This window comes from Muntiacus reevesi, chromosome 3 (assembly GCF_963930625.1).
Source record: "Muntiacus reevesi chromosome 3, mMunRee1.1, whole genome shotgun sequence".
Lineage (NCBI taxonomy): Eukaryota > Metazoa > Chordata > Mammalia > Artiodactyla > Cervidae > Muntiacus > Muntiacus reevesi.
In genome coordinates, this window is record NC_089251.1 from 140,535,175 (window position 1) to 140,679,353 (window position 144,179).

Sequence of the window (144,179 nt, forward strand, 5' to 3'; positions counted from 1 at the left end):
GTGGGCCTTAGGAAGCATTACTATGAACAAAACTAGTGGAGATGATGCAATTTCAGCTGAGCTATTTCAAATCCTAAAAGATGATGCTGGTAAAGTGCTGCACTTATATGCCAGTAAATTTGGAGAACTCAGCAGTGGTCACAGGACTGGAAAAGGTCAGTTTTCATTTCAATCCCAAAGAAAGGCAATGCCAAAGAATATTCAAATTACCATACAATTGCACTCATTTCACATGCTAGCAAGATTACACTCAAAATCCTTCAAGCTAAGTTTCAGCAGTCTGTGAACTGAGAACTTCCAGATGTTCAAGCTGGATTGAGAAAAGGCAGAGGAACCAGAGATCGACTTGCCAACATGCACTGGATCATAGCAAAAGCAAGGAAATTCCAGAAAAGCATCTACTTCTGCTTCATTGACTATGCTAAAGCCTTTGACTGTGTGGATCACAACAAACTGTGGAAAATTCTTAAAGAGATGGGAATACCAGACCACCTTACCTACCTTCTGAGAAACCTGTATGCAGGGCAAGATGCAACAGTTAGAAGCAGACATGGAACAATGAACTGGTTCCAAATTGGGAAAGGAGTATGTCAAGGCTACATATTGTCGCCCTGCTTGTTTAACTTATATGCAGAGTACATCATGTGAAATGCCAGGATGGATGAATCACAAGCTGGAATCAAGATTTCTGGGAGAAATATTAACAACCTCAGATATGCAGATGATATCACTTTAATGGCAGAAAGTGAAGAGGAACTAAAGAGCCTCTTGATGAAGGTGAAAGAGGAGAGTGAAAAAGCTGACTTAAAAGTCAACATTCAAAAAACAAAGATCAAGGCATCTGGTCCCATTACTTCTTGGCAAATAGATGGGGTGAAAGTGGAAACAGTGACAGATTTTATTTTCTTGGGCTCCAAAATCACTGTGGACAGTGACTGCAGCCATGAAATTAAAAAACACTTGCTCCTTGGAAGAAAAGCGATGACAAACCTAGACAGCATATTCAAAAGCAGAGACATCACTTTGATGACAAAGGTCCATATAGTCAAAGCTACAGTTTTTCCAACAGTCATGTATGGATGTGAGAGTTGGACCATAAAGAAGGCTGAGGGTCGAAGAACTGATGCGTTCAACTTGTGGTGTTGGTGAAGACTCTTGAGAGTCCCTTGGACAGCAAGGATATAAAACCAGTCAATCCTAAAGGATTGACTAATATTTGTTGGAAAGACTGATAATGAAGATAAAGTGCCAATATTTTGGCCACCAGATGTGAAGAGCTGACTTACTGGAAAAGACCCTGAGGCTGGGAAAGATCAAAGGCCAGAGGAGAAGGGCACGACAGAGGATGAGATGGATGGATGGATGGCATTGCTGGTCATGAGTTTGAGAAAGCTCCGTGAGATGGTTAAGAACAGGAAAGCCTGGCGTGCTGCAGTTTATTGCAAACAGTCAGACACAACTGAGCAACAGAACAACAACAACAACAATATACGTGTGTGTATATCTTGTCATTTAATTTCTTGATTATATTAATGATAGTTATTTTAAAGTGTCAAGGGAACTATGAACAAAATGAAAATACAACCCACAGAATGGGAGAAAATATTTGCAACCTAAGTGACCAAAAAGGGATTAATCTCTAAAATCTACAAACAACTCAAGCCGCTCTTTGTCAAAAAAATAAAAATAAAAAATGAACAGATCTAAACAGACATTTTCCCAAAGAAGACAGATAGACGGCTAAGAGGCACGTGAAAAGATCCTCAGTATCACTAATTATCAAAGAAATGCAAACCAAAACTACTGTGAGGCATAACCTCATATCAGTCACAATGCCTATCATCAAAAAGTCTACAAATAATAAAAGGTGGAGAGGGTGTGGAGAAAAGGGAACTCTCCTACACTGTTTGTGAGAATGTAAATTGGTCAACCACTATGGAGAACAGCATAGAGATTCCTTAAAAAACTTCAAATAGAACTATCATATGATCCAGCAACCCCACTCCTGGGCATATATCTGGAGAAAACTATAATTCAAAAAGATATATGCATCCCAATGTTCATTGCAGCACTATTTACAATAGCCAAGACATGGAAGAAACCTAAATGCTCATTGACAGGGGAATAGATAAAGATGATGTGGCACATACATACAATGGAATATTACTCAGCCATAAAAAGAAAGAAATAATGCCATTTGCAGCAATATGGATGGACTTAGGAATTATCATATTAAGTGAAATAAGTCAGAGAAAGACAAATATATGCTATCACTCATATGTGGGATCTAATGTTAAAAATGAGACAAATGAAGTTATTTACAAAATAGAAACAGACTCACAGGTTTTGAAAATAAACCTAAGGGGAAGTATGGGGTGAAAGGGATAAATTAGGAGCTTTGAATTAACATACACATGCTACTATAAATAAAACAGATAATCAACTAGGACCTACTGTATAGCACAGGGAGTGCTACTCAATATTCTGTAATAATCTATATGGGTAAAGAATCTGAAAAAGGATGTATATATGTGTATGTATAGCTGAACCACTTTACTATACACCTAACACAATATTGTAACACAATATTATAACTCAACTATACTCCAATATAATTAAAAAAATAAAGTGTATGTCTGATAATGATGATGTCTGGATCTCTTATGGGTCTATTTCTACTATCCAGTTTGTAAAATCCTGGCTTCAGGGAAATTTTACCTTTTTATATCTTTTTGTTTTTAAATGTGTGCATTCTCAGCGGCTAAGTCATGTCCAACTCTTTTGGGACCCCATGTACTATGGCCCGCCAGGCTCCTCTGTCTGGGATTCTCCAAGCAAGAATACTAGAGTGGGTTTCCATTCCTCCTCTAGGGGATCTTCCCAACCCAGGGATCGAAATTGGATGTCCTGTATCTCCTACATTGGCAGGCGGATTCTTTACCACTGAGCCACCTGGGAAGCTGGTTATGAAATTTTTTTTTTTTAATGTAGATTAGTTCAAGGTTTTGGATTATCTTTTTGGCAGAGAGGATTTTCTCTTTTCTTCTGAAGGCAGCTTGACTAGGGGCAGACTACTTTACTCCAATCAAGTATTGTGATATATCAAAGCCAGACTTCAGTCCTGGTAAAGTATTGTCTTTTTCTGCCCTCTACACCTTCCCTCCCTTAACCTCCTAGTCAACTCTGAACTGTAATATTCATCCTCCCAGCCTTTGGAATTTACTGAATCCTCTGTTCTCCTTCCTTTTCAGTTGTGTTTTCTGCTAGCTTCAGAGTCTCTTAGCTTTCTCTCTGGTAATTACTTCCACTGGGATAAAACCATGCTGATTTTTTGGTCTATTGCTTTTTGTTTCCTTTCTCTCCAGGATCTAGGCGTGGTGAGTTATTGTTGCACTGTTACTTCATCATGTAATTTTTACCTTTTGTCTAGATTTTCTAGTTGTTCTCGGGATACAAAAGGGCTGGTATTTCTCTGATACCAGCTAATTGACCTTTGCTGGAAGCACACATGACAATTTTTAAGCTCTTGCTAATATACAGCCAGTGCTGAGACGATTGAGTTTAGAAGTGCTCACTGCCAGCAGCGATGCTGAATCCCACTTTTGGTTAGATTTTAGCTCAATAATTCCTTATTATTTTGTCAGCTCATCAAGACTTATATCCTAGTATTTTGGTTGTTTTTACGTAAAAGGAGTCTGGTCCAATAATCTAGTCTGCCATATTACTCATGTTACTTTTTATTTAAATCTCTTTTCACTTAACATCCTAGTTCCAGAAGGATAAGAATCATGTTTCACTTAACCTTTTAGTCCCTTTCCCCAGTCAGTGCTTGACAAAATAGGTGCTCAATAATTGTTGAGTAAATGAAATGATAACGCTTTAAATGAGACCCTCTGGGCACATCTTAGTGGGTCTACCAGAAGTGAAACATATGAAGTTCAGTTTTGTCAGCTTAAAAACCAAATGACTATGTTCACAGAGACAAGATTCTGTGCATTAGTTCACACTAGGCAAATTTACAAGGAACTAGTATATAAATAAATCTTGATCACCGCTTAATAGGAGCTACAGCTGGATTGATAATGAAGTGAAGTGAGGTGAAAGTCGCTCAATCGTTTCTGACTCTTTGTGACCCTATGGACTATATAGTCCATGGAATTCTCCAGGCCAGAATACTGGAGTGAGTAGCCTTTCCCTTCTCCAGGGGGTCCTCCCAACCCAGGGATCAAACCTAGGTCTCCCGCATTGCAGGCAGATTCTTTACCAACTGAGCTATCTCTTTCTTTCCTGATACTTTGGTACTTAACTTCTGTCTTTTCTTTAAAGCTAATAGTTTTCTGTATTATGTTTCCTGTGTTTTAATATCTTTATTCATACTTCCCCTCTGGAAGTAGAAGAAATAATAAAAAGTAGGTAAATAAATAACATTGATACCACATGTTTACTAAGGGCAATCTTATATAAGTTAGTCCACTCAGAAGACCAAATTACAGATCACAAGGTTGCCACGATAAAGACAAGTCAGAGAGGGGAAATTCGAGGTTGACAAATCACTTTCAAGCTGCTAAAGTAGATCTCTTTCTATTCTGTGTAAGTGATCTTTAAAGGTCATTTAGCATCAAGGCATCCTCTACCCCAGGTCAGTATACAAGAAACTCAAATTTAACAAATTCCTATTCTCCAGCTTTCTTTCTGCTAACGCTGTTACTAGTTCCCAGAAAAGTCTGTTATTACATCACTTTGTGAAATGTTACAATAGTCAAGATTACAGTCTCTCTTAAAATGTAACAAATGTAACAGTGGCTGTTTCCTGATAGACCAGGTAGCACTTTGTTTTAAAATATACTTTAAAATATATGTTTAAAATATACTATATAGAAAAAAATACTATATTTTTTTTCTCTTTCTGAGTTACTTCACTCTGTATATTAACGTGTATATATGGAATCTAGAAAAATGGTATTGATGAACCTATTTGCAGAGAAAGAATGGAGATGCAAAGGTAGAGAATGGACTTCTGGGCACAGCTGGGGAGGGAGAGAGTGGGGCAAACGGAGAACACAGCATCAACATGTATATACATGATCATGTGCAAAGTGGACAGCTAGTGAGAAGTTACTGTATATCACAGGGAGCTCAGCCTGGTACTCTGTGATGACCAAGAGGGGTGGGGTGGGGAGGAGGGGAGGGAGGCTCGAGGAGAGGATATATGTATAATTACAGCTGATTGGAGTTGTTGTACAGTAGAAACCAACACAAACTGTAAAAATTAAAAAGAAAAAAGTTAAAGGAAACTAGATACCCCTCAAAAAATACATTATCTCTGAATCACCCTGTAAAGTGGGTTCTTTGACAACGTATCTCATACACTTTATGCAGATTTTGGTATTTTAATTAGAGAATTTTGCGAGGAGCCTGAGATCTTCCTTTCTCTTTCAATCACATTTGACATCATTTGAGATAATGCCATTTTCTCCTGCTTAGGCCAACCTAACAGAAGCCAGTGCAAACAATACAATGCCCTAACAATACTGGGGAAAGAGTAATATTGTTTTTAAATTTTACTAAAAGTATTTTGCATGATCTTTTAAAAGTTAGTTTTTGTTTGTTTTTTTTTTAAAGCTTGTGTTTATTGTAACAGATATTTGATTCTCTATAGGGAGATCAGACAAATGTTCCCTAGGAATTTATAATCTCAAAAGGGTAATAATGCCCATGAACACGGGGAAAGGACAATAACCTTTGAGAGGGGTTTAACATGGACCTCCACCAAAGATCAAGAATGGATGCTGCAGAAAAGCAAAGGACACGATAACGCATGGCACAAAGGAACCAGGTTGAATCTCACATTTTAGGCAAATTGGGTGGAGCGAGAGAGTCTCTCTCAATTATACTGAATTTTGGTCTTCATCAAATGGAACTTCCCTAGTTTCCCAGCAAAAAGGAAGAACATGTCATATATGGGACTAGCTTGAGTGAAACCAAAATGTGGTGACCCTGATGACTGCTTAGAAAAATCTTCGAGCGCTGCAAAGCCGTAGGGGGAGATGATGAGAGCTGGGAGACGGTTTGTGAAGTGTCCTGAAATGGACACTGAGGTGTTTCCTACACATACCTCCCCCATTCTGGGCTGCATAAATGGATGGTTAGGGTATCTGCCTTCTTGTTGTTCAGTCAACAACAACAGTTGTTGTTGCTAAGTCGGGTCTGACTCTTTACAAGCCCATGAACTGCAGCATGCCAGGCTTCTCTGTCCATCACTATCTCCTTGAGTTTGCTCAAACTCATGTCCATTGAGTCAGTGGACATGACTTGCTTACTCCTGAGAAAAGCAGTAACCAGTATTAAAAACTGTGACTCAGCTGGTTCTCCTAACCATTCAAATAAGCATCTTTCTGGTAAAGAAAATTCAGTGAAATTCAAATGAGCAACCAGTCAGCAAGAAACTGCTGCTGACATTATTAATCTTCCAAACTACTCAGATCTATCATCCACATAAAAACTCATCATTGGGCACTTGTGGAATAGGTATCCCTCACTTAAAGGAATGGGCATTGTCAGCAAAGTTTGTGGTCCAGACTTTCTATCAAATCAATCTTATTCTCCCATTGATTTCCGTTACTAAATCTGAGATGCATTCTGCTGTTAAATCCCATTAAGTGTATACCAAACCCTTTGGAAATGGCATGTTTAAAAGAAAAATGATAATATCCTGAAAAACACTGACAGTAATATTTATATATTAATAGTAATGCTGGGCTGTATTCACCATGTCACAATAGAAATTGTTCGGATGAAACATGACACAATCCTATAAATTGCCTCACATACTGCAAAGGGCAATAATCCCTAAAACATGAGCAACTTAATTTTTCACTAGCTTCACAACTGCCTTGACATTTCTATCATTAACATAGCCAAAGGAATCCTTCTTTTCATTATTTAAAATCTTTTCTCATTTTCTATTGGCCTCTTTTCCAAAATCATTGTCCAGAAACCCCTGAATAGCTTGTGACTCTATTCTCAGATGGGGAAAATTAGCCAGACTCGATCGTAGTGGTTTGCCTGCTGGGATTTACCCATCACTGGAGCATCTCCTGGAAGGAATGTTGTTGAGAGAAGTGGTAGCTCTGTGAGAGCAGGACTAGAGACTTCAAATGCTTTTTTCTCAGGTCTGAGATACAGTTCAACTATCTGACATTGGTAAAGTACATGTGCTTACCATTCTATTTTCAACCCATGCACTTTGTATAATATATGTTAAATAACCAAATGTTTTACATAAGATATGCTGAACGACTGAATGTTTTGCATAATATATGTTTAACGACTGATTGAATTTAGATGATGATTTTGCTTTTCATTAGAAAATATTGACACTTCTGAGTGCTGGTAGCTCAGGCTGGAAAAGTGGCTGTAGACATTAATCTTCATAGGCATCACGTAGCAAAGGTCATAATGGCATTACATGTCCAACAGTCTAAGGTCTGGACAGGACATTCCTGACAGTGATTTCTTGCTGAATTCTTGAATTCCCTACCTACATCATTATGGTAAGTCAATTTTTATTAAGCAATAAATTGACTACTTGAATCAGAGCAACATGCCCATCACTGGTGATGTACCTCAGGTGTCCCCTTTAATTCCTTTAGTATAATCCACTGCAGTGCAGACTCAACATTCAGGGCCGACTTTAACATTTGATTAAAAAAAAGAAATGCTTTTATTAAACTATGACATACCCACAGAATTCTGAAAAGTCAATGGCAAGAGGCTACATGTTAATTTACCAAGAATTTTTTTTTTTGTTTCTGTTGTTTGTTTTTTTACTCATCATATCCAGAAACCTCAACATGTAAGAGTGTCAAAACTGGACACACCCAGGGAATCAGACCCATACTAACTAAACTCACAAGGAACACATGTACAACTAAAAGGCTGTGTGTGGACAAAAACAACCAGAACTGTCACAGTGACCACCAGACTCCTGTGGTTGTAACCAGCACATTCTTTCCCTGGAGGCAGAACAAGTAGGAAGCCAAATTATGAACTGAGAGTAAGTAAAGAATGAAAACAAGAAGAGATGTGTATTCTCAAGGAATATTCTGTCCAGAACATGAAAGGCCTGATGAAGCTGCCATTTCTTTTTTCAAACATGAAATAACTCTCTGGTTGTATGTATGTATGTCACTGTGTGTATGGCCACATACATTTTCTTTCAGATTCAAACTGCCTCTCACAGAGTCTCTTTGGCACTCTTTGGCATCTCTATTTCCATCTCCTTGGCACTCTTGTTTTCTCTGATACAAGCAAAGCCTGCTTCCTAAGTTCACATTTTCTTCCATTATAGTAAGACTGTAAAGAGAAGCAAAAGTCAATACTATATGAAAGTATTAATGATATGGCCTCTTATACATTACTGACCCCTTCAAACATCTCTTTTAAACACCACACTCCTTGCCCCTCCCCCCATGATGGTAAACATTTATAGTACAATGCAAACACACTCAATTCTATTAGAAAGTGAAGGGGCAAATCTTGCAAAAGGTACAAGATCAATACAAGTGAGATTGGTAAAGCTGGCACATGAGGATTTACAGAGTTAAACAAACAAATGAAGGTAAAATCAACTGGGATGACTACATGGGTGCTTCAGAAGAGAATAGTTTGAATATCAAAGGATTAACTGAGGCCCTTGGGAAAACTGAAGAAGCTCTCACACATTTTTACAAATGTTTTTGATTATTCTATTTTTGATTATTCTCTAAAAGTCAAACATGAAATAAAGCATGTTGTTAGGTGCTTCATATTGTCCAGAAAAAATTAAGCCAACAGTACTCATCTTGATGTACTATTTATTCATTCCACAATTAGCATATAGTTGTACTCATAAATTTTGTCCAATATAGGATAGAATGTGTTTTTAAAATGTTGAGTTTTATTTTCAAAAAAAGTCTTGGCAAACCTATTTTCACTAATTGCTCTGAAATTTGGTCTCTGTTTTAAGTAGACTTACTTCAAGGAAGCTTTCTCAGTGCTAATCACACTAGGATAATAAGCACTTCTTGTACTTATGGCACATAACTTTTCTGGTAGTAACAGTCCAATGTCTTGATTGTTTCTATTTACATATAAAATTTTTACTATTTTGGTCATAAATATCCTCATAATAAAATAAACTTATTATTTACTCTTAAGTGTTTCCTATACGATGATTTTCAAAGGGTGATATTTTTAAAAGTATCATCAGTGTCTTCTAAAGCAACACATGTGGGAGACGTAGATTTTGGAGTGAACTTGGAGTCAGACTTATATTTGAATCAGCTTTTGCCACTGAGACATGTGACAATGGGCAAATTATGTGAACCCTCTGAATACCCTTTGGTATTTTCATGTGTGAAAATGGAGCAATAAGAGCTCCCTCAAAAGACTGTGGTGAAGATTAGACTTTGGACATGTTTAAAATGCTAGGTATAGAGAAAGCATTCAGTATGCGATAGTTAGAGCAGTGCTACTTATTTTTGTTTTGTTTTTTGACTGCCAAAGTTCCCTTGTGATCTTAATTTGTTGATTATTTTGTACCTTCCGATCCTTTGCATGTGCTTTGCAATGTGAACCAAGTGTCTCTAAGCTATTAAAGTTAGCTAAACATGACTAATTTTGAAAACGTGCCTTCAGGAGAGCCTTGTTGGAAAAAATCTCTTAGAATGAATTCTAGAAACTTTGAAAAAAGTCATAATGAGGGTTTTAGGATTTACACTAAAATTTTGGTTGAATTCTTCTATTAGTATGACAATTTACATGAGAAAAACTTCAATGGAAGCCTCCCTTTTCCACACTGAAGAAGTTTTTTATAAACAAATCTTGACTTAAAACCAAGAAACCCAGTCTTTTACCTTGCAGAAAGCCCCATTCAGAACACAATCTTGGAAGTCAAGTGCTCCTAGGTTTGAACCCCTGTTTGGCTGCTTCCTGGTTGTGCAACCTTGAGCAACTTAGTATTTCCAAGCTTGGGTATCTTTATCCATAAAGTTAGGGATAATAAAAACACTTACCTTGGGATTGTCATGAAGATGAAAGGTGAAATTGCATATAAAATGTTTATGTGCCCATACAGCTTGGCACATCATGCTTAATAAATATTATTTGCAAAATCTTTGGACACCTAAATTAACAGGTATGTCATATTTTGTTCAAAATGGTAATAGCATAATACAAAAACAAAAAAAATTTCACTTGAGTTTCCAACATCAAACATTAGGTTCTTTGGTCTTCCCTTGTCTTTTGCCTCCTGAGTTTCCTATATTTGGCTTCCTTTTCTTCCCCTATTACTTTTGAACATATCTTCTGCCCCAGTATTTCTGGGTGGTCTTCTCCCTATCCCCACCCAATCAGAAGAGCAAGTGCGAGTGAGGGGAGACAGTATTCCAAATAGGCAAGAGGTTTCTATCTTCCTCCTTTCCTAAGACTCTGGTATATCCCCCCATGAGCCTGATTAGTTCAGATTTATGTACTCAGCTAAGGCCAGGAGATAATAACAGCTAACATTTAGTATTCACCTAATAGCATCAGATACAGTACGTCAGGTGTGTTACAAACATTATTTTAGGACATCTTAACTGTTTATAAGGATCAGGCAAGTAGATACCACTATTCCTGTTTCTGAGAAAGGTAGCCAGAGGGTCTGAGCCAGCAATTGGCTCAAAGACACACTGCTAGTAAGTGGCACTATCAGTGGTCATAAGGATCCAGTTAATGCATTAATTGGGGTGTGATGGCTCTAAGTGGTTTTCTGCTTACAGGAAAGGCCCACATAGCCTTCGCATACTGGCACTTATATGTGCGCTATCATAATATCACCTTATTCATGTAGGACTTTTAACCTTTTTATACCATTTATCTCCAAGCACCACGAATGTGTATACATAACACTAAATGCACCAAGATCTTTGTGCATTTCTTGTGCATACACTTGCAGTAAGCGCACCAATTTTATACACATACACTGGATGCTATAGATTTGACCAAGAGAATTCAGGACATCAAAAAGTAAATAAACTTTCCTCAACTCAATAATTCCTGCATAATTTCCTCTCGCAAATATTGAATTTCAAATTGTGTTCGTCCTATAAAGTAGAATCTTTCAAATATTGTGATATGGAGTTCCACATTGTCAGAAGGAGACAGTTGAGAAGGGCGATTAAGACGGATGTGTTTCTTCCATTATGAGTTGAATTAAGCTTCTCATTTCTAAGTACCAAATTCTGCAATCGTTCCAAAAGTGGAAGTTCAGCTCACAGTGCATTTTGGGGAAGCTTCAGCCACACTAACCATTTAAGGTCAAATAAACAACTGGTCAACCCTAGCAACTGGCATAGTGTAGGGCTTTCGGCTAAAAGATAATAGAGTCTAGATCTATATATCTCTATATACGCTAGCTGTATCGAAAACACAATCTGGGTTCTCCTCTCCCCACCGCAGCTTGGCTGACTGACACTTTCTCTCCAAGTCACAAGAGGGGGCCTCACGTTTAAGACCCCAAACAAGTTGCCTGCTCCTGCTAACACCTCAGGTCTACCCGGACTTCCTCTCTTGTCTTTAACACACACTTCTTGTACTACGTCCGCTTCCGATCAACTCTTAACTGGGACTCCGACCCTCGCCGGGTCCCCAGCGCGGGGGCTGGGCGGGGGGTGGGGGCGCGGCGGCGCGCTCCGGGGCGCTGGCGGGCTGGGGGCGGGGCCTGGCGCGGGGCGGGCCCCGGGCCGCACTCTGCGCGCTCCCCTTTGTTCTGTTCCATTGTGTGGCACTTCCTCCTCCGGCGCTTCTTCTCTGCACCCTGGTAGCTGGTGGGGAATTCGTGAAGGGGTTTTTGGTGACTTTCCCCCCCGCCCCGCTCCGGTTTATTTTTTAGGAACTGTGGAACTCTTCTGCGCTGCCCCTCCCTCGCGGTTCCCCGCCCCCGGGCCTGGGAGGGAGGCGGAGTGGGAAGTGGCTGGCCCTCTTGCCCACGCCGGCTTCCTCGTCCTCCCTCCCTGCTCTTCCTCCAGGAGGCATCCTAAACCCGCATTCTGGACTTTCACCTCCTGACCGGCCGCGTCCACGCCAGAATGGCGATACGCGACCCTCTCCCTTCTGAGGGGCGCCGGCTCCGGCCGCCCGGGGCTCCATCTGGCACCAAAGCGAAGGTCGAAGGCCGGCGTGCGGCCCGAACCCAGCCGCCTCGGCGTCCCGGGAGCCGGCGCGAGTGTCGCCGCGACCCTCCCCGTCCCTCGCGCTCACGCTACCGGGCCGCTGTGCGGCCGCCTCAACCCCCTTATATAGCCCTCTAAAAATAGCTCGCCTCGCACCGCCTTGTAAGGCAGCGGGGAGATTCGCAGCTCGCCAATCGGCGCCCGCCGCCAGGGCCGAGCCCCGCCCCAGGTCCCGCTTCGCGCTCCCCATTGGTCCTGAGTGACTTCATGAGCCCCCTGTTTACCTTACATGGTCACACGCGGCCTAATGGACGCCCTCCTCCGAGATCCCACGGCTGCGCGGAGAGCGGGGCGGAGGGAGGGAGTTTGGGGAGGGGGGAAGAGCAGGAGGAGGAGAAAAGGAGGAGGAGGGGGAGAGACTACAAACTAGCAAGGATGGGGTGGGGGTGGGGAGGGAAGGAGAGCGGGGGGGAGAGAAGCGATCGCGAGAAAAAAAAAATGCAACCTCCCAAAATAAAGAGCAAAGATTGCATTAGGAGCGAACAGCGCTGCAGAAATAGATGGCAGCTTCGTATCAGTGAGTTTGCATCCCCCTTCCTGATCCACGAGCTGGAGTGATTAGAGCCCTGGAAGGGAATTGTTACTCCCGTGGAGAAGTCCCCTTTTCCTGGCAGCCGTCTGCACTGTACACGCTGGATGCTTCTCTCCATCCACCCCACTCAGTCTCTCCTCTCTCACCTCCTCTCTCCCTCTCTCCTGCATTGATTTTTTTTTTTTTTTTTTTCCTTTTTAGTTGACTGAAACAAAACAAAACAAAAGGGCCACTGGATGTCTGCCTTCTTGGGGGGTGAGCCAGACAGACTGACAAACAAACAGACCCAACTGTGTTCGGGGGAGGGTTTCTCCTCCCGTTTTGCCCGGCAGCAGCAACATGGACGTGTTGGCTAGTTATAGTATATTCCAGGAGCTACAACTTGTCCACGACACCGGCTACTTCTCAGCTTTGCCATCCCTGGAGGAGACCTGGCAGCAGGTGAATGATTTAAATTACTTGTGTAAATCGTGTGGTGGCGGCGGACTCGCAGGGGCTGCGTTGGTGTGGGCTTGGGGTTGAATTTTTTTGTTTGTTTGTTTAATTTTTTACCCCCCTTTTGGCTGTCTGTTGTTGAAAATGTTTTCGGAAACAGTCATATGCTTACCTCTCCACCCACCCCCTAACCCCGTATAGTGTGCCGAGCTGAGCAGCCGGTCCGAGCTGCCTGCGTTTCAGTCACCAACACACATCCTTGTGCACATTTTGTTGGGCTCACTGTCCCCCAACAGAGACCTGCCTAACTTCTGGGGTTCGGAGGAGCCGGGTGGGAAGCTGGTTTGGGGCTTAACGAGCCATCGCAGACAGCTACCGCGTCCCTACATGCTCTAGCTGTACCTACTTGGTACCTTAAATCAGGTTCATCTCTTTCAACTGGTGCTGACGGCCGTCAGATGCGGGGGGGTGGGGGGGCGGTAAGAGCGAAGCGGGGTGTTTTCCTAGTAATTAGCGAGTGTCAATAAAGAATAGGAACTTGATTTTGAGATTAGAAGGTGGGCAGGAGGACGAGGAACCCAGTTATAAAAGGTACTCAAGGATATCTTGGAGGAGGACGGGAAGATATATCTATCTAGTGCTGACCATGCATTGTAGGTTTCCCCAGTGCAAGATCCGCGGAAAGAGATCACTCTCTGCGTGTGTCCTTGCTTCCCTCTCTCGGTTGGTGTCCCTCTCCACTTAGCACAACCTCCGACAAAGGGTGGTGTGTGCTTCCATACCTCTGACTTTGTCTTAGAGGACTAGTTAAGAAACTCTTAAGATGCTGAAGGGCACCAATGCCAAGTTGGCTAGATGTCCCACGGAGGGGGAAGTGGGGTTGGTGACAAGTTCACTGGGCTTTGTGAAGTGGAATAATGAAAGTGCTGGTCAGTGGAAAGTGCTAGATCTGCTGCAGAAACAGTGGTTTTTCTCAGTAAGGATTGGGAGCTGCTGAGGGGACATTCTTCAGGAAAGATGGTGGATGGGGGGAAGGTGGAGGGACACGAGTATGCTTTAGTATTCTTTCAAAATTCTACAATGTGTATCATGGAAAGTCCAAGAAGACAATTAAGATTTGCACGGTGGAAGTGTGAGCGTGCACAGTCCGTCTTGGAGAAACGTGCTTGCCCTTGGGGAGGGCTGCGAGAGGCTTGATGTGTGGCTGCTCATGTAACTTCTCTGCTTCGTGACAGCAGCTTGTTAAGGCTATTGAACGACTGGATTTCCTCTGCCAGGATCCAAAGCGGGATTTGCCGGCTTGAGTCTAAGGATGTAACAGTCGCTGCTTTAGCGAGTGAGGTTTGGTTTTCGGTGTAAGGAGGTGATCCTCTGTACCATTGTTACTAATTGCTGTTACTCCCCTGATTCTTCCAGGCTGGAGTTTCTCCGGATACTGGTCTCTGGTGTCTGTGGGTCCACACATGCATTCCTGCCTGAGGATGCTGGCAGATGTGTTTGACTTTGTCTTTCTCTAAAGGCACACACAGCGTACACTTTTTTTTTTAGCATAAGGCATTTCTCCAGTGCATCCTTTCCTCCATCCTTGATGAGACTGCCTCATGAAGGGTCTCACTGGAGCTTTTTCCTCCTTTTATTTCACATGCTAATTAAACCAAAAGGTTGCCAGAATTTCATTTTCAGAAATAGTCTTCGTTTCACACTGTCAGCCCACTGGTGTTGAATTGGTTGCCTATTAACAACTGTCTAGACTGGTTAGGGAAGAGAATCTGTTGACTTAGGCAGCCCCTGTTTGTGACTAACTGTTAAGTAGGGTTGGAGGAAAGAAAGTTGGCTTTATTTGTTACAACGTTCCCGCCTGATGAATCACCCAACTTTGTTTTCGTTCAAGTTTTCACAGTAGTAAAGCCTGCTTTTTGGGGAAGGCCTCTCCAGAGGAAACCTGCCTTTCTAGATCTGGTTAGACCATCCATGAGAACATCTAGATCTATGAGGAAACATCATTGGTTTGATAATTAGAGGATGTATCAGATCTATTGTTTCCTCAGACGCCTTCTCTGCTTTTCTCTCCACCTCCCAACCCCGCTCCTCCTCACTTCATCTCACCGCCTTCAAGGAACCTCTAGCTTAGTTTCTATCTGTGGGCAAAGGAATTTCAGCCCACTGCACCTCCTTCCCTATTTCTTGCCTTAATCCTGTCCTACTGCCTGTTACCCTCACCTTCAGATCATTTACCATACTCTTTCAGAAGCATGCTCATCGTCCATACTGAAATGTAACTTGTGAGAACACAGTCCTAAGTGAGCTGTCACTCCAAGGAGCTTGCTTCTCTGGACTCCTTAGTCACAAATGCTTTCTGTAAAGGTGACTGGGCCCCCCAAGTTCATACTGGTGACATACCTCCAACATACCTCCAACTATTTCTCTCTCCCTACGCCCTCCCCTGTGCCGCTTCTGAGTATAAAGGAGGGGAAGGTGGTTACATGCAACTGTTGGTTCCAAATCAACCATCAGATGGTGAAATTGTAAGTCTCCTTTGCTCAAATCAGCTCAGGAAGGTTGCTACAAAGAACCCCAGGCCGGAGGAAGTTTCCTGATGCTCTGGGGTAATCAGATTTTAGAGGTCAAATGAGGAGCAATTATTAGATGTACTTCTGAAAGTGAACAGTGTACCTTGAGGAGATGAGCGAAATGCAGAGATTCCAATAATCTGATTTGGTTCGTAAGAAAGACTGGCTTGGATGATAAACCCAAGAACATCTGTGCATTTGAAAATTAAGGATGGAGGTTTTATTTTAAACTCTTGCCTGAGATAATTGTCCTGCTTAACAGTCAGTGAGCTTGTCATGGATCTCCTGTCACAGGGATCATCATTTTGACATTGGGTTTTGGGACAATCATGTCTTAGCCACATCCAGTGCCAACTCTGAAAATCGTTGCCGGTATAATTTTTAAATCCAGATGGACATCCTACATTAACAGCTCTCCATTCCTGGGCTCTGACTGCATACTTAAGCACTTGGCTCAAGTAACATCATCCCTGCTTGTCATATAACTGTAAATTACGCTGTGCTTATGTGGTCTATTATTTTATGGAATTCAGCTGACGCACAACTCCTAAGGCCACCAGCCTTAAGCCCTTCGGAAACTTGCAGGAAATTTTCCAAGAGCTGTCTGAGCAAAAGTAAAAAAAAAAAGTCAAAGGTAGGACAGAAGCTAGCGTAGTGTGTATAGAGTACCACTTGATGATGGATAATGGGGGACCCATTCATGAGCTCTGTCGCCATCAGAAATCATGCTTTTTTTGGATGCGCTGCTGATTTGGAAGATGAAGAAGGATTTAATACAATATTGATGGTTATTTTTCTTTGGGAAGCTACAAACACTTTTAGAATTTGGATATATTCTTCATACCTAGACTGCTATTTCATGAGTGCCGGTCAAGTAATGATGTTCTAAGTCTTATTTACACTTAGCCTTGCTTCATGCCATTGAGGAGCATGGTGTGTTTACTGGAAAACTCTTATGGAATTATGTTTGTTGTTAATGCTGATTCATAATTGGCAGATGGGGTCAGTTGCAGGCCTCCCTTGTGCTCAGAGAAAATTTTCCACTGCTACTGGAAACAAATAAATAAATCATAGAACATTCCTCCCTCCTCCCCCACTCTCCCATTGTTTTAAACTAATGGCATACTTGGCTACTGTAAGAACTGCAGCGTCCCCATAACACTGCAATTTCATCTTGGTGACAGGCACCCTGAACCACTTTTTGCAAGGGCCTTTGGTATGAAGCATCTCTAGGGGACAACCTACAAAAATGGTTGCCTTCCAAGAATAGCCTCATGGTGCAAGGGATAGGATTTGGTCTGTTAGCTACGTTGCTTCTTCTGCACAGGGATCGTGCCTTTGCACTGCCTTCTACAGGCCTGAGCAGCCAGGTGCTGGCTCAGCCAGAAAGACAAAGCAAACTGTAGGGTCCCTGCACCCGCAGGTTTGCCTCTGTCCCCAGTTTGCAGAAAACCTTGTCGTGAATTAGAATTTCTTGGCAACAGCACCACCCAGGGAAATTTGTAGACACAAAGGAGCCTTGCTAACCACACTGAAAGGATAAAATAGCTGGTTTTTTATTTATTTATTTATTGTATGTGATTTGTGCGTTCTTTAGTTACCATAAGCCTATTTTTTAAAAAATTTGAAACAGTGACTTGGCAGATGAAAAAAAAAAATTGGAACTGCCCCTGTTACCCAGATTTCCTTTATAAGGATGCAGTCACTAAATAAATGTAGCTTTACAAATGAAAGCACATGTGAATGCCATCAATCACACACTTAGCCTTTCTTTAACAGATTTATTTCCATGTTCTTCTAAATAGATACATCTCTGTGTAGATTTAGGGTTTCTCAAACATGATCATTGAGTCTACCTATTTCAGTTTGGTATTTTAAAGTGAATGAGTGTTACAATGCAGATTTTTTTTTTTTAACTACATCTGTCTTTAGTTGCGGGAGAGGGGGTAAAGGAAGTGCTGACTTCTTTGTTCTCCATGTAACCCCCACCCCCACTCCCTACCCTGAGGAGAATGCGATGTTGGGGTCCAGTCCATTCAAAGGGCAGAGCAGAAGATGCACTGTGACACCTCACCCTGAAATGATTTATGTATGGATATGTCAGAGACCTTCAGTGTTCAAAATGCGCTCTTCCTCCCTCTCAGCCCATTCTAAATATAAATGCCAGTGGGGGCTATTTGCCTCTCCACTTAAATGGAAATAGTTAGAAAGGGTCCTAATGGAGCTTTTAGTTGCCATTCTCTTATAAATCTTCAGATTCTTCTCCCATCAGAGAATTCCCGCATTTTAACTTTCTGAGTACAAGAAGGCAATGCAGAATTCTTTAATGAGCCTATGCTTATTGGGGAGGGAAGGCAGTTTCCTCCAGCCAGCCCCAAATGACTCATGTTGATAGGGTAACTAGCCACATGGGGTGGCAGACACCCCCTCTCTCTGCAGTTTGACAGTAGCATGCCAGGAGTTTTCAGTCACCTTCACTGGCCTCCATGATTGGCAAATGCAGAGAATGCCTCTGTGATTCCGGTTCACTCAGTCTATCAGTTAGCATGTATGTTGGGACAGAGATTTGCTGAAAGTTTAGGACAGCTCCACAACGTAACCTGAGCAGTGCCAGAGGGTGAGCGGTGGAGATGTATCTCTCTACAAATAAACCCCTGTTTTCCCAGATCAGCTGAGTGCTTCCTTTGCATGAGCAGGTAGAAATATTTTAACCCAGGTCGCCAGATCTTACCAAGAACAGTGATTAGGAAGCTCTACAAGCACTAAAGGTGTTGAAGTCAGTGGAACAAGAAACAGCAGCTAATCATTAATGTTACATGCAACATCTGCAAGTTAAGAAATACTCCTCTGCCCGGATACACTGTGTGCTTATTTTAGAACATCACACACCCACAGGAGAAACTCTCCTCATTCAATTTAAGTGTTCCCCAAATCAAGTCCTGCATTACTAGAACAGGTTTTTACCTGAAATTGGTCATCATCTTGTTCCTCTCCTTTCTTGTTCTTTCACTTTTGTTTTCTGCTGGAAATTTGGAGAATCCTTTCTCCTGCCTTGGTACCTTTTTGTTTTCCTCACTTGGTATTGTGTTGTGACCCTGAGAACTTGGTCCTGCTGAGTGTATTGTGTCTGCTGCACTCTCCATTAGAGCAGCTTCCAGCTGTCCCCATCCACCACGTGCGTGACATATAGAGGGACAGCTGAGGGTCCGCAGCAGCTTCGAGATCCGCCTAGGATCAGCCTGCTTGACATGGGAGTGACTTATGATTTCATAGTGATTCACACTGCTGACTGAGCTGGTCGAGGCGCTCAGTCACACCTCGTGGGCTTTTCTCTATTTATATGAAAATATGGAAAGTATTTCACAGTCAGTACTTCATTCCTTTACTTTGGTTATGTGCAAAATACTGTTTGGGTGATGTGAATTTGAATTGGCTATAGGCTCTGCCCTGTATGAGCTTGACTCCAGTAGGGGAGAGTGAGCGTGTTCAAAATTAAGTAATGAACTATTAGAACACCATTGCCAAAAAAAGAGATTTTAGGTCCGGTATTTGAGTACTGACCCATGCCTCTCTATATAGCCTCACCTTGTTACAATCTTGTTTATAGAACATACTTGAGATTTACTAAGTTCCGTTGTGCTTTTGTTTTTTAGCTAATGGGGTAATGGGGCTGGTGGCCCTTTGAGGGCAGATGAGTAGACAGTGTGAATACACATGTCCGTAATGGCCAGGAAACAGCATCCGTGTCTGTGTCATTCGGAAATGATTATAGGTCATTAAAATAATTAATGTAGAGCCGTATGCAATATCTATTTCTGAATATGGGTTTATTGACATTTCCTAAGGGTCATATTGAAAGTCAGGCCCCGGGTCTGGTATCAAAGCTAGATGCAGATAATCTTAGAATTTCAAATCCTGAAAGAAGGCTCTTGGTTTCTTTAAAACACTAGGCTAGGACCAAGTGATTGTTGAAGCCAAATGAAACACTGAACCTTCCAAGGTCCCCCAGCTGTTGTTAGCATGGATGGCGGTCCTAGGCCCCAGACTCTTTCAGATATCCACATGATCCATTTGTTTGCTTTTCATCATGTTGTTCTGAATATATTTTGAGTTACTTCTCATCTTTCTTCCTCTTTCCTGCCCTGTCTCCCCTTAAAAGGAGTCAAGAAAATCCCGTTTTTACTTTGAACAGTACTTGTAGATGAAATTTGGGGATTGTCTGGGCCCTAAACCAAGCTATCGAATATCTTGGAGACAGCTTATGTGTGTCATTTTATCTCTTTTCCACTTTTAATAATGTGTGGTAACCTGGAAAATGTACACTGTATTAAAAAGACAAAACAAAAGCCCCCAATTACAACTCCAGCCCTATGACAAAAAGTGCTGTCACTTAAATGATAACAAATGGAGTGAGAGTAAGGAGGTGCATTGAGATGGATGTGGTAGGGAGCTGGATGGATGGTGGAACTGGGGTTTTATGTGGAAAGCGTCAAGTGCAAAATGGTGAAATGCTTTGTCTCTGACAACTTGCCAACTAAGAGACTGCGTGAAACTGTAGCAGTTATCATATGCCAATTCAGGAAAAGCTTTTCTGAAGTGTTTTAAGATTTCTTGAGAGGGTTGGATGGGCAGTGAAGTTGTAATGTTTTACAAATTTAAACAAAAAAATATTGCACATTGTGATAAGCAGTTGGGAAGAGAGTCAACTTCTTTGTGTTTTTAAAAAAGTCCTGTGGGGCTGGAAGGATGAAGCTGACCTAATTTTCAGTGACCCTAGTGAGGAAAGGAAACTTCCTCACTAAGTAGCTCTTCACGCTACTTCCCTGCAACTTTTGGCCCTTCTCCACCCAATCTCTGGTAGTGATGATGGTGAAAATTCTCTGTTGGAACTTGTCTCACAGACTGGCTTCACCTCTAAGATCTTAGAAACTGAAGTTTGCTTCCCAAATGGAGACTTCTTTATTTTGTCAAAGCTGTAATCTACATGTCCACCTCCGGTATCTTCCTGAGTTCAGGCTCACAGTTTGGAATTGGAAGCATGGGGCTGACACTAAAAACTTCTGGGATTGTCCCATGATGACCTCAGCTGAATATATTCCCAAAGTGTGAGCTCATCCAGTCTGTCCTCCTTTTCCTGGCTTCCCTGTTTCTTTTACTAATCTCTCTTCTGGGACCCAAGTTTGAAGGTTCTGTCGTCTTTGGCTCCTCTCTTTCCCTTGACTGTAATTGCTTGAAAAATTCCCTTGATTTGATTCTTACAGTACTGCACCCAGTCTGCTTTCTTCTCGCTCTGCTATTGCCCCAGGACAGCCTGGCCACCTCGCCTGGATTGACTTTCTACCTCAATCACCATGTTTGAAATTGTCAGTGTTTCCCTGTTTTGCATATGATGAAGCCAAGCTTCTCAGAGTCACGATAGTCCTAGACTGAGTCTAGGTAGTAGTCACAAGTCTCCCCTCTGTTACCATGTGAGCTGCCATACAAATGGAATGATTGTACTTCTGCTTCTGTCTTCATTTATGTCATCTCCTTCAGCCTTTTCCCTTCTTTTTCCTTTCCCCCCGTGAGTCTCTTTGTCCAAATTCTACCCATCCTTTGACTTTCAGATGGTTGCCACATTGTCCAGGAAACTCCCTCCCTTTCCCTTTGCCAACAGTAGCTGCTACTGTTTCTACACTCTTGTGTAGAACTTTCTACTTCCTCATGATGCTTTTCAGTTTTGTCCTGTAATATGGTTTTTCTTTTTTCCCCATTACCCTGTTTTTCCAGTTAGATTGTATGATTTGGAGCAAACTCCATGCCTTGCTTATAATTCTGAGAATAAACTTTTAATACATAACCCTCCAGGTTCTTAGAAAGCCATGCACATGGTAGATATTCAGTGGATATTTAGGACTTAAGATATGACTGTGACTTAAGATTTGACTATGTGTGCAGTGATGATTCACAACTGTGGTTGTACCCCAGAATACCAATTATATCAGTATTCCTTTGGGTGGAACCCAGGCATGCGTGTTTTTTTGTTTTTTTATAATCTTCTGGGTGATTCCAATATGCAGCCAAGGCTTTGAGCTACTAATCTATGGAAGGTTAATATCAGATATATCAGAGTTGTAGTTGGCTACTCCTTATATGGAAATATTTTTTTCTTGTATAACTTGGAAGCTACATGTAAAAGAGGTTTATAATAAAGCAGGGTAGTGGTGGGTATACTTCATCCAGCTCCTTGGTTAATAGCAACTGTCCAAGTGTTGTTTGATCTTTCTTGTTTTGCTTTCCCTTACCCTAAAGTGTTGAGTACAGTCTCATTTAGCTTACATTTCCTCTGACCCACTAGAGGTTTGCTTAACCTGGTCAAATTCCATTTCTGGTACCTTTGTGGTGGTGGTTACTAAACTCTAGCCGTGCTGTGCTTCAAATAATTCATTCTCGGCAGGCTCTCGACCATCATTTTCCACTTACCTCAGCCCGCTCTGTGGTTTTAAAGGGATGGATGCATGCATGAACATCTGTTGGATGATGCCAGATAGGTATTAGGTAGCAGTTCAACAGATTTCTTCCTGACTTTACTGTTTGCAAGTCGACTCTGTTTATAAAGAATTTCAAAGGACCTATGTTTCTAGTAAGAGGAGCAAAAATAAACTGTAGAAGAATTGCCACTGAGGACTTTCAGGCAAGGAGGCCGCCTCCTCGTCCATAGAAGGCTTTAGCTCTTGTGGTAATGACTGTGGGCATGTGGTGATGTTCACAAAGAAACCTTAGAAAGGCCTCGATTTCAAACTGTGATGTTTGCAAAAATGTATGTACTGTAGCTGCATCCTTTCATCTATAAACTGTCTTTGATGGGGGTATGGTTGGCAAGAGAGAACATCAGGAGAGGAGCGCAGAGCTCAGGGTTGAAGGATATCTTTTGGAAAGCTCAACCCAGCTGTGAAAACGGCAATTAGCCGTGGAGCAATCGCTCGGCAAGGGAGTGCCTGCCTGCTCCTGACCCTGCGTTCATGCTCACCTTCCAGAGCTCAGGTTGCGGGAATTCAATGGACTGGTCAGAGTGCTGACTCTTATTTTTGGAGAGGCGGCAGATTTGCTTGGCATACAAAGGAGTGGAAATAGATGGCCCCATCCCTCCCTTTTGAGCTCTTAGTGTTTGTTCCTAGGGCCGCTGTAGACCCTGTTCAGAGAGCACAGCTCCTGTCTAAGGGGTGAAGGATGTCTTCCGCGAGGAGCCCCCTGTGCAGAGCTGATTCTCCCGTGAGCTCCCTCAGACGCTGCTCGCTCAGTGTCACACTGAGTCTTTGGCTTTGCCTTCTGCTTTCCAAGATGACCCGGCCCTCCCCTGTGCATTTACCTCCCTGCGTTAAATTTCTTTCTTTCTTTAATATGGACCAAGAGATGGTTTCCTCTGTGATAGGGTTGTTCATGTTGGCTTGTAAGAATCTAACAGACATCTGTATTGAGCTTTTGCTCCCAAGGACTCAGGGTGTTTTGATCAGGATCTCTTGTCACTGGCACCTTCTTTCTGTAACTAAGGAACAGGCAGATATTACAGAATTTCCCATTCAGAGGTGAGAAAAATGGGGCAGAGGAAGATGAAGCAAGTTGTCTTCGTGTGGCTGCAAAGCAGATGAGTTGCAAAACCCGTGGTGGAACATTCTTTCCTCTTCCTTCTTTCAACTTGGCCATTCTATCTATCACCATAGCAAGCATCATAATAATACCTGTGCTAAGTTGCTTCACTCGTGTCTGACTCTTGGTGACCCTGTGGACTGTAGCCCACCAGCCTCCTCTGTCCATGGGATTCTCCAGGCAAGAGTACTGGAGAGGGTTGCCATGCCCTCCTCCAGGGATAATATCAAATAGGTATCAGATATTTCTAGAGATGATCTCATCTGAGCACGTTATATACATCATTTCATTTAACCCTCACGTCAAACTGGTGAGATACAGGTTCTGCTTAATCCTCCTTTCACAGATGGATACACTGAGGTGAGAGGTGACTTGCCAAAAGTCACACAACTTGGAAGACCGGCTGAGCCAGATTGGGCTCAGAATGAGCGCAGGCAGTATGCTCAGGACTCTGAATTTCTACATTTATACCAACTCCTTCTTAGGAAAGAGACACCAAGGCAGAATCAAAAGGTCTTGGCTTGGGACTCAATGGAACTGTATGGATTTGAAAGCTTTGTGGCCTGTCTTCTTTCTGGGACTTGATTTTCTCATCTGAAAAAGAACTGGATTGTTCTAGGGCTCCTTACAGACTCAGATGGTAAAGAATCTACCTGCAGTGCAGGAGATCCAGGTTTGATCCCTGGATCAGAAAGATCCGTCGTAGAAGGGGATGGCAACCCACTCCAGTATTCTTGCCTGGAGAATCCCAGGGACAGAGGAACCTGGTGGGCCACAGTCCATGGAGTCGCAAAGAGTCGGACATGACTGAGTGACTAACACTTGTGCTAGGGTTTCTTAAGGTCTTAATGTTTGTATTAGTCAAATTAAATGAGGTGTTGAAATCAGGCAGAGTTGGAGCCTTGAGAAAGTCACCCAACACCTCTGAGTCTATACTGTCGTGGGTGGAATGGAGACACTAATGCCTAAGTAAGGGCAGACCTGTTGGTTCTCTGGCCCAGTGTCTGGCACAAAGGATCCACTTAACAATTTTTTTTCCCATTTTCAACCATCCTTCCTTCCATTGAAAACAGTGCAGAGTATCACAATGCTCTTTTTCTAAATAGTATCAGTGGTTTCTCTAATGCCCTAGTCATCTTGAGTGTCTAAGAGAAGGTAAATGATGGAAAGGCATGGTATTTTCTTTATCCATCCCACTAGAGCAGCTTTCATGAAATCATTCGCGCTTACTAGTGGGGAAATACTCGCAATATCCATTGTCCCCCAAAACTCAGCCTCCTTTGATACCCTTGGAATTTGCTTGGCTTGCTCACACACATGTCCAACTCCTTCCCTTTCTTTCCAGTCTTACTTGTGACTTTTCCTAACTTTTTCCAGCATGTGGATATTTTTCTTTGTGAGCCAGAATTAGGTACATATACTATAATACAGTGCCGGTTACTACACCTGCCTTTTCTGCCTTACCTGATGACTGAGCTTATAGCAGCTTATGAGAGTGAATCAGGTTTTATGAGATCTATAAATATCTCCGATAGGATTTTTATTTCATTTTCCCCCTTCAAATAAGACATAATGGAAGCACTCACACACACAAGGAATATTCTTTCTGTGATAAAGTGGGTGTTTTTGAATTGGCCTCTGAAAAGCAATAATTTGATGTGGTTGTTCATGTTGGGAGTTTTATGGGGGAGGGGGAAGAATCATGCATATGCTGCTATAAAACTCAAAGACTGTTTCCTCATATTGAAGGTTTAGCCCAGTACCTATGGAGAGATTTATGTCAGAGACGCAAGCTGTGGGTACAGACTGCATCTCCTTTTTCTGAGGAGTGTCTGTGTGTTTCTTAGACGCAGAAACCAGGGAAGGAAAGTCCCATTGGCTGGCAGAAGGGGGGGCTCCCAGAAAGAAGATTTCCAGTTCTTTGTCTCATCTGCTTCTAGCTGCCCCACGGGAGGATCTCGTCATCCTTCTCTGGACTTCATGGATTTCCTGGGGAGATTTCACACCACTTAATATATCTCAATGAAATTTTTTCCCTTGGAATTTCACTTTTATTTTTTTTAGAGTCTTAAGCTTACCCAATTTTTAAAAATATGTACATTCCCCAATACCAAGAATGGAAAGGATTTTTCTTACCTTGCTTTTTGAGGAGTATCTAGAAGGAACCTTGAGCAGTAACTTTAAAGAATCCTTTAAAAATAAAACCGTGTGGGTTCTATGTCCCTTGTTTTTACTGCCTGGATGATAGAAGTCAGGAACTCCACCTGCCATCTTACTCAGGACTGTTGTGACAAAGATAATTATGGACTTAACACTGGGTTTTGAAAAACTGAATATCTGACTCTGACTACTTAGGATTTTTGTTTTGTTTTTTTGCACAACCTCTCCTTGTGTACATCTTCCCCCAGTTCTCAGTAGCTTTATGTTTTAACTAGATGGTAATATAATTTGGCCTCTGAAAAAATAAACCATATGAACTTAGTACACCTGACCTAAAGGCATGCAGGATTTTTGACTTAATGTCATTTTCATTTTTTTCCATTTAACATCATCTTGGTGTGTAATATAATCCTAGCATTTTGGCTCTGCTACACGCAAAGACTATTGCATGCTTATCATCAAATGATACGACTTCTCTGGTCCTCAGTTTCCTCATGTGTAGACAGTAGGGTAGAGTTAGGAGCAGTCAGATGATCAGATACAAACAGGAAGCTCCTAGGCTAAAATGGCTTCAAGAGCTGTTTTATTTGGCCAGCATACCTATTTCAGTTTTCTTTTTAATTGGAATGCTTTCAGACACATCATGCACTCTTCAATTAACCTTGTCTCCACTATTTCTACCTTGCTTTGTTTCTGATCTCTAGCCAGGTGAGCATGCATTTGAGTTTGTGACCCCCAGACTGTCAGCTCTCTAAGTCACCTTCCCCTCCAAAAATGCTGTGATTTGGGGGACAGACTTTATTTCTTCATGAGTCTCAAGCTGGCTTGATTTCTCTTCTTACCCGGAATCCATTTTCATTCCTTTTTAGACTTCTCTGCCTTGTTGAATGTCTTTGTTTGGGATTCTATTTTATAAAGCAGATTCCAAATTGCATCTCAATTTCTCCAAGTCATCCAGGTTCTGTTGTAGATCATCGAAATCTGGGTTGGAAAGACCATCTGGTGTACCCCTCTCCCCGCCTGGGCTGAGCAGTTGCTGCCTAGCATGTTTATTCCTTATTGGTATTTGCGACATTTTCCAATTTGGAAACTGACTCTAAGTTTCCTGAACTTGCAGCCTCTTCTTGGTGGAAATGGGAGTGAAATGAGACAATACCAAAAAAAAAAAAAAAAAGAAAAAAGTTCTTCTGGTCAGATAACCCTCATTAACAAATGACTGCCATTGTCTGGGTTTCTTTTGTCACTCATGAGACACAACTGATCAGTGGTGGGGAAAGGTCCTTTTTATGGAAGAAAAACATGTATCCATTGTTGAGGTTTCATAGTCTTGATATAGAAGCATATTGTGTAGAACCCCATTATCTGCTTTAACTGCTAATTTTTTGTGGAAGTGGATTTTATATGACTTGTTTCACTGAGGAAGTGATGCTTTTTGTGTGAAGAACTCTGGGGCATTATAATAAAGTACTTTCCTGAGAATCAAGTAATTGGCTTTTTTTTGCCCTTGGCACTCAAATACTGCCAGCAAGGCACTTGGCCTTCATTTTTCTAATGCTTTCAGGATGCTATTCTACATTTGGGATGTTTAAAAAATTTTATTCTTTTGTATTGGCTCCCTGATATTACTAAAGATATCTTTTAGGTTGACCGGCTGGCGATTTTCAAGTCATTCTTTTCCTGTTAAAAAAGCCAGTTATTCCATTGAATTACTTGATGCTGGGCATACCTCCTTTGCTACAATCTCCAACTGCTTTTTCTTTTTAAAAAAACTCTGAGTGTTAAGTAAAGGTCCAGCGTCATTATCTTGTTAGCATATATATTAATTATTAATTTTTAAAAACTTAATTGTTTATATTACTATATGAATTGACAGCTATTAAAATATTTCTGGAAAGTATCTTTAGAAAGGAAGAAAGAAAGGTAGAAAATAAAAGAAAGAAGAAAAAAGCAGGCAGACTTTATGTGGCCCTCAAATGTCCTTGCACAGTTCTTCTGTGAAAGAGAAACAGAATGCAGATCATTTGTCTTCCTATCCAAGGTGTGTGTTTTCTTCTTGTTTCTGCATTCATGATCTCTTTTTTTCTGCGTCCTATTCATAGAGTTTAAGATTTTACAGATATTCGAATCTGAGGATTATTAGCCATCTCATCGCAATCTCTTCTCTTTCTCCTCGATTTGCAGATAACCTGCCTGGGCTCTGCTGTAGTTTCAGTCGCGACCCCGTAAACTGCAGCACCCCAGGCTTCCCTGTCCTCCACTCTCTCCTGGAGTCTGCTGGAAAGCCTGAGCTTTAGAGAGTGCTATTTAAGTCCAAGTCAGTATATTGGACCTTCAAGTAATTTGCTTTACTTGGAATACTTTATTTAAAAATTTTTATTGTAGTATAGTTGATTTGCAATGTGGTGTTGGTTTCAGGTGTATAGCAAAGTGGTTCAGATATATATACACGCATATACACACACATACACACATATACACACATACACACATATACACACACATACACACATGTACATTTTTAGACCCTTTTCCATTATAGATTGTTAAATGATACTGAGTGTAGTTTCCTGTGCTATACAGTAGGTCCTTGTTGGTTATCTGTTTTATATACAGTAGTTTGTATAAATTAACCTCAAACTCCTAATTTATCCCATTTCAATATCTCAGAAGTCTTCCCATGGTAACATAATGCGTGGTGAAGCATGGCTCAAGGCAGGGCTTCTCAAAGGGTGAGCTACCCTCTGTGGGCTCAGGAGCACAGCGTTAAATAACAACAGAATCACCTTGGGAGGCCTTATTATTATTCCCCTTTCAGTTTTCTTTCAGTCCTTCTGACTAACTAGGAGGAAGTCTCAGCTTTGTGTCCTTAAGGCTTGATAATCTTTTCCTTCTCTTCCCCCTTCTCTGTCCTGTCCTCCACCCTTCCCTCTCTTTATTCCTTCCTTTTTTTCATTTTTCTTCCTTTCTTTCTTTTTCATGAAGAGAAAAGAGAAACCAAACCCAGAGTTTTTGACAGTCAAACATCCAGCTAAAAGTTAATATTATCATTTTGGTTATATTGTTTTTAATTTTATGATTGATTTTTATTGATGATCATTTATAGGAAAAGTATTTTAAAATGTATGCAGCCTTAAATTTTTACTATAGTATAGCTGGTTTACAGCGTGGTGTTAGTTTCAGGTATATAGCAAAGTGGTTCAGATATATATACACACATACACACACATATACTTTTTCAGACACTTTTCTATTATAGATTGTTAGAAGATGCAATGGCTTCATGAGGCATTGTAAATAATAGGGAAATGATTATACAGATGGAATGCTGATTTGGTCAAAATGTATGAAAGTGGGATGAAATGAAGTATGAAGAATACTGATGTGGTAGAGAATTCAAGGGACTTGGAGTCAGAAAACTGGAATTTAGTCCTGACTTTGTAAATATAAATCAGGGCAAATCGCTAAACTGCATTTTCCCATCTGCAGTGTGGGGTTTATAATAACAGGATTATTATAATCAAATGATATATGACTGTGAAAGTGCTTTGTAAACTGTCATATGCTACATAATGTTATTGTTTTCTATTCTGTGGTAGTGGAGGCTTTAGTTTCAGACTTAAACTAGCACTCTCTGTTGACTTTCTTCTTCCTTATGATTTCTATTCTGTGTTCTGAGCACGGATATAGTAGCTTCTTACTTGTTCAAGTGGGGCTCTTGTCCGTTACTTACAGCACTTTGAAAAATCTTCCTACTGGTTTTCTGACAGTGGGGACATAATTTCTAATTTCTTTGTGTGTGTGTGTTAGCTTTTAAATTTTGAGAAAGTAAATTTAGTAAATAGTTTATAGTATGTCAAAGCTTCTAGATTAAGATAATACATTTGGCTTAATTGATTCTTTTCAGATAAATTTTTAAAACTTAAAATATTTTATCACACTTATGAAAGAATTGTGTGTGTGGTGTGTGTGTGTGTGTGTGTGTGTGTCTGTGTGTGTGTCTGTGTGTGTTGATGCCCAGAGATGAAGGGTTTTGTGTAGAAAGGAGAACTCTGGGGACAGTTTGCTCCTGAAAGTAGAAGTCTGTGTGGCTAAAATGACTCATTAATGTCTGTCACATGTGGTTCGATGGTAAGATGGGGACTTGGCCTGATTAGGAAGTCCTGGACTTACCAGGACCATTCAGCTGACTTCCAGAAAAGCCTTGCTTATGCTGCACGGGGATTGGAGTGACAGAGCAGCACTCAAGTCTCAGGGACGTGGACTTTGATCCCGCCCGAGGCAACCCTGGTCAGAGATAACTGTAGATGAGAAGGGAGGTTGATCTCTCTGACATGAGGACCACACTGACTGTGTTGGTCAAGCTCCATGAACTCTTCAGCTTGGGATGCTCAGATCTCCATGCTGCTTCAGATGGGTGCCACATTGACAAGAATTTGGGAGCTCAGAGTGTGAGGTCCAAAGGTCCTCTCTTGTACTGCCTCATCTGGAGCACTGGTGGAAATGAGGGAGTATCTGGATCCCTGTCTAAGAGAGGGCCACTAGGGTTTTAGCCCATCCCTGTTTTAGGGGATTGAGTAGCTCTGTCCTTGTTCAAAGACATCCATTCAAAGCGAAGGCTTGCAGGAGCAGCCCATGTGGTGGCTTGGCACAGGCCTCCCTTTCTCTCATCAGGGTTGGATGGCAGACTTGGCCCTCCTCTCACTGTTGATAGAGTTAAGGGGGTCCTTAAAACTCACAGCTCCCAGTTTGCCCTTCTTCAGACTTTTAAGTGGAAATGGAGATGGAGAGGGACAGGAATCTACTTCTGTAGGGATTTGTCAGGACATACCTTTGGCTCAACCTCCCACATGAGAAATTTGATTCTGGGGTCAGGAATGTGACAAAACACTTGAGTATGCAGCTGGATTTTTGCCATCAATATGATTTGCAGGGAAGTGTGGCCATAAAATGCTTGAGATCATGAGTTGGATGGACTCCCCATCTGGAGAGCCATACCTTTCTCTGCAAACTTAAATATTTATGTACTTTTAAAGTTTAGTTCTGATTTTTTAAAAGAGGATAGAGACTTACTCAGCTATTAAGAAAAAAACAAACAAGCATAAATTGCTTCAGATCTACTGGTAACATTTTCAAGTTTGCAACAAACAGTTTTATTGGAAAACAGTGTTTTGTTCTTTAAAGAAAATCAAACCTGTCCTAAGACATTGCAGGAACTGGCCCACGCTACAACCCTAGCCAGTGAACATGGCGGAAAGAAGCAACAGAGGCCGGGGCTGATGTTGGCACATTGTATTTTCAGGTTCTTCCACTGTGGTTTTCCCTGTCGAGTGCTAACTTATTTCATTTTAAAAACGCTTTTTATTTTGAAATAATTACAGACTCACAGTAAGAAATAATACAGAGTCCTATGTTCCCCACAATGAGGGCATCTTACGCCATAGCCATCAGATGACTTAGTTCTTTTTGAGGGACTTGCTCTGAGGGAGTGGGGTGGGTGTGTAAGTGGGGATACCTTGGAATACAGGGATGATGTTCTTATGGGGCAAAAGGGGCTATGGGCAGAAGGCAGGGGGAATTGAGAAGGAATCCAGGTCATACCTCCCCAGCTTGTTTGTAGCTGGGGCCTCTTAGCTGTTAAAAAGTCAATTAGCTTTTGTGTAAATGAGAAAAAAGAAGAAATAAAATTGTCCATATATATACACACATTCAAATAAAAGGATATACTTATTGACAGTTTGAGGGAGAAGGAGGAGAGGGTGCTGGGAATTAGAAAGGGAGATTTTATTTTTTAAACCTTTTCTGTTCTGTTTAAATGTTTTTGACCTTCATGTGTGTTCATTACTTTCAATTTTTTAAAGAGCAATCTGGTGATGAAGTGATGGACCACTTGCATTTTCTTTGTGATTTTTTTTTTCTTTCAGTCTTATGTTCTTTTAAAAGAATACCCAGCCTCTTGAGAGGATCAATACTTTGGACTGCTGACAATTGTCTGTAATTATAGCACGATTGCTCTTCTTTTAGTGGGACCAATAAATTAACTCCATGTCTCCCCTCCCCAACCCATTTGAGAAAATAGATACAGGAACCAGGCAGATTAGAGATTAAATATCAGGTTTCAAGTGGATAAAACTGGACTGGGACCCAGTTGGGAAGTGCCGTCTCATCCTGGCGTCCCAGTAGCTGCTGCGGTATCCTCTCCCCACCCCCACCCCATGGCTTGTAGGCTGCTCGTCCAGGGGAAGGAAGTGTGTGTCTAGCTGAGCTTTAGGTCATCAGCGCCGCACCGCCTACCTGGCCTCTCAGGGCTTCCCCCACTGCAGGGGGCAAAGCTTTCCTGGAAGGGGTTAGTTAGGATGACGAGAGAGGAGCATGGGTTATGGTGTTCTTTTCTTTTTTCTTTTCTTTAATCTTTTCTCTTACAGTATCTTTCTTGGACAGGAGTAAGGGACAGTGATAAAAAGAAGTTTGGAAGCTTTACTTGCAGGATATCCTGGGAGATGCTTGGAAGAGGGAGCCCCCGTGCCTCCGAGGAGTTCCAGCCGAGGAAGGGAGGAGTCCAGTACAGCAACGGGGACAGGCTCCAGCCTAGAAGGAAGACAGGAAGCAGCAATGATGGTTTTATCTTGGTCTGACCCAGGGGAAGGGGCTCAAGGGACCGTGTGGTCCTAGGCCCTGCTCCTTGAGGAACACTGGCCAGAAAGGGACTGGGAGCAGCTAGGGAAGAGGAGTGACCTAGGGTGTGTTCAGTTCTAATCTGTCCTGAATTCCTCCAACCTCACCCTGCAAGTAAAAATGGAGAGCATTTGAGGACTGCCAGCAGGTAGCCTCAAGGAAGAGTTGGTGGGGGTAGAGAGATGAAAGCAGAAGAATCCCGTGTCTCCAAAAAGGCTGGTGTGGAGACTGCTTTGTCCCTTACCTGTCCACCTGTCCACCTACCTCCTCTTGGCCACTTCACATCAGAATAGAACTCATCCTAGTCCCTGAAGTCAGCTGGCTCTTGCCAGATCAGAGTCTGTCGTCCACCAACAAGGGGTGAAGGAGTCAGAACAGTCATACTCCTCCGTAATTAACCATTGGGATGCTTGAGAAGGAAATAGGGAATTCTGTGTTTGTAGTTACACTTCAGTTTTCTTCTGTGATTTTCGTTTGGTTCTCTTTCTTTGTGATTAACTCAGTTTCTATCTGATTTCTCAGATAACAACTATTATCTCATGAATAGTTGATAGTTGCTCTTCTTGTGAAGCCAGGAACCACCTGTGTTGCTATTCTGGTGACATTACTTTCTTGGTTCCTTTTCTTTAACTGATTAATTTAATTCATCCCTCTCTCCTTCTCTTCCTTCCTCTCTTCCTTTCTTGAAGGCTTTTGATATGCCAAGCATTGTACTCAGTGCTGAGAATGTATTAATGACCCAAACAGATACTGTCCTTGCTAGAGTCTAGAGGTGGACCCACAAGCTAAATAAATGTGCATGTATGCATTGTGAGTGGCATATAAGGAAAAGAACAGGGTGTCAGAGAGAATATTTCTTCAGTGACTTTACCGGTCACATCTTAAATAGTTAAGGAATTTTCCTGCTCATCTCATAGCTTTTTTATATACTCCCCAAAATGTTCTTCTCAAAACTTTTTCCTAGAAGTGTGTAGTTGACACTCAATAAAGAAATCTAAAATGAAACAAACATTTTGGGTTTAGTATACTTAAGATCTTTATTTTATTTATTGCATGTATTTCATTTATTATGAGTCTCCTCTTGAGTGTGTAAATTCTCTTCTGTGTGTGTAGCTGGAGTTTTAATCTTGCTAAACGCAAAAGCTGTCACACTCCATATACTATATGTATTGTCAGTGTTTGAGTAAGTGTATTATCGTTCGAAGGGTTTTTTTTTTAAACCTCATCTTCTTTTCCAATAGATTTATTTTATTCCTTTCAGAGGAAAAAGTGAGGGAAGGAAAGAAAAGGAAAAGCTAATGATCTTTTCATGTCACATAGCAAATCACGGCAGGCCGGAGATTCTGACTAAGCATGTCAGTTAAAGCTTTAATGGTATGTTACTATGCAGCACTTCCTTATAAAATCTGTATACGTAAAAGCAGTACGTAATTTATGGCCATCAATGGTGGCAGTGTTAAAAAATATAGATATGATAAGCATTCTGTTCCTTAAGTTCTGCCCCAGGACTGATTGGTGAGTTGCCATTGTGTCCTGTTGAGTGATGTGAATGATACCGATGAACGTATCAGGTGATATTTGTTTGATTCTAGCTAAAGGAAAGAAACCTTTCTGGAAAGAGTGATGCTTCTTTAACAGCAGATGGATTGAATTGATGTAAGTATGGTTTGCAACAAGGGATATTTAACCTATTTAGAATCAAATGCCAGAGTCAGAGACGCTGAAGACAACAGTGACTTTACAGAGAAGACTTGCTTAATCTGCATGATTGAAGGAAGGTTTTGGGGATAAAGACATATCTGAAAACACTTTGCTCACCTTTGTGCTGTGTGCTTAGTCGCTCAGTCGTGTCCGGCTCTTTGCCACCCCATGGACCATAGCCCACCAGGCTCCTCTGTCCATGGGATTCTCCAGGCAAGAATACTGGAGTGGTTTGCCATGTCCTCCTCCAGGGGATCGTCCCAACCCAGGGATCAAACCCAGGTCTCCCACATTGCAGGCGGATTCTTTACCGTCTGAGCCACCTTTCAGCCTTGTAGTGACAGTCACAGTCATACCTGAGGGATGGTGGCAGGATACTGTAGAGACCAAGGTACAGCCTCACATGAAGGGAAGGATGAAATGAACCCTGTTCCGCAGGCGTGCATGAAATGTGCTGGTGACGCTGACTTGGTGATAGAGGCAGTTGAATTGGGTCATGTGACCTATGCGAGAGAAGCCGTGACCAAGCTGGTTGGGAGTCCTAAGCAAATCAGAAGGGACACAAGAATGGGGCTGGTGGTTTCATTTCCATGCAGGTATAACAGAGGCTCTGTGTTCTCTTCCGCTGACATTTGAAAATGTTCATTTTGGTACTTGTCTGTGACCCAGGAAAACCAGGTGAAAAATTAGCAACAGTGGGATGCTCTAAAGCTTGTGACTGAACATTTCTATGATGTTTTTGAAACTTGCCTTGGGTTAGCCCCTTGGCGTGACTTTTTGGAAGTCTAAACCAAACAATAACTCCTTGTCATTCAGACCTAACTTGTCTCCCTCTGTGACTTCTCCTTGACCAAGGGCATGATTTTTATGGGAGTGGAGGAGGTGCTGTATCAATACTGGGTTCATCTGTAGAGCTTAGACGAATTTGCCTCCCGAGAGTTCAGACTTTAATGAAGCATCCTTTCCCTTGGAGCCAGCCTGCCTTTCTGCTGTCTTCACTCTCCACTAAGGCAGAGAGCAGAGCCTTCTCTTATGATATTGCGGAGTTAATAATGCTGCCCTATTGATTTTGTGAGCCGCTCAGTCACAGGGGATGTGGGGGTGGGGATGGGTCCAGCGCTCAGAGTACGCTTCCTCCAACTCTCTTTCCAGCCTGGAGCTGTTGTTTTGAATCTGGAAGCTTCTCACCAGGGCTGGATTTCCAAAGGTCAAATGTGCCTGCACATTTTGTCCTTAATGAGTTAGCTCTGCCCTGGAGCCCTCCCCAAACTTGCCAGCGTTCAACCTGAGCGGTAGCAACAGCAACTTCATAACCAGGTCCAATTGCTTGACTCTCCACCCTTGAGAGGTGCCAAAAGGAGCCGCTCAGTGTTATTGGCCAGGAGATTGTGGTCATAAATGCATGTCTACAGGAATGGGTGAGGTTTCCTCTTTGCTTAGAAAGCCAGAAAAACATCAACAGAAAGAGGCTACAAAGGAGAAAAACACATCCAGGCGCTGAACCTTTGGTCCCCTCACCAACAAAACATTTGATGGTTTTAATGAGGAAATTCCACTTTTTTTTTCCTTAAAAAAAAAGGGGGAGATATACTTTTTAGTCATCTCCCTTTTTCCTCTTGTTGTTTCTCTTTTATTCCATATTTTGTCTTCTTCCAGCTCTTGCTTTAAACCTGGCATACACAGATCAACCAAGGAACTGATGTTTCTTTTTCTTGATGATGAGAGGTTCTTAACTTATTGTTGATCATTTTGCCTTGGCTACCAGGAAACTCAGGGCTGAATTTCATTGTGTGCTTGATATAATAGCATTTTTTAAGCTAAGATTTCTTTTAATAATATTTATCTCTTCTTTCATTCTCATTTGAAGGCTTATTATATGTGTGTCTTAAACTAGGAGTATGAATCTGAAATGGAAAATGCCTCAGATGACTTTGTAAAACATTGCGTTCAGAAGTATTACTTGGTAGCATTAATATGACCATTGGGCCTCACTAGTATTTTTTGAGCTCTTCGTCTTTCCCTGAATTGTCCTGGATGCTCTAAAGAAACAGCCATGGCTGTTTAGTAAATTACACTGGTAAAACTCAGCCCAGAGCAAACAAGCGGCGTCATTTTCAGCCAAAGACTGCGTTTTCTAGGCCCTGGAGTTGCCTTTGTTGCCGCCTCTTCATAGCTGCCCCGTGTGTCAGGACCATCAGTCTGCTGACCCTTTTTCCAGACACACAGCGGGGCTTTCGTGTGTCTGCCTGCTCTTTCTAGAATGCTATTACTCCCTTTCTCCACTTAACAGAAGCCCACTCCTTTTTCAAGGTCCGGCTCCAATGTGACTTTTTCACGTGGGCTTTACCAACCTCTCCAGGAAAGTGAGTTGGTTCTTTTGCTGTGATGCTATAATACGTCGTTTGTCCTAATTATCAGTCACACACATACTCTCTTTAGTTGGACATATTTCTAACCCTCTGTCCCTGCTATACCGTGGGCGTCTTGTAGGCAGATATTGAGCCCTAGCACTCCCTGAAATCTCTAGCAAAGTGTCTGATGTAAAGCAGAGATTCAGTAAATAATTGCTCAATTAATTTAAAAGAAGGACAAGACAGAGTACCTGCCCCTGAAAGACCGACAGAGTTCAAATGGGTGTAACCTGCATATATGCCAGCAACGTTCTTTCTCCCTGGCTGTTATCCTGCTTGACAAAGCTACCAGTTTGATCTGGTCGCTTCTGAGAAGAGCACAGAATGATAAGTAATAGTGGCTCCTAATCAAGATTTTTTTAAAAATTCATTTAAGAAGAATTTATTGAGAAACTACTGCTGATACCTAGCACTGTGCTTAGCCCGAGGGAGGTTGAAAACTTGGTGCCTGGCCTCCAGGCTTCTGTAGACTTGTCTGTGCTCACCCTCCCCTGCTTGACATTTCATGGCGACATCTCTGCACATTTCCCTTTCTTGTGTCAAGATTCTTCTCGAGAGCAGGGATTCCAGCTGTGTGGTGCTGGGCAAGGGTAGCTGAGCAGAAGATGAATGAAAGCGCTGCTCATTTGTGATTTCCTCCAGATGGGTCTCTCCTCAAGTAAGCAATTTCATAGAAAAACTCGGTGGAAGGTTTACTGCAGTTCCCACCCATCTCTGTTGTCATATTCTTTCCACTAAATCCTGGCCCCTGTAGGTGCTTGATTGTGTGAATCCTGACCTAGATTTATCCGGAAGGGCACTGATACCTACTCAAAGTATGTGTGTGTGTGTGCATGCACACGCATGTGCATGCTCAGTCGTTCAGTCATGTCCGATTCTCTGTGATTGTATGGACTATAACCCATCAGGCTCCTCTGTCCATGGGATTTCCCAGGCAAAAATACTGGAGTAAGTAGCCATGTTCGTCCTCTAGGGCATCTTCCTGACCCAGGGATCAAGCCTGGTTCTCCTATGGCTCCTCTATTGGCAGGTGGATTCTTTACCACTGAGTCACCTGGGGATCCTTAAAAACAACACCTGTCTACCCCAGGACCTCAAGGACAGCTATGCGGCCTTGTTTCCTGGGATTTCACCTGGGAGATTGGGCAGAAACTGAGGTCTACAATCTGAAATGGAGATACCTGAAGACTCCTATAAGCGGAGGGATCAGAATAGTAAAATTTCATCTTCCACATGCTTTGCTTCCTTTAGACAAGCAGAGATTTGATCATGAGAAACCAAAGACCAAACAGGAGGTGACTTGAAGAAGGCCACAAAGTTATTACATGGGAGGAGCTGGTTATAGTCCTCCCCACACACTTCGGTCTGTGTTCTCTCTGTGACCCCACATTGCCTTTGATATCTGTAAAAAGTCTCAAAGTGGAAAGGTTTTGATATCCAAGATTCAGTAGGTACCCCATCCCAATAAGATGCTTAATTACTTGATTTTTTAATAAAAGGGCCAAGTGTCTGTTTTACCCTTGAGTTGATTTGCTACCCAAAGTTTGATAGATCTCCTTGGTTACAGGCGTGTCACCTGAGAAGAGGTATTGGCATCCAGGATTTTTACACAGGAATGAAATGCTTGCTGTTCATCTGTTTTGCATGCTGCTATTTTTCCTCCTCTTCTTGCTGCTTCTATTCCTTCTGTGTCCTTTTTCAAGCTGCATGTTTTATTTGAATCTTATACAAAAGAAATGAGTGATTGATAGTACTGGTGTTGAAAATAGCTTAAGATTGAGTATTCTGAAGGGCACTGATTGAGAGGGATGTTGAATCTGGTTTAGTCAAATATGCATTTTTATATTTATTAAAACTAGGAAAATTTTTTTTTTAATGTTGAATGGCAGGTTCAACTACCCCTTTAAAAAATGTATCACTTAGAGTTTCCATACATTTGTCATTAATCCAATAAAAAAATTAAGCTGGGTTCTTAGTAAACCATAGTTATAAATTTTCTCAGTTCAGATCTTAATGATACTGAGTCCATTTCTTTCTGTCTCATTGATGACACTTGATGTTGACAGATTGGAATGACTAAAATTCTAATTACTTTTAACAATCCAACCAAGGTTTGGAACAGCCAGAGAAAACTCAGAAATTTCCTGATAAAGGGTGTCATCAAAACTAAGGCCTCTTGTTTCCTTCTTACCAGGAGAAATTACACAGAAATTACACAAATAGTTGAAAAGCTTGTGGAATGAAATTTGAGTATTGTGATTACAATTTGGGAAGATCCTGAACCTTTGTCAGGAATCCTATTCCTTCAAGCGTACTGCAGATGGTTTGTTGAACTTTTCTATGTTTTGAGATCATGATAGAGTGTTCAGAGTTGGACCAGAAAAAGAGCCTAGGGAAAAGCCGAAGAATCCTTTGGTTCTGTTTCTGGTTTTGTTGGTAGTACAGCTATAGAAGTATGAAAAACCCAGTTTTCTTCACCAGAAAGGCTTCACCATTAATAGGAAGGGGATTTTAATCCTTGTTGTCCTCATAGGAGGACTTTAAGGTGACATGAAAACATTGACAACCATTTTCAGAAGCTTTGCACAAAGCAGTTCTCTATAAAAAAGTTATATGTCATTTCATGTGGATTGGATTGGAAAAGTCCCAGTTTCACCTGGCTGCTGTCTTTATGATTTGTTCCTGATTCTGTCAGCCTGTTTTCTAGAGAAAATGGAGGGTTTCTATGGATCTCTGTTTCCGTTAATCGTGGGTTCAGAGCTCAGAGCGTGTTTTCAAGAACGACATAGATAATACATCCCTGCCTCAGCAAAAGTAATCCTTTCGTTCATATAGTTGTTTGCAAATCCTGATGATGTGGACGTCATTTTTATTTTCTTTTTCCAAAAAGCACATTCAAGAACTCAATTTGTTGAAGAGCAAGCCAAATATGACCAAATTTTATGACAATTGCAAATATAGACACAACATCAGAATATCTCCTTAATTAAGGCTGTGGCTCTGCTGGGGCCCACATTCCAGGATTCTCAGTTGAGAAAACATGTTTTCTTTATAGGGGAGTTTTATTAGCAGCAATGTTCCGGTATGTGGTTCAGGTTAATTAATGATGTAGTCACACTGGTGTCTTGCCATAAGTTTTATCCCAGTAAGCAGGGCACTAGGAAATCTCATTGGCATATCCTGTCATGCCAAAATGGAATCCTTAATTTGAAGCATTAAAATACATCTCAGTGAGGTCTGTCAACAAGGTAGTTTAAGAATTTTTAATGTGGATGCCACCTTACACTGAGATTTCATCTGCCATAAACTATTAAAAAGTATGTGCATTGATGTCAGTGAATATATACCATTTTGAAATATTTTGTTGGTTGATATGATTGAGATCTCACAGACCGAGACCACCCACAAGCTCTGGTGGAGTTGACCTTCAATTGTGTGAGGAGATTTGTACCAAAAACCACCTTTTCCCCATGAGAGTTTTTATTAATTTTAAATCATGGTGGCGTTTTAAAACTTAATTTATGTTGTGCATATGTAGCAACCTTCCTTGGAGGTTGAAACAACAAAGCAACTGGATTGGAAATTAGATTTTCCCCCTTATGCTGCTAATGTAGTTCTTGTCCCATTGGGACTTCCCCTTTGCATGGGCTGATGATTTCTTTGAAACTGTATGGAAATTGGTTCAGACAGGAACAAAGAGGAGAGGGGATGGCAGTGATGATTCAAATTAGTGTCTCTTCTTCAATGAGAAGAATGTGCGCCTGAAAGTGCGTGTCATGTCGTACCAGGCGAGCCACCTAGGGTTAAATGAGATGCCAGAGCTACTGGAAACCAAACTTCAGGGCCTCAACACTTGATTCTTCCCTGTCAAGTTGGGTTGAATTGTTAATTTGAAATCTGCAACATTGGATTGTGGTTCAGAAATGGGCCGGGCACAGTTTTTCTTTTCTTTACATGATGGAAAACCATCTCTTCCTTTCTCCCTCATCTGTTCCCAGCCATCATTGAAAGCTTCCTATTGCCTAACATAATAAACAAGAAAGAGAATGTCTCTGGGACTCTGGAAACAATGATGAGTTTAGGGAAAAGCATCTGAAAGACATGAAAAAGAATTACATTTCATTGTCAGTGACACGTGCACATGCTCACATACACAGGGACCCTGTACAACTTATATTCAATATTTTCACCCTTAGCTCTTGCCTAGTTCAAACACCATACCCTCTTAATTGGATTTTGGCTTACTTCCAGGTTCAGTGTTTGAGGGCTCTGTATCTCTGAGATGATGATCCTGAAATAAATAGCATCTCTCAGTAGAGATATCTTTTTATGTAAAATTCTTAAAGGGAATGGAGAGGAATGAAATGTTTGGTGTTTAGGAATTTAGGGGAAAGTTACCAGAAGGGGCCAAAACAGGAATTTCCCAGGACCTCACATATGTAAGTGGAGAGTGAGGCTATTTAAGATGGCAGAAAGCAGGATCCTCGCTGCTTATGAAATTGGAATGCACTCTTTCATGGAAAGACCAGTGAATATAGGGAGACTCATGTTGGGGACCAAATGGATGTGACCCTCAAGGGCTGCAGAGACCAGTGGCCAGAGTTGCCTTTCCCAGGGAGTCCCTTGTGGGTGTAGAAATGGGAATAGATGATAGAAGATGCTTGAGCCTCTACCCTCAGCGTGTTCCCTCAGGGCACCAGTTAACAAGCACCTGTTGCGGAAGCCAGGAGAGGAGGGTGGGTTTGTTCATCTGAGTGACACTGTGAACACATGATGCAATACCAACTTCTGAGAAGAAATGCCCTCCTTGCATCTGTTTGAAATGGGCAAGTGTGAGGACCCAAGACTGATCCGTTTGTTTTGAGCAGAGACTCCATTCTGCTCAGTCTGATAAGAATGAATCATCAGCACATGCCTTCCCAGTGCTAACGTGTGAACGGAGGAGAAATGTTGATGGAGCTCTTTGACCTCGTGAGGTAGACTTTTCAGAATAGATTTCTTGGCTAGAGAGACTAGCTATCATTCTCCGTGGAATTCGGCATTGACTAATGGCTTCATTGATTCCTTTATCCATTAAACTAGTATGTGTAGATGGCTTTTCCAGGCCCTTTGCTGAGTGTGGAGATTCACTGGCACATAAGCTGGAGGTCCCTACTCTGCTGGAACTTCCTTAATAGTAGGGAAGAAAGACAGTAAACATGAAAACAAATATTTTGGATCTTTCCAGGGCTTGGCAAGTAACTGAAAAGCAAATAAAACAGGGTAGTCTGATAGAGAATGAATAAGATGTTTGAGTAATTTAGGCGGATCAAAGGACTCTGAATAGGTGGCAGTTAAACCAGAACATCATAGGTTAAAAGAGAGCAGGTAATAGCAGGCACTGTGGCTCTGAGCTTGGTGTGTTTGTGTGCATGGGAGAAGGGTAAGAGGTGAGGAAGGCAAGACAAGTTCACGTAGGATCTGATTGGCCATGGCACGTAAGTAAGTGTGACGGCAGGCCACTGAAGGATTGTCGGCAAGAATTTGAGCTGGAAGGAGTCTTTGCGAGGATGGTTCACTCATTTTGCGGAGAAGGAAGTGAACTCTCTGCCCAGGGTTAGTAGTTTAGTGGGAAGGGGAGAGGCAGCATCAGAAAGGGAGACATTGAACATGATTCCGAGACAAGGCTCTTTTACCAGCAAAAAATGAGAATTGAACATAGCAGCTTGTCCACTTGTGTTTTTCTGGCGTCTCTTCCTGGTGGTTTCCGGAGGCCAGAGGAGAAAAGATGAAGTGGCCAGAGGAAGAGGAACATTCTCTGAGATGAGGAAATGACTTTTACTTCCTACACAGGGCTGCCCTGTGGCCTTTTAGGAATCTAAATATGCGAAAGAACAGCATGTATATTATCTGTGGTGAAACAGACCACCAGCCCAGGTGGGAGGCATGAGTCAAGTGCTCGGGCCTGGTGGGCTGGGAAGACCCAGAGGAATCGGGTGGAGAGGGAGGTGGGATGGGGGACCGGGATGGGGAATATGTGTAACTCTATGGCTGATTCATATCAATGTATGACAAAACCCACTGAAAAATTAAAAAAATAAAAAATAAAATAAATAAATATGCCTCTCATTTAGGAACGCTGGGTGTATCCCAGACAGTAAGCATTTAAAACTTTATTTTTTTAATGAGAAACATTGAAGAGACAATATCACCTTTAATTATTAAAATACTGTGGAATCCTACAAGGACTGTTGACATGCATCTTGTTTCTGATGTTCTTTTGGTGAAGGAGGAAGAATTTTTGGCTTTTATCATACTCTTGGACCCCTGCCTGACCAGAATTTTGCTCAAATATGTTGATATTTTGATGGAATTGTTTGAGAGTTGCTTCATTCACTTATTCATTGCCTCATTCATTCATTCAACAAGACAAACGGACCATGAGACAAAAACAAGTCCAGATGTCTTTGAGGAGTCCACATTCTAGTGAAGATTAAATGCTAGTGAGGCCGATACCAATGGTGAACCAGAGGATTAGTATCACAGTATCTGGAAACATGGGTTAGTGAGTGTCATCAGCTTCATGAGTCCCCTGTGAAGAGGCCAAAGACCATCTTTTTTCTGGGTTCTCGGCCTCCTTCCTTTCACCAGCCACTTGGGCAGCAGAGCCACATGTCTGTTCCTTTGAACCTGTTCTCAATGAGCCGTTCCCACCTTTCACCACTTTTACCCTTTCACCACTGTTTCATGGCATCCTGGACCCTCCAGACGAGTAGGTTCCTAAGACCCCGCATCCATTCACCTGGTAGGTGAGAAAACAGCCCCGTGAGGTAGGTCACTGAATCTTTTCTGCTCGACAGCGTTGGTTTCTCTTGATGATTATTTGCTATTTTTATTTTTCCTTTCCATGCCCTCAGTGTTCTTAGACATGCAATAAAAAGAACACATTATACTGGCTGCAGCATCCAGACAGAGTGTTTCAGGCCCTGTTCTCGGCACTTGGCACTTGAGAGTGTTGTAGGTTTTTTTACAGATGAGGAAACTGAGGCAGAGGGGTGAGTAACTTGCCCAGCAGTGAGTTGAGCTAGTAAGTAGTGCAGCCTGATATTGGACCTCGGCAGTCTGTCTCCAGGGCCAACTCTTAACCCCTTCTCTTCTGCTTCTCAGAGCACTCAGGGCCAGTTTCTTTAACTGGGGTGAGCAGCCCAGTGGCACGCTCACACTGCCACCTGAAATATTTTGAGAAGTGGATTCCAAGTACCTAATTTAAGTAAATGTACAACCTTGTATGTCAGGAAAAGCCGCTCAGGGCTTGGTTTTCATTCTGGTTTTGGTTGTCATTTTTTGCCATCTGAGGAGCAGAACAAACATTCCTTAGTACTTCCACCTTTAACATGCCACAGTGGAAGTTCTTGAAAACTCTTGGTTTTGAAAATATCCTCTGTGATCACCAATCACTAAATTGCATCTGCCACTGAGGGCCCTGATGAGAACTGAACCTGTTCTCGGGAAATTCAAGCTTTGACTGGGAATGTGTATGTGTGTACTTTGTACACATGGGCAATTGTGCTTCAGGGTAAAAAGAAGCAATCATATATGTATATGTAATTTTTATGGGAGCTAGAGAAAGGATATATTTAATTTACCCGATTGAGGAGGATATAACAATTGTCCAGAAGGGAGTCCATAAAATGAGTTTGCTTTAAAGAAAAAAAAAAAAAATCCCAGTAGCCTGAGTCAGCCTGTGCAAGTGATTTGGGAGAGGAAGGGGAGATGATGTCATGGGTTCGGCATGTTCCCATCTTGGCCACTCAGTGTTGAGGGGCCCGGGGAGTTTGGGGAGGGTGTGTGCATGTGTGTGCAGAGTTCACGGGAGCGAGTGGGGGAGTGAGTAAGATCGCGTTGTGAAACAGCATTAATAACCCCTTGTCAGACCTTTCTCTGTTCCTGTGTTTTTCAGCAATTTTGGTTTGAATGAAGGCTCTCTAGCCAATTAATGTTTATTTGTTTCCTTTGGCAAGAGCCTGTTGGGGGAAGGGATGAGATTGGGGAGTTGAAACATTTTTGTTTTGTTTTTGCATTTTGGAAGAAGAGGCAAGTAATGTGAGTCTGGGTTTTCAATGAGGGCTCCCCTGCCCACCCCGCCCCTCAGCCCCAACCCACCCCTTTAAGAGGCAGGAGGCAAGACATGGCCAGCTGGTGCCTTGAACTGACACAGGTGCAGAGGCTGTGGGGGGTGGGGAGCCAAGAATAATTACAGGTTTTTGAAGCATCAGGCCCCTCCTGACACAAGCGCTCGTTGCAAAAACTGCTCTTTATGGAAAATTAATGGTGAAGCTGAGCAACTGTCAGGATCACTGTTGTTCCCAGGAAGCATCACTCCTTGGAGGGCATGCCTTCTCCCAGGTCCATGAACTCTTGTGAGTCGCTGGGACAGGACTTAAAGCAAGGACTGTTGGCACTCCCCTACATGGGGATGGGCTTTTCCTTTAGGGCTATTTCTTCTGCAGTTTTGTCTTTCTTAATCCACACTCTCAACCCAGAGCCAGGTCTTTGCGCTAATGGAGGATGATTTTTAATTGACTATTATTAAGGCATGAATTTTATTTTTGTCCATGAAATTGTGATGACTGAAGCAGAGACATCTAATGAAATTTCTTTTCAAGCTGTAAAGTAACACATGGGATTTCCTCCAGTGTATGTCAAGCTAAATTGAAGCTTCGTTGGAAAGTATGTTGATAGCAGACCCAAGCATCTTCAGTGTTCTAGCTGCGATGAGCAGTGGTGTCTCTCTACCACTTGTAAGTTGAATTTAGTTTTAGTTCAGTGGCCTAGTAATAGCGAGTGACTCTCCTAAAGGGCTGATGGAGGGTAGTTGCAGTAATTGTGGACAGAAGCCAGAGTGATAGACTTATAATTGGTGTGTTCTGAAAAGTAACATGTGGAAAAACAACCCTGAGCCAAGATAGGAAGACCTCATATACATGGGCCTCCTTATCCCTAGTGGACACCTAATTTTAAGGATTACAGACACTGTGAAGGAAGAAAGTGCTATTCTAAGTTGTTGGAAGTTTGAGGAGCCTTCCTTCAAGGGTCATAAGACCTGGATCCCAACTCTACTTAGGTTATGTGACTTTAAAACTCGCCTTAACACTTAATTTGGATTTGTGTTGAGTTTTGTTTTTTTTTTTTACTGTACCACAACTAAGACATCCTTGGGAGATGAAACGGGTATTTGAGGCTGTTTATTTCAAAGACATTACCCTCTCCCTAAGTCTTTAATCTGGTCTCCTTTCTCCCCAGCATCCCCATGGAAATGTATACAACAAATATTTTTTTGTATGTTGAAAATAGTTTGGGGAATAGAAACACTGAAGAGGTTTTGGTAGAAAGTTCCCAACTTTCATGTTTGTTTAGAATTCAGTTAATTTTCATAGTACTGTCTCTCAGAATTTACAAATTACTAGAGGGAAATATTTAATTTGGTTTCAGCACCAGCAACCAGTTGATGTGAGAAACAGTGGAAAGGAATGTGATGTTACAGTGATTTCAGCACTGTGGTTATTTCGTGGAGTTAGCAGTTCTGGTAGTGATGTGTAATTCTGTTGTACCTCTGGAGTGTGCTATTGATGTGGGTTCTTTTTTTTTTTTTAACCTAATAACTGAAAAATGCTGTAAGAGATTTTCACTTACACCATATACTTGCTTACCCACAATATCTAGATAGAATTTATTCCCTCCTAACCTTCTATCCTAATGTTTTCCCACAATGGAAGTCAAGAAAAAGTGGATGTTGGTTTAAAATCATCAGAGAAATCACTTTCTAGATCTTACAAGGTTAATTCTTGCCACTGGTTCACACATCCTGCCTACTGTGAGTTAGGTTCAGTGTCACCTTCTCCTCCTCAAACCTGCTTTGAAATGTTGAAACCCAGGAAGATGGGCAAAGAGTTGAGGTGCTTGTTATGTAAGGTTCTCCCATATGCTTACTGAGCTTGTCAAGGTGCTTCCTTTCCCTCTTCTAGTTCCTGAGAAAAATGGTAACAGAACTCTCTGGTCGTGCTTTCCACTTCCTTTTCTAAACTCTGACCTAATTTTAAAAGACTAGAAATATGACAGAACCATTACATCATATCAGCCTTTGAAGGGAAAAAAAGAAATCACAAAGTTCCCATAAATATCAACTTTGCAGTCCTATAGAGTTTTCAAGTTGGCTGTAGGAGTTAGAATAATAAAGGTCTTGCTAAAAAGTGTAAAGTGTGAGCATAGTGAAGAGTATGTTAGAAAGAATGAATATCGTGAAAGATGGCTTTAAAGAAGAAGGCCAGATTACCCCACTGCAAGTAGCTTGTCTTGTCTTGCTTTGAATTTCCATTCTGGGATGTGTGTGACGATTTCAAATCACAGAAAAGTAATTAAGCTTTGGGATACTCCCAGGAGAAAGGTAAGAGGTTCTTCTCCCTGTTTCTATACTTCAGACTCTTTGGGGAGTGTGGCACCATGGTTAATAGCACGTGACAAAACCACACATAATAAATGTCACAGGGAGGGGCTCCCACGGGCAGCCATGTACACGTCACCTGGGTGTGCAGTTACCTGGGTGAGCATTCTTTCTGGGAACCAAAGTTCACCCTTTTCTTTCTAGAAGCATCGTCATCATCATAACCATCAACATCAGCAGGTCAAGGTCTGATCTCAGAAGAAGCATGATTTCGCAGGTTTCCGCAAAGGAGAATACTGTGTCTCCCCATATTTTTGCATCTATCTTCTTTCCCCAGATTGTTTTATCTGTTTGTATTTTTAACTCTTACATTTTTTAGAGGAATGAAGTAGGTGGGATACTTGGAATGAAGGGCAGATGGCTAACGGGAACACAAATGACTGATGATTGATTATAAACATAAGTAGTAGTAGGTGGCATTTTATTTTGATGACTGTATGTTTCCAGAAAGAAATCATTAGCAAAATGCAATTTCTTTTATTTCTTTTTTACTCTCTAACTCAAGTATATGTAGATCCAAAGACTACAAATAATTATTCCTAATGACACAGCTATTGAGCGCTGCCAAGAATATTGGACCACTGACTTTGTCTTATGTTCTAATTAAAAGATACAGAAATATTTACAGTGGTGGTGATGGATGGGGTTTGTGTGGTCAGCTTAATTTTTAGAAAGTTCTTAACAACTCCACACTACTTCAAATACTTAGATATATCTCCCATCTGAGATAACAAAGGTAGAATTTAGCTCTAAAAGATTATTGTTTGAGGCTTAAGTGATTTAAACAATATGATTATTGCTTTTAAGGAGATCATAAATCTCAATAAACCAGACATGTCACCAATTTGTGGCCCCTTAGATTCAGTTTGGAGATACTGTTTAATTGTCCAGGATTGAAGAGGAATGTTTTCCAACACTTGGCAGCCAGCATATTTTCTTAACTGTATTTCCTAGACCAGGTTTCTTAAAGAGATAGACTTGATGTTGAACTTTGAATGAAAGGATAATTAGTGGGGGAGAAAATAAAAGATTGTGTCAAGTTTATGGGCATGAGGGAAAGTTACGGAGAGGAAAAATAGATGAGGGAAGCCCTTTAGGAGAGATGGCAAAAGCGCCTGGAGATATTTGTAGTCTTCCCTGGCAAGTTTCGTGTAAATTATGGTGAGATAAGGACTGGATGAAAAAGAGCCATTTGGTAACCTTGGCATCATCATGCCCACATATGACATATTTCTTGCATACTTCTTGATCCTATGAAAGTAACTACCTCTTGATCCTCTGGAAGTAGCTACAGCAGGGAGATTTGGTGAACTGAATTTGTGCTGCAAGACCTGGATTAGCTTGTTTTCTATCAACTTCTGCCTTTGGATCCTGTCATAGAAGTTACAGATATGGCAGTAATAGATTTGAATTTTTTTTTTCTTTTTTCTTTTTTTTTTTTTCTTTTTTTATTTATTTTTTTTCTTTTTTAGAGACTAGGCCTCGGATTGGGGCTTCCTTGGTGGCTCAGATGGTAAAGAATCCACCTGCAATGCAGGCAACCCAGGTTCGATCCAGTATTTTTGCCTGGAGAAGTCTATGGACAGAGGAGCGTGGCCAGCTACAGTCTTTGGGGCCACAAAGAGTCAGACACGACTAAGCGAATAACATTAGTAACACTGGGTCTTGGATGATGGTTTTTAATAAGCATGTTTCAACAAGAGGGCTGTGAAGAGAATGGAGAGAGCATGTTAAAATATTTCAGAGTGATCAGTTCAAAACCAAATTCAGGTTATATTTGTTAGAAAACTCAAGCATGCATTTTGAAATCAAGATACTAGAGAGCCTTCACAAAACTCATCTGTGGCTCATAAATAATAAGAAAGTCACTTTGCACTTGGGCACCTTTCCTTCTCACTGCTGACTGTAGTAGATTTTTGAGATGGTGGAGGCTGATACAGTGTCTCAAGCCTTAAGCTGTACTGTCAGCTCAGGCTGAGCAAAGCCTCATTTCTCCAAGGTGAGGTACCAGACAGCCATGATTTATGTCATTAAATTGACATCTGCTGACTCCAGTTTGGAGTTTGCTGGCTAGAGTGTCTTTGGGACAGAGTAAATCTCTGTTTCTGGTAGAAAAACAAATATTCAAACTCTTATCAAAATTGACAATCTGGGGATGCTCCTAGTTTGCTGATGGGTATTTCTTTTTTCTTTCTTTCTCATTTGAAATTATTTAGACTTAACAAAAGTTGAAAAAAAATGTACATAGAATTCCTATATACATATTCCCAATTTATTTTAATATTACATAACTATAGTACAAGTCCCCTGGAGGCGGGCTTGGCAGCCCACTCCAGTATTCTTGCCTGGAGAGTCCCATGGACAGAGGACCCTGATGGACTATGGTCCGCAGGGTTTCAAAGAGTTGAACACTACTGAAGCAACTTAGCACACATGCACACATGCATGCAAATCTCTGGTTCTGATAGAAAAATAGACATTCGCACTCTATCAAAATTTGCAATCTGGAGATACTCCTGGTTTGCCAGTCAGTATTTCTTTTTTCTCTCTCATTTGAAATTATTTACATTTACAGAAGTTGCAAAAATTGTACATAGAGTTCCTGTATATATTTTCCTAGCTTACCTTAATATTACATAACCATAGTACAGATATCAGAATAAGAAATTAACATTGATAAAAATACCATGAACTAAATCTATACACTTTCTTTGAATTACATTGTTTTCCCCACCCCTGTTCTTTTTCTCATCCAGGATCCAGACAGGGATCTATTGCATTTAGTTGTCTTGTCTTAGTTTCCTTCAGTCTGTGACAGCTTCTCAATCTTCCTTTGTTCCTTATGACCTTGGTACTTCTAAAGAATACTGGCTAGTTATTTTGTAGAATGGCCGTCCGTTTGTATTGGTCTGATGTTTTCTTATGATTAGATTGAGGTTATTGAACTTTTGGCAAGAGAGGCATAGAGTAATGTTGTGTCCTTTTCAGCCTATCATACCACTGGAATATGATATCAATACACTGCTAAATTTCATCATATGGTTAAGATGGTGCATGCCAGGTTTCTCTGCTATAAAATTATTATGTTTCATCTTTATAATTAATAAATGTCTTATGGGGGGGATACTTTGAGACTAGACAAATATCTTGTTTCTCATTATAACTTCATCTATTGATTTTAACATCCATTGGTGATTCTTGCTGGAAGTCATTATTTCTTTGTTATTTGACTAGTAGCAATCTTCTATTTCCATCAATACTTCTGTGTTTATTAAATGTCATTTTACTATAAGGAGGAGCTGATCTGTCTCTTCCATTTTTTTATTCAACCATTTCTTTATATCACTATGGATTTGTGAATATTAGTTTTATTCCATGGGTTAGAATCTGTTATTATCATTATTCATTTTTATTGCTCAAATTCCCTAGATTTGTGCTTTGAGAACGCCTTCAAGTTGGCTTATGTGTCTTTTTGACATACATCCATCACTTTATGAGAACTTTTTTCCTTATGGTACAAGAAGATACTCCAGGCTCATCTTTATTTTCTTTGCCTCAGGCCTTTCAATCAACTTTCCCTCCCAGGTTCCCTTTATTGGATAATGATATTTAGAAACCAAGATCTTGATGCCAAGTGTGCTCACTACTATTGGGGTGTCTTTGCTTGTGGATTCTTCTGATTGACAGAGCCAGGAAATACATACATGTATACACATACATGCAGACACACCTTTATTACTATATATATCTCTGTGTGAATATGTGTTGAAATCTCTGAATAAATACTGAAACCACAAATTCCAATTAAACATCATAGGTGTTTCTTAAGGGACTTCTTGTAATTATTTTTTTTTAATATGAGAGATAAACTATCTCTTTTGCTTGGAAATAATCTAACAATGAAATAAATACTCCTCATCCTTAATATTTTATTATCCAGCACTCCTGATGAGTTTCTGATTGACAAACTCTTCTTTTCTAGCTAAGCTTCATCACCAGCAGATATTACAAGAAGTAGATTTCTCAAGACAACAATATCCCATAATAATTTCAGAGGGCTACCCAGCATATTTTGATCAGTTCTCATGCTTTTGTAGCTCTCAGATGGAATAGAATGCCTTGTATTAGGATTGCAAGAGATAGCCTCTCTTAGTGATCCAGATTTCCCCATATTTAAGTGATGAGAAATATCTCCATCCTTAGGTGACTAGTATGATCCGTGTGTTCTGGGATTCAAACTAGGGCATACTGGGAAGGTTAATTTTTATCCTCCCTGAAAAGTGTGTAAATGCATTTATAGGATCTCAGTTCCTCAGAACTCTGAATATGAAGAGATCTGAGCCTCCTATTAGTAACAATCATAATTTCTTAGTGACTTTTGAACCTTTGAGCTAAAAACTATACAAGAGTATATGACATCCAAAAGTCCTATCCATAGACTCTGGTGACTGTGAAATAGTTCCTGTGTGTGAGGACCTGTCTCAAGGACCTCTTCTAACCCATGATTCAGCTGACTTCCCCCTGGAACATATTTGTGTCTCAAAGGTCTGGTTCTACTCTTTGAACAAAGCTAAAGGAGCATTATGTTCTAGAAGGCATGTATTAGTGGTCATATCTAGCTTCAGCGTAGTCCAGATTAAGGTCAGCAGGTAGCTTTTGTACAGTGGAGTGGAATAGAATGATTAAAAATAATAGTATAAAGTTGATTTATAAAGATAACATAGATGTTGATAGACATTATGTACCTGATGGGTACCGGACACTGTTCTTGGTACGTGATGGTTTAAAAAGGGAAGGGAAGGTTAAAGGGAGGTTTTTTAGGGGGGTAATATAATTCGGAAGTGAATTGACTGGGGCTGAGACTGGGGGTTTTAATATTGGAAAGAAGTAAATGATAATTTTTAGCAATGAGATGGAAAAAGGAAAGGAAAAAGTCTTTGAAACATAGAATTCAAAAAAGGGACAAATAAGGATAAGAGAAATTTCTAGACCTGAGACGGTGGTAGTATTGGTTTTAGATATAAAGTGGTGGGAAGCTACTCAGCAAGAGCTATTATTTAATCAATATGAAAAATAGAATCAAGCTTAGTTTTCCAATAAGCTTTCCTTGATTAACACCTCCATAACAGAGTACAGAATTCATTGTCCACTCATCCCTTAAGAACTTGTCAACATACTTTATTGTTATTTGTTACCACTTTGCTTATAAATTCATGTAAATTTTAGCTTGTAGTTGTTTATTCTGTGTGTACGTCACATGAACCTGTTACTATGTCATCCTTGAACACAGAAAGCCTTGCACCTTGCTGTGAACACAGTAGTTGAATGAACACTTGTGACATGAGTATTGAATGAAGATTGGAACCATTCATTAGTTTATACTATTAAAAATCAGCACTGAGACCCAAAGGTGATTCATCATTAAAAATCTGCTTTTCTTATTCAGTAATGCAGTTTTACCAGAAGGCTGATTAAAAACCAATCTTTTGAAATGTCAACAAAATAAAATCGTTGACAGATACAACACAACCAGGTATATCATTAAAATATATTCTTAACAGAATAAAAGCCTAGAATCACAACACTGGTTGAAAACATAGCAGTGCTAGAGAGCCAGAGAATTAGGAGCTAGTCAGATTTTAAATTAGCCAGCAGTGTTTCTTTGTTGAAGCCCCAGAAGTCAGAACAAATTGAACTGATGGCGTATGTTAGGACTGGGCTTCCCAGGTGGCACTAGTGGCAAAGAACCTGCCAGCCCGTGCAGGAGACATAAGAGACACAGATTCAATCCCTGGGTCAGGAAGATCCCCTGGAGGAGGGCATGATCCCCCACTCCAGTATTCTGGCCTGGAGAATCCCATGGACAGAGGAGCCTGGCAGGCTACAGTCCATGGGGTCCCAAAGTGTCAGACACACCTGAAGTAACTCAGCACACATAAGTTAGGACTATGGTTTTCTACCAGATTCTGAAAGACCAGGGTTAAGTGAGGAGAACTTTCAGATTATAAACTTAAATATCCATTCTTGCCGTAAAACACTTCTACCATCTTACAAAGACTTATGAGTACCATGGATGAAGATTTGTTGAACTTTTCTGATTTTATTTTTCTTGCCTCACTTCTTTACCAGGTGAAAACTTTATATTGAAATAGATTAGTGTCTTTTTCTTTAACAATTCAAATAGCTGTGTTTGAACTTACTTTTATCACGTAGACAGAGATGTCAAACTATTGTAATGGGACTCAGGCTTCTTGCCACGCAATACGTAGCGATTGTGCCTTGTGATTTACCAAAGTCTGTTTGAAAGATGAAGTTGGACTGTGGGGAGTCTTACCTTGCTATGAAAACCTCATCTGATTTTGTTTGCTTCATGCTTGCATAAGGGCTCCTAGGGAGGCTTAGAGCATCTCACCTACCGAACTGGGTTGTGGGATGTGAGGTCATTTTAACATTGAATGTTCTCAGGGAACTTGATGGTGTGAGATAGCCCTTCTGGGTTTCTAGTTCCCCATTAACTGTAGTAGTTGAGCTCATGTGATGTGACCCTTGTGAACCCTTCAGAAGTGTCCAGGGAGAAAAATAACAAGGTCAGACCTTTCACCAGGAAAATTTCAGATTCGGGCCAGGAAGCATCCTCTGTTGCTTCCTGTAGATCCCTCCTCAGCCTGTCAACATGTGGTCCCCTGGTGTTCTTTGCTTCTGATGGCTGTTTCTCTCCCTCCCTCCTTGCCCTCTGCAGACATGCCTTGAATTGGAACGCTACCTGCAGACAGAGCCCAGGAGGATCTCGGAGACCTTCGGTGAGGACTTGGACTGTTTCCTCCGCGCTTCTCCTCCCCCATGCATCGAGGAGAGCTTCCGGCGCTTAGACCCCCTGCTGCTCCCCGTGGAAGCGACCATCTGCGAGAAGAGCTCGGCCGTGGACATTCTGCTCTCTCGGGACAAGTTGCTATCTGAGACCTGCCTCAGCCTCCAGCCAACCAGCTCTTCTCTAGACAGCTACACAGCCGTCAACCAGGCCCAGCTCAACGCAGTGACCTCATTAACGCCCCCATCGTCCCCTGAGCTCAGCCGCCATCTGGTGAAAACCTCACAGACTCTCTCAGCCGTGGATGGCACAGTGACGTTGAAACTGGTGGCCAAGAAGGCTGCGCTCGGCTCCGTCAAGGTGGGAGGGGTGGCGACGGCGGCGGCAGCCGTGGCGGCAGCTGGGACAGTTAAGAGCGGACAGAGCGAGAGGGATCAAGGAGGGGTAGGGGCCGAGGCGTGCCCCGAAAACAAGAAGAGGGTTCATCGCTGTCAGTTTAACGGGTGCCGGAAGGTTTATACAAAAAGCTCCCACTTAAAGGCCCACCAGAGGACTCACACAGGTAGTGGTACAAGTTGGCCGCACGTGGTTTCTTCTTCTTCCTCCTTTAGCCTCGTGGGGGGACGGGCTGCTCTCTGTTCCGAGACGTGGCATCCATGCCAGCTAGGAGGCGTAGAGAGGCAGGCGGGCCCGGGTGGGAAGCCAAGTGACTCACCTGTTAACCTTAGGATCTCCAGGTGTCCCCGGCACCAGACGTGGGTTTGTCCCTTGCTGGCTCGGAGATTCTTTCAGAGGGCAATGCCAGCCTCGGTGTGGGTGGCTGAGGATGCCCGAACAGGGGTTCTGGTGGTGTTGTTGCAGGAAGGGGGACCCCTTCCAGGGCCCGAAACTGGGCTCTTGTCTAACACTCGGAAATGAATTGTCCGAGGAGACACATGTTGACAAAGCAAGAGATTTTATTGGGAAAGGGCACCCGGGTGGAGAGCAGGAGGGTAAGGGAACCCAGGAGAACTGCTCTGCCGCGTGGCTCGCAGTCTTGGGTTTTATGGTGATGGGATTCGTTTCCGGGTAGTCTTTGGCCAATCATTTTAGTTCAGAGTCTTTCCTGGTGGCGCACGCATCGCTCAGCCAAGGTGGATGCTAGCAAGAGGGATTCTGGGAAGTGGACGGACAGGTAGTGTCTCCTTTCAATCTTTCCTGAACTCTTCCGGCTGGTGGTGGCTTATTAGTTCCGTATTCCTTATCAGGATCTCCTGTCATAAAACAACTCATGCAAATGGTTACTATGGTGCCTGGCCAGGGTGGGCGGTTTCAGTCAGTGTGCTTCCCCTAACAACTCCCCCCTGAGAGACTTCACACTCAAGATGCTTCTTGGGAATTGGGGCGAAGGTCTCTTTCTTCTGTAACTTCTTCCTGCTGTGCCTGGGCGTAGGCCTGCCTAGTAGAGTAGAAGTCTCTCTCTACCTGATCTAAGTTGGGGTGTTTTATATCTGAAACCAGCTTTCACTCTTGTAATAACAGTGACTGAGTTTGAAACTGTCAGCGCCTCTCAGAGGTAAAATAGACAGGGGCCAAACAGGAGACCTAACAGGATGGTCATCACTGGTCCCCAGAAACAGGAGGCACCGCTGGGATGATTGGCGGGTGGTCAAGCAACAGAGCTGTGTTCTAAGAATCTTATGTTTAGTCTGAAGTTACCATCTTTCACCTGGGTGGGGGCTCTAGTTCTGTAGAAGAACTCAAAAGACATTGTTATGCATATATTTTTTTTGAGTCGGAACCAGGACCCGTCTCAAGGCTGTACCACCGTTTGATTGTTTCCCCTCTGTTTCTGTATTTTTTTTCTTCTCTGATTGGTAATTGTTTGAATCTACCCTTTGGAACTCAGGGAAGGTCAAGGAGGCTGAATAAAGCCTATATTTTACAGTTCAGTAGATCTGTACTCCAGAGTCGCCACCCCGCGGAGTCCTGTTTAGTTTTATTTAGGGAACAGGGCAACTATGACTGTGATAACTTTTTGTCAAAATGGGGCACAGGACCGCCTCAGCTTGGAGAAGAGACACTGAATTGGAAGTATTCCTGAGTTCCAAGTCCTAGATTTGAGCCTTGTATGATTAAAATCTCAATCCCTTGGTCTGCCATTTTGTTGTAACATACCCAGTTAGTAGTAGCTGGAGAAGGGATAACTGGAGTTTTAATAGACAAAGTAAATTTCTTTCTTTTAGGAGAATAGGCCTGAAATCCAGTCTGGACCTGGCACTTCAGGGAGACTTGTAGCCAGGTGGCCAGTTGCCTAGTTTTATAAAAAGTAAGGTAGAAGTTACTAGCTTCCAGCAGACACTTTTGAGAATGGTAGCATCTAAGCCTGACACGACTCAGAAAACTCCAGTGTTTAGCAATACAATGTCTAATCTGAAATTACACCCATAGTAACACCTGGTTATTTTTCAGGATGTCTGAACCATAGCTGAGTACTCTATTTTGACTTTTAATTTAAAAATTTTTTCTTTAATAGCCAAAGCAGATGGCACCATTAATGATGTCAGTGTTTCTCTAGGTATGAGAAGATGCAAGAATTGGGACTCATAAAATCTCTTGAAAAGATCTAACTATCTGAAGGCCTGTTCTGCCAGTTTTTCCCAGAGCACGGAGCGCCTCATTCCTGATCTTCACCCTGAACTCCTTTCAGGGCCGTTGAAAGTCAGCAGTTGCAGTGGCCATGATATAATCACTGTAGATGTAGATGGCAAGTGTCAATCTTCAGTTGGCAAAGCCCCTTTTTGCTCACAAACTTGACAATGACTTTGAGGGGGGCATTTCATGACCATTTTATCCCATGGTGCTCAGAATGTCCATTCTCAGGTTTGGCAAAGATTTTGTCGACCAGCCTCTCAATGTGCTGTTACTGGATTAGGCCATAAAACAGTATCTAAAATTCTCTGGACCACCTGTCTTACTAGCCTCTGGTCCAGGAAAACATTCCCTCTTGTTGCTTTTTCTCATATCTAGAGTTACACTGTCATCATCATCGATTTCATAAGGAACTATATATTATTTTATCAGAGGCCTCAGTCACACATTTGGCAGTGTAAGAAACAGCAATTTTGTAAAACAGGTGAAATACAAAGAACATAGCCAGCAGTATTAGTAAAGTCACGAGTAAGACTTAAGAGCTTCTATTAGATGTAGCCCAGTATATCCCAGGTCGTCTGACTTAGTCTACTCTGTACGAATCTTTATCTTTCAGGGAAATTATACATTGGTGCCAATAGACAGGGGCCATCCTGTGTGCCATCTATAAGGCACACAGCCCAGTTTTCTAGTGTTACTAGACTGGTTATCTTTAGTATGATTTAATTGTTTTTAACACAGAGACTTTAAACCTAAATTACCATAGCTTAGTGTTATCTACATAAATCTATCTCATAATTGTGGGAGACTTTTTTCTTTTGCTGAAACTTCTTGTGTTGCTCTGATTGAGCTTGAGGAATAGAAAAAGGCTCAAATTTATGGCCAGAGTCAGAGTAGGCATTATTAATTGGCCCAGTGAAGGGATCCCGTCTGGTAGTATCATAGTAACCTGAATATGACTATAATTTTTTTAAGTAAATTTCCTCAGGGCCAATCAGTTAGAGTCTTGTAGTAGAGAAATTTATCAAGGTAACCCGGAGCTAGACACAGATAATTGGTCACAAACCCAACAATCGGATTGATTTTTAAAACTAGCATAGTATCAGGCCTGTGATAGAAAAGCATTTGATTTATATGCAAAAGTCTAAGAAGTCAAGAAAACATTATAAATGATCATATGAATCAGGTCCAGCATCTTGGACAAGCTGTCTACCTCTGATGTTGTTGTCTTCTCATCCTGGTGTACTGTAGTTTCTCTTGTTTGAACATCATTTTAAGGTGAGATCAGGTCAGCTGTCTTCTCTATAGATTAATCCAGTGTAGGGGCCTTTGGAAGTGGGAATTAATCTAAGAGTTAATTTTCTTCAGTTTCATTGTGCAAGAGTTAGTTAAGAGTACCTGATAAAAAGTCCTTCCATCCACGTTGGAGACAGTCCCTTAAATTATGTCTTTTTCCAGTCCTGGTTGCAGGTCATGAGGCATCCAATTTTCATCCAAAGATAGATTATTGAGGTAAGCTTCAGAAACAAACTTAGGGTGTTCTTTAAGAATTTAATTAAATTTTGCATTAATATCACATAACAGCAAAGAACTATCTAAGAAATGAGTCTTACTACATGCAGACCTCCATGAACAAACTGGGATTTAACATTTTTTGAAATATTTTTTTTTTCCAAAGTTACCCTCATTTTTATCAAATATAACCAAATTAAGGCTATTTTGTTTGCAAAATAGGTCTGTTCTCACTAATTTTGGTCTGATGATTTATATAACCATAATTGATTATAGACTTTTTATTTTGCTGAAACACCTATAGAATCTCAGACTGAACTTTTACTATAAAACAGGGCTGGGAAACTCACACCAAAGGCTTATCACAGATTTTGAATAACAAATCTAGGTGAACTCTTCTCTTTTTAAGGTCTCAAAAATTCCTTGAGATTTTTGTACCTGTTAGTGAGATAACCTTTTTAGCTCATTTGATAAACTTACTGGAAACTTAAGAGTTTCAAATTTCTGGAGGAGTCAGATAGAGAGAAAATATAATTGTTTTGTTTATAACGTAATTTTACCAAATTATTTTTATAATTAGTTTGAGAGGAATGTTTTCCTTACTCCCGGAAAACACAAGATTTAAACCTGTAATTTTTCAGATAGAAACCATAAAAATTATAAGCATATTCGCTGGTTCATTCAGTCCTTTGTTAACTTTTGTGAAGTCATCAGGTTTCTCATTAGAACACCAAGACATATCAAAATGTTAAGAACTCCATATAATTTTTAGGATATCTGTATTAGTAATTTTACCATACATTATAACATGAGCAGATTTTTTTGCTCATTTGATAATCTTTTTCATGTAATTTAACCAACCAAATAAACACAGTTTAATATCTCTCTTTGGGATGTTTCAGGGGCCCTCTGAAGCACCCCAAAGTTAGCTAGAGGTCAAAGGAACTTTAAAAGAATTCGATTTAGGAATTTTTATCGAAAAGATCAATTAAAAGCGTTTAGAACATTTGGTCAGATTTAGTCAATGTTGATGGCTGTATCATTTAACTTGTTGATATGTCACAATGGGCGTAAATACCAAGGCTCAAGGTCTAGTGAAAGTCAGCTCCGCCATCTTGGACCTAATTGGCTCTAAGCAGTTTTCTTACACCCATGTCATTCCTAACAAAATCTACTTATCTAACTAATTGTAATCCAATTTTAGAAAATCCTGATTATGCATAACTCTTTTTAGTATTTTTTTCATACTTTTTTACTGAAATCACTCTTCCTGCTTTCCTTTAGCAACCAAGAGCTAACTTTTATATTAGCATTTTATAGATTGATGAACATAAATACCAGTGATAAATTCTAAAACCCTTGCTTTCTTAAAACATTTTAGGATGGCATCAAACATTATTCATTTATGGTTCCAAATCTCTTTAGTTTTTCTGTAAAAGGAAGTCAGTGTTTAGTAGTAAATGTTTTAAAATCTTATTTCATTTGGAAATGACCTAATTATTTAATAGACTTCTAATACTTAGTTTAGCACAACCCTTAGAAATTTCAGTTACGCCAATCTGGGGAGACTATTGTAGACAGATATTCTTAAAGAATACAAACTCATATCTCATTTACATTTTTTAGAAGTTTCTTCACTCGAGGTAATTTCCTTGTTGACAAACTTGTAACAGATATAATATTTAACTTATATTAAACCTAGGTTTAATCTTTTTCTTGATGTTAATTACTCTAAGACATGTCTATATTAGATAGGTCAACAAACAAACATTAATATCAGATATTTAATACTGAATATTTCCCAGTTCACCTGAACCTGGAATTTATTGTTTAATTTAGAATTATTTGATTTGTAAGCGCTTACCTTTTTTTTTTTAAGCCAATTAAATAGAGCTCATTTACAAATTAACCTAAAAAATATTACCCAGAGACAAAAACATACCAAGACATATTTAGACAGACACACTGCAAGATCTAGCTTCATTTTCTAAGTTTGGTCATGAATTAGATATTACAATATAAAATTTAAATAACATTTTAAAAGGCTTTTTCTTTTTTCTCTCAGTCTCAGGAGTTAGAGATGGTCTAGATAAGTGTTCCTGAGAGCCCTGGTCTCAAGGCACAGGGAAAGAAAATCAAGTTTTAACAAAATGGCGGCAGGTCTAAATGGTGGCTAGACAAAGCAAAACGGCCGTCACAAATCACGACACAGAACAGAGTTAAAACGCACACATATAAACCTGGCAGTCCTCATCAGACACTCCCTTAAATACAAGAATGCAGTCTCTCAGAAAACCTTCTATAGAGACACAGAACTTGAGATGTCTTTAAAGATTTCAAAAGGAGGAAAGGAAGCCAGGTTGAAAGAAGGAGGAGGAGGAGGCGGGAAAGGGGGGCAAAAGGGGTGGCCTTACAGACGTCTCCTGCCACCTGCAGACACCCAGGCGTTACGGGACTTTTCCCTGGGCTTCCAGAGAAGGGAGGACTGGAACTCGGCCCTACCAGAAACAAGACCAGAATTCGAGTTCTCTGCCAAGAGGAGGTGATCAGTCTCCAATCCACAGCTCAGGCTGAGGCCCTTCGACCAGATTCCTGCGTCCAGGACCGGGGGACTAGAAAAACGGGAAGGATAGGAAGGGCTAAGGAGAGGAAAGAGAGAGGGAAGGGGAGGGAGGTCAATAAAATCTCTTGTTCCTTACCGGTCGGGGCACTCTGGCCAGTTGTCCGCGTCAGGAGGAGACCAGGGACAAAAGGGTCCCAGTCGCGGCCGCTGGGTCTGGTCCATTGGCAGGCAAGCTGGCCCCTGAGTACCCCGAGTGGTCAGGATGTCAGTCTCAGCGAAGAAGATGTCCCTTCGTGGTCGCCATTTGTTGCAGGAAGGGGGACCCCTTCCAGGGCCCGAAACTGGGCTCTTGTCTAACACTCGGAAATGAATTGTCCGAGGAGACACATGTTGACAAAGCAAGAGATTTTATTGGGAAAGGGCACCCGGGTGGAGAGCAGGAGGGTAAGGGAACCCAGGAGAACTGCTCTGCCGCGTGGCTCGCAGTCTTGGGTTTTATGGTGATGGGATTCGTTTCCGGGTAGTCTTTGGCCAATCATTTTAGTTCAGAGTCTTTCCTGGTGGCGCACGCATCGCTCAGCCAAGGTGGATGCTAGCAAGAGGGATTCTGGGAAGTGGACGGACAGGTAGTGTCTCCTTTCAATCTTTCCTGAACTCTTCCGGCTGGTGGTGGCTTATTAGTTCCGTATTCCTTATCAGGATCTCCTGTCATAAAACAACTCATGCAAATGGTTACTATGGTGCCTGGCCAGGGTGGGCGGTTTCAGTCAGTGTGCTTCCCCTAACAGTGTGACTCACAGCCGTACCGTGATGTATGCACCTGGCACTTCCCTGACACTTTTTGTTGTTTTATCGGGGTGATTCTGCAGTTTTGATCAACACTGGAATCTGAGAAGTTACCTTGGAGAGAATTTGCAATTGAACAAGGTAGCCAGGGTGTCCCTATTTACTCTTTTTCCAGCATCCCTGATTTTTCATCAAAGTCACCAACAGCAGGAGGGTTTCAGAGTTCATTAGATGTGATCATTCTATAATTAATTGGCATCTCCTCTTTTGCATTGTTCTCTGGCGCGTGCTTTATGGAGAGATGGCAGAATTGCTTTTTAATGAGCTTGTTACTGCGAAGTTGCTAAAGTGATTACATTGCTATGTGTGTGGTAAGGGCGGTGGGGACCGGCAGGGTCTGTATAGTTTACTCAGGAATTCTGTGGTGACTCCCAGGGCTCATACTGATCTTTGGAGCGATGGGATAATTTAGAAGAGTGGGGTTTGTGAAGAAAAGAATGAGATTAGCATTTTCCTTGAATCTGCTCTTTGTCCTCTGCTTTGAGGTAGAAACTTAGGGCTGGTGTCTCTTCTTGGGGTTAGCATTGTAGGAGCAATTACTGTCATTAGTGGTTTTTAAATGAGTCCCTGAAAGGATATTGCCAGTATGTTTTTTTCAAACTGCGTGCACAATACCAGCTGAATGGGGAAGAGCTTGGAAAGTGTAAGTAGCAGAATCAGAGTGTTGCTGGGAAGAAATGGGTGATTAGATTCAGGCTGGGAGATGTGTCTGGAGAGAGTTCTTCTTGGGCTTGCTGCTTGCCTTCCGGGCGCTCTGTGGTGACTTGCAGAGTGTGTTACCAGAGAGGTGTGCGGTGCACGGATCACTGGTTGGAAAATGGGGAAACCTAGGTTCTAGTCCTACTGCTGTCACTAACTAGCTTTGTCACCTTGAGCACAGCCCTTTACCTCACTGGTGGCCTCATTCTCTACAGCTGCCCAACAGTTTGGCTTTTGAGGCCCCTTTCAGCTCTGATGTTCTTGGGGGAGGCGGTTTTGGGAAATGTCCTTGTGTAGAACAGAGGAGCTTCCCTGAGGTAGGAATGTATAATGTGTGTCTTGAAACCATCACCACCTTGAATTTCAAAGTCATTCCCATGGGAGGATGATAGCGGACAGTGTTTCCTCACAGCATAAGATTTAGGCATGTTTTCCTCTCATTTCAAACTGACTTTTGCTTGTGATCCTTGCTTGGTTCATGGAAAGTTATCCTGAGGTTACTTTTGAACCCGTGGCTCAGGTTCAAGTCCCACTCATGGTTCCTTTTGGAGTTTGAGTTCGCGTCCTCCAGTCCACATACTTCAAGGCAAAAGCTTCCTGCTGCTGTCAACTTTTTCTTTTTTTCACCTGTCTGGTATTGTTCTGGAGGTTAGCTTTATTTATTTGTCTTTCTCAAATCGGTGAGTAAAGTAACTAGAAGACTTGCAGCGCTCCCAGGATTCAGCCGTGACTCATCTCCTGTTCCCCCCAGGAAACCAGAGAAGGCAGGATGAAGCGAGAAGGTTGAGCTTTGTTGGGGGTATGGAATTCATGGTTATGAGCACAGTTTTCAAATTATTGACATGAAGACAGGCTATGTCCTGCCTAGTTTGGAGGCTGGGCATCTCTGGGGGAGCAGAGATTCTTTTGGGCGGGGAGGGGGGTGAGTCCAGAGCATTTGCTTCTTTTTCCTGTCCCCTCTTTCTAATGGATGTGTTAGGAGGATAACTCTGAGAAGTGATGCATCTTCTGTGCTTTGTTTTTTGGGCATTGTCTACTCAGAGTGATCGTCAAGGTGGAGCTCATTATGTTTCCCAGCACCTGCAACCACTTGCCCTATAGTGGATTAAAGTGGAAAGAATCCTCCCTGTGGGGAATTTATCCAAGAAGGCACCTTGCATTATTGGAAAGGCAGCACTGCAGAGCAGTTAAGAGCAGGGCTTTGCAGTCAGGGAGACTCAGGTTTGAATTCTGGCTCCACAACTTTCTAGATTCATGACCTGGATACCTGATGCATCTTCCCTGAGTCTCAGTTTCCTCTCTGTAAAACAGGGATAATCTGCCTCCTAGATTGTTTTGAAAATTAAATGAGTAAATATATGTAAAGTGAAAGTCGCTCAGTTGTGTCCGACTCTTTGGGATCCCATGGACTGTAGCCTGCTAGGCTCCTCTGTCCCTGGAATTCTCTATGCAGGAGTACTGGAATGGGTTGCCATTTCTTCCTCCAGGGGATCTTCCCAACCCAGGGATTGAAACCAGGTCTCTTGCATTGCAGGCAGATTCTTTACCTTGAGCCACCAGGGAAGCCCAAATATATGTAAACTACTTGGCAGATGGTAAGAGCTCATTAAAGACAGTAATAGGGTTGGTTGTAGTCCTGACTATTGCTGATGATATTGATTAAGGATGATTTTGTGGAAAAAAAGAAAAACAGCTTTATGTAAACTAGAAATAAACCACTTAAAGTTAAATGCCACTAAAAAGCAAGAAGCTTTTCTTTCCTCACTTCCGTAATTTCAGTGTCCGGGTGGTGATGCACGGCCACTCGTCATAGAGAATGCAATTGGACATGCAGACGTTGACCCATTGAAGTTGGCAGTAATGTAGAACACAGCTTTCCTAAAACAACACAGGAAGCAATGACTTTGCACCCTCCAGAAGCATTCTGCCAGTAAAACCTTCTGCAGAGACAAACATGGAGGGAAAAGCAGGTGTTGTAAGAAAGAGAAACAGACAGGAGGGGAGGAAGAGGTGGAGATGGGCGATGAGGAGAGGGAATCTGAATTAATTTGGATTAAATAGATGAGAATCAGTATTTATTTGTAATTGGTGTGAAGGGGGCACAGGGGAACTGAAAACAAAAGTGATAATTTATGTGGTGTGGATGAACTAAGAATAATGAAAAAAGCATGAAGGATGGAATCAAATTAAGTGCAAACATATCAAGGAAGTGGACTAGCAAAAGCTTGGGGGCAAAGGTATATGGTGATGAGAATTTAGGTTGGAGTCGAGGCCACAGATAGAAAGAAATGAAAAAGGGAGGGCTGCTGACCAAGTGTTGAAATGAAGCTCTGATTGGATTCAGAGCTCTGGATTCAGGCAAGCTATTTTAACACAGGGCTCACTTTAATTCAATGAAAATATTTTCTTATCTTTCAGCTGGGGAAGTGTTTTGGGACATGAGAGAGAGAGAGAGAGAGAAAAAAAAAGATCCAAGAGAAAGAGAGGAAATACTGGCATTTTGTTCTCTGGAGTTATATATATGCTCTATCTCTTCTATATGGTAATATGTTGAAAAAGAAACACACTTGCAAAAATGAAATAAACTGTGTGGGTCTCAGTCTATGCATAAAGAAAGACAATACGTTGTTGGTAACATGGATTTCCTTGCAATGAATAATTTTTAAAAGTGTTATTCATTTCATCTTTATATAGATAGATTTTACTGAGCTGGAAAAGATATGCTGCTGCTGCTTCTTTTTTTGTCCTTCTGTGGCTGTTTTTTTGAGGATGCTGAATCCTTCAAACTTTTTGCCCTGGAGGATGTTAGGCAATGAGGTGATTTTTCTTTTTTTCAGGTAGCAGATGTTCAAATTGGTAGCTAGGGCACAAATACTGGTTGCCCAAGGAGCTGAAGTGAGGGATGGGGGAGCCAGGCTGGGGGTGGCTGAAGATGAGGCAGGGGCTGGGACAAAGGGAATATTGTGAAGTAGCAGAATCTAAGAGAATGGAAGCATATAAAAATGGACATATGGTTTATTCATTGGGAAGAGCACTTAGTGCTGGCATGAGAGTAAAAATGTCCTTTAGCAGCCAAGCCATTACAGACCTTTCTCTTCCACTCTGTTTTCTGGTCTTTGTATAATATATTTTTCTTTCTCAATAAGTCAACTATTATGTTCACAGTTTTATTCATCTTCTTGGAGACAGCTAAATAATCCTAAAATTTTGTTGCAGGGAAATCCCTCACTTTCCATTTTTAAAATACTACTTTATTATGTTTATTTTCAGCAAAAATCAATTTGTTAAAATGTTGGTAGTTTCTATTCAAAAAAACAAAGAATAATTTTCCACATTTCTTCTTGATCATTTCTGAGAAGGAAAAAAAGCCTGTGATTGAAATGGAGCTTTATGTAAAGTGAGCAGACGTCTCTAACATGAAAATTCATATAAAATCATGTTCACATTTACACTGTTAAGATGAGTCTTGTTGGTAAAGTCAGGACAAAGGCCAGCAGTAAAATCTTTGATTCTTGGTCATAGAGAAGGGAGCAAAGAGGCCATGTGCTGTCTTCTGCTACTTGAACAAGGGCTCTCCATAGACTGGAGTTGCTTTTGTCTAATCCATGGGTGGTGATAGAACATTCTAGGTTTTGCACTGAAAGATATAAAGGTATGCTTTTTAGGTGAAAAAATAAAATGACTGCAGTTTACTTAGCATTTGATACCTGCTTTGAGGCAGGTCATAATGAATCATAATGTGGCACAATCTCTAAGTTTAATTAGGATTTAGGGAAATAGTTTGTTTTTAAATGGAAAGGTGGCTAAAAACATTATGAACAAAAAGATGGGTATCAGTTCAGTTCAGTTGCTCAGTCATGTCCAATTCTTTGCGACCCCATGGACTGCAGCACACCAGGCCTCCCTGTCCATCGCCAACTCCTGGAGTTTACTCAGACTCATGGCCATTGACTCCGTGATTCCTTCCAACCATCTCATCATCTGTCATCCCCTTCTCCTCCTGCCTTGCATCTTTCCCAGCGTCAGGGTCTTTTCAAATGAGTCAGTTCTTCACGTTAGGTAGCCAAAACATTGGAGTTTCAGATTCCGCATCAGTACTTCCAATGAATGTTTCAGGACTGATTTCCTTTAGGGTGGACTGGTTTGATCTCCTTGCAGTTCAAAGGACTCTCAAGAGTCTTCTCCAACACCACAGTTCAAAAGCATCAATTCTTCTATGCTCAGCTTTCTTTATAGTCCAACTCTCACATCTATACATGACTACTAGAAAAACAATAGCATGACTACTGGATAAACAATAACTTTGACTAGATGGACCTTTGTTGGTAAAGTAACGTCTCTGCTTTTTAATATGCTGTCTATGTTGGTCATAACTTTTCTTCCAAGGAGCAAGCATCTTTTAATTTCATGGCTGCAGTCACCATCTGCAGTGATTTTGGAGCCCCCCAAAATAAAGTCTCTCACTGTTTCCATTGTTTCCCCATCTACTTGCCATGAAGTGATGGGACCAGATGCCATGATCTTAGTTTTCTGAATGTTGAGCTTTAAGCCAACTTTTTCACTCTCCTCTTTCACTTTCATCAAGAGGCTCTTTTTCTTCTTCACTTTCTGCCATAAGGGTGGTATCATCTACATATCTGAGGTTATTGATATTTCTCCTGGCAATCTTGATTCCAGCTTGTGCTTCCTCCAGCCCAGCATTTTGCATGATGTACTCTGCATATAAGTTAAACAGGCAGGGTGACAATATACAGCCTTGACATACTGCTTTTCCTATTTGGAACCAGTCTGTTGTTCCATGTCCAGTTCTAACTGTTGCTTCCTGACCTGCATACATATTTCTCAAGAGGCAGGTCAGGTGGTCTGGTATTCCCATCTCCTTCAGAATTTTCCAATTTATTGTGATCCACACAGTCAAAGGCTTTGGCCTAGTCAATAAAACAGAAGTAGATGTTTTTATGGAGCTCTCTTGCTTTTGTGATGCTCCAACGGATATTGGCAATTTTATGTCTGGTTCCTCTGCCTTTTGAAATTCAGCTTGAACATCTGAAAGTTTACAGTTCAATGTACTATTGAAGCCTGGCTTGGAGAATTTTGATCATTACTTTGCCAGCGTGTGAGATGAGTGCAATTGTGTGGTAGTTTGAGCATTCTTTGGGATTGGAATGGAAACTGACCTTTTCCAGTCCTGTGGACACTGCTGAGTTTTCCAAACTTGCTAGCATATTGAGTGCAGCACTTTCACAGCATCATTTTTAGGATTTGAAATAGCTCAACTGGAATTCCATCACTTCCACTAGCTTTGTTCATGGTGATGCTTCCTAAGGCCCACTTGACTTTGCATTCCTGGCTCTAGGTGAGTGATCACACCATCATGATTATCTGGGTCATGAAGATCTAGTTTGTACAGTTCTTCTGTGCATTCTTGCCACCTCTTCTTAATATCTTCTGCTTCTGTTAGGTCCCTACCATTTCTGTCCTTTATTGTGCCCATCTTTGCATGAAATGTTCCCTTGGTATCTCTAATTTTCTTGAAGAGATCTCTAGGCTTTCCCATTCTATTGTTTTCCTCTATTTCTTTGCACTGATCACTAGGAAGTCTTTCTTATCTCTCCTTGCTATTCTTTGGAACTCTGCATTCAAATAGGTACATTTTTCCTTTTCTTCTTTGCCTTTCGTTTCTCTTCTTTTCACAGCTATTTGTAAGGCCTCCTCAGACAACCATTGTGCCTTTTTGCATTTCTTTTTCTTGGGGATGATCTTGATCCCTGCCTCTTGTACAGTGTCAGGATGGGTATAGTGTTTAAGAGATAAACAAAAGTGCTTTAATGAAATATTGAAATATAATTTATTTTATTTATTCAGCAAACACTTATAAAAACTTATTATATAAATGTCAAATAATGTTCAGAGTATTAAGAAACAAAATTCAACTGAGTAAATTTTAAAGATCTCACTGGCTTTATTCAGTGATTCATGAATTGGGCAGCGTCTCATTTAGCATTTATAGGAAGGAGCTCTGAAATGCTATAAGGGACTTCCCCAGTGGTTCAGCCGGTAAAAGCATCTGCCTACAATGCAGGAGACCTGGGTTTGATTCCTGGTTTGGGAAGATCCCTTGGAGAAAGAAATGGCAACCCACTCCAGTACTCTTGCCTGAAAAATCCCATGGATGGAGGAGCCTGATAGGCTACAGTCCATGGGGTCGCAAAGTCGGACACGACTGAGCGACTTCACTTTCTTTCTGATATGCTATACAAAGTGAAAGACTTTTTTAGGGGCAACCTGGACAAGGAAGTTATACCAGCAAAGAGCTGATGGTTTGTGACAGGGTCACCTTCCTTTAGGGAATGGTAGGGGTCTGTGAGTCAGATAACCTCACTAGTTCTGACCTGGCCTTTCCAGATTGCCTGGTTTAAGATTCTATTCCTGGGAGAGGCTGAATCTATATTAAATTTATAAGTTTCAGCTTGGTGAAGTAGGGCTTAGCACAAGTGACTCCATTTCGGGCCAGTTGTGTCTTTTTTAACAATTCTCCTATTTTGATCAGACTTAGCCTGAGAGATGTGATAAAAATTTAAGGCACCACATGCCACTCCAAGCCACTGCCCTGAAGATCTCCCAGTTTTTGCTGATTCTCTGTGTTCTATTCACAGATCATGACTTCAGGTTCACATGTTTGAAGTTGGTCATTCTCTTCATCCTTTTTCTCACATTTCAGTCATAGGGTATCGTTTGGTGGTCAGTGGCTGCAAACACGCACTTAAACATGCATTTAAAGTGCACCGGGAAGATTGTTAGGATTATTATAAGCAAGACAATTCCCAGTGTCTGGAGTGCACTTCAGAGCCATGGTCCCCAAGACCCAAGCCAATCAAAATTAAATATGTCAGAGAAAGGTCTTATTAAAGCAATCACTTTTTAAAGCCCGAGTAGCTTGTTCCGTGATTTTATGAAGCTGAGTTTCAGCTTCCCCAGAAGGGTTAACGCAGGTGCAGCAAGTGGTGTTGGGTGCAGCACAGACACCTTCTTGTTAAGCTACGAGAGAATCAACCGCTATCCCATCCTTAAGAGCAACTTTGGTCAGAAAGTCTAAGGATTTTTCTTGGGCAGCTTTAGCAGTGGATTCTGCAGTACTTTCAAAAGTTAATGATGGTTTCTGATCATTTGTACTCACTTCTAACCAGGGAAGTAGGGTTTGATCTGTGAGTTGGTAAGATCCCCTGGAGGAGGGCATGGTAACTGACTCCAGCATTCTTGCCTAGAAAACTTCATGAGCCTGGCAGGCTATAATCCATAGGGCTGCAAAGAGTCGGACATGACTGAAGCAACTGAGCGTACACACACACGGGCATACAGAGACAACCGAAGAGGCATTGCCTGGTTACACACCAGCCATCAAGGCTTGAATAAGCCCAAGGAGAATGATTATCAACACAAAGATTAATCATGTTGGGGCACAAACCATTCCTACTAATGGATTCATTTGCAGGAATTTATTACATTTGCCTATTCAAACCAAGGGTCAGTTAGGTTTTGAGTGCATTTGGAAAGTAAATCTCCTAGTTCAAAATAGAACATTGTTCTAAATTTCTGGCAAAGATGGGTGCTGCTGGTAAGATCTTTTCATGACTGGGGAAGAATCACAGATAATCGTAAGAACATGGGAGTGCAGATATACTGCGATTTCTCTAGGTATTATGTCTAGTTGTGTCTAGTGCACCTATAATAAGAGAAAGGTAATAACAAGGCACTAGTTGTTCTGACCATAAAAATCAGGCCCTCTAAATGATTTCTAAGGGAGTTTCAGTTGTAGTTTACAGGACATTCGGAACAGATGAAAAAGTGGTCATAGGGAAAACCAGTGGTTCTCTAGCCTTACGGATAAATTGGTATTTTTAATGGCAGAGCCAGTAGTCTAAAAGCTTGTCCACCTTAGTAATGTCCTGGGAGATATGGATGATACTGTTGTCTTTTTAGGACAATGCCAAAGTAAAAGAAAGAAAAGAAGAAAAGGTTTTTATTGTTTAGTTAAAGTATGAAGTCTTGATCCAGCATCTTGGGTGGAGGCAGTCTACATTGATTTCAGCTATTTCTCTCCCTAGTCAGTTTTATTTGCAGGTCTCCAGAGTTTGCCCAGTTCTAGACGTCATGTGGAGCCTTCTTCAGCTGAAAGATAGGTACTCAAGGTTTATTACTTTCTAGTTTTGTAGCAGTGTCAGTGGTCAGGAGCACTTGGTAAAGTCCTTTCCATGAGTCTCATTTTTGCAAAAATATTAGAATAAAACAGTAGCTGTCTGTAAGTTACAAAAGACTTTAAAATGCCCATTGTTGCAGATCTGATGCCAACTAATTTGCTAAGGAAGTGTATTTATTTCTGTGATATACAGCATTTTAAGATAGTAACTAAAATTGTGACCGATTATATTTTGCCAGAACACATAAGAGTTCCAGGAATGTTATACAGTTTCTGGAACACTTGTAACATATACCTATACAAGTACAAAATAAAGAAGACTTAATATTACTTATTTGACAGTGCTTCTTGGTTAATTTAACATAGTAAATAAGCCTGTTTAGTTTAGCATCTTTTTTTTTATAAAGAGAGAGAACAAATCTCTTGAGATGTTACAGAGGCCTTCTAGAAAATTTCAAAAAAGTTTGAAGTCAAAAAACTTCATTTAGAATTTGGTTTGGGGGAAGTTTGTCAAAAATATCCATTTAATAAAATGATAGTAGATATTGTTAAAGACAAAACAGAAAGTTACATAATTGTGAGCAAATCTTAGCTCTTTAATTTTGAGAAGATTGGGTTTTCTTAAGTAAAAGACCCGATGAAGACAGTGTGAAGCACAGAAAGTTATTTTGGTATGACATAAAATCTTCACTGTTCAGGCAGATTACTAAAAAATGAAAGAAAATTTCACAATCTGTTATCAAAAGTAGAGCAGAAGTCCAACAAAACCTTAGTAATTTTAACAGAGAAAATAAAATTCTAATTTTGCAGCAGTGTACTTTTGATAGTAAAACTCATTTTTAAACAATTAAATAAATTTATTTTAATCCTAGCCATCCTGACTACACATAAAACCAGGGTTCCTCTTACACAAACTGTCTACAATTTTGTTCTATTTTTTTCTCTTTCTTATTCTAAAACAATGAGTCATTTTACTTTCCTTACCTACTTTTCATACACAGTTATTTCCCTTCACGTTTATTTTTCTAAGTAGTTCTAACTACATACATGATTAGAATGTCTCTTGGAATGGTTAATTCATAGTGAAAACTGAGATGTAGGAAGCTGTGGACTATCTCTTACATGAGCATACTGTGGATTGGCAAACTTAGAAATACACATCATAATTTCTAGAAATACACGTCATAATTTCTAGAAATACATGTCATAATTTCTAGAAATACATTCTTCCTTATAATAAATTTTCCAATGTGGTAAACAAAAAAAAAGTTTACTAATAAACCCAAATATCTTAAGTTTCTCAGTAATAGGAAGCCAAAAGTAGATAAACCTACATTCAGGACTAATGTTCCAATATTTATTGGGAAACAATCTAGATATTCAATTAAATATTCATCATTTAAATTAACATAGAAAAACTCTAAGATTTCAAGTTACCGAAAAAATTTGGGGAATATATTTAAATAAACATACCATAAACTGTAGTTAATTCTGGAAAGTGAAAATACTTAACCACACTTACATCTATTCAAATCACTTGTTCTTGGTAGTTATGTTTAGAATACTCATGAAAATTTTAGTATACCAAGTTATTTTTCTTGGTGAAAAATTCTGTAATAGAGATAACCCAGGTAGAATAAAAATGGTATGGCTGCATTATTTTTCAGTGTTGATAACTTTATAGACATGTCTATTTTAATTAAACCAACAAACTTAAACTAGCCTTTATTTAATGGAGATAATCCTAGGTCTTTTGAACTTGAAACATTTAGGATAGTTTTTTTTATTTCTGAGACTATGCTTAATTTATGTAGCATTTGTTTGTTTTAAAAGCAGTTGAATAAAGCCCTCTACAAATTAATTTTAGCCTTGCTATCCAAAGGTAGTATGTACTATACCGCACATCTATAACACATATACAGTTGACCTTTGAATAATGTGTGGTTAAGGAGAGCTGACCCTCTGCATAGTCTAAAATCTGTGTATAACTTATAGTCTGCCCTCTCTCCATGGTTCCAGTGTATCCGCAGATTCAGCTAAGTGCAGATCATGCAATACTGTAATACCAACTATTGGAAAAAACCTACACATAAGTGAATCCACACAGTTCAAATCTGTGTTGTTCAAGTGTCATCTGTGTGTGTAGATACACATAAAGACAGATCAGTACAGTTCAGTCGCTCAGTCGTGTCCTCCTCTTTGTGACCCCATGGACTGCAGCGCACCAGGCCTCCCTGTCCATCACCAACTCCCGGAGTTTACTCAAACTCGTGTCCATTAAGTTGGTGATACCATCCAGTCATCTCATCTTCTGTTGTCCCCTTCTCTTCCTGCCTTCAGTCCTTCCCAACATCAGGGTCTAGCTTCCATTCTCAAATTTTAGCCACAAATCAAGTACAAAAATATAAAACTCACTAGTTATATAAAATAAGTTGGATCCAAATTGTGTATTTGCCAGGTAAAATAAATTACGGCTCAAGTGGCTAAAGCTTTTTACTAATATTGGTGGGGAAGACAATTAAGGTTTTTCATTTGTCTAAGTTCCAAATAACTACATACCCCTCCCTGCTTTTTTTCCTTTAATAGGAATTACCTCCCTGGAGTTTTCATTTAAGAGATGGCCTAGATAAGATTTCCTAGGGATGACCGGGTAGAACATTTACATCTCAAAGCCCAGGGAAAGAATGCAAGTTCCTCCAAGAAGGACTCTTGTTTCCTAAGGCCAGGATTGCAGAACCTGCAAGTCTTTTGAGATGAATAAGAGTGGTTTGGGTATTGGACTTCATATTGTTTCTAGAGCTGCATTTCTGGTTTTGCAAAAATTTGTAAGATGTAGACAGTTGCTTTTAATTTCTATTTCTCTAAAGAAGTTATAGCCTAAATGATTTTATTAAGGGATTGATTTGCTTATCCAACCACATTATCTTCAATTTACTTTTTTTATATTGGGGAGAAGATTTCCAACTAAGATGGAAATGAAAATCTTTGGAACATTTTAGTAAATCCTTCCATAAAACCATCAGAATTTTGTTTTTTTAATTTTTTTCCTCCTTCTGGGTACATGGTTTCATTTTATCTTAGGGGAGAAGGTTTAAAAATTTTTTTCCATCAGGCTCTGAATATCAACTTCTAGTTTGGCCAACATCTGATCACAGAGCTACCTAAAAAATGCTTTCAAATATCTTGTCAATTTTCAGCTGAAACAAACAATAAATAAATATAAATAAATAAATACTGGCAGTATTGAATAATCCTATGGACTCAAGAGGTGTCCCCAAAGAGAGTGCAAAAGATATACCCTCCCAAGATCCAGAGCCAAAGATAGCCAAAGGAAGAAAAGGAAGGAAAAAAAAAATACAATTCCCCTGAGGACTGGCCATATACTGGAACTGCAGATGAAGTTCAGCCATATTTCTGTCCAACCATATCTAACTGCAAATGAGGATATAACCTACATTTTCTGCCCAGTCATATTTTGGGGCACCCAAATTTCATGGTAGATCAGTCGGTAAAAATCTGCTTGCAGTGCAGGAGACCCTGGTTCCATCTCTGAGTCAGGAAGATTCCCCTGGAGAAGGAAATGGCAACCCACTCCAGTATTCTTGCCTAGAAAATCCTGTAGACAGAGGAGCCTGGCAGGTTCCTGGCAGGCAGTCTGTGGGGTAGCAAGAGTCGGATACAACCTAGTGCCTAAAGGGAAAGTTGTTCAGTCGTGTCCGACTCTTTGTGACTCCATGAACTATACAGTCCATGGAATTCTCCAGGCCAGAATACTGGAGCGGGTAGCCTTTCCCTTCTCCAGGGGATCTTCTGGAGTGGGTAGCCTATCCCTTCTCCAGCAGATCTTCCAGACCCAGGAATCAAACTGGGGTCTCCTGCATTGCAGGTGGATTCTTTACCAACTGAGCTAGCTAGCTGGGAAGCCTAAACCACCACCGAATTGACAAACCAAGCTCTCAGGATGAAAAACAAGACAAACAAGAAGTTAACAGCTGCCCTTGGGAGAGAAAGAATCAATAACCAGTGTATCTGGATTTAGAAAGGAAAGGACCAGGTGAAATTTCAGTTTCCTTTTTCATCTGGACATAACAGGCATTCAGGAGGGCTGATTCTGTTAAGAATTCTCACCCTTTGCTGGTCTCCCAGTTTTCCCATAAACCCATCTGCAGGCTTCTCTGGTGGCTCAGATAGTAAAGAATCTGTCTGCGATGCATAAGAGGCTGATTCCATCCTTGGGTTGGGAAGATCCCTTGGAGAAGAGAATGGCTACCCACTACAGTATTCTTGACTGGAGAATGCCATGGATAGAGGAGCCTGGCAGCCATTGTTGTAAGATACTCATAGCTTCTGGAACCATAGTTCTTAGACATAAAATAAGCAGGTGTGCCAGAATGTAGTGTACTCAATTCTTTGGAACTTAAGGATCTCAGTTTTTTTAGCTAAGCTGTGGGTCTCTTGGAGCCATAATTAATACCTGAGAGGATTATGGCTCTGGATTGGGGATTGTGTGGTATTTTACAGCCTACCTTGTTGTATGGAAGTTTCCTTGGAATTGGCAGGTGACCTGGCATCAGCCTAACCCATTTTGTGACCAGTTTGTCCTAACACAAGAGTCTTTTGAGGTAGGCGACAAGTTCTCTAACAGCTTTTAAGTGCTCGACCATACCCGTCAATTTTGTGACTTTGGTCTTCTGAGATTCCTATTAGCGATAGTCTTTCAGTTCAGTTCAATCACTCAGTCATGTCCTACTCTTTGTGACCCCATGAACTGCAGCACGCCAGGCCTCCCTGTCCATCACCAACTCACGGAGTCCACGCAAACCCATGTCCACTGAGTCAGTGATGCCATCCAACCATCTCATCTTGTCGTCCCCTTCTCCTTCTGCCCTCAATCTTTCCCAGCATCAGGGTCTTTTCCAATGAGTCAGCTCTTCACATCAAGTGGCCAAAATATTGGAGTTTCAGCTCAACATCAGTCCTTCCAATGAACACCCAGGACTGATCTCCTTTAGGATGGACTGGTTGGATCTTCTTGCAGTCCAAGGGACTCTCAAGAGTCTTCTCCAACACCACAGTTCAAAACCATCAATTCTTCTGGGCTCAGCTTTCTTTATAGTCCAACTCTCACATCCCTACATGACCACTGGAAAAACCATAGCCTTGACTAGATGGACCTTTGTTGACAAAGTAATGTCTCTGCTTTTTAATATGCTGTCTAGGTTGGGCATAATTTTCCTTCCAAGGAGTAGGGCTGACTTTATTTTTGGGGGCTCCAAAGTCACTGCAGATGGTGATTGCAGCCATGAAATTAAAAGATGCTTACTCCTTGGAAGGAAAGTTATGACCAACCTAGACAGCAATAGTCTTTACATGCACATAACATGCCAACAGTAACCAAATTGACGGTACAGCAAGCTGGCCAAGAGAAAGCTTTAGGTGCACACCTCCAGCTATTCCCAATGAGAAACTACAGGCTAAACTAACAAACCCTAACAAATGGGGACTGTGGACTAGCCAAGGGCTAGGGACTTGAGTGACCCACCGAGGCCTGGCCTGGGACCGTGGACTAACCAAGGACTGAGGACTAACGCCCTATTAGAGCCTCCTGTCAGTCTCCAGGGCATCTTCCCCACTCAGGGATCGAACCCAGGCTTTCCGCATTGCAGGCGGATTCTTTTCCAGCTGGCTTCCCTGGTGGCTCAGCTGATAAAGAATCCGCCACATTATGGGAGACCTGGGTTCAACCCCTGGGTCGGGAAGATCCCCTGGAGAAGGGAATGGCTACCCACTCCAGTATTCTGGCCTGGAGAATTCCATGGACTGTATCGTACCTGGGGTCACAGAGAGCTGGACATGACTGAGCGACTTTGGCTTCACTTCTTTACCAGCTGAACCACCAGGGAAGCCCCCGTCAGTCTAGACTGACCCATTAACCCTAGTGTGGAAAGCGAATTAGATCAGGAGCTCAATGCAAAGAGAGTGGACCTTAGAGCCCAGAGGAACTTAGCCACAGCCCTTAGAAATGATAAGATAGATAAAAGACTCAAAGTTTACAGGTACCAGCACCTGTGTTTCTCGTTCTCTGAAACTGGCTGAAGTTTCCGCTGAACCCCACCACTGTCCCCAAGTTTGTTTTTTTTTTTAAATTCGACTGAGTAAATTTACGATCTTACTGGCTTCATTCAGTGATTCATGAATTGAGTGGCATCCCATCTAGCAAATAGAAAGGAGCTCTGAAGAGCTGAGCTAAATGTCATACTTGTATAGGCAGAAGATGGCTGGACCAGGAAGTTATACCAGCAAAGAGCTGACTGCTTATGGCAAGGTCATCTTCCTTGCAGAAGATGGCTGGGGTCTATCAGGCGGATGACTTCACTAGTGCTCACCAGGTAATTCCAGATTGACTGGTTTGAGATTTCATTCTCTGTTCTTTGTTGTTGTTGTTATAAGTCGCTTAGTTGTGTCCAACTCTTTGTGACCCCACTGACTTCAGCATGCCAGGCTTCCCTGTCCTTCACCATCTCCTGGAGTTTGCTCAAACTCATGTCCATTGAGCTGGTGATGGCATCCAGCCATCTCATTCTCTGTCTCATTCATCTCATTCTCTTCTCCTGCTTCCTCAATCTTTCCCAGCTTCATGGTCTGTTCCAGCTTCATGGTCTTCCCTCAGGAGGCCTGAGTATTAGAGCTTCAGCATCAGTCCTTCCAATGAATATTCAGGGCTGATTCCCTTTAGGAAACTGTACTTAAGTTAGGTATTAAGTCTTGGTTTGATGATACGGGGCTTAGCACATATCACTCCATTTTGGCCTGTTCTCTTTTTTCTAAATAGAAGTTTTTGTTTTTGTTTTTTTTACAAATATAACCCTTTAAACCATATTAATCTAATGACACTGGTACTATTCTCATTTCACAGGAGAGAAAAATGAGAGCAGGAGAGATCAAGTAACTTGCCCAATATCACACAACTCCTAGGTGGTTGGGCCAGGGTTTGAATCAGATCCTGTTTGATTTTGTTTCTCCATCTTAAGCTTTTAACTTCTTTGCTAAGTCATAAGGGGAAATGCTATCAGTTAGATATTTTTCTTAATAACCCATTATTTAGAGGAAATGAGAAACTTATAGTTTAAATACAAATTGACAGTGAAACTACTTTAAGTATCTTCTAAACAGATAAGAACTGGGAGGATCCTTAAACATATTGCCTCATCAAGTGACTAAGAACCAGAACAAGGAAATTACGAAGGAATGATCTTCCGTTTCCAGTCCCATTATTGTTACTGCAATAGTTACTATTATTATGGTCATTACTATGAAACCATTTTTTTTACTTTAGTGTTAAAGAGACTCATAACATTCTCAATTCACTCATTAAAATGATAAATGTTAGTACTCTATTCATATGAAATAATATAAACAAGCATTATCACCTATAGGGAAAACTGAGGACCAAAAATATGTAAATACCTTAACCCAGGCTATACAACCTGCCACTGAATTAAAATTTGTCCCATGTCCCTTAAGCTCGCATTCTGTTTAGTATTAATATAGTTTAGTAGTATTCTTACTTTGTTCACTCAGCCATCTTACAGTCAGGTATTAAGTGCCCGTAGATTTCAGGTGCTGTGCCATGGAATAACCAGCAGTTAAGATAGGAAGGGCCGTTCAGATAAGGAAGGCTAAAGAAAGACAGGGCATTAAATGAGATTAGGGCTCCTGTCAGTGGTCAGAAGCAGCATGGATGATTCTGAGATACAAAGTCACTTTTCTCCTCTGGAAAGGGTGTTTTTTATTGATGCTGTTCATCTTTTAAAATTATGCCAATGTGATAATACACTAATTTATATAAATAGAAGCCCTAATTCAAGGTCAGGCATATCAGCAGGATAAAATTAAATACCTCAGTCTGAAACTGTAGGGGGCCCATCGACCACTTTCAACCTCCTCAGCGCTATAGATAAGAATTCTTTGAATTTATACAATAGCAACTGAAATAGGGCAATTTTAAGACATTAAAGGGCCTTTAATATGCTGAGGCACATGGCTGCTAATGAAGTTTATCCATGTGTTGAGGCAGAAACTCATTAAACCCCTATTATGGGATGGAAACTAGCATAAGGGTTAACTGTTCAGTTCACAAGGTGGAGAGAGTTTAATAGGAGGGTTTGATAGTTTGGATTTAGCATATTCAGGGGCTTAGGAGAAAGAGTTTGGAAGAAGGGGTGTGAATGAGGTGGTGGAAAACAATTGATGGGAGAACCTTAGGGTTTCATCATATGATTTAGCAATATGCCAGCTCTTACTATTTATGAAGATAAAATTTAGGTAAACGTATATTGAGTCAAATGGCTTAAACTCAGCATATACACAACAAACACTTTTATTTTATTATTATAATATAGAAGGCTCTGTAGGATGCCTATTCCAGATGTCCTTTTAATGAATAATTGGTAGTCACAAAGTAGATAAACATGTTAAAATGAGAATTGAAGAGAAAGGAAAAACCGTGAAATAAATACTGCACCATAGACAGTATTTATGGAACACTCACTGTACTAGACACTATTCCTTCCCCGTCTCTGAGAACCTCATTTTTTGATGCAGAAGCCTGAAATATGGTTTCATAAAGTCTAAATATAATATTTAGAACCTGATTTCAAAAGAGAGCATGGATTGGGGTTGGGAGGTAGGAAAAGGGAAAAGAGGAACCTCATTTTAGAAAAGGCTGTGAAAGTAATGGAATGTTATCAATTCTAAGATTTAAAAGTTAGGCCAGCTCTGTTTGCTTGAGAAGAGGAAAAGAGGGTCATGAGAAGTCTGTGCCAATGAGGGCTTGCCATTGGGGAGACCAACTTAGAGTGTTCCCTTTAATAAATACATAATGTATAGAAGTTGTTTCTAATATAATAAGAGTATTAATCACCATGATCATCAGGGTTATCCTGTATATATGTTATAGTGAGATGTTGGGAGAAAGTTAAACGGAGCCTTTGTAAAGACTGCAGGTGAAGAGAATATTGTTAAAATCAATTGGTGGTAGGCAGTACTTCTTTCTCCTGAAGTTGAAACAGTAGTGGATTGATTCTATTTGAATCAGGAAACCAGGGGGAGTTTAAGAAAGTCATGGGTAATAAAACCAAAACCCTTTTTTCCTTTAAACTTTAGAATAATCCTTTTGAAAAAAAATTAGGACAGATGAAAAAATGTTTGTTTAAATGATGTGTCTTTCTTTGAAAAATATACATTTTCAGTTCTGTAGAAATTATAGTTGAAGCCCCATAAATAGATCATGAGGAAACAAGCTTTTCATATAAAGAAGCTGATTCTGGGCAGCAAATGGAGCCCTGGGAGTCCAGGCTACTTTGGTTATATGTATTGTGGGACTCAGAGTCAGACTCCTCAGGTACCAAATGAAGAGGGTCTGGCCATTTCCAACAAGGCAGTTTCAGTTTGTCCCCACACTAATGGAGATGAACTCGCTGGCCTTGGGCAAACCTGTTTCCTAAAAATTTCAGTTCCTTCCTTCTTCATGGCCCACCCAAGAATCTTGTACTTGATGCTTTCCTATACTGAGTCACTTCCTGCCTTTTTGACCTTCCTTTGACCTGTTTGGGGCTTCCGAGGAGGCTCAGTGATAAAGAATCCCGCCAACCAATGCAGGAGACTCAAGAGACTAGGGTTCAATCCCTGGGTTGGGAAGATCCCCTGGAGGACGAAATGACAACTCACTCCAGTATTCTTGCCTGGAAAGTCCCATGGACAGAGGAGCCTGGAAGGGCTGTAGTCCACGGGGTCACAAGGAGTGGGACACGGCTGAGCACAGAAACACCCTCCTTTACATCAGAAAGGATTTGGTGCACGATTGATTGATGGATTACATATCCATTAACCAGTATTTTATAAAATAAAAATGAGAAATCTTTTACTACTTTTTTATTCTTCAATTCTAGGAGCCTCTTCATGGAATTTCAGGAATCTACAGGCAAGTAGGCAGACAAGATGGGGGAGCTGTTAGAAGCTGGAGCAGCATTCTCCACTTCCCACTCATTCCCTTCCCCCTGCTACCAGATTTTCTATATTTTCTAAGAGTAACCTATTTTCAGCCGTTTTAAGAAGTAATATATTGAATGTTAATAGAAGCAAGACCATTCAGAATAATCAAAAGGTAGTGGCTTTTTAATTTGCTGGCTATTTGGGCCACCGGTGACAGTCACTCCCCGTTTCTGCAGTGTCCCCATATTTGGTTGCCAGTATAAGGACCTGACTAGCTTATATAATGGAGGTCAGCCCATTTGAATTATTTAAGGGTGTCTGCAGAGAGAGTACGCTTTCCGCAGTCTGTCCCATATTTCTCTTCACTTTGTCTTCTCCTTTACCATCTATGCTTATTGAGGTTGGTGAGTCGGGCACAGATGCAGGATTGGACCCAGTAAGGTTTTAGAGGTAGAAGACTAGGGCACCCCATTACTAGTTTCTTAATGGAGCCTAGGTCTGGCTTTGTCTTAAACCAGGCCTGCTTGGCAGACTTTCTTCCTTTTTGGGCCTTGGGTCTTTTCCTTTCTTCCCTTCAAAAGTTATCTGCATTCAGGCTATATTCCTTTTATTTTATTTGCAAAATAAATAGAACTTACAATTTAAAATTCATGTTCTGCAAGTCACTCATCTGGTTTCAGCAGACATATACTTTAGGCTTCTTTTGTTGTTTCTGTCTTTAGAGTGTGTCTTCTCTCCATTACTGTAATTGACATTTAATTTATGGAATTCAGTAAAGTGAAAATTCCCTGTTTTAGGAAACAGGTTTGACATTTAATTTATGGAGGTCAGCTTTATGCATACTGTTGTCAAACAAACAAGGTAAAATTTTTAAAAGTCCCACATTTATTGGGATAGAATAGTTTCAACCATTTCACTAGTGAGCTAGAGCTGACAAAAGCCATCAATCCTTTGGTGGTGGGCAGGAAGCCAAACACTGTCCTCAGAGGGGAAGGTTCTTTTCCTTCATGGGAGAGCGTTGCCCAGTTAAGTGTGTTACAGTGTCTAACATCTTCTGGAGCCTTTGCGGTGTTCATAACAGGAGAATTTGGTAAGAAGGATGAGAGCTTGTTCTAAGAAGACACTGTTACGTGAGAGAGGGTCTAGGAGTCTAATGGATGCCTTAAATAAAATGTAGACTCACATAAACTGTGCCCTGATGACTAAAACCCAGGAAAATGGTTGATGCCACTACATGTCCTGGTTTATAAGAAGCGCAGCATGCAGTAGAAAATATTTTAGAATAGTGCTGCAGAAGGCATGTTTAAACACTTTCTGTCTTCATTTTGTATGTTCATGTGGTTTCACATCACCTCACTGGAATTCATTAGTGTGATTATGAACCTACACATGGTGTTTGAATCCCCTTACTGCGGTATACACACTCTTCATCTGTACTCCCCTTCTATTGTAGCAAGGAAAGAATGATTCCACATGTCGAATTCTCAGTTGGTCATGAGCTTATTGAAACCAGTATCGGTATTTTAAAAAGAGCAACAAAAGATACATCTCCCTTCTCTGATATAGGTAATAAGACATTTTATGTTCCTCATGCTCAGGAGAGAGTGTCAGAAAATCAATATGAATAAATTCCAAGTACACAGAGGATTCAACCTATTCGAAAATGTAGTGTGTGGCAGAATGACGGTATGCATTATTAAATGTCTTTTGCTTCACTCACATGTAAATATTAGCATGAAGAAAAGGTACCATAGGTTACTTAAGAGTTTAGGCAGAAGGCGATTTGCTGGCTTTTTTGTTTTTTTCGTTCTTTGTTGTTGTTGTTTAGTGTCTCAAGGCTTACAGCTAATCTGAATTTGAAACTAAATACTGTCATTACAGAAGATTTTTTTCTGAGTTCTTCCAATTTCTCTGGGGACAAAATAATGGCTGCTTGAAGCAGTGGAGAAACAGTAATTAGGGCAAATAGTAATACTGTGCATGATTGAGGAAAATGTGAGGAAAGGAGGGAGAAAATGCAACAGACAGACTTGTACAGCCTGTTACTAGGAAACCACATCAGCATTAAATACAGTGTGCTAATTGGCTATCCTTTTTCTGCCTGGGTACCAGCCTGGGCCTGCTACACAGCTGTTTCTGCTCCTTCTGGTTGCTAGGTAACTGCATCAATTTTTTTCTCCCTCTTTGTATTCTGGAGGCTAATTGGCTACTTCTGCTCCTGGTGTTGCTGCTGGGTACCAGTCTGGGCCTGCTGCTCTGCTGTTTTCCAAAGGGATTTAATGGGGGGAAGGGAGGAAAAAGGGAAAGAAAGATATGCTGGCAATTAATGAAGCATAAGTGCAAATTCTACACAGTGTCTGGCACCTGCGTCCCCTCAGCTTGCTTTCTCAACTAAATCCTTTTGCTCTGAAAACACATTAGAATCTTGAAGTCTTTCTTCTGCTTACCTTTTGAATATCGTTTAAAAGAAATAAGACATTTGAAGACTTATTACTTCAATGATGGATTTGATCTTCTTAAGAAAGAACTGGCAAGTCATTATACATCTATAGTTGATATGGGCACTAATAGAATTTGTGCAAACATGAACTTTCCTAACTTAGTAACAAAGCTGCATCTTTAACATCTTAAGGAGAGTGCCATTTTATCTCTTAAATGGACCAAATTTTTTATAGCCATTCTTCTTGATATCACACAGAGTATAAAGTAAGAAATCAAATGGACTGAAAGCAACTATAGGATTTTCCCAACTGTTTTATTCATGAAGAAGGAGTAGAGAGAAGGTTCTAGACCCATGACTTTTCCATTATGGGTATCATTCGTCTGATGTGTGCAGCACATGTTCTAAGTGCTTTTTGCTGATACATTACATCTACATAGAAATAAATATGTTTGCATACCTTATTTTTCTTTCCTTATAGGAAACAAACAAATGTGGGGCAAAGTAAACCTAGAGTCAGTTTTGTGATTTTTTTTTTAAAGTGTAATTACTTTCCATATCACTGCATTTCCTAGCTAAGTAGAGGTTTCTATTTCATCATTATTGAAATTTTCCCTGGAAGTGTGGGAAGGAAGATTCTTCAGAAGTGAAGCGATGCTTCAAGGAGGTTTCACTTTAAATGGTTGAGAAAGTGTATGTAAATTGAGGCCCCTTGAAGAGGCAACTTTGTCCCTCTGGGAAGGAGCTGTTTTATTGAGAAAACTCAGAGCATGTTGTGTGACTGTGCACAGAAATAGTTAGCAGAGGCAACTCTTACTCGGCGCTAATGGCTGGTACTGGCTTCCCATACTAATGAGATCTACCCTCCACTGTTGAGAGTGAAGCAGGAGAAGCTCTATTCTGAGCAGCAACCCTGTCACTAGTAGATCAGACCAGAATCTATGGAATCATTTCTGCTCAAATTATCCTTAAAATAGGTAGAAGGCCTCACTCAAGGATAATGGAGAGGAGAGTGCAGTGTTCATAGTTCTTAGGGCTTCCCCCATGGCTCAGCGGGTAAAGAATCCAACTCCAGTGCAGCAGATATAGGAGATGTGGGTTCGATCCGTAGGTCAGGAGGATCCCTGGAGGAGGGCATGGCAACCCACTCCAGTATTCTTGCCTGAAGAATCCTGTAGACAGAGGAGCCTGGAGGGTTGCAGTCCATGGGGTCGCACAGAGTTGGACACGACTGAAGCGACTTAGCGCACACACACACATACCAACACACGTAAGCATGCTTTGGGGGTTGAGGGAAGGAGATATTCCACAAAGCTGTTTCAAACTTTGCATTCTCCTCAATCTCAAAACACCCCTGCTTTGCTAATTCTCGTCTGCATACAATATTACTGCTTCCTGTATGAGGTGCATCAGTTGACAGACCTGGAGAAGAGGATCCAGTGGCTGCTAGTCACCCAGCAGGGCTGCTGCTGTCCCAGATCTTGCTTTTGTGCACATCAGAAAAAGGTGCCCTTCCATGGAGCAGGTGCAACCTGTACTTGGGTGGCAGAGCTGGTGTCAGCTCCCCTCCACCCTTCAGCTGGACATCCGGTGCCCACTGCCTCACATGGCTGCCTCCTCACCACAGGAGCTGACCCACTTGGCCGGCCTTCCCTAACCCTCCATGAACTTGAGAAGCTAATGAGGTTCCGGCAGGAACATGAAAGTCCCGTGACTGTTCAAGGGTGGATACTGGGACCTTCTCTTCAGTGGTTTGCTTCCAAGGTGGTGCAGTGTGGCAAAGGATCTGCCCACAGTGAAGGAGACTCAAGAGAGGCAGGTTCCATCCCTGGATCGGGAAAATCCCCTGAAGTAGAAAATGGCAACCCACTCCAGTAGTCTGCCTGAGCCTGGTGGGCCACAGGCCAAGGGTCTCAAAGAGTCAGACGCAGCTGAGCACGTAGGAAACTCTAAAAGTGGCCGGCCATTGTGTGTGAGAACAAACCTTTCAGCCCAGCCACTGTCCCCAAATATGAGATCATTAGTTGCTTAATGCTGTGATTCTCAACTTGGGCCCATTTCCCCCCTCTGGAGACATTGGACGGTGTCTGGAGATACTTTGGGTTTTCACATCTTCGAGGAGGAGGGAGTTGCTACTGGCTTCTGGTAAGTGGAGGGCAGGGATGCTGGTCAGTCCACTACACAGCGCAGTTCTGTACACAGGAGAGCTTCCACCGCCGACCCTCACTGGGCCCCAAGTGTCCACAGGACTGAGATTGAGAAATCCTGGCCTCATGCAATGTTAACTGGCCTTTGCTTCTTCTCTTTGGGCTCCTCTGCACCACTTGCAAAATATTTCTTCATCCTTTTAAGATTACTGACCAGGTCTTGCCTTCCCTTTTGTGCTTTTTTTTTTTTTTTTAATGTGGACCATTTTTTAAAGTCTTGATTGAATTTGTTAAAATATTGCTTCTGTTTGGTGTTTTAGTTTTTCGACTGAGAGGCATGTGCGATCTTAGCTTCCCAGCCGGGATCGAATTTGCACCCTCTGCATTGGAAGGCGAAGCCCTGACCACTGGTCTGTCAGGAAGGCCCCCTCTTGTGTTCTTTTAAAAATCGACTAAATATGACTGTTGTATAATTATTTCTTTTGGGTCTTAGAAGATGTGCTGTCGCCCCTCCCCCCTTACACTATGAGAAAAGTCTTTCCACCTCTACCCAATGCTTAACTTCCTTAAATTAACATTAATTATTGAAGCTGCTCACAGGCAACATCCCCTCCCTTCTTGCTGAAGGCTTCTGACCTGTAATAATTTGAGATTTTGCTGAGGCAGGGATTTAAATCACATGGGCTGCCAGGCTGGTAGGTGGGAGAGAGGCTTTTAGCCAGGAAGTGGGTCCATCTGAGCAGGCACTAACTATAGTTCTCTACCCGTCCTCTCATGTACAGCAGTCTCGCCAAATTGTAACAATTGCTTCCTTATTGTCAAAGAGAAGGTTGATTGTTAGGGCTGAGAATAAATATTTTTAGTCAGAAAGTAGACCAGAATTTTACTGGGGAAACTGTATTGCACTGGTGTGGTCTATCTCAGTGCATTTCCTATCATTCACTGTTGGGTTCACACCAGTACCGTGAGGAAAGTACCATGAGGAATGTACCGTGAGGCATTTTGAGTTCTCAGGGAGAAAGGTGCGACCTGAGGTAAAAGGATTTGAAGTGGCATTATCTAATGGACACATACTTCAGGCTTGCATTTTGTCAGGAGACGTGAATTATGCATTGGCCCTTTCAGCTGCATTCACATGCATAGAAAATAACATTGTCAGACGTGTCATCCCCAGATACAATGGACAATATGCTATTATAATTGTGTGGCATTGTCCTTGCTGTTTGGAGATAATACTGCTGACATTATTCCTCTCATACATGTGAATGTGGCTGTAGGGAAGACGTGACATCTGTGTCTTTCACACAGATTAGCTTATCCCTTGCCACTTGGAGAGATTGCGATTAGTGAGCTAGCCTCCTGGGGTCACGGTGAGTGCCATGTTTTGGATCACAGTTGTTATCGGACCTTAGTTTTAGGTTCAGTAGGGAATTAGTAAGATTTATCTTGATGACCTGAAGAGGCAATGGTTATTTAGTCAGCTCCCCAGAGCAGATGTGCTAAAGAAAGGGTAGGCTGAGACATTCCTACCCAGATTGGAAATGATGAAGGCAGGTGGGGACCAAACCTGGGAATGGTTGCCTGCACTTGATTGCTTTATCCAAGGAAGTGAGCAGTAAGATATCACTTACACTGATCGTCGTAGCTCACCCAGTGCTTTCACTTACCTCATTTTATTTAACCCTCATTCACCTGTGAGGTGTTCTCATTCCCATTTTATAGATGAGGAAACTGTGGCTCTGAGAATGATTTTTCAAAGATTTCTGTGATGAAGCCTAGTGCGTACCCCATTCTATTTGTTCTTTGGAAATCAAGCTTTTTGTGGGGCTAGAGGGAAGGGACTAAATTCAGACAGAATATAAAGAGGTTTAGTTGTTCAGCAAAGTAAATGGCTTAATACTTTAACCATCCTTGTCTCACACATATGCTTAATAACTGATGAGTTGCTATCTTGGATCCTATATGACAAGTTTAGAATAGTTAACAAAACTGAATGATTGTCTTATCTAGTGAATTACCTATATCTGCTGAATATAGGTATTCGGTCTTGATTGAACTTAACGATCTTTGATCTTGGTTTTTGGGTTGGTTTTTTTTTTTTTTTTCTATTTTAAGAAATAAAGCTAGTTTTGAAGAACCCAACAAATGCAAGGCATTGATTCTCGAGATGATAGCTTAGTACTAATACCCTTGCATATTTAAGAAAATTTGAAGAGAGAAGTAAATCATAAATAGGAACTTCTCTCCAATCCCTTAAAAGAATGCACTTTAGCAGTCCTCTTTCCTTACTAAACTGGAAAATCCAAGTGGAGGTGCCTTAGAGAAGAGGTGGGAGAAGCTATGAGTGGATAGGTCTTGGTGTGTAGGTTGCACGTTGCTGTCTTAGGCGTATCAGGGCTTTGCTTGGGGAGTTTGAACAAATAATTTGCGCTCTCATTTTATTTGTATGATCCTCGTAGAGTTAAAAATAATTCTGTTTATCTCTTTTTTCTTGGCCACACTTTTTGGAGGATGTTTATGGATGTGTAAAATACCTTAAGGAAAAAAACTCATGGTCGATACAGGAATTAGAAATCCCCTAGTCAGCAGAGATCCCAACACAGGTGAAGATTCTGCTGCTGTGTGCAACGATCTTCCCTCTGTATTCAGGAGAGCACGTGGTGGAGAAGAATAGCTGCTTTCTAGCATTCTGCCTTAAGGATCTACAGGAACCTCCGAGTGACAGGCACTTGCATTGTCTTCCGGAGATCTGAAGAATGAAATGGTTTCAACACTGAAAGACAAATTCCTGGAAGGTAGCGGGAACAACACACGCGACCCCGGAGGGAACAACACGTGTGACCCCGGAGGGCTCTGCTTTTAGAGGATTGTTTGGCTGTCCGTTTTCCTTTGTCTGATCCTGGGTTCCTGAGCATCTTTATATTTTCAGATTTACTTCCCCCTTCTATTTATTCTACCTGCCAAAGAATTAAGCTAATAAATCATTAGAACTGGCAGGGCCCTCATCCTCACTTAATATGCATCTCCTGCTTACTTAGAATTTGCCGCTAAGCATTGGCAAGCTTTCTAACTCATGTGTGTTTTTCCACTCCCCCACAATCAGATCTTGAATTTTTTTTGTGATTTTCCTTGGTGTCCATCTTCTCCACAAAGAATGGTAAATAAGCAGTGACAGGGACTGGAAATAATCCTTTCAACTAAGGAAAACCTTTCATGCCTCTTTCCCACTGCTGTCGTTGCCGAGTTAGGAGAGCCATAGGCACCAAGTTTGCAGGATCAATTACAACGAGCTCACTGTTAAACATTTTTTTTTTAATCTGTTGTGAGAAGAATAAAGCAATAATTAAAATTAACTGAACAGCTTTTGCTCTATTGAGGCGTTAAACCTTTGTGTAAACACAATCATATTGTGCAAACATGGGTCTTTTCACTTGGCTGATTTAGACAGTGAAACCACTGAAGTTTTGAGGTCTCTGGGTCAAGGACCCGTTTTGACACGGTTTGAAAGGTCACCTGCTCATTTGTGTCTCCGCTGTGCTGCACACAGGGCCGGGAGCGGGTCTGATTCCTTCCCCCCACCGTGGCACAAAGAGGAGCCGGCTGGCATTTGGCAGATTGTGGGTCTGAGACCAGCACACAAAGCCGGAACGCTTCCCACGAGGCGTGGGGGGGTGTGTGTGGGGGGGAGATAGTGGTGTTTGCCGGCCCCTGGGGCCCAGGCAGTGAACTGGTTCGAGCGTGGAGAAAACAGCAGTTATAAAATATAAATGTGTTTATTATTACACTGGGCCCCATGCTATATAATTTTACACATACTCATATCGGTGATTTATGGCTGCAGCTCTGTATGGAGGAGAAGCTTGCTAATTCACCCAAATTGATAGGGAGGACTCTGAAGATGATCAAACTGGAAGGAGCAGTAACTGAGAAAAAATGGTCTCCTAAAACAACCAAAAAAAAAAAAAAAAAAAAGTGGCTGCTATGTCAGAGGCATCCTTTGTTCATTTATTTTGATAAGCAGAGCTTCGCCTTAATTATTCACGCTGATGCTTGCTCTGAGAGGAGTGTCCCGCACGTGGCCTGGCAGCCTGGCTCAGTGCTGGGCGCTCTGGGAGATTAATGCCAAAACACCCAGCCCAGCTTTTCTTCAGCTTTTCTTGAGATGGTGTCATGCTTTCATCTGTGAGAGGTGAAGACAGGTCTGGGGATGGCGGGTGTTGAGTGTGTTGGAGGAGAGGAGAAAAGAGGGGAGGTCCCAGCCCCAGTTTGGGGCACGCCTGTGCAAATCAAATCACCCTGAACCTTCCCAGGGTGGGTGGTGATTTTCCCATCGAAGGGATGAGAAACAGAAGCCTGGGAGAGCCCGGGGTACCCAACTAGTGAGGGGCTGAGCTGAATTCTGAGGCAGAGTCTGACTCCGGAGCCCATTCTCCTGCAATATTCTGCAGGGTTTTCTAGGAAAGAAGCCGGGAAGGGGCACAGGAGCAAACCACCACCCCTCCCCCCCCCACCTCCGCTGCAGTCCATCCCGTTTGCTCTGCATTCAGCCCATTTCCTGATCTTAGCAGCAATTATCATCGTTTCCTACAGCTTTCCCAAGTGATTCTTGTCTTGGCAGAATCTTGAGTTACTTCTTCTGGGAGCTCTTCAGAAGGAAAGCACTTTGGAACAGCATGCACTAGTTCCCAAGTACTCAGAGCATCCATGATTCATGCCTCCTGCAGAGGGAACTTCATGCAGACAGAACGCTGAGGCCCTGGGATAACTGGATGGGCCGTTTTTTCTTGGGTGTATAATTACTAGAGGGTGGTACCAAATGGCCCACCCACTCTATTCATAGCAGAGCCTTGGGAAGCATCCCTGTCCACAACCTTTTGTTTCCCCCTTATTCAGTCGTTTTCTATAGCTTGTTGGCACTACTTTCTAACTATGCTTTTTATTTGTTCAGCTTTCTGCCTCTCTGCTGCTAGGAGTAGTGCCATCCATGTTCCAGCCACCATCTTCTCTCTCCCAGATGGTTGTAGAACATCCAAGAGGGTCTCTCTCATCATCTCATTTCCCTCTGCAGCCCATTCTCCATTTTGTAGCCAGGGTGATATTTTAAAGATTCAAATCTGATTGTGCTCTATGCCTCTGCTTAGCAGCTCACCATGGCTGCCGTTGTTTTCAGGATCCTGTCCAGATTCTTAAACGTGGTGTATGAGACCACTGTCCGTTAGAAATACGTAATACAGGCCACATGTACTTTATTTAAAAAGTAATTAACTATACTAATTAATTTTAGTACTAGTCTTTAATTTCCACATGTCATCAATATTCACATTTATTAATGAACACTTTACATTTCTTTCCATAGTAAGTCTTTGATAGCCAGCATGTATATTACATTTAGAGCGGTTTTTATTCAGATTGCTCACATTTCGGATGCTCAGGAGCCAGATGGGATAAGTGGCTTCCAAATTGAACCAAGCGGTCTGGCCGCTGCCTGATTCTCTCTTCCCATTGTGTCGCCCTCTGCCTGCTGGACTCACACTCCAGATACCTGTCTTTGGCTTTCCAGGCTAGATGTGGGAGGTGTGCCAGAAGGTAAGCGTTTGGGGAACTAGCCCAACGTGGAGCCTTCTTCAGTCTATCTTTGAACCTGCAGGGTCTTCAGAAAGTCAGAGGTGTGGGTTAAGAATGAAGTCCTCCCTTGTCATTGGCCTTAGGGTTTTCCATTTTGGTTTATCTAGGGCTAAACTGATGCTTTTTTGGGGAAAGTGAAGGGAATGAAATGGAAAACCACTGGTACAGCTGACATGTGGTATCAGCTTTGACTGCCTGTCCCACACAGAGGTCCTGCAGTGAGCAGTGGCGTTATATGAGCTAAAGTTGAGGCCATGGGACCTGACAGGGGTGAGCGAGGGGTAGTTCGCACCCCTGGCTTCTAGTTTCAATAGATAATATTCCTTCATTTATTCCTTTAAAAATAGCTGGAACAGCTATTGTGTGGGTGCCTCTAAAGATTTGTGACATTCTTTCCAGTTGAAAGATTTATTTTATCAGAAAATATTTCCAAAAGGAATATGAACATTTATTTTTATTGTTGACATTTAAATAAGAGGCAGAGTGAGATAGAAGCTATCATGTGGACTCTGAAGGTGAGATTGCCTGGGTTTAAATCTGTGCCACTTTTAAGCTGGTGAACTTGGGCTTAATTTCTTAGACTTTCAGTTTCTCATCTATAAGATGGGGGAGGATAATGGCCTGTATCTCATAGGGCTGTTGAGAGGATTAAAGGAGAGAATAGCCGTTAGTGCCTCGAAGTGACAACACCTAATGAGTGCTCAGTAAATATTAGCCAATAGCCTGTTTCCCCAGGATTTTTAAACCATCATCATCAATTGAGGATTGATAGAATTGGGCCACAAGTCTTGGCTTAGGGTGATCATTCAAGATGTTTTCTCAGGGAAGATACATTTATTGTCTGTCTGTATATACAAACATTTTGTGTTTTTTTCCTCTCTCACTTGGTTCTCTACTATATATATATGTATATATATATGAGGAAGGGAAATAGAGACATCTCATCAGGGTTTGACTCTGCGACGCATATATCCAGTAGAAAACGTTGAACATATTTCAGTGGATGAGATGTGACACATGGTGAAATGTATACCATGTATTAGTGGTATATGGACTATGAGCTATTTTTCTATTAAAAGTTTTGCTCTTTGGTCCAAACACTTTGTCTTTCTAATCAATGACACAGTACCAGTGGAGAAGTGGGGGCTTCGGGTGATATCTCTGATCATTAAAAGAAAGACTAGCCCTAGGAGGTGGTCTGCTTGTAATACTATAACACTGAACTCTAACCATCTTAGGTAGAAAGTGGTGATTGCTGGCCTTTTACTTACCAGGATGGTATGTCTGGGCACTCAGCATTGGTATGAGCCACCTTGCATAAAGAGGGAAGTTTATTTGGGAATATTTTAATAATAACTTTGTTTCCATGGTGTTTTATAGTATACAAAAGCACTCGCCCAGACGTCATCTGTCTCAGACTTCATAGTAATCCTGTGAGGCCAACACCAAAGAAATTAGCCCCATTTGGCAGAGGAAGAAAGTGAGAGTGTGTAACTTTCTAAGATGAAATAGTAAGTAGGAAGAGTCTGGTTAGAACCCAGGTCTCCTGATCACAAATCATGTATGTGTGTGTAAGTGTGTTATGTGCGTATTTTACACTAAACTGTACTTGCAAGCATGATACTCCATTTTCAGAAGTTCCGAATTAAACAAACAAAAAAAAAAACCTTTCTGAATTAAAAAAAAAAAGCGAGATTGAGATGTAAAATAAAGTTTGTACTGCAGGTTTTCCATTTGGGCATGTATCATTTTCATTCATTGGTTTCTGTTACCCTTTGAATTAATAAGAAAATAAATGAAACTGTCTGTGACAGAGACCCAAGCTAACAGATTTAAAGAAGATGGAAGATTTTTTCTCTTTCACATAAGAGACCAGGCTCCCAGACAGGTGTTTTTGGAGAAGCAGTCAAAAGCCCAGATTCCTTCTGTCCTGTTGATCCCCACCCCTGGGGTTTCTGCCCTCGAGGAATAGCCAATATCCATGCAATTCAAGATGGCTCTTCCCAGGCCTGCTATCCGGGCATCTAGTTTTCTTTTTTTTTTTTCGGGCATCTAGTTTTCATGCAACTATTTGGAAAGTGGGAAGGGGAAAGGATGTCCCAACCTTTAAAGTACAACATGGGGTGGCACTTGTCACTCCCACTCACATCTCACCAGCCAGAACTTAGTTATATGTCGACATGCAACTGCAAAGAAGTTGGGAAATGGAATCCTCATTCTAGGTGGCAAGGAGCCCAGCTAAAATCTGGGGAGTCTCTTATTATAAAAAAGGGGAGAATGAATATAGAAGGACAACTGTCTATTGCTGTTCTGCCCTTAGTCTTAAGAATAGTCTCTTTTAAAGACATTTAAGCATGAAGCACTTGAGTTCAGAATTTCTAAATGTATAATAGGGTAAGAAAAAAAATCCTAGTGCATTTTAGTTTGTGGCACATTGCACAATCCAAATAACTGCAGGAAAACTAGGTTCCTGTGATATGCCAGAAGTTCTGAATGGAAATTTAATTTACATTTTGCATTTTATGACAATATTGCATTATTGGCATAATATGAAGTGACTGGGAAATGAATAACTTTGAGATAGTAAGCCTGTAGGGTCAAATTAACCTCATCTTAATATTCTTGCACATTTTTCCTTTCCAAAGTATAAAGTCACATTGCATTGACATTTTTGTCCCAGGATGAAAATTTAGTAGGAGAATGAAAAGTATTTTGTAGCTATGGGTTTAGCACAGACAAAATTAAGACTGTTTGAGGTTAGGGGTATATAGGCTGACAGATTGTGTGGGGGTGTTTTTACATATGTGGGTGTCAATATGTTTGTGCTGAATTGTTTGCAGATTTGAAGGGAGGTGGTTTTGTGTGTGTGTGTGTGTGTGTGTGTGTGTGTGTGTGTGTTAATATAGACTCCATGGGTAGCTTCAGTCATTGTGTTTTCTTCCTAATTCCTACTACAGAGCAACAGAAAGAGAGTGTAGGAGGATCTAGGTTTCAGAGTTTTGAAGGAAGGTTTGAATAAGGACTAGTCATAGGATGCATGTTTGTTCAGTCGAATTCATCAAGAGTGTGTGGAATGTCTCCAGTGTTCTAAGTCTTGGAAATACTAAGGGGAATAAACCCAGCCTCTGCCCTTGAAGAGGCTAGTCTGTGAAGCTGCAGCATGTAAACAAATCACTCAAGTAGTAAAATAAGCCTCTTCTAAAAGAAGTTACAGGAGCAGAGAGGAAGGGGTGCGCACCTCTATCAGAGCTGGCATAGAATCACTTCCCTGAGAAGGTGCTTTGTGAGGTCCTCGTTGCCGCACGTCAGAGGAGGCTCTGTCAGCCTCCTGAGAGGGGGTGGTGGTGTGTCATCAAGGCCCCGAAGGGCGTGGTTCTTATCTCCACTCCAGGCCATTCTTGCAATTCTCCATATCCTCATCCTTCACCTCAGCTGTGACAACCCTCTGTTCCTCGTCTCTGGCGCTTTGCACCTCCTGTTCCTGCTCCCTGAAATGCCTACTGCCCTTGTTCCTGACATCCTTCAAGTTTCAGTGAGACGTCTCTTTTCTGGGAAGCCTTCCCCGGTGGCTCTGCAGAGTCTTGGGGCTGACCTTTTCCACACATCCACACACTGATCAGACACATCGGATGTTGTGTCATTTGTGTGCACTTGTAGGACTTCCCCACCTGGGAACTCTTCTGACACAGAGATCCTTGCTGCTTTAATCTCCAGAATTTTCATTGCTCGCTGCATATTAAAATCAGGAATTAATATTGGTTAGATCCATGTTGTCACACTGAAGAGGCCAACGGTATTTTTCACCATTAGTGAGTTAGACCAGAAGTCTTGCTGTTTGACTTTGCCTGCTCACCTGCAAACAGAGATGAGGTGTGTTGGAAACAATGCATATTAGGGTTTGTTCATCGGGAAGACAGAATGTTACTGTTGATTTCTGACCGATCACTGACCCATTCATTATCAGGTGTCATACTGAGTGCATATCAAGTGCCTGAACTGGTGCTGGACAGTGGGTGATGACGAAGAGGCAGGTGAGAAAGCATCCAGCCCTGTACTCAGACGCACATTGGATACTCAGTTGAATTTATTGAGTTGGAGGTTGCTGCTTTAAAAGCAATTTCCATGTAATGTGGGTAGGGAAAAGTAGGGCAAACGATCAAGGGGTAAAAAGATAAATATCTACAGGAAATAGCAAAAAGTGGCCAGAGAATGAAAACTCAGACAAAGCTATAGGTTTCTGAGGGGGAGAAATGCTTGAGCTGGGGTGATGTGTAGAAGACAGACACATCCTGAGTAGAAGGCATCCCAGTAAGCAGGATGGGCTGGGGAGGGCTGCTTGGGGATGTTGGAGAGTGAGGGGTTTGTGGAAGGGTGTAGTGGATAGATGAGGGTAGAAAAGGAAGTCAGACGGTTTTGTGGACATTTCTTCTTAAATCCAGGCAGTGGTATTTGAAGAGCATCTTATTTAGGTTATCAGTTGTCAAAATAAGAAACTAATATTTTCCTTTTGTGTTAGTCTTTTCTTAAACTTCATACCTGGATAAGGTGTATATTTGGGATGCCTTATCTAGTGGGAAAATTCAGTCTCTGGAAAAAAAAACTGGGGTTAATCTTGAAAGGGAGTTAAGTTATATAGACAAATTGATGTTTTAAATCTTGACTCAAAATCTCTAGGAAATTGGATTCATATCTATTCAACTTGAATGGTAACTGGTCCAGGGGAGGGCCCATATCTCCTTCATCTGTATGTAAATGATCAAATTTGGGCTTTTTGAGGATTGATAAAGTTACCTTTTTGTTTATTGATTTAAGGCAAATTACCTTATCAAGTATTGATTTGCTTAGACCACTTCTCTACCAGCTCTACCGTCTACATTAGGGAATAACAATTAATGATTGCATTAGCTTAATCAGAACAAATTCAAGATGCTGACACTAGTCTTTAGATAATTACCAAAGTCGGATCTAACATGGTTTTTGGATTATCCACTTTTACGGGTTTTCTATACCACTGGTTCCTCTCTTTTCATGTATACCACCTGTGTAGCAGAAAATTAATTCTGTACTCTTAATAGTAAGTGTTTTGAGCTTATATTATCTAATTTTTCATTAGGAAAAAAAGAAAATTACAGTTTTTCTAAGACAGTATGACTGCCATGTGTCTGGGATCTGGCCAGATGTGTTTTAGCCTCCCCTCCCTACACACTGGTACTGGACCTCCATATCTCTAATTTTGCCATGACTCCCAGATACACAATCCTCTCCTCTCCCACTGTCCTCAGGCTCCCCCAAATCCTCCCCAATATCAGGTCTACTCTCCTTCAAAACTCTGTGCTCCACAGTACTCTTTTTCTTACTACTTCCCTCCATGCAAGAAGAATAAATTCCTGCCGATTTTCACTTGAAGTTTTACACCTGAGTTCCCAGCCTCTGAAGCATACTGGATCTTTGGGGGGAAGGGGTAGGTCCTGTTCTATGTTGGTTTGCTTCTGAAGGGCACACTCTTATATTAGAGATATTGTTACTCTTACAGTGACCTGGTGATACTTTTCATGTTAGTTAAGCTTGGAACATGTTGCTTGTGGCTAAAGTTACACTGTTTTCCTTGTCATTTTTAAAATTAAAATTTTTTAAATGATTAAAAAATGAATAGCCATGGTTGTAGTAATAGACTGTTTCTGCATATATCCTTTGCAATCATGCTATCTTTATATTTGAATGCAAAAATTGAAGATTGGCCATGAGTTTGAAATTCATAGGTCTTAATCAAATTCCTACCTAAATATCACATTGAATTGTGGGAACTTGATTTACAGAGTAATATCTTTATTGCTTAATGGAAGAAATGTCCTATGAATTAGTTTCAAATAATTCACATGGTGTAGTTATGGTGACACAGAAAGAGACAAATGTTTTAACAACTTTTCAAATCTAATTTCTATCTAGCTTTTAACTTTGTTGTAACTTTGGTAATCACTAAAATGTACTTCAATTTCCAAATTGGTATTAAACTTTCTTTGAATTTATCCTTAAAAAGCTGACAAAACTATTTTTTAAAATTAATATTGGGCAATAACAACCAAATTAAACCAGTGAGAATCAAAGCAAAATAAGAAAAAAATACAGAAAACATTAACCACGTTGCCAGGAAATAGTTTAGATCCCCATGAGTAAAATCTGAGAAACGACTTGTTTTAAAGCTTGAGCACGTATAATTTAAGGTATGAGTGTTGAGGTCTAAATTTTTAAGTGAGTTTATAATCGTATGAGAATTATTCTCTTAAGAGTTGCAGGAGTTTGTTTTTGTTTTGTTGGGGGAACGGAATTAATTGTACCTCACTGAAAATATTAGAATACTATACACATTTTGATGAAATTAAAAAAAATCAATTTGACTTTGAGAATAGCATGATATCCCTAGTCTTAGGGGAAAGTGAAAGTGGCTCAGTCATGTCTGACTCTTTGGGACCTCATGGACTGAATTCTCCAGGCCAGAATACTGGAGTGGGTAGCCTTTCCCTTCTCCAGGGGATCTTCCCAGCCCAGGGATCGAACCCAGGTCTCCCGCATTGCAGGCAGATTCTTTACCAGCTGAGCCACAAGGGAAGCCCAAGAATACTGGAGCGGGTACCCTATCCCTTCTCTGGCAGATCTTCCTGTCCCAGGAATTAAACCAAGGTCTCCTGCAGTGCAGGCGGATTCTTTACCAACTGAGCTATGGGAAACATGCTGCAGTATCTAAAAATACTTATATTGGAGTCACAGGTTGCACACTTGCAAAAATTCTAATTGCTAAGAGCTGTACTTGCTTCAGCATCTGTGTTGGTTGCCAGTTTCATGACCAATTCACTCTTCCTTCAGCATTTCAAACAGATTCACCAAGAATCTAACAGTTCACCTCCAAAAGGAATGTCTTGGAAAAAGTGTGTTAGCTGCTCATTTGTGTCGGACCCTTTGTGACCCCACGGACTGTAGCCCACCATGCTCCTCTGTCCGTGGGATTCTTCAGGCAAGAATATTTGGAGTGGGTCGCCATTCACTTTCCCAGGGGATCTTCTCCACCCAGAGACTGAACCCAAGTCTCTTAAGTCTCCTGCATCGGCAGGTGATCCTTACCCACCAGCACCACCTGGGAAGAAGTTAGCATTTATTAAAATGGAATCTGTCCCCAAAGATTTGTTTCATCCTGTGTATTTCCTGGCTGTGTTTCACAAAGCTTGGTGGGTCTGAGGAGTGGTTCGGTGCGATGCCTGGGCTCCAGCGTAGGTCTCGTGGAGGAGCCCTTGTGCCCCTGCCTTGCACAGAAGTGACAGTGGTCTCTGTCCCATGGACTTCCCTGGCCTCCTGCACATCTGTGAATTCCCTTTTGATATCGCCATCATCATCAAAACCTTTTATCCATCTGGGACTTTGTACTTGACCAATCACTTCTATGTAGTGGATTCCACTGAATCTTCATAATGACAAGGGAAGCAGGACAGATCTTGTAAAATATATTTTCCACACAGTTAAGGACAGTAAATCGGGATGAAGAAGTTAACTGACTCTACAGGCCATATTGCTGTTACGTAGCAAAGCCAGAATTAGAAGAATCTGTTTTTTGGATGCCTAGTCCATTTTTCTCCACCAAACCAGTGATTCAGGTTTCACTGAGACATCAAGGGATGCCTACCCTGATGGTCCTAGAGAGTCTTAGGGATGGTCTCCTCCACACATCCACACACAGGCGTTTATCAGACACATTGGGTTTGTATTATTTGTGTGTACACGTGGGGTTTCCCAACCTGGGAACTCCTTTAATGCTGAGACTTTTTCACTTTAATCTCCAACATTGTCATTGTTTGGTGCATCTTATTAATAGAATCAACAATTAAGATTGGTTGCATCCAGATTGTCACACCGAAGAGGTTGATGGTATTTTCACCATCAGTGAGTTAGATCAGAAGTTTCATTATTTAACTTGACCTGCTCACACGTGAACAGAGATGAAGTGTTTTGGAGATGATGCATGTTAGGGTTTGTGAATTTGGAAAGCAGGGTAGTAATGTAGCTTTGGGGCTGGGCATTGGGAAGAGTTTAGAAAGGATGAGCCCTTACACTTGAATTAATGGTGGGAATTCCACATGGAAGATATATTTTAACCTGTACTGTCCAAAATAGAAATATATGTAAGCTATATATGTGATTTAAATTTTTCTAATAATCACATTTTTAAGAAGTAAATAGAAATACCGATAATAATTTTAATAATATACATTATCTAACCAAAACAAAAGTGTAAAATATTCTTTACATTGCTTCAGTTTTTAAATTTTAATTAAAATTAAGCTAAATTAAAAGTTCAGTTCTTTAGTTGCATTAGGCTCACTTTAAGTGCTCACAGCCATATGTGATTCGTAACTACTGCACTGGATACCACAGTTGTCAACAGTTGTGGGATTAAATCAAAAGCCTTTCTCACCTCTCTCCACATTCTAAAATAGGAGCTATACCTACTTAAGGACATAAAGTTTAAATTCTAGATTATAGATTTTTAAACAACTGTTTTAAGGTGGTGATCCAGGCAATGAAGGGGCTTCCCAGGTGGCACTAGAGGTAAAGAACCCACCTGCCAATGCAGGAGACATGAGTTGCAGGTTCGATCCCTGGGTTGGGAAGATCCCCTGGAGGAGGGTATGGCAACCCACTCCAGTATTCTTGTCTGGAGAATCCCATGGACAGAGGAGCCTGATGGGCTACAGTCCAAGGGGTTGCAAAAAGTCAGACACAACAGAAGCAACTAAGGACACATGCACGCCAAGCGATGAGGAGTTAACATAACCTAGGCCAGTTTTTATTTTATTAGTTGTTTCAAAATTTTAAAAAAATAGAGTAAATGTTTGCGTGCTTTGTAAAGTGACTAGTGCGTTTTGTAAATTCAGTAACTCGGGTGATAGCATCTATTTGGCCTTTTGGATGAGCAAGTGATTAATGAATGAAAAGAATCAACATATAGCATAAATAAAAGAGTATGTGTTTTATTTTATGTAGTCATTATAAATGCTTTTCAAATTATGGAAAATAAAGTCTTTGTCTCATTTTTCCATCAATCACCTAAAGAAAGTATTTAAGATTCATTTGGAATCTAAGAGGATCTCTGAGACAATTTTCCAAAGCAGAGTTAAGAACTTGCAGTATTTTCTTGTTGTAGCAGATACCGCCTGAGAAGGAATTGCAACTATGGAGTGATGTTTACTGGTTACTCTTTTTCCAATGTTAAGAAAGCGTAGTGACATTTTCTCTCTCAATGTCTTTATTCCCCAGGTAGCTTAAATTCTCTAGTGCTGCTGAGTGTGATGTGAAAGCAGTTGATAGGTCTTTGCTGGTTCCCTCTAGATGTACTCAGTAGCAATATAAACCCATTACAGAGTATTCTTCCTGCTTTCCATTTTGCTTTTCTATTTCCTGATCGGCAGAATTACAAATTCCTAATCCAAGTCCTAAGGGGACTAGGACCCTAACATGCCCAGACAATAGAAATCTAGTAGCTACATTTTTTTTTTAAAGAAAAGTAAATAGATGAAATTAGTTTTAACTGAAACCTGGGTACGTCAAGGTCCTAGTGTCCTCAGGAATTGGATTAGGAACTTGAAATTTTTCAGATCAGGAAATGAATGCAGAAAATTTGCGTTAGCAATGTCTATTTTCAAGAGATTTTTAGTGCAAGATTCTGACACCTGTTCATACTTCACGCTACAGTCTTTGTCTTAAAGGCAAATGTATAGTGCAATACATTTGACATATCACTTACGCTCTCCCAAACTCATCTTCAGTGAGAACCTTTACAAATGAATTCTGTAAAATGACGCACGTGGTTTCCCAGAGGAGATGTTGCTCAGGAGACTGATCCCAGGTGTGTGTTGAAGGTTACAGGAAGATTTTCAGGATACTCCTTTTTTAGGCTCAGGTGGATAGGGAAGAAGTGGGGAGTGATCTATGATGGTGAAGGAATACTTAATCCATTGTAGGTTTCACACTGTGGTCCCTGACACAGAGGTAAGACTGGGTTTAAACAAGCCAGCAATCATTTTCTGCTCTTAAGTCAGGTCAGAACGTAGAGAGAGACTGAGATCGCTTAGACTGTCCTGCTCCTCTGTGTGGACTTGGGTCTTTGTTGCAAATCCAAAAGGATGCTTCATTCATGCAGTGTGTTCTACAGGGTTGAGCCAGGCCCCGCTTTGGTACAGTTGGTATCACAACGAACCAAAGAGATGCCTGCGTGAAGCTTATACTCTCCTAGGGGAAGCAGACAGTACTGCACACAAACAATATGCAATCTCATTTCAAAACGATTCAGTTCAGTTCAGTCGCTCAGTCGTGTCCAACTCTTTGCGGCCCCATGGACCACAGCACACGAAGCCTCCCTGTCCATCGCTAACTCCTGGAGTTTACTCAAACTCCTGTCCATTGAGTCGGTGATGCCATCCAACTATCTCATCCTCTGTCATCCCCTTCTCTTCCCTCCTTCAATCTTTCCCAGCATCAGGGTCTTTTCAGATGAGTCGATTCTTTGCATCAGGTGGCCAAAGTATTGAAGTTTCAGCTTCAGCATCAGTCTTTGCAATGAATATTCAGGACTGATTTCCTTTAGGATGGACTGGTTGGATCTCCTTGCAGTCCAAGGGACTCTCAAGAGTCTTCTCCAACACCACAATTCAAAAGCATCAATTCTTCAGCACTCAGTTTTCTTTATAGTCCAACTCTCACATCCATACATGACCACTGGAAAAACCATAGCTTTGACTCGACAGACCTTTGTTGGCAGAGTAATATCTCTGCTTTTTAATGTGCTGTCTAGATTGGTCATAACTTTTCTTCCAAGGAGCAAGCGTCTTTTAATTTCATGGCTGCAGTCACCATCTGCAGTGATTTTGGAGCCCCCCAAAATAAAGTCTGTTGCAACTGAGTGGTCCCAGCAGAAGACAGAATCTGCTGCTGCTCAACAGAGAATGCCCGAGGGTAGATCTCTCTGAAGTGGAGACAGTTGAGCATTGACCTGACGGCAGTGAGGGGGCAGCAGCATTCTGGGCAGAGCAGGGGGCAAGTGCAAAAGCCCCAAGGCGGGAGCAGTCATGTAGGCCTGAGTCGTCGAGTTGGTCAGGGCGGATCATGGGCATTCTATACAACAGGACCTTACAAGCTTTTGACTTCTATCCTAAGAGCAGTAGGAAACCACTGGAACATTTACATTTTAATTTCTTCTTAACCTTTTTTGAGTCATGAACTTCTTTAGCAGTCTGGTGAAGCCTGTGGAACCCTCTGCAGAATAAATGTTTTTCAATGCATAAAATGAAATCCCAGAGGGTGTTAAAGAAAATAATTATATGGAAATAGAAAGATTAAAGTCTCCTGTAAGGGACATGCATGCTCCAGTTTATATTTTCAAAGGGTTCTTCTGACTGCTGCAGGGAGAATAGACTGTAGGGACCAAGGCTGGAAGCACAGACACCAGTGAACATGGAACTAAGATCTTCTCATTTACCCTGTAGGGCCATGGCCTCACAGTTGTGCAACACTGTGTCATTTTGAATGCAGGAAGAAAATTTAATAACTTCTGTTTATATTTGTGTGTGGGGCAAGGGGGTTAGTTGCTTAGTCATTTCCAGCTCCTTGTGACCCCATGGACTCTAACCTACCATGTTCCTCCATCCACGAATTCTCCAGGTGAGTTTCTAGGGTAGGTTGCCATTTCCTTCTCCAGGGAATCTTCCCAACCCAGGGATCGAACCTGCGTCTCCTTCATTACAGGCAGATTCTTTACTGCTGTGCCACCGGGGAAGCCCCTGTTTATATTTAAATGACCCTAATTCTTTTAAATTTCTATATTGCGTGTATGTTTTATAACGTGAGTTGGTGATGGACAGGGAAGCCTGGTGTGCTGCGGTTCATGGGGTCACAAAGAGTCGGACCCAACTGAGTGACTGAACTGAACTGAATGTTTTAGGACATTAGTACATTTATATAATTTGTGGATTAATCTACATGTATTGGAGGTGCATGTTCAGAAGGCAATGGTGACAGTATTTTTTGATCAACCAAATGTGATGATCCTGATGTAGAGAGAGTTACTCTGTAAAAAACTGAATAAAAGGCCACTCTGCTTTGGACCACATTGCATTTCAGAGGCCATTTTGTGGGGAAGCATGAATTCATGCCCTGCAGCATTAGTGAGCTTTAAACGTGAAATTGTATTCCCCATTCTATTTTTCCTGTCCCTCTGATTTCTGAACTCCCCCTGTTTCAGGCAATACTCCTTCATTTGGTTGAGTTCTTTCCTGGTTATTTTAAATTTTTTATGACTCTTTGCAGAAATGGCAACTTGTGGGTTAATTGATCAGACATTGGAAAAATAGCTTGACGAATCACTATAGCATAACTTGGCTAAACTGGCAGGGCAGAGGGGCTTGTCCTCAGTGTTGTTCTGTGTAGCACCTGCTGAAGCAGGAGAGAATGTTAGGTGACACGATTCAGAGCCAAGTCCAGCTGCGTGTAGTTTCTGTCTTTGCAGCTGCAACAGGGACACAGCCACTGGAAGGATGCTGTGAAATAGCTACTGGGGAGAGGGCGCTTGGTTTGTGCCAGGAATTAACAGAGCATCCACATTATTTTCTGGGAAATAACTAAATCCTTGACATTATTTGTCAGCATAAAACAGAACGAAACTAGTTTTAAAAAATTCAGCAAGGGAAGAAGCAAACACTTAGAAATTAAAAAAAAAACAAAACCCAAAGACATCCACTTTAATCTCCATTTTGTCCCTGTCCTTCCTGTGTCCTTCAGAGTGTGGTTGCCTATGATGGACGGGCCTGTTCGATTGTGGGATTGATTTTGGGGACTGGATGTCTCTGCTTGTTGCTGCAGAATGTCGTGGCATCTCCAGAGGCCTCGTTGCTTTTGAGGTGTGTTAGGTCCCCAAGGTTCCAGGACCCTCCAACGTTACTTGTACGTGAAGGCCTTTGGGAGTAAGGGGCACTTGGAATTCTGAAGTCTTTGGTGCTTCAGTCTCCATTTCTTGTTGTTGTGTTTGCCAGATTGCCCTGCAGTCACAGAGGCTCATGGGTGATCAATAGCATTAAATAAATGATGCCAACAGGCCTCTCTGGTACTCCTCTCTCCAACTGGGGGTCTCTTAGTTCCCCTTTAAGATCCCCTCATACAGAGCAGATCTAAAGGACATGGTCTTTCCGGTCCATTCTCCATCACTATACTGAGATAACACTTCAGACTTAAAAAGACTCTCCCATTTTTCAAAATTTAGGTTGCCCAGAGTGATTCCAGGCTCAGCATGCTGGAGCCCGAGTCCTGGAAGTTTGTATTGACCACCACTTAGACCTGTCTCTTCAGCCGCCTCTGAGAATACAGGCGAATGGGGAGGGATGGGCATTCAGATTAGCTAACCATTTACCTTGCTCCAGGCTCCAGAAATGCCTGATACACAACGCCTTACGTCAGCCTCACCATAGACACAGGAATCTCACCCCCACTTGACAGACGGGGACCCTGAGGCCGGGCGTCTGTAACGAACAGAATAAGACCCCAGCTGTGCTAACTCCGAAGCTGACCTGACCCCATCACGCTTCACCTTCTCTCTCTGCAGCAGGCACACTTTTCTAAAATTGTGGCTGTAAGGATCCAGAAGGTGAACTTTTAACACCACTTAGTGATTTTGTTTTTTTTCTGGTTTCCAAAACTGAATGGGTTTCCTCCTGTGCCTCTGGCCCTCCTTCGTGTCCTCTTCGTTCAGTTGAAAAGAGATACCTGTATTTCTCATTCCTCTTCTCCATGGGTCTTACAGAGCAGCAGCTCACTAGGGCACCGATTTAATGAAATGAAATTTTCAATCCTGTTTGGTTCCATTCTAGGTGATACAAATAAAGAATTGTGAGCACTTTGTAGTTAGGTTTAAAGGGAAGGAGAAAGGTGGAAAGAAGAAAGTGGGTCAAGTATAGTATCTGGGCAAGGTCCCCTAACTGCTGCCTAGTGAAGGTTGAGCTATTAAAAATGGAGAAATAGTGGGGCCGCCATACTACTCTGGCACTTCTGTATCTGGAGATTTCGGGTTTGGCATTTTATATCATTTACCAGTTAGGTTAATCATATCTATGCCAGGCATTGTTCTGATAAATATATAGTGCATGTGTACATTGATTTATCCTCTCCCTTTGGGGTACATACCATCCCATACTATCCCATATTATCTGTAAAAGAAGACAGAGGCTCAGAGACGTTTATCATCTTGCCCAAGGATAGATAGTTAAGGGCAGAACCAAAAGTTGAACTTAGGAAAGTTGGCTTCAGAGAACTGTTGACCTCTATGCTAACCAGCCTGTCAGTGACAGGGCTCAGTAACTCATGATTTCAAAGATCAGTTTTCTTCTTATTAGAACCAGCCCACCATACAGTTGGAAGGGTAAATATTTGTCATGTTTGGCGACAGACGTTGATGGGTTAAAAAAAAAAGGTCTTAGGAAAAGTCATGTACTTTCTCTCCCATATTCCTCCATCTGTATTTACTGAGCAAAAAGGTCACTTGAGCACAGAGCTTGGATTTCATGCTTCTAAGCAGCTTCAACATGGCTGAAACCTTGCTCTACAAATTGACTTTAAAAATATTTTGTAACAGTGTGTATCGGTCTCGAATATGAATGCGCTGAAGTCGTTAAGTGATGATCTTCTTAAATGGGACTTTTGCGACTATATTTTACATAAATACCAGGAATCGTTAAGTGTTTTTTTGTTGTTGTTGTTTTACGCTCAAATTGTAGCCTTTCCTCATCACTGTCCATCCACTCACATTTACTGGAAGGAACTGAGGTTCTGGGAGCCCTGAGCTCTTTGCCTTGTCAGTCAGCTGCCTGGCTACACTTTGTGGTAGGAGGGAAGAGAGGGGAGAAGCCTAAAAAGGCTGAAATGGTAAATTACTCTAGGTTCTGGAGAAAAATAGAATTAGAAGCATTTGTGGTTCTGATGAAAATAGCACATTTCCTTTCTGCTTGGAGTGTGGGGGGTCAGAGTGCTCCAGAGGATAGAAAATAAATAAAAATTGATCCCTCTCCAGTCAAAGGAAATGCTTTGACTCTGGGAACTGAAATGACAGCTCTAGATTTGAAGATCTTGTGAAACCACTTTTGAAGGTTAAAAAAAAATAACAACAACAAAAGCACTAAGAGGCTTAAAAAAAAAAAATCTGACACACTCTGTTAGGAAATTTAGCCTTTCAGGAATGATTTTATAGCCCTTTTCCAAGACTGAAGAGTAGGTAACAGACCCAGATCATTTTGTTCCTGTTACTGACCATGGTCATTCCATCTCTCCTTGCAGGTGAGAAGCCTTATAAGTGCTCATGGGAAGGGTGTGAGTGGCGTTTTGCACGAAGCGATGAGCTTACAAGGCACTACAGGAAACACACAGGTGCAAAGCCCTTTAAATGCAACCACTGCGACAGGTAAAGAAACGCAGAAACGCAGCCGCTGGCGGGAGGGGAAGGGAGATGGTGAAGTGGGTGGGAGGGTGGCGTGGTCGTGTGCTCCTGGCTTCCTCGCAAGCCTCTCTCGAAGAGACTCGGGCCTGGGGATGCCTCTTACTTCTCCATGGAGAAAACCAGTGAGATAAGGGTGCCTCCTTCCATACAGTCAAGAGATGATACAGACTCTCGGGTCAGTTACATGAGTATTTCATGAACACCAGCACTGTGATGGTCCCTAGATATCAGTGAGACCTAACTCCTACCCTCGAGGGGATGATGTGACAGATCATTTTAGTATAATAAGAAAATTAATAGGCTAGAGAATGGTCACCGGTAGTTTCTGATCTTTTTATTAATATCAATCGGTTTTTCTCAATGTGAGAAGTGGAAAGCCTGCATGAAGGAGGGGAAATTAGTTATAAGACTTTCCTTTGAAGCATTGTTAGAAGTGAATTTACTGAAGAGAGTTCCCATTCTTTTGGGGGGCCAGAGCCATCCTTTCTTCTTTGAAAGTAGGTACAAAGGTCAAGATGGTGAGGCTTTGAGAACTCATCCTGTAATTCAATTTCAAACTTTCAGCATTTGAGAGTGGAAGAAAGAGCACGTAGCAACAGACACTACACAAGTAATAGTATCTGACAGCCCTGGCATTATCAACCAATAAACCCCAAAATGGAGACTCTGCAGGCCAAGGTGAAGGCAGGATTAGGTTTAGACGTAATCAAATAATGGGCTTGCATCTGAGCGTGTTATCCTTCTAATCCTATTTCTGTGTTTAAAAGGAAGCTTAAGAAAATTAACCATCTTTTTAATGCAATATTAAAGGTCTCGGTTATGATGAGAAAAATGCTTCTAATACGATAAAAGCCCTGAAAGCCTCAGGGTTCCCCGGCTCAGCCCCTCGCTTGCAGGGTGGCAGGAGGGGTGTGCAGGATGTCCGCAGAGGCCTGGCTCTCTGGTGGAGGAAATGCGATCGCTTTTGCATCCTGCCTCCCCCAGCCCCCTCACCAGACCTTCCCCTGGTGCAGAGCAGGACAGGAGTGGCCATGTTTCATGGGTGGCCAGTTGCCTTGGTGCTCCTTTAAGATGCTTATAAAGAAGCATTCATTTTGTTCCTCCCTTTTTTTTTTTTTTTTTCCCTTTCTTTTTTCCTGAAGAGCCTATTTTCCTCTTATCTTCATTCTTGAAGAACTAAATAAAGCCCCCATGCCTTCTGGAGCCCAAAGATAACCTCCCACCCCAAGGCTGAGGAAGTACACTCCATGAAGCTATTGTCTGTCTGTCCCTTAGAGCTCTCTTCTGTTACCCCCAAATACAACCTGTTTGTCATTTCTGTCCCATTCACCTCAAAGTCCCCCTGAATTTATAGAAATCAGCAGCTATTCTCCTATAGATTATATTTCAGTGATGTTGCTCCTTATTTGAAACTCTCTTGATGCCCGTATCTAACCCTGGTTACTAATTAAAGAAGCTATATAGGTGGTGACTCTTTGACCACAGTCCTTTGAGGAATGGCATTATACCAGTGAGGATGAAGATATATCTATCCTTTGTGAGTTTTCAGAGTGTGGTGGTCGTAGGTACACATGAGTTGTCCTTCCCTGAAAGATGGTGAGGCTATTGCTTTGAAATCGTGCTTTATGGATAGCCATAAGCCTTGGAAACAGGCAAAGAATTCTTATAGGGAAACTGCCAGACTTAGTATTCCTCTTAAGTCAACTGAGTTATTAAGCAGTATGCAACTGTCCATTCTGGAGAAGGGGATGACAGAGAATGAGATGGTTGCATAGCATCACCACCTCAATGGACATGAACTTGAGCAAGCTGCAGGAGATAGTGAAGGACAGGGAAACCTGGCACGTTGCAGTCCATGGAGGCACAGAGAGTCAGACACGACTGAGCGACCGAACAACAATATCTGTCCAGCACTTGACTTCTTAGGATTAAACCTGACTGATGTATATGGAGAAATAATTTCAAACTGACCGTGTATTTCCGTGTAGGAGATGTCAGGGATGGGTAGTTCAGTTAGTCTTTTGCTTGATTTTCCTCATCAAAATACACTCTGGCTTCTGGAGCTAGAAGTTTGCTGAGCAGATGGTACAAACTGTGACATGGTATTTGGGGCAGCTGGCAAGTAGCTCAAACTTCTGTGGCAGGAGAGTCGGTGCCTTCCACCAGTGTCAGAAACCAGGGGGTGGAGCCTCGTTAGTGTCTCCCGACAGGCAACACCTTGTGCTTCAGCTGCAGGAACTGTGCTAAAAATAGAGCAGGGCTGGGAGGTGGCGTGGGGAGCTGGAGTGGTCCCAAAGTGATGGAAGAGAAGCCTGGCGTGACCGCGGACTTGGCATTCCCTAGAAGACTTTTACCTTCAAAAAAAGAGTACGTTTATAGCCCTTAGCAGAGCACTGGATCCTGTTGGTGCCTCAATATGTATGAGCCTGAGAAATCTATCTCTTGCCCCATATAATTGAATAATCAGGCTACCCTATGGGCACGCGTGCTAAGTCACGTCAGTCGTGTCCGACCCTTTGCCATCCCACGGACTGTAGCCCACCAGGCTCCTCTGTCCATGGGATTTTCCAGACAAGATTACTGGAGCAGATTGCCATTTCCTCCTCCAGGGATCTTCCTGAACTGGGGATTAAACCTGTATCTCTTAGAGGTCTCCTGCATTGAAAAATGGGTTCTTTACCACTAGTTCCGCCTGGGAAGCCCTCAGATTATGCTACTTAGAGGCTGAACTAAGTAAGATTGGGGTTTCTTGACCTTAAAGCAGGTACCAAGTCTAACTTATACTTTTATTTTGCCTATAGGGTAAATTAAAAAGCACATGAGTTCTTGTTTGTTTTGCTAACATTTCAAATTGCTTAATGTCACAAAAATCTCTGTTCCTGGCTTTGAAAAATTGGAAGATCAGGTAACAGTGGACTCACATTCCCAGGAGGCCATAATTTTCTGGAGCTGACTGGTCATCACTGCCTTTGGTAATGGTCCTGTGATTACTTATTTCTCTCTGTTCCCCCTCCCTCACCATGGTCTCCCCAGTATGAAGGCAGAACATCAGTTGCCGTGTAGCATGTCCAGATTATCTCCTCTTAATGAAGAGCAACATTTCTTTATATTCCGAGGTAGAATCAGATGGTTTAAAAATGCTGTGTGTTTCTTACTCTTGACCCATTGCACCCATTTACTTTATCTGCCTGGCCTTAAAGACATTAAATTTTGTGACTTCAGGTCTGGGGAGGAAGCAGTGAGGTGTTTCTGCTATCTTACATCAAACTACGCAGTACAGCCCACTCAGTGATCAGCTGCTTAAAGGGATGATTGTTGTTTCTCAGCCCACAGAGCAAGAGGCTGCTGATCGTAGTAAGCAGGGCTATTTCCCCAAGTAGCCACATGCAGCTGTAACCCAAGGAGCCTGCTCCCAGCGTAGTACCTCCAAGACCCTAGGAAGTTTAGAGGAGGCATTCTGATCTTTGATCTCTTGGTCAGCCCACTTGTAGGTGGTGAGAAACATCAGCCTGTATCTAGCCCTTTGGTGCCTGGTGCATTGCTGTTGGCCTAATGCCCATGTGACTTTAGGGGGCCTTTTTCATCAGCGAGAGAAGTGACAATAAGGGTTTGACTAGTTCTCTGCAGTAAACAAATTTTAGTCATTAAGAACTTTCTTATTTAAGGTCATCTGACTGCTGTACAGTCCTAAATACCCCCTGGGGGTATATTACCCTTAGAATTACTTGATTCTGCATTTCTAGATGCAGAGTTTATCTATTACTTTTTACTTTACTGTTCCTATGTGGAACTCAGTAAGTATAATTTATTAAATATAAATTAATCATGACTAAGTATCCTACTGGTATATTGGATTTAAATAAGACCTCAACGGTGAGGGACCCAATCTCACTCTAAATCCATGCACTTTCTAGAATTTTAACAAATAATGACGCTAGTTTGATTCAGGAGGGGTGCAATCATATATTATACCATTTTAAAGAATTGGTTTGTTTTCCACTTTTTTTTTTCTGAAAAAATTTAGAGTAAAGATAAATGCTTGTACAGATTGCTAGATACCCAGCACAGGTTAAGTAGTTGATTAAAGGAGAATGGAAGTATGGAACACATACATACTGAGTGACTATTTCAAACGAAGTCCTATATCAAGAAAGCTGTTGTCCCATGTGACTTCCCTGGTGATCCAATGGTTTAGAATCCACCTGCCAATGCAGGAGACATGGGTTCAACCCCTGGTCTGGAAAGCTTTCCACATGCCGTGAAGCAACTCGTGAGCGTCATGAGATCTAATGCTTGTCTCTGCAAAAAGAGAAGCTACCACAGTAAGAAACCTGCATACCTCAACTGGAGAGTAGCTCCCATCTGCTGCAACTAGAGAAAGCCCACGTGCTGCAACAAAGACCCAGCACAGCCAAAAATTAATTAATTAATTAAAAAAAAAAACTGCTGGTCCCGTATGTTCTCAGGATGTGGAAAAGAAAAGAGAAAGGTTTTGTGCTAGTAGCAAAGACTCTTCTTTGCTCCTTACCATCTCGAATCCACACATGCCTCTTCTGGACACAGGGTTCTTGGTACATGCTCTGTGGCTTTCTCACAGGGCCTTGCTACTCAGGCTTGACCAGATTAACTTCTGGATTCATTTTCTAGACAGTGTTTCCAGTTGTCACAAGCTTAGTATCACCCTTATTTACCTTTACAGATTTATCATATTACGGTTCCTTGGGTTAGAAGTCAGACACAGATCTCCCTGGGGGTAAAATCAAGATGTGGGTTGCTCTCCATTCCCTTCCTGAGGCTCCCATTTCCTTGCCTTTTCCAGCTTTCAGCTTTGTCCATGTTCCTTGGCTCCTGACCTCATTTCTTCATCATCAGAGCTATCGAGTCCTTTTCACGCTTCCATCTCTCTGGTTTTCTCTTTTTAATTCCCTTTTCCATTTTTAAAGACCCTTGCAGTGACATTGAGTCTACCCAGATAATCCAGAGGAAGCTTCCTATTTGAAAGTCAGCTGACCAGCAAGTTAATTCCACCCACAACCTTAATTCCCCTTTGCCTTTGAACCTAACATATTCACAAGTTCTGGGGATGGGGTGCAGGTGTTTGGGGAAGACCATCCATCAGTTCTGCCTACTACCAGTTCTTTAAACGGACCGTTCAGCTTGACCTTCTGCTCAGCCTGAGAACTGGTTATGGCTGAAAGCATGGGCTCTGGAGTCAAGGCTGTTGGGCTTCAGATTTTGGCTTTGCTCCTTTTTGATGAATATCTCATCTGGTAATGGGGCTAAGAATGGTACCTTCTTTATAGAGTTCTTGTAAGAATGTTAACTTTAGAAAGGAAATACCTACAAAAACAACTTCCCGACTTAGATCTTCTTTCCCTATGCTGTTGAGATGAAGGAAGGAGAGAAGGAGGAAAGGAGGAGGGGAAGGAAGAGAAGAGGCGTGGATAATACTAAGTGTGCCCTCGGCCCAGGACAGTCAAAGACTAAATTCCCTGCAGGCTGTACTCTTTTTTCTTACACCGGTGACATCAAGTACTTGCTTTTAAAGAAAATTTATCACTGTTTTATAGTAAATCAAATCCCCTTTAGATGCTATGCCAAGGGATTATCAAGTATCTTGCCTATACCAAATCAGAGCCCGAAATAAGCAGTTACGGTTAGAATTACTGTTATTCAATATGTTACTGGATTAGATCACTTTCTACTCATTATGATAATTTTTTTTTTTTTCATTTTACTTTGTTCTGTTTCGCTTCATTTTCTTGAGATTCTATCCAGCATGTGTATCTGAGAAATGAACACAAACATGTGTGGAGAGTGTTGGGGTCAGCAGGTAGGGCCAGGGGTTTTCTCTTTCTTTGTTTTAAGAATGAACAAATACAGGGAAATTCTGCCCTGAACAGGAACCCTTGCTGACCTGAGCAGGACAGCTTGCTAATACACCAACTAGAGTTTTGAACTGGAAGGATGTCTCAGGCAGTGTCTCAGGGGACCTGGGAACTTTCTCCCAGGTAGGACGGAGACCAGTTTCTAGGGCTGGATCTGAGGGAGAACTCACACCCAGAACTCAGAATGACTGCTGTCTGATGCACTGACTTCCCTGGGATTCCAGCCCAGGAACCTGAGACTGTATGTAGGCCTCAGAGATGCGGAAATGGCCACTCTATTAGTTAGAAGTAGAGAACCCTGACTCAGTCTTGAGTTAGCTTCCAGGGGTTTTTATTAGCTCCTATAACTAAGAAGAACAGAATTCGATTTGTCTTCACGCTTGGTTGAGTCCAGATGCTGAGATATCGTCCTCAGGACTAGAAGCTCTCTTTTCCTTCCTACCCCTTCACCCGTTTTTCTCTGTTGACTTCATTCTCAAATAGGCTCTTTCCCCCGTGGCTATATGGACACCCACAGCTCCTATCTTAGTGTCTATGCCCCAAAGAGCGCATCTCTCTTCCAATAGTTTTAGCAGATGTCCCAGTACTTGCTCTCGTTGACCTTTGTGGATCACTTGACTGTCCCTCAGCAGATCACTGTGGCCATGACTTCAGCCTTAGGAGGTGGGTTAGCCACGTGCAACTGAGAATGTGGGAGAGTTACTACCCAGGGCAAAATCAAGTGGGTGGTGTTAAAGGAAAGGGGAAGGAGTGAAAACAGCCACTGCTTTCACTCTGAGGCCACCAAAGGGATTCAGTGGTCGACCTTGGGTACCAGACTGTTCAAAGAGTGGGTTTACACATCTGTCTGGGTTCTCACCCCATGACTGCCACACACTGGCTGTGTGACCCCAGCCTCAGGGGCCCTACCACATGCATGCCCACAAAAAGAGTGTGAAGATTTACCATGAAAAGTTGCTGAGGATGTTTTGTTGTTTCTGTTCAGTCTCTGAGTTGTGTTTGGCTCTTTGCGACCCCATAGACTGCAACATGCCAGGCTTCCTGGTCCTTCACTCTCTCCCGGAGTTTGCGTAAACTTATGTCCATTGAGTCTAGGGTGGTACTGGAGAAACACCACACACATGCCCGCATATGACACCATTATCAATAAACATGAGCTTTTCCTCCCTTTGAATGTGGAGTGCCTATACAGACCTGCAGATATCACAGGCAGCATTTCAGGGCTTCCATTGTAAAACTTAAGACTGAAATCTGGGTGTTGAAGTGCTAAGAATGTCATCATTTGATAGTACAGGCTAATTGTTCTTTATAGTGTATGAGCATGACACATATTATTTCCAAAACACTTTTACATTTGCTTCTTCTTTAATAATGACAATCACAATAATAATAGTTAATATTAATCAAGATTTTACCATGTGCTGGGCAATTTTCTAAGCAGTTTACATAGATCATCTTACTTAATCATCACTACCCATCTGTGAAGTAAGTGCTCTCGTTTTCCCCATTTTATTGAGGAGGAATTAAGACACCAGGCTTCCCCGATGGCTCAGATGGTAATCTGCCTGCAATGCAGGAGATCTGGGTTGGATCCCTGCATCAGGAAGATCCCCTGGAGAAGGGAATGGCTACCTACTCCAGTGTTCTTCCATGGGCAGAGGAGCCTGATGGGCTACAGTCTGTGGGGTCGCAAAGAGTCGGACAGAACCGAGTGACTAAGACTTAAGACCCTGAGAGATTAAGGTGCTCAGTCACACAACTGTTGGAGGAGGTGAACGCAAGCAGTTTGACTGCTGAGCTCACCTGCCCGATAAACCTTGTTTCTCAATATACACGCACTGCCTCTCTCTCTCTTTTAGGGCTGATCATTTACTGAAGGGTGATGGAAGTTGAGTTCTTGATGCAGATCTCTCTAATATTCTTGTTTTTCTTATCTTCCCTAGGTGTTTTTCCAGGTCTGACCATCTTGCCCTCCATATGAAGAGACATATCTAAAAAACCTGAAGGCCAGAGTTGCCATGGCGTCGGCCGGCCGTTGTCTGAAGGAAATGCCATGAGGCGGGGGCTGGACTTCAGGCGGGGATCCATTGCCTCGCAGAAGAAAGTTCTCACTTATTAAACCTCTGTGTACACAGACCACACACACACACAGACACACACACACACGCACTCATACATAGACACACACACACAGTCATGCACTCAGCTATATTTAAAATATATACGTCTATCTTTATGCCTTGCCCTAGCCAGATGGTAGAAGAAGAAGAAGAAGAAAGAAACCAGGTGAACTCAGCAAGGCAGTCTGGCTGCTTACTTCAGCACTATTGGAATTATTTCCCGCTGTTGCCAATGGAAATCAAAGAAAATGGATGTGACGTCTCTACAGGTGGACGGCAGTAAGAGGGGCTTATTTAACTTGCTTCTCAGTGCAACTTGATAGGAGAATACAACGTCTTAAAGTTGCATATGTGTAGCACTAATGTTTCTTTTTCAATAGTTGGGGGAAAATGACCTAGCAAACCAAATTGCAGTTTGGTAGCCAAAATTAACTCTCGGTTTATTTGTCCTTTGTGTGTGAAAAGTCCTACTATTCCGTGCGTCCGACTTCCTCACAGAACTGTTGATCAGTTTTGGTTCTTAGTACTATTGAGATCTTTCCAGTCGATACCAACGGCCTTAGCGGCGGCAGACTCCGGAATAACACCTTACACCTTTCTGGCCTGCATTTCTCTAGACTTCACTCTCCAGGTCTCCAGGGAAGAGTGTTCTTTTCTTACTTTTTGACTCTTGCACACCATATGCACTAGGGATTCTGGAAACTTCTAGCATGACTGCAAAGTGGCCAAGAGAATAAAGTCCTTGATGATCAATCACAGTGTATCCCTTGAGCCTCACCTTATTGCCAGTGCTAGATTTTTTCTTTTTAATCTCTCTGTTTTTTGCTAACGAAAACTTGAAAAGCTTATTTGGAAGCTTAAATGTTTTATCTTTTCTCCATGGACTAAACCTCTCCAGGACTCTCTCTCTCGTCACCTGGATGTCCAGCTCTCGAAGCAGCCAATCAGATGGGACATCACACTCTTTTCATCCCCCTTGAGGCATCCTGACCTCAGCTCATAGTGATCAACCCCATGCTGTGTGTCACTGCTCCCCTAACAACCAGTTTCAGCATAGATGTCGCTAGTCTCAAAGGGCAGCTGCATATTGAACGTAACTCTGGGTTATGACCTGACAAAAAAGCCAAAAATATCGCTCTTTCCAGGAATGGGGAGAACGGAGGATGCCTCCCAAGTCCAGTGGCTTCAAAAACCATCACCCTCTCTTCCTGTCTCATACCCACTGAGTCATGTCACCCCACTTGTTAAAACACACAATTCAAAATGCTGTTGTGGGAATAAAGGGTGGACATTGAAGGAAAGGGTTGAGATATTTCTCTCATGGTCTATCTAAAAGGAGAGACATATTTCTGATTTTTTAAATTTCTTTGGCTAGGCCCACCATGACGTGTGCCCTAGAGCACCTGGGATCAACAGAGGCCTCACTTTTACTCTGCAAGCTGACTCCGAGGGGGTTCCATGCCTCACTTTCCATCCCCCACACACATCCAATATCGGTCTCCATCATCTACCCGCATTCTTAGCTAGCTGGCACTGGCCTCAACTCCAAAGACTGCCTTTAGGACCATTAAATGGCCTATGCAAGCAAGCGGGGTGGTTATTAGGGCAGATTGTATATTTTGTATATTCTGGGACCATCCCTTCAAGACACGTCTAAAAAAACAAAAATGGCATTTGGTCCGCCCATGGTTGCTGCTCCTTCATACCAGCTGGCTCCTCTCCTGCCCTCCTTTGACTGTTTGACTCATTGACTGTTAAAATGCTACCCCATACCTATTTGGGATGCAAAACTGAAGTCTTTGAAAGGAAATATAAGAAACACAGATTCATTTATGACAGCAAACTTCAAGATCCTTGGCATTTGGTTTCTCAGCTTTCTGCAAACTTTGATTTCACTGAAATGTTGAAACTACTCGTCTGAGGGCAGAGGAGCCTCCTTATCACAAATGCTGTAGCTGCCAATTGGACACTTGGGGCATTCTGAGGTCTGGCCCTTCAAGTTTTCTTTCTCTTTTTTCCTTTTTTTCAATTTAGACCAAAAACAACAAAAAAAAAGAAAAAACCACCCTAAACACACACACAAAATCTGCCCATTTGCCAGAGGCAATTATGTATATGTTAGTCAGAGGGTATTTAAAAAAATCAGTTTTATTCCAAAGATTTAAAACTAGACATGACTTAGAAACATTTCTGGAGCACTGCTTGCTGACAATCTCGTAGTTCTCGACTGCATTCGAGTGCGTTTGTAGCCAGTCCATCAGGGCGGACCATGGGATTATATTTGAATGTGTGGCTCATCCTTTCTGGATGAAGGATGTGTGAGGGACCTTGAACCTCAGCTGTATTAAACTGTAGCGCCTCCAGTCAGTGCACTAGATGAAACTTTAGACACCCCAGATTTTGTTGGTTCGATGATTTCCCTTTCTAGAGCAGCCTCCAGCATGACTGCACGCACAGTCCCAGTGATGGCATTAGCCGTGGCTGCCACGATTTACAAATGTTCTCTCCCCTGCTGGAGCTGCTCTTGCCTCTTGAAATGCTATTATTAAGGGTTTATAATACTTAATTTAATTTTTGAACTGACCAATGCAAGGCTCTATTAAAAAGAAAGTTTAAAAAAATGCAAAAGAGTAATCATTGCTTGTTCGCTCCCCGTTGTCATCTGTGGTCTTGAAAAGATCTCATTTGAATGTGACAGAACAAAGACCCTTGGGTCTTCATCAGTGTCTGAAATATTGGGCAATTCCTCTCTCTTTTATATCAGTGAGGTCCTTTGTAATCTGCTCCTGACCTTTCTCCAAGCAGGGTGCACTGAACCTCGAATGGTGGGGCTTGCTGGCTCCAGGCATTTGTTGACCGAGAATTGGCCTGAGAATTTGGTGGGTGCTAAGCGTATGGCTTTGAAACTGTTCTTCTGTAGCTCAATTGACACCTCTGAACGATAACCAGTCCTGTCTATTGTGGGGTGGGGAGAGTGGTAGCCCCATTCATTTGGGCATGTTATCAAGTATCCATCCTCTCTGAAATGGCAGAGATGGTTGGAAGGAGCCTGCTGGAGTGATCAGGCTTTCTGAGAAATAACCTAAAGCTAGTTTGCTTCCAAGAGGACAGGTTATTCAAAGCAGTGCTTTAGTGGACAGTTTAAACACATTAAACCATTTTCTCATTTAAATTGTTAACTCCCAGCATTCCAGGAGATCTCCAATTTGAAAGGAAAAACCTGTCATGGTGTTTCTTGTAGTTGTCCTCCGAAGCACGCTTTATCCAGGGTTCAGAGTGTAATGTATAGAAAAAGAGTGTTTCGAAGCCATTGACAGTTTTCTTTATTTCAATTTGTGCTTCTTTCTCCTGCCACATGACTGTAAGTCAAAGATGTGGAAACCTGAAATTATAATACTGCTCCCCACTACTGGCCTCCTGCCCCACTGATGGTTCATTGGCCCAGCTTAATGCCTGGTGGTGATGAGTATTATGTCTAGAAAAAGAGATGTTTGGATTCCATGACAAAGCTGCATTTTATAAATATGTCGGAGACCCCCCAAAATGAACTTCACGCTGACCATTTCCTTCTCCTCTCTGTGCTCTCCCTTGCACAGCCCTTCAAGTATCCCCTGTCCACCCCATCTGCACCTCTTGTGCCCTCTTTACATCTTTGATTGCCTGACGATAACAGGGTAAAAAAGACAGCCAACCTCACGCATGATTAGTAGAACTGATTCCTATGTTTTAAAAAAAAAATCTTCTTTGAATCTAGAAGCCAGAGAAGATTTTTTTTTTTAAGGACTTCAGTTTGGGATAAGCTTCCAGATTAGCCATGTCTGTTTGCATCAAAGGGGAAATAAATGGGACTTGCAGGGCGTCTCACCCAGTGCATTCAGGACGTCTGCCTATAGCCCCAACTCCTGAACTCTATGGCAAAGTCAAAAGGCATGAACTCAAATGGCAAGAACAACAGAACTTAGTGATTAATGTTACTGGTTCATAATGGTTTCCTGTATGGAAGTCACTTCATAAAGTACAAAATACAGTGCAAAGTGAAAAATTGCTTCTCTTTTGCATGAGTTGGTTTTAGGAGAAGGAAGAAGGTTGGGAAAGGCGGAGATGCAACATACGTAACTACAAAAACCAGGTTCATTGTTTCTTTAAAAAAAAAAAAAAAATCTTATGAGGTCCAGCATTTCTGGCCACAGTTTTGCACCCAGATCTTTGCCAAAGTGAAAATTCATTAAGTAGAACCTGGTTGACATCTACCTGGGGACGCTTTCCCTGGCATCTTCCGGAAGTGGCCACTGCCAGGTGGGGGGTGGAGGCAGGAGGAGAGAATTTGCATTCCAGCTCTGGGTTGTGTTTCGGTAAACATGGTGATATCTCAGTTTGAAAACTGGAGGGGCTGTTCTGAGTGTACGTCAATGCCTCTTTGATGGTCTTCTTTCCTCAGTGAGGATCTTTGGGAATACTTGAGATGGAACAACGAAAATGTGTCAAAGGAAGCAAAAGCTCCTTGTAAATGTGAGATCCCATGACTAACTGCCTGAGGCTTCAGGGTTTTCTCTTGCTTTTAACACTCGCTTAAATCTCCTCTGTTGGTTCTTAATGGATCCCGGTAAAGGGAAAAATAAAGCTGCAATTTAACTTTCTTACGTGCACCCTTCCAAGGTAGTACTGTATTCTTCAGGTGTTTTGCATTTACGTATAAGTGCTCGGGAAACAGGTATCAAAAATGGAGAGAGAAATCCCAGGCTGTCACTTCACAAATATCCCAAACGAGATACTCTTTTTCAAACAGGGCTCCCTCTCAGCAGTCACGAGGGGACGTTGATGCGTTCTTTGTTGGGGACTGTTTATACAATTTTTTTTTCAACTGTGAGCTTTGGAATCGTAAACTGCTTTGACTCCAGCTTCTGTCTACTGCCATAAAAAAGGACCCCACATCAGAATAATGAGGGTGGTATGTGTGCACGCAGCTAGACACGTGTGCACATGTACCTAATGTACCTTCGCAGAAGGAAAACAGTTAGGCTACTGACGTTTACGAGGAGTAGCCACCAGTGCCTAATATCTTTTGGGGGGATGGATGCTTATAATTGCCAGTATATTGAAAACACACTGGGAGTTCCACATAGAGGGGAGGGGCTGAGGGTGGGGAGAGGGGACATTTTAACCCTAGGCCTTTGGACTCCAGGCAGAATGATTTCTGCAGATCTCGGTCCTGAAAGGCTTTGGGGCTCATTGGCTGGTCCTCAAGCTTTTTATTTTTGTTTTTCTCAGCATGCATTTTCTATCTGAACCCAGACTTAGTTGAATTTCTTTATCTTTCACTTCTGCTTCATTCCAGGGAGGAAAAATACACCTGTTATGGCCAAGATCTCCTTGATAACACAGAGGCAAAAATAAATGTTTAATGTTTTTGAAGCCTCCCCCTTCCTTTCCATAAATCTCCCCAAACTCCTTCTCTCTTGCACCCCCTCCCTCCTCCCACCACATGGCTTCCTAGCCACCACCACTTTTCTTTCAAATCTCTCGTATCCTCTTAACAGTTGCTTGAAGAACTTTGTTTTTGCACTATACATTTTCTTTTTGCCAGATGTGTCTAACAAGTGTGTTTGGAGAGACCTACTCCCAGCCCCCACCCCTCCCCCACCTCCCTCGGTCACATGCTCTCAGGCCTTCTCTGGTATTTATAATATATCACAGAAGTACCCAGTCTTATAGCCCTCGGTTATGCCTTTTTTTGACATTTTATTTTTTTTAAGCTTTTTATATATATATATATAAATATATTACTTTGTCAAGTTTTTTTGCTGTACAAAAGTCTTAAGATTTAAAACTATTATTTGTATTATATGATGGTGGTATGTTAATGTTACAAAATTATTAATGAAGAAAAAATTTATTTTTGTTACTGGTCTGTTTCATAATTCTTTTTTAAATTGGTATATTGTAAGATATCTATGCAAAAAATGTTATGTGACGCATTTTTATTTAAGAATGTAATATGTGTAATAAACAGTAGAATGTGTTTGGCCTTGGAATGCCTTACTGTATTTCTCCTTAGCTTATTTCATTGGAGAGGAAAAAAAAATCCTCAAAGAGACTAAAATGGGCCCTTATATGCCTCGTGAGAGTTTTCTTTCTCAGAGAGAGAAAAGGAAGGAGAAAGATTGTATTAGGTCATGTTTCTTCATTTTGGGAGGCTGTTGGGTGTGTATGTGTGTGCCCACGTGTGTGTGTGTGTGTGTGTGTATTTTATGATTTCAGTGAGGTAGCTCAGAGCCCAAATAAGAAGGAACACTGAAGGCAGTTTATTTCTTCAAGGAGAGGAAGACAGCAAATGGTTGGAAGTTATGAAAAGCAATATTTTAGAACGAAGTGGACTGTGGGATGTTATTTGTTTTGGGGGTTAGGAGCAACTTATTGAAAGCAGTTTATTTGGTGAGAGAAGGGGAAAGATTGTTATGGGATGGAATTAAATACAGCAGCTTTGGAAACGGTAACTTGAAGCAGTTGGTGGAGGAGGGAAGAAGAACAGAGGTGAGTGAGAAGGAATAATTGAGGTAAGGGGTCAGAGAGTCGATTTATAGGGGAAGATCAGTGACAAAGTGGGGATGATGGTTCACCAGAGATAGAGCCATGTATGTGGCCAGGCATAGTACAAGAAGGTAGGTGCAAATATAAGCAGCCTCGAACACTGAAGGGGGGGAGCTGGAGAGCCTGGGAAGGATTCTCAGAACAGAAAACAATACTTAACTAAAATTTTTCTTCCATACACTTCCAGGAAAGAACATCCATGTTAGCACGAAGGCAGAGAACCTAGTTGATGTTAGAATCCTGGGACCCCTCACAGAGTGAATCTCCGAAAAAATGCTATCACTAACTGGGAGCAGAAATGAAGTCCTCACTCATCACCTACCCAGGACACAGGGCTCTCAAGCTTTCATTTCACACTTTGGGTTTACAGAAACAATTACAATGGCGAATCACTTCTATCCCTCCTCAGATGAATCTGATGAGAGAATTTTCTATTTTCCCATTGAAGATCATGACTATAGTGACTGAACTTGCTGCATGGGGCACAGGCATGTCTCTGAACAGGAACACGGGTGTGAGGAGTGTTGCAGTGAGCTGGGAAGAGAAACAGTGATTGTGGCCTCACTCTAATAAAACTGAAGGGAAAAGAACAGTAGATGCTTCAGGGGTCAGGAAAATGTTTGTGACAGTTGTAAACATCTGCGCCCACATCTTTCAAGTAGGCAGGTGAGCTGGGCAACAAGGCAACCAGACAACTCAAAGCCTTCTGACAAAAAAACTACAGGTTCTGGTGGGAAAAAAAACACTGGCCCCAGAGTCCATGGCCCTATCTCCTGGTCCTTGGTCATTTAGTAGATCCATGATTTGTGAAGTCATTCAACCATCTCATACCCAAAGTCATTGGCTTAGAAATCAGTTTGTTCAAGGAAGGATAGGGTAACATTGCTGTATTACTTAGAACAAGGCTTATTTTTCTGTAAGAATGAGCCTGACATATCAAAGCATATCAAATCGAACATTTCAAGTGGGGGACAACATACAGTTTACTGAGATAATAAGAGGGGAAGCTGGTAAGTCTAATCTTTTTGCCATAAGGAAAGGAGATGGTTTACATAATTGAATATTCTAGGTTCAGCTCAGTTACTCAGTTGTGTCTGACTCTTTGTGACCCCATGGAATGCAGCACACCAGGCCTGCCTGTCCCGCACCAACTCCCAGAGTTTGCTCAAACTCATGTCCATTGAGTCAGTGATGCTGTTCAACTATCTTATCCTCTGTCATCCCCTTCTCCTCCTGCCTTCCATCTTTCCCAGCATCAGGGTCTTTTCAAATGAGTCAATTCTTCGCATTAGGTGGCCAAAGTATTGGAGTTTCAGCTTCAGCATCAGTCCTTCCAATGAATGTTCAAGACTGGTTTCCTTTAGGATGGACTGGTTGGATCTCCTTGCTGTCCAAGGGACTCTCAAGAGTCTTCTCTAACACTACAGTTCAAAAGCGTCAATCATTCAGTGTTCAGCTTTCTTTAGAGTCCAGCTCTCATATGCATACATGACTACTGGAAAAACCATAGCTTTGACTAGACAGACCTTTGTTGGCAAAGTAATGTCTCTGCTTTTTAATATGCTATCTAAGTTGGTCATGCTTTTCTTCCAAGGAGCAAGTGTCTTTAATTTCCTGGCTGCAATCACCATCTGCAGTGATTTTGGAGCCCTCCCCCATAATAATAATTCCATTGTTTCCCTATTTGCCATGAAGTGTTGAGACCAGATGCCATGATCTTAGTTTTCTGAATTTTGGACTTTAAGCCACCTTTTTCACTCTCTTCTTTCACTTTCATCAAGAGGCTCTTGAGTTCTTTGCTTTCTGTCATAAGGGTGGTGTCATCTGCATATCTGAAGTTATTGATATTTCTCCCAGCAAACTTGATTCCAGTTTGTGCTTCATCCAGGCCAGTGTTTCTCATGATGTACTCTGCATATAAGTTAAATAAGCAGGGTGACACTATACAGGCTTAATGTACTCCTTTCCCTATTTGGAACCAATCTGTTGTCCTATGTGCATTTCTAATTGTTGCTTCTTGACCTTCATACAGATTTCTCAAGAGGCAGGTCAGGTGATCTGGTATTCCCATCTCTTTAAGAATTTTCCAGAGTTTGTCATGATCCACACAGTCAAAGGCTTTGGCATCGTCAATAATGCAGAAGTAGATGTGTTTCTGGAACTCTCTTGCTTTTTCAATGATCCAACAGATGTTGACAATTTGATCTCTGGTTCCTCTGCCTTTTCTAAATCCAGCTTGAACATCTGGAATTTCACAGTTCACATACTGTTGAAGCCTGCCTTGGAGAATTTTGAGCATTGCTTTGTTAGCATGTGGGATGAGTGTAATTGTGCAGTAGTTTGAACATTCTTTGGCATTGCCTTTCTTTGGGATTGGGCTTCCCTGGTAGCTCAGAGGTTAAATTGTCTGCCTGCAATGCGGGAGACCTGGGTTCGATCCCTGGGTCGGGAAGATCCCCTGGAGAAGGAAATGGCAACCCATTCCAGTATTCTTGACTGGAGAATCCCATGGACGGAGGAGCCTGGCAGGCTACAATCCATGGGTCACAAGAGTCAGACATGACTTAGCGACTAAACCACCACTACCAGTATTATGAGTCTTTCTGAGTCTGAATATTCTAGATGACTGAATTTTCCATATTTAGAGATATAACTTTTGTTTAAAATATGTCTAAAAATACATTACCCACTTCACAACACTTCAAGCATCTGTTTTGGTCTTATAACATAAATTCAGGTATGACTACAGATGGTCAGGTTGTCTGACCCAACACTAAATGACTCCAGTCTTAACAATGAGTGATTCTACTTCTTCTGTTACATCCTCCCTATTTGTAAATTACAAGTTCTTTGTGTTTCCCTCTAGCAATGTTTATCTTCTCTTCAACGGCACAGATCAAGAAAGCAAGCTTGGTAACTTAGTAAGTGCAAAAAATAACTATAATTCTAATTTCACAGGCAGCAGTCACAAAGTGTACCCTGGGTAACCTGGGGAGTAAAGCGAATAGGTTTTGTGACAGCTCTAATCTGAGGTTACATATTTGATTGGAAATTCTGTGCTAATAGAAAGGAACCTTGTAAAAAGCAAAGCTCAGTGGAACGGATAAATAATTTTGTATAGTTGGCTCATCTTCAATTTAAGATTATAGATTTAGAAGAGAAAATGTTTAAAACTTTTAATTGAAAGAGAATTTTGAGGTGACTGGTGAATGATGATGGTTTTGGGGGTTACTCATTATGAACCAATTGGTTATTCCTTCTTCAGCATTAAACTTTTTATCCCTGCTGTTCAAAACTATCGATATTGACTCTCTTGAATGTAACCTATTGTTTTCTTAAAAATTCAGGTTAACCATCATATGGTTAGATACCACCCCACTATACTTAAAAATACTGAAACAACAAAGAGCTACAAGAGGTAGTGTAGAACAAGATTTATATTTGATTAGAACTTTCCCTTCACATACACTGCATTTGAGCCATGCAATAAGACTGCGTGATAATGGCATAGGTGTCATTCACTACCATGGCCCTTGCCTTCACAGATAGAGACACTGGGACTCAATAGATAGAGGGCATGTGACTTTGTGAAGGTCCAGGGGACAGCGTTGGCACATAGGTCTTCTCACTCTGGACTTTCCTCTACCCCTTACTCTTCTTTGGTGACCCAGGAACCAAATTGCTGCTTCTGCATGTCTAGCCATGTCATCCCCATTGACAACAATGACTTAATTTCCCAATTTCCCTCCCTTTAGTCACAGATGGTAACCTATGCTGCTGCTGCTGCTAAGTCTGACTCTTAGCAGTGTCTGACTCTGTGTGACCCCATAGACAGCAGCCCACCAAGCTCCCCCGTCGCTGGGATTCTCCAGGCAAGAACACTGGAGTGTGTTGCCATTTCCTTCTCCAATGCTTGAAAGTGAAAAGTGAAAGTGAAGTCACTCAGTCGTGTCTAAATCATCACTTGCTAGAATGGAACAGATCTTGGTGATCTCTTTTAATGCCACCATTGTATTTGAGTATACTGGTGCTCCTAGAGGAGGAAATGGCAACCCACTCCAGTGTTCTTGCTTGGAGAATCCTATGAACAGAGAAGCCTGGAAGGCTGCAGTCCATGGGGTTGCAAAGAGCAACTTGGCAGGCATGCACGCACATACTGGTGCTCAGAGAGGTTTTTACCCTCCCAGTGTCATCCAGCACACCCTTTGCAAAACAGGGGGCAACCCAGGGTTGTTGATATGCAGTAGTGATCAACTAGCCTTGGCCATGCTTCTTAAACTTTAGTCACTTGAATATGGCCTTTGAGAGTCTTGTGATATCTTTGCACAAATACTTCCTTAATATTTTTCTTCAAGTCAACCCCATTTTTAAAATCTTAAACATCTATTTTAGCTTTGTCCTAAGCAAAAATTTCCTTTGTCTAAGTAAAAACACTGATTTGACTGTTTCCCCTTTAAATATAATTGACAATAAATGTATAACTCAAAAATAAAAAATTCACATAATTGTGTTACAATTGTAAGACTCAATTACTACTGGTGGTATTGGAGAGGCATCATTCTGTGCCATTCTCTAAAATCTATTCTGTGCCATTTCTCTTTAGCTAATTATTTAGTCCATATGATGCTCCTTGGAGCACATTTCAAATTGAATCTAAGACTAAGTGCATGTGAAAATTTAATAAAGACTGATTTGATGACTGGGAAGTTACTTAAGGACCCAGAGGTCTCTTAGGAGGAAGAAGATAATGCAGCCGTGAGTGGAGTGAGAGTGTATTCTCTGCCTTGCTTTCCCATCCTTGGAAAACCCATCTTCCCTCATTGAAAGGCGCTTTCAGTGGACGGGCTCATGGCCAGGTCATGCCATTATTCTGGGAATGGAGCCCTGAACATCATGTGTTGACCGCATCAAGGAAATCACCCTTTCCTTGTGTCCCCCAATGTCAACAATCAATGCCTAGAAACAAATGCATGCCATGAAATGTGGCATCAAAGATGCGTTTAACTTCACAGCATGTTTCCTGGGATTCCCTGCCCACCACATGTATAGACACATATACACATGATTCAGCCCCCAAAATATTCTTCCAAGCGGCTTTTGGGAGCCTGGTATTCTACTATTAAAATCTTTTTATTTGCCTAAACACTTCTTTATTTTAAAATTTCAGCCAGCCAGGAAGAGGTAACTCTATCCATGATCTGTACTTTAATGTGAATAAGTGCATTCTGTCATTTCACAAGAAAAGACTTCAAGTGCAAAGAAGATGAGTGACATGGGGAACATGGATAGGAGAGTAGGTGGCTAACCTCAGGACTCAAGAGTGGGGAGGGGGGAAGCAGTCAGTCAGGCAGTTCTCTGTCCATCACTGCAGAGCTACAGGGTAGGCAAATGACTTCACAAAGAGAAGGAAGCAATTATTTTGTTGCCAGCAAAGTCTCCTATGTGATCAAAATGAGAGTTTACAGTAAATTGGGTCTGCAGAACTGAATACAGGAAACAGCTACCAGCAAATTTGTGGCCTCTCGTTAAATACAACAGCAATGAGAGATTCCTGGTTGCTGGGCTTGATTCTGTTCCTTGAAGCAACTACTTCTGGAGGCCTGGTCTTGTAAACAGAAAGTCGAGGTCCCTTCATGAAGTAGGAAATGTACTTGAGTCTCTGTGAAAATAGTTTTTTTTAAATCGTCATTAACAGACACTAAGAGACAAAGCAATGATAATATATTTTCTGCATTTCTACACCATACTATGTTCTTAAGGTTAAGCTTGCAGACTGTTCTGAGAAGTACATGGTGATGGGATTACCTTTAAAAGAGCCCAGGCTGTAAGAAATAAGCACCTAATCATACATGCTCTGGTGAGCTCATGGAAACAAAGAAAGATTTGCCACTGGAAATCTTAAATGAGTTGACTTAGTGTCACATCCACACAAAGTCATTTTCTATTCCTGCTTAGAAATATCTAATCACACTCTATTTCTCATGTTAATATGACTATATTAATGAATGGCCAAAATTTGAATATTGTCTTTGGTTCATGGAACTTTTAATATCTTTCTGTCTCCAATCTTTATGTTTTTCTTTTCATTTTTGTTCCTATTTATTCTTTTTTCCTCTTTTCTTTCTCCCGCCTCTCTGCCTCCTAGTATCTGGTATTAGAAAGTAGCTCCTAAGCCCATATTGGACTGCTCTCCAGTGCTGTCCCAAACGCCTGGCCCATCGTCCTTCCTCCTCCCCTCCTCCTACATATCTTTGTACTGTCACTATATCCCAGTTGGATGGGGTCCATTTTCAGTATAATTTAAGATGGCGCTACTAAGAGAATGGTTGTGGTTGTTTTCCTGGTTTCCTTGGTACAGTTAGAAACAGAAAACTGTAGGATGACATGGAAGCTTCCAGAACATCCTCATTTGTTAAACACTGTAATCTGCCAGGCAGTAGGTCAGTGACTGGTATGCGTGTATTGTGTAAGATCTGTCAGCCATATACACACCCACTTGAATGTTTCTAAGACACACGTGCAATAATAAAGTAATAATAAAATAACTACTTGATGAATCTTAGTCAGGATTGTAGAATACCAAATAAAAATTTTTCCCACTACAATATAGGTGGGTTTTGATTATGCAATATAATTATCCCTTCCCCACCCCTAATAGAAGTGTTAATTGCTCAGTCATGACCCCATGGGACTGTATCCTGCCAGGCTCCTCTGTCCATGGGATTCTTCAGGTAAGAATACAGGCATGGATAGCCATTCCCTTTTCCAGGGAAATCTTCCTGACCCAGGGCCCCACAATAGAAATTGACTCTTAAATGTACACAGAAGCTGTGTGTGGTGTTACTCAGGGTGCAAACCAGTGACCACCTACATCAGAATGACCAAGTGTACTTCTTAAAAAGACACTTTTCTGAATCTCCTCCCAAACTTGAATCACGTTCTTTGGGGGTAAGCCTGGACATCTGCGGTTTGAGAGGTTTTCTTAAGGTCATTTTCAGAGCATCTCAGAGTCTGAGAAACATACAAAGCAAAGTCGCATTTAAGAGTAGATGATTTGCTATTATGTTCCTAGTTTTGATTTTTAAAAATATGGATTTTCATAGGTACCTATGACTCTGATTTGCTTAGAGTGTGGTATGTTTGTTCATCACACTGCATATGTTTGAGGTCTGTCACAGTAAGGACAGTCTGTCTGTCATCAGTTCCACTGGGCGACTTCCAAGGAGGTAGCGGATCAGATTAAGTCCCAGGAACCCTCTCCTGAAAATGTGTTGAGATGGAGGTCTTTGGTAATTCTTTGGGATGCATTTTGATTTTGCTGGTTTTGATTCAATCCTCTCAGTTGGCCTTGGCAGCTCATGCCCCGTGTTGAGACAGTCCCTGGCAGAGTTCCTAACAGGGGCATAGGAATACCAGCCTGTTATTAGGACCTAACAACTTACCCACTTTGGGCTTAAGGCCTCAGTCTGGGCCCTGTCCGTGGCTTTCGAGACACCAACACCACCCTCTCTGAGTCAAGCCTTATTTGTTTCTTAAACCATTGCAGCCTTTATGCCATTGAAGTTAATCCATAGAGTAGAAGTCCCCTCGGACTAAGGGCTTGGAGGAGCCTGTAGGAATCCACTGTCTGTCAGCAAAGCCCCGTGAGCTAAGCCCAGTTTCCCATCCAGATTTTATCAACTAAACTAGTGGAAGAAATCCATGTCACAGTTGGAGAATATGGGCTTTTCTATATTCTGAGAAAGTTGTTCTAAAAATAGACCCGTGGAAGACCTAGCAGGGAAAAATAGGAGCAAAGAAGGCATTTTAAAAAATGATTGTGAAGTCTCTTCCTGAAAATGTACAGATACAGATTCCTGTATATCTTCTTCCTCTGACCCGCAGCACCCCACCGATGGGGGGGGGGGTGGGTAACTCAGGGAACAGGAAGGGGGAAGGGAATCGCCATAAATCTGAGCTGATTTGGAAAGGGAAGGATGAAGCAGATACTCAGCAATCGATAGAGCAACGACTTGTTTTGCGGTAAATGTTTACGGCTCTGTTGCTGGAATGAAATCCTGCTGCATCAGAACATGGACCATTAGAGGTGAAATGAGTTCACCTAATGCCCGCGGTGTGTAATTGGTATGCATCCCTCCTCCACAAACAGTAGCCCAACGTCCCTGGCTTCCAGCTAGAGAGAAGGCTTTAGATGATTCTTGACATCTTCTTTACCCTTTTATTACTTCAGGGTTCCACAGAAAGAGGAAAATGACCAATGTCTCTTTCCTTAGCCCTTGCTTGCAGGACGGGATGTACAAATGGCACTTAATGCTTCCTTCCACTCCTGAAAGTGAGGAAATACAAACAATGACAACAGGAGTTGGTTTGTTCCTCCACTGCCTACACGCAAGGAGTGAGGCCTTGCTCAGCCAAGAGGGAAGAAGCAGCCACGCCTGTGTTTCCTTATCATGCAAAGGGAAGGGTGTGAAAAATGCTTTGACGGAAAGCGGAGTGCACTAATTGATTGTTAATGACTACGCAGCCCTAAATGTCTGGAATTTGGTTTAGATTCAATGTAATTTGACATTTGCCAACCATTATTAAATCCCTTTGATGGTCTCCCTGCAGCAGTGAGGAGCAGCTGACTGGCTCTTGGGGCTGGAAAACGAGCCTGGCTGGGCACCGAGTCAGCGGGGTATCTGGAAGGCGGCCACCGTCACCCAGCTCCCCTCAGCCTCGCCAGCCGTTCACGGTGCTGGCATTCCCGGTGCCCTGTCTTCCCCGCCCCTGTCCTGTCTCCGTAAGCTCTCTTCCCTCCCGTTTCCCCTCGTTCTCCAGGTCACATTCCCTTTCCAGCTCCAGCTCACCTGCCCCTTTAAAAGCAAACAGTCTTCTATTCTCTTGCTTTCTCTAACTCAAAAGCCAGCCTCTCTCTGGAAACCACAATAACAGTAGAATTGTATCAACATTAAAAGATGAATAAAATTTTGTAGGATTACATGAAAACCCACTGTGGGAAAAATAGTCCCTGAGAGAACAGGAGAGTCCTAGCCTCCTTCAGATTTCATTTCTGTTTTCCTTTGCCTGTTTGTTCTGTCCTTCCTTCCTCAAACAAGCTTCTTTGCTTCCTCATCCATTGTATACTGTCCACCGTCCCGTTCACCTGAGCCACCCCCAAATATTAATAAAATTCCTTAGTTCCAGGCTCTGCAGAACCTATCCCCTGGCTTCCCACAGGAACTGACAATGGTCTCAGGGTCCTAATTCTAATTTCCCATGAGAAAGAATTTAATTGGCTCGGATCTAGGGCTCATCACTAGCTGCGTCAGTTGTTGCTGGGGTGGAGTGGGGAACAGAGGCAAGGCATGTAGTGTTCACTTTTCCAGAGCTGAGAGTGGGGAGGTAGACAAGATGGCAGACCCGGTGCAATGTCCAAGAGCCAACCTCTTCATTTTGGGATCAACTCTCTCAGAGTACCCAACACAACCTTGCAAACAATTCTGTTTTCTGTGTCATAATTTTTAATATACTCCAACACTTGCATTGACCCACTTACTTTACCAGAACCAATCCCTCCCCACCTACACTTCTGCCAGATCTCCTTTCAAAAGATTTAAAAGGCAAAGGGAGGGGGGAATCAGAAGATCCTTCAAGACAGATCTGTGAGAATTAAGAGAAGAGTTGCAGCAATGAGAGGGGAAAATCCATAATTTCATGACAGTAAAGACAAAGATGGATTTCCTTATCGGTTCATCTCTGAAGCAGCATGAAACGGGTCCAGGCAAAAAGTCAGGAAACATTTTCCTGGTTCTAACTATGCCTCTGATGAGCTGTGTGGCCTGAGTCAAATCACTTAAACTTTCTGGGCCTCACTTTTCTTTTCTTGAAAAATAAAAAAGAATAAATTAGATGAATTTTTAAGTCATTCCCTCCTCTTCAGTTCTGGGATAATATAACTTCAAGAAATATTTGACAGAGAAATTGTAGAACAGCCAAAGAATTTGATTGGTTCCAAGAAGGTATTAATCTTTCCATTCATTCTTTTAATTCACTAGGCAAAAATTAGTTTTTTCATGTTTTAATTCATTTAATTAGGGCCTTCCCTGGTGGCTCAGATGGTAAAAGACCTGCCTGAAATGCAGGAGACCTGGGTTCAATCCCTGGGTTAGGAAGATCCCCTGGAGAAGGAAATGGCAACCCACTCCAGTATTCTTGCCTGGAGAATCCCATGGACAGAGGAGCCTGGAATTTTTTAATGCTAGCTCATCTCTGGGCTAGGCTCTAGATGTGCAAATGGCAATATGCAAATATGATCCCTATACTCACCAAAGGCACAATTTAGCACATTAAGGAAAATCTTTATCATCTGCATCACAATATTTCTGAGATAAACCTTCTTTTATGGAAATACAATGCTGTTTTCTCCTGTAGCACTCGTCATACATTGATGATGTATGGCTTCTTTTTCTTTGTCTAACTGGGCTAGAAGCCTTCCCTCTCTCAGTGAGACACTTTGAAACCCTAACACTCAGCTGCTAAGGAAAAACATGGCCATGACCAGATAGAGAAATTTCCCTGCTTTTCCATTTTCTTCGGTATCAGGTCTTTCTAAGCAGACCTTCTCTTTAGGTTTGGAAGTTCCAAAAACATTGGAAGCCTTTATGTTCAAGGATAAATATAAAAGCATTGTGAAACACCAGCAGACACTAATTACGAATTATCCCCCACGTGGACTCTCTTGGTCTCTCTGAGCCACTTGAAGATCATTTCAAGAATTACACAGATGAATCCGTGGCAATGATGGGAGTGGGACCTGGTGAATGTTGCCTACTCACTAGGTGCTGGAGGCATCATTGGTACTAATAGAAAGCTGACATATTTCAGGACAGAATTTCTTAGTGTGTGTTGCTCAGTCATGTCCAACTCTTTGCAACCTCATGGACTATAGCCCACCAGGCTCTTCTGTCCATGGAATTTTCCAGGTAAGAATACTGGGGTGGGTTGCCATTCCCTTCTCTAGGGGATCTCCCCCACCCAGGAATCGAACCCAGGTCTCCTGCATTGCAGAGGGATTCTTTACCTCTGAGCCACCAGGGAAGCCCATGGAATCTAACTCTAGCACTTGAGAAAGTGGATCCGCTGCTCACATTTACCCCAGGACTTGGATCAGGGGCCTCTGCTTTGGGCTCAGGGAAGGAGCCTCTCTCATCCCTCCTCTCCTGCAGCCACCCCAAATGTGTACCCCTACTCCTCGGCCAGCCCGGATTCCCCATCCCTGGGGGGACCAGTGTTTCCCAGGCTCAATCCTGCTCTTCATCCCCACAAAGCGAATCAATGTGTTCTCAGAAAACACAACCCCGGTGGAAATGTTTGCCATTTTCTTGGCTAAGTGTTATTTTTTCCATACTAGAGGTCTGATTTCCTGCCATTCTTGGAGAGTACCGGGAGGAAGAAGGGTCAGGAAGCTGGGCCCAGAGGGGAGCAGTGATTAAGCGCCCACTCATTTCCATCCTTTTCCTTCACAACTGCGGGAAAGGACTCTGCGGTGTTTCTGCATTGGTTATTTTTGTCCAGAAAAGGACAGTGTCTTTGTTAAGAGATCCTAGATGAGATGCACAGCAGATTCAGCATTTTCCCTTTGGTTCTGTCACTCACCAGCAGGGTGGCTTTCCTGAACGCCGACTCCCTGGGCGAGTTTCCTCAGCCCTTAAAAGGAGACAACACCAGCCTGAGAAATGACTTGGATTTCCTTCGAAACAAAATGTCAGGCGAGTCTAACGTACTATTATTATTGTAAAAGGCTTCTGTCTTGGGAAGTAGCACTCAGTTAGAGGTGAAGAAAAGAGAGGGCAGCCTTGAGAAGGGAAAGGCCCCAGACAGGGTCATGGAAGAAATATTCTGAGACATTGTCTCCTCCAGCCCTCCGCTCTCTCTAAGAGGAACTTAAGAGTAGTTTTCACCAACCAGTCACAGGCTGCACTGCTTGCAAGAGTAAATCTGTTTTAGTCTAATGGACCTGATTGATTTGATTATGTAGATTTTCAGTTACAGCTCTCCACTCATATGGTTCAGTGCTAAAGAATCTGCCTCCAAAAGGAGACTTGGGTTCAATCCCTGGGTGGGGAAGATCCTCTGGAGAAGGAAATGGCAACCCACTCCTGTATCCTTGCCTGGGAAATCCCGTGGACAGAGGAGTCTGGCGGGCAACAGTCCGTGGGGTTGCAAAGAGTTGGGCACAAATCAGCGACTGAACAACAACTCCACCCACAGGTGCAAAATACAGAGAACGTGATTTATCCAAGTGTTCACTAGTGATATATTGAGATAATGGAGAAGGCTGTATACTCTTTTGATGACTGTTTTAATACTTTGTCCATAGCTTTAATATATTATCTCGTTTAATATTCATAATAAACGTGTAAGGTCAGGAGAACAGATCTTACCCAAGTCCAATTCCCCACCTCTTTTTGCCTTTTGAATGAGGAAACTCAAGCCCCAGGGAGCTTGAGTGACTAGCCCAAAGTCATAGAAGTGTTAACCAAAAATCAGCGAAGGGGTACATGACTCTGAACCAAGGGAGGGAGAGGCTGTAAGAAGGGAGAAGGGTGCCAACCCCAGGAGCGGGTGGTAGAGATTTGACCCATGAGGACCACAATCGCCCTTGAGGCTGCATACTTGGGTGCTGTCCCATCCCCCTCTTATTGCATTTGGATGCTCCTGCTACTTATCTGGTCTTGCCCCCACAAGCTCCACAAGCTCCAGGTCACCAAATCATGATTGTATCCAGTGTCAAGGTCCTGGAGCCTGAGCGATGGTTGAGTATCCTCAGAAGAGATAACAATCATGTGAAAGCCAGTACACCGGCTGAAAGAGTAGGAAAGAACCACACTTCACTCTTGTTAATACGATTAATATGGAGCCTGTTCTGGAAAACAGACTGCTTCTCTTGAATAGTAAACTCTCAGGGACCCAGATTCCTGGCATAGAAAGGAAAATCTATTTTCCGCCCAGCTCATAGCGCCTGAAATGTAGTAAGAGTTCAGCAGATGTTAGCTGTTCTTATTAATATTATCATGAACAACTTTCCCCCAGGGGAATAAAGTCGTCAGCCTAGAAACATCATGACTGATATTAGACCGCAGGGCTGGCGATCATTACAATAGTAGTCCAGGACTTTCTATGGGAGGGCAGGGGGAAAGGGGGAGGAGAGAGAAGGCAAGATGACTGGCAGCCTGGGCTTCTCTCTAATGAAGAGGCTCAAATTGATACTTCAATCATTTCATCAAATGAGATGGTATCCTCAAGTTCGGAGTCACCCTGGCAGAACTGAACAAAGCCATTCATCAAACTGTTTTAAACTTGTGTTCTATTTTCAGATCGGACTGCCTATGGTTCCCCAAGAATAAATATTTTTCATAAATCTTTAATTATCTTGTGAGATTAAATTGCATTACAATCCTATTTAATTCTGATTAGGTTAAATATAAACACAAGTTATGGGATTCAAGATGTGCTAAAGTTTTTAAAGATTCTGAAGCCCCATTTTGACTTTCCTTCATTTTTAAAAATATCGCATAGGTGCTCCCAAATTTCAGAATTGATTCTCAGAGTTCCTGGCTAGAAATTATCTAGTTTAGTGATTTTTAATGAGAACACATCTGAGCCTCTAGGAGAAATTCTGGAAAAACAATGCCCCACCCACCCCAAAAGTCTGATTCAGGAGGTCTAGGTGTGTTTAAAGCTGCACCGATTCTGAGTTTCTGGTATTCTGACCTCCAGTTTTGATTAAGATCCACTGATGGGATCTAGTAGGCTCCGCCACATCTCGGTCCAGGGCTCCTCCCTCTAGCTCACGAGCAGAGTGTCAGGTACCCATATACGACCTGGAGGGCCTGCGGCAGGTGTCTTTGCACTTTTCCAATATTAGCAAGCGAGTCATTTGTTTCTTGCCTTCCTTATTAAATCAGAGCCCCGAAGCAAGACACGAGGCAGGGGGGCCTCTTAAAAGCCATGTGTATCTGATTTCAGAAACAATAAAAGGAAAAAGCCGTCTCTCTCTCTGTCTTGAAACTTGGTTTGGGAGGCTTATGTCCCCAAACTTGAATTGCTGATGAACTGGGAAGCTTGCTTTACAAACGGACTTTAATTCCTAATGCCACTGGGCACAGAATTGTGAGAGGTGAATTTCCACTTTCTGAGAGCTTCAGCCACCACCACTCCCCCCAGCCCCAACTCTTGTCTTGCCCTAGGGTCACCCCTCCGGAAGAGGGGCTGAAGTCAATAGGCTCAGCTTCTCCCCTCCAGGACACATAGGACAGCTGGGCTTTGTGTTCCAGAAAAAGATGGGCATTTGTTGCTGTGCCTGAGATTCCCGAGGGAATGGTACAGGACACAGATGCTGCCTAGGAGAGATTGACTGTGTGGAATCCTTGTGCTCTCAGAGGGTCATGGCACATTAGCATTGGTCTTGGTGACTCTCAAAGGGACAGGGCATTCTGTCTCCAGATTTCATTCAAATTCTGGACTTCATGTCTGCATACTTGACACTAAATCATATCCTGCCTCATGAAATCAATGATTGTGTCTTCTGTTGTTCTGTAACTTTGTATGAGTGACTCTCACGCCCGCATCCGATGGTGGGCTCCCCCAGCAGGAACTGTAAGCTGTTCGTCTTTGTGTCCTCACAGGCTACTGCACAGTGTGGGTGCAACTGATTTCAGATCAAATGAATAAAAGAGTTCAGGAGTTAGTTCCAGTTTAATTCCTAATTGCTAGCACTAATAATATTAACTCGCATCCAAAGATGTGAGTCAAATATTAAGTCACAACCAAAGGCCTTGTCTTTAGTTGACAGAAAAGTGAAGATCAGGAAAGCAGATCATTGAATACAGCACTGTCATTAAGGGTGGGACTTTACCAATAAATAGATCCGAACTTTGTCCATTATCAAGGAATCTTCAATGGACATCACTATTTCAAGTTCCTGAAGTTTCTCGAATATTGGAAAAATGAAGAAGAAAGATAAGAATGGATGGTAACTGAGGCGTTAGGCTTTGGATTTTTCTTATTTGTGGTCCAGGCTAGGTGTACGTAGATGATCTGTCAGTTGCTGAGGACCTGAGGAAGTAGCACTCTGAAACATAACTGGTAAGAGTGTAAATCAGTATCACCCGGTGCAGTCAAGATTGGCACATTTAATCCATCAGTTCTACTTCTAGAAATTCAACCTGAGGAAGTAACAGGACAAGTATGCAAAGACAGACATTAAGGAAAGTGTGTGGTACAACTCTACACAACCTCATGGACTGTAGCCCACCAGCCTCCCCATCCATGGGATTTCCCTCCTCCAAGGGATCTTCTGACCCAGGGATCAAACCCAGGTCTCTTGCATTGCAGGCAGATCCTTCACCTTCTGAGCCACCATTAAGAAACTTCATGAAAATTTGAAAATATTACAATTTACAACATTACAATTACAATTTACAATTACAGTATTACAAAACTTATAATTACAAAAGAAACAATACAAATGTCCACTAATGGGGGATTTGTTAAGTAATTTATGATATAGCCATACAGTGCAATATGATGCAGCTCTCAAGAAGGTTAAGTAAATTTTAATACTGTATGTCATTATTTATAAGATATCTGTTTAATATCTTAACATCTGTGAAATTAGGACATGTGTTAGAATCCATAAAGGGCTTCCCAAGTGGGGCAGTGGTGAATAACCTGCCTGCTAATGCAGGAGACACAAGAGACATAGGTTTGATCCCTGGGTTGGGAAGATCCCCTGGATGAGGAAATGGCAACCAGCTGCAGTATTCTTGCCTGGAAAATTCCATGGACAGAGGAGCCTGGCTGGATTGCAAAGAATCAGACACAACTGAGCACACACAGAGTCTACAGAACCTGCTGATTATAATCTATAGCAGTTTTTCCTTCTTACATACAATGTGCATAATCTTAGAGTCACAAGCATCTTTCACTCAATGAAGTGTGGCATATTGACATGGAAGGATGGCCATTGCACATGAAGTTAAAAAAGGACCCTACAGAACACTACCTAGATAAGATCCCATTTATGTTCATGCGGCTGCTGTGAAGTCATTTCAGTCATGTCCTACTCTTTGCGGCACTGTGGACCGTAGCCTGCCAGGCTCCTCTGTCCATGGCATTCTCCAAGCAAGAATACTTCAGTGGATTGCTATGCCCTCCTCCAGGGGATCTTCCTGATGGAACCCAGGTCTCCTGAGGCTGCTACATTGCAGCCTGATTCTTTACTGCTGAGATGCTGGGGAAATCCCATTTATATTCATATGTATGTTGATTTCTGGAAACATGCATAAAATTCTTGACAGTGATGGTCAGGTTAAGGTCATGAAAGCTTTAGCTTTCTCTGTATTTTGGGGTGATAATTTACAACATTCATGTACTATTAGGGAGAATAAAATATTTTCAAATTTATTCATTGCTTTGCCTTTTTCTTTCCACTCACTGTAAGAACTTCTGGATGGATTGCTCATAAATGAGTCCGGGGAGCAAAATGTCTTTCTCTCCTCCAACGACCATCAGCAATGTAGTCATGGCCACAAGGCTATGTTTCCTGGCTCTCAATGATGTGATCCCAACAGCTTTTTGTGCAGGGAACCTGCAAGGCTGTATTATGTTTAGTTTAACAGGATTGGCACCACGTCTTTCTTGTAACGACAGTAGGGAGGTGTTGTCAGGGGACCTGCTTGGTGAGAGGAGGAAGGAGAAAGAAACAAGGTAGTCATTTGAGGAAAGAAGCCACCTATTCTGATAATGGAAAAAAGAAAGATGGAGAATAAAAAAATAAGGCATTTAGAAGCTAAGTTTGCCATTATCTTCTGATTCAATAGCTACCTCTGTTTGGTAAAAGTGTAGTCAGTAGAGTATTATTACCTTCACCAGGACTGCAAGATTGAACAGCAAATGCTTCAGAGGAGAATTCAGAACATAAGAGTGATCATTTGAAATTATTAAGGCTTTTTTTTTAAACATTTAATTGTATCATATTATTTAAACAGCCATAATTAGATGATAACCAGAGTCATTTAAATTTATTTAATGTGTGATTTTTAAATTCCAAAGCATTGTACTAAGTATAATGTTATTATCAATTAAATTAGCATTCTTACCACTTTTGCTCTCCATAACTTTTCAGCTGCTATTATCTGGAATTTTAGTAGCATCTCATCAGTAAAGTCTCATCGTGGCTGGCCCGTCTGTTCCATTAATAATTTCTTAATTAAATGAGATGACAGCTGTCCCTCCTTGTCCTCACTACCTTGTCACTCTCTTTCTTTCCAAAGTAATTTTTTTTTTCTGGTCTTTCTTATTTTTTTCCCCCTAGAGACAGGCTTAGCTCCTGTTGTCGTTCACAAATGGATCTGGAATTTCTTCTCTGATCCTCACTCCGCCTACCCCAATCTGTTCCCTCTCTGTCTTCTTGATTTCAGTTCCATATTCATTTCTCCCCTTCAAAAGCTTTTCTCACTTTTTGCCATCTCTCATCCTTTCAGTTGTCTTCGGTTTCTTTTCTGCTGAGCTCTCATTTTTTTCCCCTCAAACAATTTAATCATGTTACCTTCCTTTTCTGTCTATTTCTCTGTGTACTTCATCTTATGTTCTAAGTATCCAGTAATAGGAACACAGTTCTTATACAAAGAGACAAAATTAGTGCCAGCTTCATCATGGAAACCCCTTATGACCTGGCAACTGTCAGCATCACATAAACAATCCCCACTGCAGCCATCATTTATTTATTCAATTCCAAATATTTTTCCCCTGGTGATTTTTCTTAATGAGAAATGGAGAATGCTAACTTTGGATCAAGTATTATACTTGATATCAAAATATAACTCCCAAGAGAAAGTATTCCGTAAGTAGTTCATCTTCTAGGATTGCCTTTTACTTGAGACTGTGTTGTCATTGTTTTAAAGTCTTTCCTCTTGTTCATAAATAAACCAGCTATGAACTTTAAAAAAAATGCATAGGATTATCTTTGATTTGAGAATAAGAAAAGTAACTCTGGATTCAGCTTTTATTTTATCCAAATTGGCTTACCCATTTCTGAATTGTGTATGTAGAAGCAGAGATAGACCTAGAAAAGACCTTAGTGGTCCTTATCAATAAAATGAGAAAACAGAGCTTTGAACTTTTACTGTGCAATACAGTAGCCACTAACCACATGTGGTTATTTAAATTGAAATTTTAAAAATTAAAATTAAGCATAGTGTTCTTTTGTCACACTGATCATGTTTCAAGTACTCAATAGCCACCATGACTAGTGGCCACCAAAGTGGACAGGAGAGATACATATTTCTGTTTCAGCGGAGCGGTCTATTGGACTGCACAGGTTTTGACTATACAGGGCAGAGGTTCAAGAATCTGGGACTCAGTCTTCCTGTAAGCTGAAGACCCCAATGTCCTATAATAAAATTTATTTTGTGATATTGTCTTACAGTATAGGAACCTGAGAGGTCGTGTACAAAGGGAAACTGAATTAAATACAATTTCATATAGTTAATCGCTCATGAAAAGATGCTTTTCAGCTTACAGAGCAGTTTCACATACATCACCACGTTTGATGCTCACAATAACCCTGTATGGTAGAAAGGACAGGTGTTTACATCTTCATTCCCCAGAGGAGGAAGCAGAAGCTCAGAGAAATTAGAACTTGCCCAAAGCCACACTTCTTACATACCAAGACATCAACCCAAGTCTCCTGCTCCAAATCCCTTGATCTTTTCATCATGTTGAAAAGTACCAGAAGGATGAGTATTAACTTTTAAGAATGTGTATTAAAAACATTCTTGAAGCCAGGTGCTGTGCCGAGGGTTTATGTGTATTATCTCATGTAACCCCCAGCTTGAGATTTAGTTTTAAATGTTCGACTTCCTACCTCATCACCTCTCCCCTTGAAAGTCTGGTCAATTCTCACACTTACGTGTCTAAAGTAGCCTCACAATAGCTTAGATCAGGAAAGACAGATTAGAGTGAAAGTCACCCAGTCGTGTCCGACTCTTTGCGACCCCGTGGACTATAGTCTGCCAAGTTCCTCTGAGGAAGGGAAGGGCTACCCACTCCAGTATTTTGGCCTGGAGGATTCCACGGACTGTATAGTCCAAAGGGTCGCCAAGAGTGGGACATGACTGAGGAACTTTCACTTTCACTTTGCGTGTTCATGCTCTTCTCCCTGGATCTTCGTCCAAACGCCACCTCTTTAGAGAAGGCTTTTCTTACCATTCTGTCTAAAGCAACCTGCAAGTCCACAACTGAGTCTGCACTACCCTGATTATCTCCTCCACAGGGCTGTGTCACAATTACAATGAGCTCATTCACTGATTTATTGCCATGTTTATTATCTGGGGCCTCTGTCACCTGTGTTTTCTGAGCTATCTTTCTGAGCTTTGAACAGTGCCTGGCATATAATAGGTGCTCAATAAAATTTTATTCAATGAATAAACAACCTTGGGAGCAAGTTCCATTATTCATTTCACAATTAAGGAGATGGAGGCTTAAGTGATAACTTGTCGATTGTTGCTTGCTGAATAGGTGGTACAGCCAGGAATTGTTCCCAAGTATATCTGACAACAAGGCCTGCTCCTCACCATAGATCTATATTGTGCTATTATTTTTAAATATTTCTAAATTTTTTAATAAATTTTTAAATAAAATTTAAAAATTTTAAAAATTTACTCATTAATTTATCAAACATTTATTGAGCATTTATAAAATAAAGACCAGTTACAACAGCCACGTTGGGCAACTTCTGGCTCTTGAAAAATGTGATATATCCCCTGTCTTCATATAGCTTAAAATCTAGCAGGGCTTTTGTTAAGGTGAAACTTGATTACCAGTTCCTTTTATGTATGTATGAGATCTGCTTAAACCTTCATGTACTGGTTTTAACGAAAGAATCACACGAATGGACAAGTTATTGAAAAGTCATTTCTTTGCCCTCTTCCCCTCCTATTCCAAGTGACAAGGCTCTCTCCTTTCATATAATTTTCTGAAAATGGAGGTTTTGCAAGATAGTTTAATAAATGACTGAAATTAAACAAATACAACTCATTTGGGACCATCAGAGTGGTTTGTCATAATAAACCAAATGATCAGTGACCCAGGTGTGATCCCTTAAATTGGCACTAAAGGAAAACCCCAAGAAGAGGCAGAATGAACACCGAGTTGGGAACTGAAAACTTGGGTTCTAGTTCTGGTTTTATCCCTAAATGAACTTTGGTCAAGTCACAGTTCTTTAAAATTTCTTTTCTCATCAACAAAATAGGTGGGGCATGGGGGCGGGGAGGTGAGTTTACCTACATCATGGCAAAATTGTGTGAACCCAATGAAAGAGTTAATGTGAAAGTGCTCTTTTTTTCTAGTTTATTTTTTAATTGGGGCAAAATTGATTTACAATGTTGTCAACACACCATTTGTTTTTGCTGTACAACAGGGCAAATCAGTCATAAATTATACATAAATCCTCTCCCTCTTAAGCCTCCCTTCCCTCCCTTCATCCCACCCTTTCAGGTCATCTCAGAGCACCAGGATGAACTCCCTGTGCTATACAGAAAATTCTCACAACACTATTTGCAATAGCCAGAACATGGAAGCAACCTAGATCTCCACTGACAGATGAATGGAGATAGAGGATGTGGCATATATACACAGTGGAATATTACTCAGCCATAAAAAAGAACAAATTTGAGTCAGTTGCAGTGAGACAGATGAACCTAGAGCCTGTTACACAGTGTGAAGTATGTCAGAAACTGACAGTTTTCTTTACATAAAAAAGCCAGAAGGGCCACACGATGCGCCTCTATCATTTCAGAATCTCATTTGCTCCTCAGAGGATGGAGAAAGTGGATGGGTCAGAGGTACGAAGGGGCATAGGACTCTGTTCTCCTTTCCAGCCTCACCTTTTCGCTCCTTCATTTCATGATTTCAAGTCCCCAAAACTTTCGACATGCTGGTCCCTCTGCCTGGAATGCCCTTTCCTCCTTGATGATCCTCTTGCCATTTTTTGAGACTCAGCTTGAACCTGACTTTCTCTGTACAAACTTTCTGATACCCTCTGTTTTTAAAGCCATCTGATATAGTTCTCTGAGCTCTGTAACGACAGTGTCATTATCTGTGCGTAGATCATGAGATTGGAAGCTTCAGGAGGGTAAGGATTGTCCATTCTTCATGGGATTGTCTTTCCCATCTTGCTCTTCTAGTGACAGCTTGTTTCCCCTACAGCCATGTGGTCATCAGAGGATCCTCCATGCTAATCCAATGTAGTCCCTCCCCTTTACCTGCACAGATGGATGGATTGGGAGTGAGTACCTTCCTGACGCAGAGTATCCCATCTTGAAGCGCAGAGTCATTTGGTTTAGGTTGAGCTCCTGGTCCAATCTGGGAATTGGAACTGAGAAAGGGAGCTCAACCTTTCTTGGTTGTGAAGCAGGAAGCTTTAGCATTACTGGCAGGAATGCTTTCAGACATGAGAGCAAAACATTGGGAGTCTTGAGAAAGAGAAAGATGGAATAAAGGAGCTGAGAGGAAGAGAACTGAGGTGGGGGGCCCCGAGCTCTTCCGTCCCCGTTTTCAGAGTTCTAGAAGTTGTGTTCCACTTCTAGGTTTCCACAAAGATACTTTAGTGTTCCTATAATAAATTTTGTTGCTGTTTAGTCACTGAGTTGTGTTCAACTCTTTTGTGACCCCATGGACTGCTCCTCTGTCTATTTCCTTCCCCTGGTGATCTTCCCAACCCAGGGATTGAATCCATTCTTCTGCATTGCAGGTGGATTCTTTACTGCTGAACCACCAGGAAATTATACCCCAATCCTTATCATGAATTCCCCTTTGTGCACAGACCACAAGTGGAATTTCTGTCACCACCAAAAATAAATAAGCAAACATAAACATACAGAACTATATAATGCAGACTGCCTCGGACGTCTCTTGACTCCCAGTGTTGAACAGTCTTGTGCTCATTAGATAAGTCAGTAAATTAAGTAATCCTTATCCCAATTCTTGTGCCATATAGTTTTCACAATACTGAATTAAAACGCCTGGTCTTATATCATTCTGTCAGAAACTGCTCCAAATGGTGAATGTTACAAAAAGTTGGATAATTACTATATTTCCCCGCTTCTGTTTTATCTTCCCTTCCAACTTAAGTTTTACCTTCTCCTTGAAGCTTTCTGTGACTTACCCCTGCCTGAGATTGTAAAATTTCACATTTGTTCATTTCATTTTCAAAGATGCACTATCCTTTTGTAACCTTTACATTCATCCCCACCCTTCCCCTAGTCGATTGCCAATATCTTCAGAAAGTTACCTTGACGTATTCTTTCACTGTTGTTGTTTGCTTGTAAGTTGTGTCTGACCCTTTGCAACCCTATGGACTGTAGCCCACAAGTCTCCACTGTCCATGGGATTTCCCAGGCAAGAATAGTGGAGTGGGTTGCCATTTCTTTCTCCAGGGGATCTCCCTGACCTAGGGATTGAACCTGTGTCTCCTGCATTGGCAGGCAAGTTCTTTACCACTGAGCCATCAGGGAAGCCACATTATTTCATAAATAGGTGCTTATAGAAATGTAATTTGAACAGACTAATTCACTGACTATGACAGTTTCCCCTATGATACTGGGATCTTAGAAAAGGGGAAAAAAAGTTTTTGGGAAAATAAGAAATGTTTAGTCTAAGGAGAAATCCTATCTCCTTAGGATGTTCTAAAGTGCAGATATGGCCCATTGTTTACCCCCGTGCTACAAATCAATCTTCATGGAATTTCTGGAAGCCTTAGGGAGAGATTTTGGGTGAAGGTATCCTACAGACAGTGTCTCCGCCGGGACCCAGAAGGCAGGCACCAGCCACTTCCCAGAGACCAGTTCTTGCCTCAGGCACGTTTGGATGCCACCCATCAGGCATGCTGGCAGGTCTGAAATGGTCCCAGTAGCACAACGCCCGATGTCTGGGTCTTGTTGACAGGCTCACAGAGCTGGGGAATATGTTTTAATTTCAGGTGATGTTGGAGGGTTGCCCAGTTCTGAAAAGCAGATTTTTCTGTTGAAGGCAGTCTTTCTCTTCCGATTTCCATCCTCCCAACTCTAGGTGCATCAAGGCCAAACTTGCAATTCAGAGAAAGAGCACCAGAAGACCCAATGGGATTTTTATTTCTTAAGTCCTTGTGCTGTGAGAGGTCGAAGTGGGTAAGGGAAGAGTGTTCGGAGGAGGCAGAGTAATTGTCACCTGGGAAGCCAGTTATCCACGAACTCCAGGAAATAAAAATGAAAAAACCCTTTTATATCAATCCCCGTCTCCCCCTGTCAGGGCAGAATACACCAATAATGATTGCTGCTAAGGTGAGCATCTCAAAGCTGAGACATCATTTATTCCTCTCTCCTTTGTCTTTCAATCCACATTAATTTTCTTCAGCTTTCTCCATCTGCTAGTTCTCTTTTTAACGATAATTGATATAGCAGGCAACTATCTTCTGTAAGGTTTATCTTTGAATTTGTTTTTTTTTTTCATTTCTTCATCCTTGTATTTATATGAAAATGCTGTATTTTCATAAAAACTGCATTTTCCATCGTTCTTATGATTGCAGTGTTCAGTCATCATGGCATTTGTTAGCTTTGGGTGTGAAAAGATGTGCCCATAGGGCCTCTCAGGCACTAACACATGTACCACTCACCAGTTTATGCAAAGGGTCAGCAAGAATATCCTCCCACTCCCCCTTTCCTCTCTTCACACAGTCAAA

At 41.8% G+C, this 144,179-nt stretch overlaps 1 protein-coding gene across 3 annotated transcripts; it reads left to right on the plus strand.

Annotated features, from left to right (window-relative positions):
- The first annotated feature begins 12,661 nt into the window (after positions 1-12,661).
- Positions 12,662-116,214, plus strand: KLF7 (KLF transcription factor 7). 3 transcript variants are annotated; one of them, XM_065930719.1, is made up of 5 exons: positions 12,662-12,771; positions 12,988-13,227; positions 53,581-54,211; positions 105,663-105,786; positions 113,654-116,214. In XM_065930719.1, exons 2-5 carry the CDS (start codon positions 13,126-13,128, stop codon positions 113,703-113,705), a joined length of 909 nt encoding a protein of 302 aa, XP_065786791.1. In that variant the 5' UTR covers positions 12,662-12,771; positions 12,988-13,125; the 3' UTR covers positions 113,706-116,214. The 3 variants fall into 3 exon arrangements, with proteins under 3 accessions (XP_065786791.1, XP_065786793.1, XP_065786792.1); XM_065930721.1 differs by having other exon boundaries at positions 12,667-13,227; positions 53,581-54,009; XM_065930720.1 differs by lacking the exons at positions 105,663-105,786; positions 113,654-116,214 and adding an exon at positions 87,188-88,112 and having other exon boundaries at positions 12,667-13,227.
- Positions 116,215-144,179: the final 27,965 nt, after the last annotated feature.

What these genes read in the sequence shown, in the direction of transcription:
- KLF7 (XM_065930719.1), top strand. Translation starts at nt 13,126, where the DNA reads ATGGACGTGTTGGCTAGTTATAGTATATTCCAGGAGCTACAACTTGTC. An exon ending in TGGAGGAGACCTGGCAGCAG is followed by an intron (nt 13,228 to 53,580) that starts GTGAATGATTTA and finishes TGCCCTCTGCAG; the next exon opens with ACATGCCTTGAATTGGAACG. An exon ending in CCACCAGAGGACTCACACAG is followed by an intron (nt 54,212 to 105,662) that starts GTAGTGGTACAA and finishes CTCTCCTTGCAG; the next exon opens with GTGAGAAGCCTTATAAGTGC.